Source organism: Diadema antillarum, unplaced genomic scaffold (genome assembly GCF_040938485.1).
Source record: "Diadema antillarum isolate AM-2024a unplaced genomic scaffold, OU_Dant_1.0 seq00000105_RagTag, whole genome shotgun sequence".
In the NCBI taxonomy this organism is placed as follows: Eukaryota; Metazoa; Echinodermata; class Echinoidea; order Diadematoida; family Diadematidae; genus Diadema; species Diadema antillarum.
The window spans coordinates 1,148,143-1,254,022 of NW_027271191.1; the positions used below are offsets into that span (position 1 = coordinate 1,148,143).

At 38.5% G+C, this 105,880-nt stretch overlaps 1 protein-coding gene across 1 annotated transcript; it reads left to right on the plus strand.

Moving 5' to 3' along the window:
* The first annotated feature begins 12,364 nt into the window (after nt 1-12,364).
* LOC139726943 (uncharacterized) lies at nt 12,365-72,532 on the plus strand. The gene is made up of 26 exons (XM_071637931.1): nt 12,365-12,458; nt 18,675-19,169; nt 20,011-20,072; nt 22,988-23,223; nt 24,384-24,533; nt 27,554-27,703; nt 29,316-29,531; nt 30,663-30,783; nt 31,787-32,272; nt 36,180-36,369; nt 36,981-37,080; nt 37,783-37,917; nt 38,473-38,525; nt 51,923-52,097; nt 52,851-52,990; nt 53,940-54,087; nt 55,334-55,519; nt 56,731-56,913; nt 58,086-58,228; nt 62,448-62,645; nt 63,241-63,367; nt 66,262-66,384; nt 67,875-68,034; nt 70,129-70,310; nt 71,522-71,582; nt 72,219-72,532. Exons 2-26 carry the CDS (start codon nt 18,739-18,741, stop codon nt 72,296-72,298), a joined length of 4,236 nt encoding a protein of 1,411 aa, XP_071494032.1. The 5' UTR covers nt 12,365-12,458; nt 18,675-18,738; the 3' UTR covers nt 72,299-72,532.
* Nucleotides 72,533-105,880: the final 33,348 nt, after the last annotated feature.

Consider the following 105,880-nt stretch of genomic DNA (forward strand, 5'->3'; position numbering starts at 1 on the left):
GAAAAACATATACTTTGTCTTCTCAATATTCAGTGACAATTTATTTGCATATATCCATTGTGAGACATTCTTCAATTCATCATTCACTGTACTAATCAAAGTATTAGGGTCAGGGTGGGAATAAAAAAGATTGGAATCATCCGCGAATAATATGAAAGAGAGTTTATCTGAAGATCTATAAAAATCATTAATGTAAACTATAAATAACAGTGGGCCTAACAAACTTCCTTGCGGAACACCACATTCTATTTTCTTCATAGAAGAATCAAAACTGTTCACATGTACATATTGAAATCTGTCAGATAAATAACTCGTAAACCATTGCAAGGCTTTTCCGCGAATACCATAATGGGATAACTTAGAAAGAAGTATACCGTGATTAATCGTATCAAAAGCCTTTGAGAAGTCCAGGAAGATGCCTATTGTATGCGAAAATGTATCAAGTGCATGTGTAATCTTTTCCACAAAGGTAAGTAAAGCGTGGGTGGTGTTGTGATTTTCTCTGAATCCAAATTGAAAATTCGTAAATATATTACTCATATTGAAAAATTTTACAGTTCGGATATATACTATTCTTTCCAAAATTTTAGAAATTGAAGTTAATAACGATATTGGTCTGTAATTATTGACATCATTTTTCTCCCCTTTCTTATATATAGGTATAACTTTGGCAGTCTTCATTTGACTTGGTACAAGCCCAGTACTAAGTGATAGATTAATAATATGTACTAAAGGATCTATTATTTGAAGAATTATATTTTTCAACAAATAATTATCGATTCCATCACAACCTGGGCTTTTCCCTTCTTTCAAATTATTAATAATATCAATAACTTCTTCATTATACGTAGGGTCCAAAAATATAGTTTTAGGATTAGGTATATCTAAAAAATCAGAAAACACTTTATTAGATGAAGGGATACTTTGTGATAAATTTTTCCCAATCGATGCAAAAAAATCATTAAAAATTTCGGCCATACCAGCAGGTACATTGCTTGAGGTATTACCCCATCGTACTTCTGAAATACTAGATGCATCATTAGATGTATTCATAACATCTTTTATTGTTTTCCAAGTATTCTTAATATCATTTTTATATTTCATTATCTGGTTGACATGAAATTTTCTCTTTTGTAAACGCAATAAATTAGTAAGCGTGTTTTTGTAAGTCACATATTTTTGTCTGTTTTTATCCGTAGGGTTGCTCCTGTATTCATAAAACAAATTATTTTTTCTATTAATCGATCTTAAAAGTGATTGGGTTATCCACGAGAGTCTTGGAGTTCTTTTATAAGAACTTTTCCTTGTGCAAAACGGAATATGTTCATCAATTTTAGAAGTGATAGTTTTCATAAAATAATCATAACACAAATCAAGATCGGTATTGTTGTATACAAAAAACCAATCAATATCTTTTAAACTATTTTGCAAATTAATAAGATTATTGGCCGTAATCTTACGACGTCTCTGATAATCATTTTGCCTAGGAGATAACTTAATTGGCACTTGTGTAAAGATTGGATAATGATCAGAGATGTCAGATAAAACAATACCAGACTCGGGAATTGGGAGAATATTACAAAAAATATTATCAATCAAAGTGGCAGATCGGTCAGTAACACGGGTCGGCTTAGAAATTAACGGTAATAAAGAAACAGACATTAAGGTTTCTACAAATTCTTGCGAAATATGTTGGGAGTTACATTTCATAAGATCAATATTGAAATCACCCATTAAATATACATGTTTATTTATAAAGATAGAGTTCTGCATTAAATTTTGTACATACAACAAAAAATCATTCGGATTCGATCCAGGGGGTCTGTAAACAACTCCAATCAGTATGTTTTTCCCATTCGGGTTTACCATTTCAACAAAAAGAGATTCAACTACATCAGTCATGACATTCAATTCTTCGTGGATAGAATATTCAAATTTGTTGGGGATGTATAAACCCACGCCACCACCCATTCTTTCTTTTCTATTTCTGTACACGAAATCAAAGCCGGATATAGAAAATAAATGACTTATATTGGGAGTCAACCATGTTTCGGTCAGACCTATAACAGAACAGTTATTACCAGAGTTTTCTAAAAATAATCGCAACTTATCAAAATTTCTACTTATGCTTCGTATATTCAAATGAGCTAACAAAAGATTGTCATCATCACTATTCATAACATATTGTTCATACTGATTTACAGTCAGATAAACACATGATGAACTTTGCACAGGATCTTCAGGATCAAAATTATATTCAAATTCTTGTGCTGAAGCATTAAGTTTGTTCGATATGTATGCTTCATATAAGGTGGAAGTTTTGTTTTCCTGCGCGGACGTAAAAGAGCGCCCAACTGTATCATAAAATTCATCATCGTTCACAGAGTTGAAAACAAATGTTGGATTAGCCATAGGTATAAAGAAAATCACACCGTAATCGACAAACGTTCCACTTAGACCTAGACCTGGAGATTGTAGTTATGTGGGAATGTACAGACCTGGAAGAAGAGAAAGAGAAACGCATATACACAAACATGAAACACATACAAGAAACACACACATGAAGCATAGACATGAGACACAAACAAGACACGAGAAACAACAAGGACGCAGACAAGACATAGCCGATGATATCAAATTGGGCACACACGTCCGTGGCCTGTGTCTGCTCTGCCAATACAAAACGAGGCATAAGCAATAATATCAGCATGGATTTAACAACAGACTGCATTTGAGTGAGGGGGCTCCCTTGATATTCAAAAAATATCATTTTCATACGAGATATATTCACGTGCATAATTCAAACTATCAATATGAATTTTTATAGGTTATTTGGGGATCAGGAGAGAATTTCCCGTAATATCTGATTAGGTATTTCTTTCGCTGCTCATTTAAGAGGCTGCAATGAAAAATTAATCACCAATTTTATTCTTATTGCAATGGGTACAAAATCTTTAATTTCTAGGAATGTGATTATATCTTCCAGAAACAATTGGCAATTTGGGATATGCCCGACGGAATTTGCTTTAAAATTTCTCTGCGAATCATTGGAGTGTTGGAAGTATTTCTTAAAATAAAGCTCCCGCTTGAAAATTCGAGAGTTCTAACATTGGGAATTAAAATTTCCTCTACATCACTACCCCACTCTTGCTGGAAACTGTCATTCAGTCTGGTGTTAATTAAATTTTTGCTTCTGCAAGAGTGAAAATGTGTTACAGGAAAATGATAGTGTTTTGGAAGTATGGTTTTACATGTCCTATATATAATATCGTGTTTGTTTGTTTTTTAATATCGAGGTGTTATTTTCAGGTATTTGTAATTGATGTAGGTAGTTTTCAGGTAGAAAAACTTTTTGTTTTGGAATTTGCATTACTAAAGTGTTTCGATGTGTCATTTCCCGATATTTATAATCGATTTAGGTTATTTTAACATCGGAAAACATCATGAGTTTGCATTTGTACATCGGGTGTCATTTTCCGATATTTGTAATCGATATAGGTGATTTCACATAGGATAGCGTTGTATCTTCGGGTTTGCATTAATTAGTACTAGGTGTTACAAAAAAAAAAATATTTCCACTCCTGATGCTTAATAGCTCAAAAACTATATATCAGATAAAACTGTCATTGATATGAGTAATAGCTGAATAGTGTACATTTTAGTTGGAGGTGATTTGAATATGAAAACCTATATCAGTTTTATGCAATCCATGATTAATTTCAAAGTTAGGTTCCACATTTTGGTCAAATTTTAACCCTCTGTACAAAACCTGAACTTTACACAGGAACTATAATGACGTGTATTATGTGAGTGTGTACATGCAATGACCCTGAACAATGGACCTGGATACCACCTGTTCAGAGCTCTGCTCCAAGGCACATGAATGCTTTATTAATTCTTCATGATGGATTACCTGGGCACTGCTAGTTTAAATTCCTAGCAAAGGGTGAAATGCATGCACATGAAAAAAGTAAGCCATGTTTCCATGTGCTTGCATACACCACATTTCAGAATGAATAAAGACTAGCTGTGATAGTGGGATTTCTGATGAATAATGTAGCATTCAAATCCTGGTCATTGTCCAGGACCATTGATTATCTGGGTGTCAACTACACACTTCCGTCAAGGAGGTTTAATACATTGGAGTTCCAACTGGCTGCAATTATTCAAACAGTTGTCAGATTTCTATTGATGTACAAAAGAATTCCACAGGTGCACTTGTGCCTTTGATGATCGATGTTCCAAGCCGCCGTCTTGCCGAGCAATCTGAAGATTCATTTTGAACGTTATCATAACGTTGGCCATATTTTGCTTATTTATTTATTAAATGACATGAAATTTTACGTAATGATAAAGCATGTAAAACAAAAGTCAATTCCGTCCAGAAATTTGCGCAAAAGTGTAAATCAGAGCTGTATCATATGAAAATGTTTAAAACTGTACCATCCTGGAAAGCTGCTTTTATCACTTTTCCGCTTGATTTCCACAAATGAAACTAATGTGGAATAATCTTCAAGTATAATTCTTTATTGATAGATATATCAGATTAGTGCCCGGGTATGCCCAGTCGAGTAATTATTTATCTTTATTTCAGCATTTTTGCTCAATTTCTATTCGCGCATCCTCGTGTCTGTACCACCTACCTTTTATAAGAAGGGATAGCGAAAAGTAATTACCATCACAAAGACATATCTTCCTTTGAAAGGGGCTGGTGATTATGCAATGAGACACGAGTCAATTGTCTTCCTATCTGAGCGGCAGATCCAGTGACACGAGTCAATTGTCTTCCTATCTGAGCGGCAGATCCAGTTTGCCACATGCTTCAAATATTTTTGAGCGGCGGCTTCGAACATCTAGCAAAGGAAATAAGACGGTTGTGACTCCATTCTCTAGAACCTCCTTGCTTCCATACACACCAATTGACTTCTGTGCAAAGTTAAAGTTTTGTACAGAGGGTTGAAAATAGAGCAAAATCTGAAACCTACCTGAAAAATTAATGTTTAATTTAATGTAACTGAATTATGCTGTCATTTTGAAATTGCCTCCAACAAAATTGTAAATTATTCAGCTATTGCTCATATCAATGTCAGCGTTATCTGATTTATAGTTTTTGAACTATTAAGCATCAAAAGTGGAAAATGTTTTTTTGTATACCTAATATTTAGGGGTGTCATTTTCCAATATTTGTAATCGATATACGTGGTTTTTACATAGGATAGCGTTTAGACCGGGGGCCCAGAGCATTTATTCAGCTGAAAAGGGTCACACTTTTTGATGGTCTCATCATATAAGGATGTGGCCAAGGGTCAATAAAATGAATTGCTGGCATGTCACATCCTGTACCGTAAGCCTAGGGGCCACAAAAAGGGACCACGAAAAATCGATTTATTCAGCCGAAGGGGGTCACGGACAAAAGTTGGTGGATATTGTTCCTTTGGGTGTACTTATCATAAAAACAGCAATGCCAGCTATTTTATCCTGTACGGGGCCCCAGACAGTAGCCCCAAAGGGCCCCACAAATGTGGTGTTATTCAGCTGAAAAGGGTCACGGCTAATTTCTTTTGCAATGGATGTAGTTCCCATCAGAGATATCCAAAACACCAATGCCAGCTATTTTATCCTGTACGGGGCCCCAGACAGTAGCCCCAAAGGGCCCCACAAATGTGGTGTTATTCAGCTGAAAAGGGTCACGGCTAATTTCTTTTGCAATGGATGTAGTTCCCATCAGAGATATCCAAAACACCAATGCCAGCTATTTTATCCTGTACGGGGCCCCAGACAGTAGCCCCAAAGGGCCCCACCCTCCATAGGCCTACGTACAAACACACACAAACATTGATTTTATTCAGTTGAAAAGAGTCACGGCTAATTTCTTTTGCAATTGAAGTAGTTCCCATCAGAGATATCCAAAACACCAATACCAGCTATTTCATCCTGTACGGGGCCCCAGAGAGTAGCCCCAAAGTGCCCCACCCCCATAGGCCATCCGTACAAACACACACAAACATTGATTTTATTCGTGCAGCTGAGAAGAGTCACGGCTAATTTCATTTGCTATGGAAGGAGTACCCATCAGAGATATCAAAAACACCAAAGCCAGCTATCTTATCCAGTACGGGGCCCTGGACAGCAGCCCCAAAGGAGCCCCCCCCCCCCACCCCGGCACACACAAACACACACACATTAGTTTCATTCAGCTAAAAAGGGTCACGGCTAATTTCTTTTGCAATGGAAGTAGTACCCATCAGAGATATCCAAAATACCAAAGCCAGTTATTTTATCCTGCACGGGGCCCCAGACAGTAGGCCAAAATACCCCCTCCCCCCTCCCCCCTCCCACACACACATTGATTTCATTCAGATGAAAAGGGTCACGGCTAATTTCTTTTGCAATTTTAGTAGTACTCATCTGAGATATCCAAAACACCAAATCCAGCTATCTTATCCAGTACGGGGCCCTGGACAGTAGCCCCAAAGTGCCCCCCCCCCCCCACACACACACACACATACTCACACAATAGTTTCATTCAGCTGAAAAGGGTCACGGCTAATTTCTTTTGCAATGGAATTAGTACCTATCAGAGAAATCCAAAATACCAAAGCCAGTTATTTTATCCTGCATGGGGCCCCAGACAGTAGCCCCAAATTGCCCCCTTACCCCCCTCCCCCCCCCCCCCCCCAACACACACACACATTGATTTTATTCAGCTGAAAAGGGTCATGGCTACTTTCTTTTGCAATCGGAAGTAGTACTCATCAGAGATATCCAAAGCACTAAAGCCAGTTATTTTATCCTGTATGGGGCCCCAGACAGTAGCCCCAAAGTGCCCCCTACACACACACACACACACACACACACGCACACACACACACACACACACACACACACACACACACACACACATACATACACACACATATCGGTTTCATTCAGCCGAAAAGGGTCACGGCTAATTTCTTTTGCAATGGAAGTAGTATCCATCGGATATCGAAACACCAAAATCAGATATTTTATCCTTCACGGGGCCCCACACAGTAGCTCCAAAGTGTTTTGCTTTATTCTCTTTATTGTTTGCATCTCTTCTTCATCTTAAATATGCGCTCCTTCGTCTTCATTTTCGCGACAATGACAACGTCCTCCTCAATCACCCTCATCATCATCAGTTTTGCTGTTCTGGCAAACATTTTCCAGCGTATCGGCTACGTTCGATTTAGAGCGGCGAGAGCGGAAGACATGCATAATTGAGTCTGGGAAAGCGTAGGAACAGCGTAGCCAAAGCGGCCAACAGCGTTATCGAAGCAGGAATGAAGCGTCGTAGGAACAGGCCTTGATTTTATACGGGAGTAGAGAACTTGTAGTGAGAGCGTCGTTAAAGCGGGAAGGTCGTGCTTTGATCAAGAAAGCGGCGCAGCAGCGGGACCACATGTCGTCGGTGTCTAGTTTAGACTATACTACCCGTTCTTGTGCTGCTGTTACTACGGTCAGAAAAACCTGGAATTGTTACGCTCATCCCGCGGTATTTACACTGTCACTGCTCTCTCCCCGTTTGAGCTACGATTCAAAATAGGTCAATCTTGATGGGGAGATGGGGAAGAAATTTTGAACCAGTTCAAAATTTCTTCCCGATCTGTAAAATTGCCAGATCCAACCCCATCACCCAAACGCTGCTGCTACGATGCTCTCGGTTCCCGTACACTTTTGCCGCTCTCTCCCGATCTGACAGATTTAATAGATCGGGATGCAGATCTTGATAGTGGAATTACATGCGGGGACACTTGGGGCTCCGACAGCTATTTATAACTGGTTTCGGTGTTTTTGATACCTCGTTGAGTACTACTTCCATTGCACAAGAAATTATAGCAGTGATTCTTTTCACTTAGAATAAAATAATACGGGAGCACTTTCCAGCTACTGGCTGGGGGCCCCTTAACTGGATGGGTTTGTGTTTTACGTATCTCAGCTGTTAATTCCACTGCCAAGGAAAATAGGCATACATGACTCTTTTCACCTAAAAACACTTAATTCATATGGGGTGGGAATACCTTGGGGCTATATTTGTCAAGGGCCCTGCATCTGGGCCAATTTCGCACCTCTTTTAATCGAATTCTTTAATGTTGAATTAAATTTAGCAAAAATTTCGCCTAGATGACATGGTAGTTCAATGTCATAATCTCTTCATTCAAATTTATTTTGAAACATTCACATTAGCTCTAACCTTATTCTAAATAACACTTTTGAACTGAAATCCATATATAAGACAAGCACCATTCCACTATCCGTTCATTCATAAATTCATAATGATATAGTCACGTGATTACATGCTGCGCTCGTTCATTCAAATTGATTTCTGGCCATCTAATTTAACATGTTCTGCAGTCAATTAAACAGATATGTTCATGCCTGGCCTCTTTCCTTATTTTCTTTCATCGTAGTTATTGTTTTGTAAGCATCATAGCATTTCATGTTTTCGTATTCGTTTAAGAGACTTTGACACCAGTTTTTTTTTTTTTTTTTTTTTTTTTTTTTTTTTTTACGTGCTTTTTGAATCCGAAGAAGTAAGAAGCCACAAATTATCTGGCCGTTACGAGCGCTTTATTACGAGCGGTCGGCCAGTTCGAAGAAGTCAAGGTTATGATCCTCAAATGTTTATTTTAAATAATTCTTTCTATGTCTTCTAGGGATATACGTCTGTATCTATTGTGCTGTCATGACTATAAAAAATGAAGTTAATCTGCATTACTGGTACACGTATATAGGCCTATTATGACATGTATATGAAAGAGAAGGAGCGTTACCAGTCTGGTTACAGAACAACCAAATACAGTTATACTAGATAAGAAAATGATACTTTTACTGCTTTATAACAGTAATTCATAGATGAAACGAAAACACACATAGAAATACACGTTAAAATGATCTGAAACAAAGAAATAGCATGATTTGAATTTGAATGAACACGTTTGGAATTTGACTGTCTTTCGCGAAATTTAATGACTGAAATACCCTTTTCGGCAAGTCAAGGCGAATTTGAATGAACGTAGGGTACCAGCCAATTTGAATACCCATTTTACGAATTCGAACCTTCATCAACTGAACCACCAAAAGTGCGAAATTGGCTGGGAAAACCTAACTGGCTTTGATGTTTTGGGTATCTATGATGTAAACTAAGGCCTACTTCGATTGTAAAAGAAAAACAACTATGACTCTTTTCAGCTAAATTATGTCATCGTAATTATGTGGGGGAGGGGCACTTTATGGCTACTGTACTGGGCCCAGTACAAGATGAAATGACTGGTTTTCGTAATATGGTCATCTCGGTTGTGCACTATACAGAAGTATGCTTCCTTTGCAAATTTCTTGGGTGTTTTGCTACTGTAACCTGTAGGACCCCGTATACAGGATAAGATGGCTTGCTTTGGTGTTTGTGATATCCCTGTTCAGTAGGCCCTGATATTTACGTTACAAAAGAATTTGTAAGACCATTTTCAGCTGATTCACAGTACATGTATAATGGATGGGACACCGTGGAGCTACTGTCTGGGGCTCTGTAGGCCTACAGGATAAAATATTAGCCTTGGTGTGTTGAATATCTCTGATAGGTACTTCTTCCAGTGCAAAAGAAATTAGCCGTGTTTGGGGCTATACTGTCCGGGGCCCCGTACTGGATAAAATAACTGGCTTTGGTATTTTGGATATCTCTGATGGGTTACTTCCATTGCAAAAGAAATTAGCCGTGACCCTTTTCAGCTGAATGAAACTAATGTGTGTGTGTGTGTGTGTGTGTGTGTGTGTGTGTGTGTGTGTGTGTGTGTGCGTGCTCGCGTGTGTGTGTGTGTATGTGTGTGTATGTGGAGAGGGGGGGGGGGGGCACTTTGGGGCTACTGTCTAGGGCCCCGTACAGGATAAAATAACTGGCTTTGGTGCTTTGGATATCTCTGATGGGTATATACTTCCATTGCACAAGAAATTAGCCGTGAACCTTTGTGGCTGAATGAAACTAATGTGTGTGTGTGTGGGGGGGGGGGGGCACTTTGGGGCTACTGTCTGGGACCCCGTACAAGATAAAATAACTGGCTTTAGTGTTTTGGATATCTCTGATGAGTATGCCTACTACTTCCAATTGCAAAAGTAAGTAGCCATGACCCTTTTCAGCTGAATAAAATCAATGTGTGTGTGTGGGGGGGGGGGGGGGAGCAATTTGGGGCTACTGACTGGGGCCCCGTGCAGGATAAAATAGCTGGCTTTGGTATTTTGGATATCCGTCTGATAGGTACTACTTCCATTGCAAAAGAAATTAGCCGTGACCCTTTTCAGCTGAATAAAACTAATATGTGTGTGGGGGGGGGGGGGGGCACTTTGCGGCTACTGTCTGGGGCCCCGTACAGGATAAAATAGCTGGATTTGGTGTTTTGGATATCTCTGATGAGTACTACTTAAATTGCAAAAGAAATTAGCCGTGACCCTTTTCATCTGAATGAAATCATTGTGTGTGTGTGGGGGGGGGGGGGGGCATTTTGGGCTACTGTCTGGGGCACCGTGCAGGATAAAATAACTGGCTTTGGTATTTTGGATATCTCTGATGGGTACTACTTCCATTGCAAAAGAAATTAGCCGTGACCCTTTTTAGCTGAATGAAACTAATGTGTGTGTGTGTGTGTGTGTGTGTGTGTGTGTGTGTGTGTGTGTGTGTGTGTGTGCCGGGGTGGGGGGGGGGGGGAGCTCCTTTGGGGCTACTGTCCAGGGCCCCGTACTGGATAAGATAGCTGGCTTTGGTGTTTTTGATATCTCTGATGGGTACTCCTTCCATTGTAAATGAAATTAGCCGAGACTCTTCTCAACTGCACGAATAAAATCAATGTTTGTGTGTGTTTGTACGTATGGCCTATGGGGGTAGGGCACTTTGGGGATACTGTCTGGGGCCCCGTACGGGATAAAATAGCTGGTATTGGTGTTTTGGATATCTCTGATGGGAACTATTTCAATATTGCAAAAGAAATTAGCCGTGACTCTTTTCAACTGAATAAAATCAATGTTTGTGTGTGTTTGTACGTAGGCCTATGGAGGGTGGGGCCCTTTGGGGCTACTGTCTGGGCCCCGTACAGGATAAAATAGCTGGCATTGGTGTTTTGGATATCTCTGATGGGAACTACTTCCATTGCAAAAGAAATTAGCCGTGACCCTTTTCAGCTGAATAACACCATATTGTGGGGCCCTTTGGGGCTACTGTCAGCATGGGGCCCCGTACATGATAAAATAGCTGGCATTGCTGTTTTCATTATAAGTACACCCAAAGGAACAATATCCACCAACTTTTGTCCGTGACCCCCTTCGGCTGAATAAATCGATTTTTCGAGGTCCCTTTTTGTGGTCCCTAGGCTTACGGTACAGGATGTGACTTGCCAGCAATTCATTTTATTGACCCTTGGCCACATCCTTATACGATGAGACCATTAAAAAGTGTGACCCTTTTCAGCTGAATAAATCTTCTGGGCCCCCGGTAGTTGTGTCTTGGAGTTTGAGTTGAGTTTGCATTAATTAGTATTTCGGCCGTTAATGATCGATCATTAAAATCCGCATTTTTGTGCCTCATTCTGTTCTACATTTTCTGAATTTTGAAAGCAAAATAAAATGTAAACGACATCTGTTGGCTCAAAAAAAATATGAATTCGATGATATTTCTGTAAAATTGTTTTCCGAGTTTTTGCTGACTGTTGAGGTGAGATGCTTGAAGTAGCAAGTACTTAGATAAACATGACGTTAGTCATTCTTCGATAGGATGGATTTACTTGATCGATATCTGTTTCGAGACGACTATCAAAGTGGCCCAGGAAGAGAAACAGGCCCCAGGTGCTGTAATTCACCCTAATTTTCACCGCTAACGTTTTGTATTAGTGTGCATTAATTAGTATTTTGCGTTAGTTTGCATTAATTAGTAATTCGCATTGAGTTTACATTGAGTTTGCATTAGTTTGCATTAGTTTGCGTCAATTAGTAGGACCCATTTGAAGCCCCCGACGTGGTTGAGCTGTCCAGGATTCGGGTCGGAATAATCAGGGCCAGGTTATTTTAGGGGAGCTGTCCAGGGATCCTACTGTACTATAGCTATGTAACGCCCAATGACATTCGATTACTCAGTATAGGCAAATCAATCACTGCACCGAGGATAAGTTTATCATTACCGACCCATGACCATACATATCTGTGTTTTCTACAGTATACAATGCCCTAGTTAGAATGAAAAATCATCCAAAAGTATTATCAACAAACGTATGCAATGCCTGGTGATGGTATTAAATACTGTCTTGTTCAAAATAATTTTCGCTGGTTGCACTTCGCATTTGGCTTGTCATACATTCCGCCACAAAATATTTTTCCAGAAATGCGTGACACCAGCGAGTCTCTGATGACACAACCCTGCTATTTGCTGAATTGATGGGGATTCAACATTAACGAATAAGGTAAAATCATTGCCAAATATAATTGTAACAAGGTGCGTAATGTTATTATTACATTTTAAGGGCAATAGGTGTAATATGATGTCGAAAATGATGTCACCATAGCGTTGCTAATAACGCCATAGCCCAGGGATACGTACTCGTAGCGTTAGATAGCTAGATGGATTGTATACAATTTGAAGGTCTACTGTAACGTAGCGTAGCGAGAGCAGTAGGCCAGAGTATGGAGGTGTATCCTATTAGTTACCGAACGATTTTTATTTAATTTCTCCAGACGCGCAACATTATACTTCAATTTAGCTAAAGATCTCCCAGAAGATAGTTAAAATTCTGATAAATTTAGCTGTAACAGTATGATTTGAAAACTAAGCCACGCACTTAACAAAATCAGTACATGTATTTCAAATAACCCTTCCACAAAAACCGTGTCTTTTTACTACAGTAGTTTTAACATTTGTTACCGACGCAAATTGTATTGACTATTGTATTTACCGAACATGCCCCCTCTGTATGGGGAAATTTAAGCATTGCATTTTCGGTCAATGTTTTTAACGCAGAATAACAAACATCAACATTTCAGCGATTATTACTAAAATTTATATTGGTACTGTAACTAGAATACTTAACGTTTTTTACTGCAGTTTTGCAATTTTCTGCACCGGCCTCCCTTGTGAGCAACAGCGCGTGCGTAGTGCAATGGATGCGCGCGTATACGAGTTGTTTAACGGGCTTCCATTGAAAATGTACGTGTTCGGTAATAGGATACTGTTCGGTAATAGGATACCTGCCTATACTGCAGTAAGTGCGACCAGCAGCGGCGGCCCGAACGCAAAATGTTCGGAGCGCTCCGGCTGGGCTGGGGGTTACTAGAGACCTAGTCTATAGTAAGTTAGTTAGTGTCTAGATCTATACCGAGGCAGGGTTTCCGTTACTGTACAACAGCTGTGCGTAACGGTTAGACATAGAGTCTACGTACAAACTATGTAAATTTACGTAGGCCTACAGACACGACGTATCATTGATTGGCGTACGTATGACACCACACAAGATGTATCAATATCAGAAGTCATATCAGATAAAATAGTCTAACAACTGTAGTATTCTGCATGGGGCATCACCCCACGACGAGATTTATTCCTCCCATTCATTGCAATATTTGGTAAACATTTATTATGTAGAACTCGCGGTGTAGCCAGTGACAATGATACTGGAGACAGGAGTGTAAAACGAGGAATGTTTGCTTGCATTTTAATTTTGCGAGAGCCAAGATTTGCGAAATTAAAATACATATGAAAGTTCTTGTCTACACTAGAATCTATACGCAATGAATGTTAGAGGCAACACATGAAAATTTCATTCCGTGAAAAGGGCCGTCAGCTCCAATTCGCGAAAATTTCATGCCATGAAAATATTATGTTTTACAGTAGAGTTGTATGGGTATGGCAGCAGGAGGTGCTACACTGCTAGCTGCTAGTTCAAGGAGGTGCAGGTGGGACCATTACCAATCCAAAACTTACAATGTAGAATGGGTCTATTACGTAATTTAAACACTCTTTTGCCAATGAAGATATATGGTCGTGTGACCCCCAAACCGACCGCTTAGCAATTTTTCTTCCAATAAATGTGACTGTGTTGCGTTGGGTAAATATACTTAAGTTTCACCAACATGAAAGTCCCAACCTACATGTACTGCCCTCATCTATGGATTGCAGATTGAGCATTTCATGTTCTTTCTTTTTGTGCGTGCTAGATACATGTGTGAATATTTTAAATGTGATTTTGAAATTTTTGGCACTATTGTTAAGTGTTTCTTCCTCATCTTTCAACATTTGGCAAAGCTTTAGTATTTCAACATGTAATACATGTATTGTCGGTGCCAGGTAAAAATGGCAGAGGTAAAAATGGCAGGGGTAAAAATGGCAGAGGTAAAAATGGCAGAGGTAAAAATGGCAGAGGTAAAAATGGCAGAGGTAAAAATGGCAGAGGTAAAAATGGCAGAGGTAAAAATGGCAGGGGTAAATATGGCAGGGGTAAAAATGGCAGGGGTAAAAATGGCAGAGGTAAAAATGGCAGAGGTAAAAATGGCAGAGGTAAAAATGGCAGAGGTAAAATGGCAGAAGTAATGAGAGCGATTTCATCAGAGATAAGCGTATGAAGACGTTTTGAATGATAACCTAGCCAGAGCAAACTGTATTTATCGAATTATCAAATCCAAACTGCAGATTTTAAGAATGTTTATTGAATTATGTTTTAAAAAGATTAGAGCACTCTCATTCTGAGTTTGATTCAAGTGCAGTGGCGTAATCTGTCTGTTCAGAGGAATGATAAACCAGCTAAGAGCCTAGTAGGCCTGTGGGAAATTATTTTTATCATTCAGTATTATTATTATTATTATAATTATTATTATTAATGTTATCTATCATTATAAGGGGGTTCCAACAATGCTGCAAAGCCCTTAAACAGTATAATCCTACGTTGTTTCGCCAAATGAAGTTATCACACACACACACACACACACACACACACACACACATGAACCCACTTTTGGTATAAATATATACTTCTATACGCAGATATACACATGTACATACTCTCACATACACACTCTTACACAAACGAATTCCGCTCACGTCCAGGCTAGTATATTGTCATTATTTTTCATCTTTTGAACTGTTTAGTGTAAAGAAGTGAAGGAGACATAGTCGAAGCAAACCGCTAAATTGTCACCTGTTCTATATGTTATTTTCTTACAGTCGGGTTTCGTAGGAGCCTATTTATCTCACAAGGCCTGATCGCGACATAATGTAGAAGTAAAAATACAAAACGCAAAAAACAAACTACAGCAGATGTATCGGCAGACATAAGTAAGCTCTTGCAAAATATTTTATTACATTGTTCAAGTATCACATGGCGCAAAAACAAATATCTCGAAGTTTAATGAACACTTTGTGGTCATTTTACAAACTTATGCCTATTAAAACTGGAGACGAACATTAGCAATAGACTGTTCTAGTGAGAGTAAAAACCGATAGTTTGCCATGGGTTTTCTTTCAATTATTGTTGAACGAATCCGCAGGCGAAAAAATGTAAATGTTTGATACCTCTCAAACTTAGCTGTTGCCCCAAAGCATGGGCGTAAATCCCGGAACACACCAGAATCAGGTCAATAGCACCATTAAACCCAGAGATAATCGCAACTGTAGATTTCAAATGGCGACCATTTTGAAATTCAATATGGCGGACATAAAGAGAGAATTCCAAGTGGCCCAATATCTGAAAATGTTTGCAATATATGTTTATGTACATTTTGTGCCAAATTTGGTGCTTGTATCACAAAATGCACGATAGGTTTGCTAAGCTGCCCCACTAAGAGTATTTAGTGATACCCCTTTATATATAAAACATTTTCGTGTAATTAATGATTTGTTTAACCCCTAATTTTGGGGGAATGGGACATCAAGCGGGGAGAAATGAGACAACCTGGAGAGAAATTGGATAACCATCATGACCAAAGTAGGATTTACACGTGCTGCGGGGAGAAATGTAACACTGCCCTATTAAATTTCTCCCAGTGGTAACAGAAACAGTAAAAGATCCCTGCCAATTTTTCATACCTGCATGTCTGTTATCAAGCAATTTTATTTTCAGAAGTTTGCATACTAATATTAGAATACCTATTAACATGGTATAGGACCTACCAGATCTAAAGTAAGTTTGATATTTTACTGACAAGATACCTGTAGAGCTGTATAGTGGTTAATATGTCCATTTTCAGGTGTACCGAGGCTCATCTTTTTACTGATATAATTGGATTGTTGACTGGCCAAGCATTTTTCAAGTTACATGAGTGTCCCATATTTCTCGTGTCCCATTTCTCCGCGGTCTCCCCCGTGCTTTATTTCAGAAGGCACGAAAAGCACGTATTGCGAGAAAGGTGTCAGAAACATGACGAAAAAAAAAATCTATCACTTTTACCTCGTCCTCTTGCATTTCAACGACTGAATTTTTATCAATGGCATTTTTATCTCTAGCATTTTGACCATTGACATTTCGACCACTGACAACTTTACCTCTGACATATTTACCACTGACATAATCATTTACCTCTGACTTTACCCCTGCCATTTTTACCTCTTCCATTTTTACCTCTGCCATTTTTACCTCTGCCATTTTTACCCCTGCCATTTTTACCCCTGCCATTTTTACCTCTGCCATTTTTACCTCTGCCATTTTTACCTCTGCCATTTTTACCTCTGCCATTTTTACCCCTGCCATTTTTACCTCTGCCATTTTTACCTCTGCCATTTTTACCCCTGCCATTTTTACCTTAGCCATTTTTACACCGAACCGTATTGTCACCCCCACTTTTTCTTCTTGTGCACTTTCATTTTTGGTTATTGTACTAAGACTATAAAAGTTGAAATTTCATGGTGTGGAAATTTTGCGCATTTCATTCTACCAGAAACTAGCACCAATATAAAAGCACACAAATATTTTTTGTGTGTCATGTGTACAACTAGACCACCCTATTAAACTGTGTACATGTAATGTCTTGATTCCGCAGAATTGAAAACGGGCAAAATTGATATTACTCTGACTTTGCAGAGCACGAAACATTACTATCTACTTTTACCGTATACATGCTAGTACTTCATCTAGATCTAAGTACCACATATACTTTAAACAATTCACTTTCTATGTTTTTTTCTTTATTAAGATGGTTTACTTTTACCTAGCCTTGCTGATTGTAGGAAGAGCTCCTTTCCAAAAGGTGCTTAGAATTTAAATGCACTTTTGATGGTATCTATAGAGAAAAACCTGGGTTTTTCGTTCACATGCTTCTATCATAAAGTAATTTCATGCAACGACTCCATGTCCCATGACTGTACCCTGTAATGGGATAAAGAAAATGTGCCTCAAAAAAATATATTACACTGATTTTAAACACAGTGTATTTCTTTGGATTTTGTGGATTTAGCACCTTTTGGAACAAAATTTTCAGCGACAACAACACGTAAATATAGTTTAAGTGACTAGTTTCTGTGACTTAATATATTTTGCTGGGATGATTCACACATTCTCCTGTTTCCTCCATCTCCCTAAATAATGTACATGTAGGCATAGAAATGAAACATTTCACAGCTAATGATCAAGTAATGTGTTGTGTGTGGGTCATTTGGAAAGCAACACAGGTAGAAAAGCTAGCCAGCCTGGCCTTGCTCTGGCGTCAAAGTGCAGTCAAGAATGCATACAGACTTCTGATTGGATCCTGCTGGATATAGCATTTTCTAGAACAAAACTAAAATAAATTCACCAACTTTTGGAACTAAACACATTTTCATTGTCTGATCTCTCCATTTTCTCACAAGAATTGTAATATGTACTTTAAAGAGTTTTCTACATGAGACTCCTAAAAATGAATACATTCATATGTATGTCAAGAAGTTCAAATTAATGAAAAGCAGATTCTAGTACCATTTGGAAAGGAACTCTTTTTTTTTGGGGGGGGGGAGGTGGGGGAGATGGATGTATTTTCAAGATGTGACCATCTCAAACATTGATAACACTGCCAAACATCAACCACAATAAAATACACGGTACTACTTGTACAATTGTAGTCTAGTACCACCACTGGTCAGTACTAGAGTAGTAGAGCCAGAGAGGGAAAAGGCGACCACTGATAGCGATCCTTGTTGTTATCACTGTTCCAATTCTTCTACTCAGCTTTAGAACTATCTGTATCTAGTATGTAAATCCTCTGATGATACAGGAAGAAATTACCCAAAATACCAAGCTGGTAGCCAACACTACAAGATGAATACGGTATTACACAAGTATGCCTTTCAAGTCAGAGTATTCAACACAAGAGTATGACATTGATATTGTTACTTGATACCTTGCAAATTGACAGGTTGTTCTGCCATCCCCATTCTTGGTACAGGAGTTAATAAAGAAATCAAATGTGTATTTACCATGCTTTCAAGAATATATTATGAAGTCAAGCAGCAGAATGACTACACATCATATCTGAATGAACTTTCCATCTGTGCACTCATATTCTGCCACTACCTCTGACTGTCACAAAAGCAAATGGTTACACTGCCAGTGTTATTTGGTGGACATGTATGACAAAGGAAAGTGGTGAGAATGTGAATCAAGTAGATAAGCTCTCAGCATGCTGTACCGGTACACCCTTCTCATCTTCTTATCTTTTTGCAGAATAAACTTTTCGTTTTGATGCTGTCATTGTCTGCGTGAGAACCGTCAAACTTTGGGTGAAGTGATGGCCTTGGAGCAGGTGCATTACTTGGCCTTGCTAGAGTCAGCTAGAAGTATCAGGGAGGAGATTGTGTCTTTGGAAGCCATCAGAACAATATTGCTGAGAGCAGAACAGAGAGCAGCAGAAGATCCAGAGGAGGAATGGCTGTCAATTGCATCAAGTAACCTAGGTGACGAGATCCTTGACAACCCATTTCCAAGGTCTACCCCAGAGGGTCTGTTCCCGAGGCAAACAGAGCTCAATCATTTCATCTGCTACGTGTTTAGGAGGCGCTATGGCTGGTCAGAGGCAGCAGCGAGTAACCCTCATGAACAATGTCCACGAGACCTCAGTAACAATCGAGAGGAAGCGATTTCTTTGCCCATACCCCATGGGGAGAATCAAGTGGTGCACAAAAATAGACTGAATGAGATTCTGGATGAGATGGTGAAGTGGTAAGCACCACATAGTCTCTTTTTTAACCTTTTCTGCGTGTATTCCTCTTCTCCCCTTCTCTTTTGTCTTTTGTTTTCTGTGTCTCTTCATCTCTTTCATAGTATGCCTCCTCACCCTGAGGGCGCGGGAGGTATTATATGTACATTTTTTTACTAGCTTGTTAGTGTATCTGTCTGTCTGTACGGCCCCGATTTTTGCAAAATTTAAAGTTTATCACTGTTCCACATTCAAGTTGATTTTTCATATTGTATAATCAAAGAGAGTAACTACAGCTGTACGAATTCATTGAAACAGGATATTAGATGATAAAAATCATCATGGCATTTTAAATTTTCTTGTCTGCACATATTAGGGCTATTTCTCACAAATCACCTTGGATTGAGGTACACCCATTGGAATGTCATTGTCTCATAACTGACCTGTACAAGTCTTTACTCCCTTTTCTGTCTAAAAAGAAGTTTACAATGTATGAATTACCATTATTCTATATGACAACAACACTCTTGCTGATGGGAAAGCCCTCATCGTAGGAATTGTAGATGTCAGCACAATGAGTGCCAACAAAAGTAGTTTATGGATATATGCAGAATATCAACCTATGAGTTTGCTTTGCTAGGAGGAATGCAAAATGTTCATGGAGACCTTGTTAGCCTATTTGGGAAGTTTATCAGCTAGAAACACAATCTCTGAGCAAGGATACAGTACAAAGTCGAGGAGTGTAAATACCCCCTATAGTACTTGTTCTTACATCACAGACTTTTTATTGTGTCATACATTATATACGTTGTATGTGAATTAAATTGTCACACTGTTTCCATATCTTGTTCATTACTGTTGCAGGTACTTGTCACAACCAGTAACCAAGCCTCTTTTGAAGAGTCTGAGTTATACTATAGCACAAGGTGAGGTTTCAAAATTTGTTAAGCTGCACATGTAGGTACGATTTTCAAGTACCTATCAAGGCCAGTAAAATGGCCCTGACATACAATTTAGTGGGGTAGAGTTAACCTACAATGTATTTATCTCATACAGAAGGGGACTAAACTTCATTTTTATACCTTCGCCACAAAGTGTCACCGGAGGCATTATGTTTTCGGGTTGTCCGTCCTTCCGTCCGTCCGTCCATAATGAATTTTGTGGACAGCGTAACTAAAAAACCGTTTAAGGTATCCTAATGAGACTTGGTATTTATATGCATTAGTGGACGAAGTTGTGCCTATCAACTTTTAGGGGCACATGCTCCAGGTCAAAGGTCAAGGTCAAATGCTCAAAATTTCACTATTTCCCCCATATCTATGCAATGCCTGGAGGTTTTTTTTTCTGGAAACTTGGTGTATACATGTAATACCAAATATAGATTCTCCAGGGAGAGTTTCAAGTCATGAGGTCAAAGGTCAAAGGTCAGAGGTCAAGTGAAAATGTTTAAATTTCACTGTTTTTTCCATATCTTGGAAATGGTTCAAGCTATCTTCTGTAACTTAGTACATATGTATATGCATGTACTGACTAGCAGTGATTATCTATGGAATGTGGGGGGTCATGGGTCAAAGGTTATGGTCAACTCCTCATAATTTCACTTTTCCTTCATATTTAAATGCAATGCCTGCCAGATTTTTCTTGAAACTTGATATATGGGCAATTCCGCAGTTAGGTGGACATGACATGGATAAAAGAAATGTGCCTCTTTATCTTACTCTTTAATTTAGGTACCAACTAATGCCATGGATGTTCACCAATCATTAAGGTCTTTCAAATTCAGTACATTTTATTTTTCGTATTTATTGATTTCGCGAGATCTAAAACCATCATTTAAAATGTACATGTGGGACTGGGGATGCTGAAATTCACTTAAATGCAAATTACAGTGGGTTCCTTTGAAATTTTTTCCTCAAAGTTTTGCTAATGGGTAAAAGATGAATACATTTAAATACTCCAGAAGTCATGTGACATTTTGTCAATTACAAAAGGGTGAAATGACCTGCGGAATTACTCCGGACAAATGTAACGTTACTAACCGTAACGTTACTAACCATGCTTTTGGGGGTCTAGCTAAAAAATAATTGGTCGAACTGCTAAAAAAATTTGTGTGAACATTTGTCATGATGCAATAATTAAAATTAATGCAACACTCTTCTTGAAGTGACTTGAATTTTTGCACACTTTTTGTTACAAGACATTGATTTTTTTGTCATGTCCTTTTTTCGTAACGTTACTAACCTGCCCTTTAAGTTGCCATAGCAATTCTAATATTTCATGGATTGTATTCATTCTTTTCTGTATCATAAACCTGGGAAGGATGAACATGTTTTTGACATAATTTTGACTTGAAATGAATAAATGGTAATTTAGTAGTAAAAACAAATATCTGAATTTGTTCAAATGTAACGTTACTAACCGCGGAATTGCCCATATACATGTATAACCCAATAGAGATTCTCTTGGAAGTTTCTTGCCCAAAGGTCAAAGGTCAAGTGAAAGTGCTATATTTCATTTCTTGGTCCATATCTCGAAAGTGACTCAAGGTATCATCATGAAACTGAGTACAGGTGTATATCTATGCATGCTTTACCTGACAGTGATTCTCTTGGAAATTTTAGGGTCATAGGGTCAAAGTTCCAGGGTCAAAGGCCGAGTTAAAATGCAAAATTTTTTCTAGTTGATAGTGAAATTACACTTTTTCTCCATACATTGAAAGTTTAATCAATGCATAGACTTATAAAAAAAAAGGGTCAAAAGTGAAGTAAAAATCCTCAAATCCCCAAATACCTGCGCTCTTAGGCAGTATAGCCATCCATTCAATTAAACCTAGTCCAAGGAAAGTGAACATTCAACACATTTGTGACAAACCTGTCATTTTAATATTTTGCCAGTTGTGTGAAACTCATCACACATTGTCAAGACATTGTACTATAGACCTATTAGGAGAACCATGCATTAAGGCGGAGGCATACCAGTCGCCATAGCAACATTTCTAGTTGATTTTCTGTTTTGTCAAGATTGGTTAAAAAATTGAATTTGTGATACCATTTATGTCTTTAGTATACAATAGAAATCAATACATGCAGAAGATACCAAAAAACACCACTTTGCACATAGACAATTTAGACTGTAGGGTATATACACTGCACATATCATACGTTGTAGGCAAGATTGCCATCACTTGACAAAGACATTTAAAGGGATCGTACAGTTTTGGTCGAGACCTAATTTCAGGTTTATAACATTTTTTGGTGAGATAATGAGAAACCTCTCATGAAATATGAAAGAGCATGTAATTCTATGAGGAATTCAATGTTTTTTTTAATGAAAATTGGTTTTGAAATGGCTGAGATATCCAAAAAAAAGTGATTATAATAAAGTGTAGGACCCACACTTTATTACGATCACTTTGTTTTACTTTGTTTTTGTATGTTTCAGTCATTCCAAACCCAATTTTCATCAAATAAACTTTGAATTCCTCTTCAAATGGTATGCTCTGTACTATATCATAAGTGTTTTCTTGGTATCTTGCAAAAAGTTAAAAGCCCAATTCTCATCTCCACCAATACTGTACCATCCCTTTAATAGCAGTCAGGGTGTTTATTGCTTCTCATGTCTGATATACAGTATGATGGATTTGCTCAGATTCATCTTTGGTCAATATTTTCTAAATGTGTCTATATTTGTTCAGCTTTTACTGAACTATTGGTAATTTTGGTTCTCTGCAGCACAGATCTCTTTAATAAGATGCCATCCAAGTGGGTGAACTGCAGGCATATGAGCCATAATAGCAAGATTCAATCAGATTGCCTCTCTACTAGTATCTTTTACTCAACAGCTGCTGACAAACCTGTGGTTCGAAACCAGACAGTGATCCATAGCATGGACTGGCTGAAGATCAACAAGGCACACTGCAACATCCACTCCAATTATGATGACATTGTGTTGGTAGTCTTGGCAGGACTGACTGACATTTGGTCTGCCATTCGTAAGGCGACTGTATCCCGTCTCCCTGGCATTCTAGCGAGTTTCACCATAAAAGAAGCCGAGGACTTTTTTGGAGCATTGGCAAAGGCAAGAATCCTGAGTCTATCTTATGAATTTCTATCTCTGTGTGCAAATATTCTTATTTAGTATGCCTTTGATATACCCACTTGTAAAAGTGTCATTGATAAAACAATATACAAGAGATCAATGATTCTTGTAAAGGAATGGAACAGAACACATCTGTCCACAGGAGGAAATGTTTTGGCATCCCTCTTTGCTCCCCTCAGTGATGTCTTTGGTCTTTTAACTGAGTGAATCGTATTTCAGCATTTGCACAGAGGAATCAAAGTTAAAGAATGCCCCCATGTTCCTTTCCTGTAGAGACACTTAGGGGCTAGCTTTTTGGGGGTTACCTGTCGTGACATCAGAACAGAGAAGAAATGGGATGTTCCAAATGAGATACAGAAGATGGACTCAAGGCTGTAACCTATGTTACGATGGGCTCAGTCTAGCCAAGCCTAGGAACAAATCTAGCAAAACATTTCTGAGGGCACTGGAGAAGTAAGAGATACTGGTATGCTACACTGTAGTGGTCAAAGAAATTGAGCGAAAGGAGGGCAAGCACTATGCATCCAACGGTGCATCTTTTATCCAGCAATGTGCATAGAGCACAGTGGAGAATATTAGTGGGATAAGGAGGAGATATTATGAGCATGGAAACATCAATCTGAGGTTTCCTTGAAGAGCATCATTGCAGCAAGATATTGGAAAAGTCAGGGTTTGATTAGGAGTTTAATTTATGTATCTCCATGCCTTGTCCTTATGTCGGGGTTTTCCTTGCAAAGCAATGTTATACGTGGAGCAATATCATGTGGGGAAAATGCTTGGTAAAGCACCGTTGGAGACATTAGTCGACAAGCAAAATCAAACTAAGACTATTCATGGTCATGCAAGGTGTATTCATCAGACCTGGGTGGCAAAAGAGGGAGCAAGCATGTCATCATAAAGGTCGCATCTACTGATTTTTGCTCTTAAAAAGCAGTTTGATATTTCCTCAAATACGCAGAGAACAGTAAAGTGTTACCTCCTGAGATACGTATCAGTGACTAAGTTTTCTTGAGGGATTCTTGAGATAAAGTTACACGAAGTGTGGCTAGTAGACTGGAGTCAGGAGAGGAACTGCACTGATTGTGGTTCCCTTTTTCTTCATCACAAAATGCAAGTTTTGTTTTCTTCATTGATGGCAGATCTGTCAAAGCGATGATAGCAGCTGGCAGTCAGTAGAGGGTGCATTAATGGCTATAAATTCTCTGTTGAGAAGATTCCAATGGATTGGTCGCCTGCCTGTGGAACCATTCTCACGTGGCTCTGTGGAAGAGACGAGATACTTTGTCAAGGTGAGGATCACCATCAAGATCAGTTTTCTTCAAACCACTACCATACTTTCCCTGTTTGCCATTCATAACAGTTGTCACACACTTTTTGCTAGAATGCAAGAATAATGGTCCCCTCTTTCTTGGAGTGGGGGATGGGAGACAAGCTTTTCTCCTACTTCAGCTGGGGGCATGATTAAGATGTGTCTGGTCTTGGCTGGCGTAAATCACTGCCCATGAAACCCTATATTATATGGGCATAGCCATTGTCATATCAACCAAGGCTTGACATTAGTTGTTGCCTGGGACCACCAGAAATAGATATTGGGCTGCCACTTTTTGAGAAATGATATGCTCTGGTGATCCAAATAGGTCACCAAAAATTTATGAGTGTGTTCCTTGTTTCTATGTGTCTTTCTCATCCATAATAAAAGAGAAGAATTACTCACTGCTGAGTGAGTGACAACTGCACATATTTGAGCTAGCTGACTTAACCAGGGTTGCCAGATTGCAGCTAATCTACCAAGCTAATTCGGTCTATATTATATTATATTTGAGGTATGGGGCAAAGATCAAGGGTCAAAGGTCAGGTTAAAATGCTAGTTGGCTGTGCATGCCGCCTCCATAAATATATCTAAGGTTTCGTTTCTAGAATTTTAGGTGTGTGAGTAGTAAATACATGTACATACCTCCCAAATCTGCACTACTTGTAAATATTATATCGTTATATAATATTTGATGATATTTTAATAATATGTTAATATGATATAACATTTAATTATACTTTGATATAACAAACTCATTGTTATACATGTATAACAATGAGTTTATTCATGACATTGCTGTGAACCAGATACTTGTCCGGAATAAATCTAAACATAATGTGCAATGCTTTGTGATGACAGACCAGCACATTTTCAGTTTGGCAGATCTGTCCACTTGACTACCTAGTTATGTAATTACTGTCAGTAAAGACCTTAAGCTCACATTGCAATTGCGGGCATGTCATTGCAGTGTGAATGCAATCCAGTAGAGAAAAACACCTTTGTGTAGTGTTCAAGCACATACAATTGTACAGTGTAAGCCAAAATCCACTTGTGATGAGGGAATGTCAGAAGTCCACCTGGTAAGCGAGGCCTTAGTATTAGTACCCCATTACCAGGGAGAAATGAGAATTCTACACTTCTTTACATTTCCCTTGAATTTTTTGTATCAATCATAGATGTACTTTGATTTTACATAGCCCTATGTTGTTGCATTACTCCTCAGAGTAGACAGGTATAGGGATTTGCATTTGCTATTGTTGCTGGATTTTTTTATTTGTTTTGGTTTTTAGGTTGCACATACATGAATGTCATCTGTGTAATAGACTAGGACATCAACAATATTTCAGTTTACAGGAACAGTGAAAATGCACCAGCATACATTACTAATTCCACCACCTATGGACTGCATGAACTTTGTGATGTTGAAAAATTTGCATTGGTGTCCCTGAAAGTGATATTCTCTCTGATATTCATGATTATCATTTGTTTGTTGATTGTTTTTGGTTTTTAGCTCACCTGAGCCAAAGGCTCAAGTGAGCTATTGCGATCGCCCTTCGTCCGGCGTCCGTCGTGCGTCGTGCGTCGTCCGTCGTCCGTCGTGCATAAACTTTTTACATTTTCATCTTCTTCTTGAAAACCCCATGACCGATTTTCATCAAACTTGGCAGGTAGCTTCCCTAGGGGGTTAGGAACTCAATTTGTTAAAATGGGCACCATGCCCCACCCAGGGGGCCCCCAGGGGGGGGGGCCCAAACCCCCCAAAATTAAGGAATCTGTAAAAATCTTCTTCTCTAGAACCAGAAGTGATAGAGCTAAGTTAATACTATGAGTTAGTACATTGATGACTGTAGTTTCAAGTTTGCTCATGGCAGAATCAGGGGTGCCCCCCCTTGGGACCCAGGGGAGGGGGGTGGGGAAGGGTTCTAATGGGGCCTAAATTGTACATTTCCATCTTCTTCTTGAGAACTCCATGACCCATTTTCACCAAACTTGGCAGGTAGCATCCCTAGGGGGTTAGGAACTCCATTTGTTAAAGTGGGCACCATGACCCACCCAGGGGGCCCCCAGGGGGCCCAAACCCCCCAAAATTAAGGAATCCGCAAAAATCTTCTTCTCTAGAACCAGAAGTAATAGAGCTAGGTTAATACTATGAGTTAGCACATTGATGACTGTAGTTTCAAGTTTGTTCATGGCAGAATCAGGGGTGCCCCCCTTGGGACCCGGGGGGGGGGGGGGGGGGGGGGGGGGGGGGGGGGGGGGGTGAGGAGGGGTCCTAATGGGGCCTAAATTGTACATTTTTATCTTCTTCTTGAGAACCCCATGACCCATTTTCACCAAACTTGGCAGGTAGCATCCCTAGGGGGTTAGGATCTCAATTTGTTAAAATGGGCACCATGCCCCGCCCAGGGGGCCCCCAGGAGGCCCAAACCCCCCAAATGAAGGAATCTTTAAAAATCTTCTCTAGAATCAGAAGTTATAGAGCTGAGATAATACTATGAGTGAGTACATTAATGACTGTAGTTTCAAGTTTGTTCATAGGAGATCCAGGGGTGCCCCTCTTGGGGGTGGGGGGGGGGGGTGGTTGGAAGGGTCCAAATGGGGGCCTGAATTGTACATTTTCATCTTCTTCCTGAAAACCTCATGATGGATTTTTGTCAAACTTGGCAGGTAGCATCCCTAGGTGGTCAGGATCTCAATTTATCAAACTGGGCACCATGCCCCACCCAGAGGGCCCCAGGGGGCCCCAATTCCCCCAAATTAAGGAATCTTGAAAAAATTGGGCCCTTATTGTACATTTTCATCTTCCACTTGAGAATGCCTCGTCAAATTTTGGTAGAGCTGTGAATAATTTAGATTAGTGACTGCGTGAAAGGTGAACTTGCGATACTCAGGTGAGCGCTAGACCCGCGGGTCTCTTGTTTGTTTTGGTTTTCAAGAAGTTATATTTAATAGAGTCTATAGGTCATAATACAGAAGCTTTTTGTGTTGTTTTGACAGTTTGGCAATGAGGAGCTGAGTAACCTGCCATTGTTCATCACAAGCCAGATGCATTCTATTGTCTACCCACTACTGGCTCATCCACAGCTTAGTGTTAGGGAGTGCGCCATCAAAGGGTTTACGTCATTTCTATCCCGTTGTGAATTTCAGGTGAGACCCTATCTTTAGAGCTTCTTCTGTTCTGTGCCATAAAAATCTTGTTAGTAGGGATAGGTGTCATATTATGTATTTGTTCACTGTGTCTGTTTGTACCTATTCTGAGAATGAATTAATTCCCAAATCTGTTTTGATATTGTAGCAATGTCAGGGGGAGACTCTTCAGATTTGTCTTTTCATGTTTGTGAATCAGAAACATTAAGGAAAAAGAAGAATCCTTGACCAAAACTGATGAAACTGCTACCTCAAAATTGTCATCCAATGTCAAACTCTTCATGTAGTTGAATTTGTCCTGTCATACCATGAACTCAAAGTTGACCGAACAGTAATTGCGTACAGTTTTCCAAACTCAGTGCCAGTACATTGCGATAGGGAGATAAACTTTAGTCGCGGTCATACTGGCAAAATATTAGGAAGTTTAAGATCCTGATCTTTAAGATCGTGGTCTGTAAGATCTCAATCTTTTGCCATTGTGACTGCAAACTTCCCACGAAACTTCTTGCAAAACTTCTCGCAAAACTTCCCACTTAAAGAAGGGATATTTTCCCCCATCCCCACCAAACTTCTTGATCTTTTGCCAGTGTGAACGCTGGAAACTGAAACTGAAACTGAAACTGAGGCAGTACTACAGGGCATGTACATTACCTTTAGTGATACTTCTACCAATGGTAGCTCTTCATTTCTTTATGTTAGAGTGAGATCTCTTCCAATGTCAGTTTTCTGTGTTTTATCACACCTCAAAAGCATAGGGGTGTAATTCATCACAGCATATCATTTAAGAGATAGTATAGTATTGGTGGAGATGAGGATTGGGCTTTTAACTTTTTGTGAGCTACCAAGAAATTACTTGTGAATTAGTACAGAGCATACCATTCTAAGAGGAATTCAAAGTTTGTTTGATGATAATCAGTTTTGGAATGGCTGAGACAGCCAAAAACAAAGTAAAACAAAGCAATGATAATAAAAAGTGGGACCCACCTTTTATTAGAATCGATCTGTTTTAGATATCTCAGCCTTTTCAAGACCAATTTTCATAAAATAAACATTGAATTCCTCTTGGAATTACATGCTCTTTCAAATTTCATATGAGGTTTCTCATTATCTCACCAAAAAAGTTAGAAACCTGAAGTTAGGTCTCTTTATGATTCCTTTAAACCAACATTTCTATAATAATCTGTGCAGACCTACATCTAGTAGCTGCTATTACATGGGACATTGACAGTGTATATTAACAGTAACAACTGATTTTTTTTTTTTTATGTTGGTAAGTGCAGCCTTAACCGTGTAAATGTCTTCTTATGAACAGCATCCTCAGCACGATGACTTCCTTGTCCACTGAGCTGAGGAGGAATCAACTTCTCTACTTCCTCACACACAAATTAATAATATCTCTGTTTAAGTGTACAACATCTTGTCTACTTGAACCAGAGTCAGCTCAAACTGACTTTTAACCAGCTGTGCGTGAAGTTACCCCACCATTAGGATTTACCAGTCTGAGATCCATGTACTAGAAACTACAAGAAAGAAAGAAAGAAAGAAATATGCTTATTTGAATCATTATTGTGGAATTTAATTGTACATTGTGGAATTTAATTGTACATTGTAGGAAGCCCTTGCATCTTTCTCCACGGCCATCTCTCGACTGGGGCAAGAGTCCTCTATCCTGTCAAGAGAAGCGACGTCCAGCCCAATACAGAAGAAAACAGCGAGTGTGGGGCAGTCTATGTCTTTACCACACTATGCTGTGCTAAGCAAGGATTTCAAGTTTCTGAATGCCTATGAAGCAGAAGGACTCCTAGGAGTGTGCCTTTATCTTATTAAGGTCAGTAGATGTTGAGTGGAAATGAGGGAATGTTGCTGATTTTAATGTTGAGGGTGGTAGTGTCTATAGGAAAACTTGATGTCGTGAATAAATATAGATTCATGATGGCTCAAGGAAATGATATTTGGTTTATGCAAGTTTATCTTGTGTAGAAGAAAACAAAAAAGTGTGTTTTTTGTTGTTAGCAGGTAGTCTTTTTGATTATTCAGCAATCCGTTTGGGCACAATTTTGCTATGAAGAGAATAACTACAATCCGACATGCTATCTCTCTCATACACACCTGGTATTGAGAGTCAGTAAAAGGAAGTGCTTCTCCTACATGTGCAGAGCTTCATCAAAACATTTCTGCAATGTGTACCCCAATGGAACATCTGCAATAAGGCCTAAATATAAACTGAATGCAGCATCCACATTGATTGAGTCCTTGTGGTATCTTAATTTCGCTGTTCCCTGAACCAAACTGTCTACCTTTGCAAAGACAACCAAGTAGCAAATCATCCAATATAATTACAATATCACATGGTAATAGCATGTTTAACGTGGATACTAACTTCTGGGCAAGAACACTTGTTCTTGTAAGAGACATTTAATTCAGAACATCAAAACATTGTACAAATGTTAGTGTAAATGACTGTGCTTATTTGTGAGAAAAAAACTCTCTCTTCACTTGATTCTGTTTGCTTAAGTAAGGTAGCAAACACCTCTACTCCTGAATGGTGCTGAAAGGTAAAAGGTCGATTTACACTGTAAAAGTACTCTTGGAAGAAGAGTCCAGTGGGTATTTAACTTTATGTGCCATGGTGTAGACCCCCCTGTGTGCCACATTATTCTGGACTGCAAAGCATGTCACATCCAGTCAATATTCAGAGGAATTGTTCATACTTTGTCAGCAGCGTATTGACAGGCACTTATCTTATGCTGTGCTATGTACTAGTATAGGAAGATTTTGTTTTTTTTCAAATATATATTCAGCTGACATCAGTAATCAAACAAAATTTAGGCTGTGCAGGGTTGATGAATTCTACTCCTCTACTATCTTAAATTGATATTTCTCATTGTTTTGTGATATTAATGTCTTACATTGTGTTTTAACAAATAAGGTGGTCAATGGTCTTTTTTTCTGTGAACAGCATATACCTCCAGGCCTGTTGTTGCCCAAGTGGCCCTACTACTTCTCAGTGTTCAGCCTGTATCTCATGCATCCTGCTTCAACTGTGAGACAAGCTACCAGTGAACTATTTAGATATCTGGGTAAGTTATCTGTCAAAAGATTTCAGGGAAAATGACCACAGTAAAATACTCAACACAGTTGATCATGGTGTAAAATTAAATTTGTGTCATCTGATCCTTTTATTTAAACTCAGTCTGGGAAGCAATCCTCTGCTCCCGGGGTTTACAATCACTCTGAAGGCATTTTTTGAGGTATAAAAAAAGGAAAACAAAAGTAAACTAAATGCTTCACGATTTCCTCTTCCCTACCACGTAATTAGTATATTCTTAAGCATGTGCATTTCAACAGAGTGAATTCTCCAGCATACAAAATCTCTAGATCAATTCAATTTCTTGATGTGGGTAGCTGCTTGAGGTGAATACTGTATATGCTGTTATTTTCGCATACAGATATTTTCGCAAATGAAGAGGTCATAAACTTTTTCGCGAGATGTTGTTTTCACGTATTGACGCCGACGCGAACATAAATGCACTATCACCCAAGTGCTTTGAGGCATTTTCGCGTGTTATTAATAAAACCCTCGTAAAAATAACAGCTTATATAGCAGTCACCCAGGGACTGCAGCCTAGGTGGCATCAGGTAGATGGTTCCTGGGAGTTGGCTGACATCCAGGCCTAGCAGTTGGTTGTGGCGTTGAGGGGTATACAAATGTGGCAGCACGCGTAGCTGGATACACACGGTCGGCTGAGTCATGTGTCGCCAGTTCGCGAATGCCTGTCTGCCTCTACAACTGGGTCTCTGATGCTGGATGTCTGGATTGTATCCAACCCTGGATAACAGAGCTTCTTGGCCAGGTGACTCTTTTATGAGGTCAGATGAATGTTGTCCATAGGGATGGCATCAAGCATTGCAGCCGAATATCATGAAATTCATGAAAATAAAAACCTCGCGAAATATTAGGCGTATACAGTAATTGATCAAGAAAAATACCTTTGATACTTCAACTTTTTAAGGTATTGAAAGTGCACTGAATATGTAGAGCAGATGGAAAGTGTAATGAATTTATATTTTCTCATTTTACAGTGGTCAAGGACACAAACAATTCAGCCTTGCTAAAGCTGATTCTTCAAGGTCTGAGTGCTGACTGGGGCATCAATATAAAATACATGAGTCAACCTGCTCATACTCTTTCCAAGTTTCATCGCCTCTCCATGAATCAAAAGCACTCAACTGCTGCTGCTGGAAGTGAGCACACAGGCAAGAATCAGGATCGCCGCAATAGCACAGACTTGGTTGGCAGGTCTTCTGCCTTCACCCTTCCTCAAAACCCTGGAGATTCCCAGACAGGGGCACACCCAATGGCAATGCAAGCCTCAAGTCCTTCTGATATGCCCCTCAGCTCCAGGGATTCTGAGCTGGCTCCTGGAAGTATGCACGATGGGATGGGATCATGTGATGAAACGGACAGATGGCCACCTCAAAGTCCTCGTCAAGTGCGATGGAGACAAATGCCATTTTATGGGCAGAGCAAGGCCATCAGCATCACCAATGTCAACCAGCTTGGAGTTGGTAATGACTGGAAACTTTGAAATATTGTTTACCAGTGATTTGAAAATGTACTAATCACATAAGTAATAAGTCAAGAAGGGTGCAAAAAATATTGCCCTGTTTTTGTCCCCGCCGAACGAGTTCGAGCAGGGGACTATGAAACGGGCTCCGTACGTGTGTGTGTCCGTGTGTGCGTCCTTGTGTGATCAAAATGTTCAATTTGGTACTTCTCTGTCATTTATGAGCCGATTTTGATTTTGTTTGCTTTATATGAGAGCACTACATGGGAGCTTTGAAACTTGTACACAGAATTTCAGTTGTGACCTTTGACCTTGACCTTTGACCTATATTGTACATTTTGCTACAAAATGCTACTCCTTCGCCATTTCTAACCCGATTTCGATTCCGTTTGCTTTATGTGATGGCAATAGGTGAGGGCTTCAAAACTTCTACACAGAATTTTGACCTTTGACCTTGATTTTTTGACCTGTATTGTACATTTTGCTACAAAATGCTACTCCTTCGCCATTTCTAACCCGATTTTGATTCCGTTTGCTTTATGTGAGGGCCTCAAAACTTCTACACAGAATTTTGACCTTTGACTTCTTTGACCTTTGACCTTGATTTTTTACCTATATTGTACATTGGCTACAAAATGCAACTCCTTCGCCATTTCTACTCGATTTCGATTCTGTTTGCTTTTCGTGATGGCACTAGGTGAGGGCTTCAAAACTTCTACACAGAATTTTGACCTTTGACTTCTTTGACCTTTGACCTTGATTTTTTACCGATATTGTACATTTTGCTACAAAATGCTACTCCTTCGCCAATTCTAACCCAATTTCGGTTCCGTTTGCTTTACGTGATGGCACTACGTGAGGGCTTCAAAACTTCTACACAGAATTTCGACCTTTGACTTCTTTGACCTTTGACCTTGATTTTTGATCTGTATTGTACATTTTGCTCCTTCGCCATTTCTAACCCGATTTCGATTCCGTTTGCTTTATGTGATGGCACTATGTGAGGGCTTCAAAACCTCTACACAGAATTTTGACCTTTGACTTCTTTGACCTTTGACCTTGATTTTTGACCTATATTGTACATTGGCTACAAAATGCTACTCCGCCATTTCTAACCCGATTTCGATTATGTTTGCTTTATGTGATGGCACTAGGTGAGGGCTTCAAAACTTTTACACAGAATATTGACCTTTGACTTCTTTGACCTTTGACCTTGATTTTTTACCTATATTATACATTTTGCTACAAAATGCTACTTCCGGCGGGGACATATATTACGCACCGCGTAATTTCTACTTTTCCTTGTTATGCCTCCGCCACGAAGTGGTGCCGGAGGCATTATGTTTTCGGGTTGTCCGTCCGTCCGTACGTCCGTACGTACGTCCATCCGTCCGCTTTCGTTTACGCGATAACTTGAGTAATATTTACTGGAATTTTACCAAACTTGGTCCAAGTATGAAGTATGATGGGCAATTATTTGATTAGATTTTGGGTGAAATCGGCTGAAGGTCAAAGGTCAAAGGTCAAGGTCAAATCATGAAATTGTATCCATCTGTTTACGCGATAACTCAAGACTGGATGGAGTAAATTTTACCAAACTTTGTTGGAGGATGATGTATGATGGGACAATTACTTGATTAGTTGTTCAGTGAAATCGGACAAAGGTCAAAGATCAAGGTCAAATCCTAAAATTTATCTGTTTACGTGATAACTCAAAACTGGATGAAGCAGCTTTCACCAAACTTGGTCCAAGGATGATGTATGATGGGACAATTAGTTGATATGATTTTAGTGACATTGGCAAGAGGTCAAAGGTCAAAAGGTCAAGGTCAAATGCTACAAATGTTGCAATTTCCCCATATCTATGCAATGCCCAAAGGTATTTTCTTGAAACTTGGTGTGGACATGTACTACTGCGTAAAGATTCTCCAGAGAGGGTTTCATGTCATAAGGTCAAAGGTCAAAAGGTCAAAGGTTAGGTGAAAATGTTGCAATATCACTTTTCTCGCAAATGGTTCAATGTATCTTCGTAGAACTTGGTACATACGCATGAACTGACTGGCAGGGATTATCATGGGAATTTAGGGGTCATGGGTCAATAGTCAGGGGTCAAAGGTCAAGGTCAACTCCTCAAAATTTTACTATTTCCCTCATATACTAGTACAGTATGTCCCCAAAAAAATTACAACGGGACCCCCCACAATGATATCTTTAAAAATAGTGAATCGATCTAAATACAAATTTCAGGTTATGAAACTATAACTCATTGCCCACATCTTACAGAAAAACCCCATTCGATTTGCTTCAGTGGTCAAAGAGAAATGAGGAATTTTGTAGAGGATGTCGGGAATCTCTTTTGTCCAAGTTCTGTATTTTATTCACGCACTAGAGCATTGAATTGCTAAAATTGGAAAAATTAGACTCATGACATGCTTTACAACAATCTACATTTCTCTGTGACTGCTTAACCAAATTGAATGAGGTTTTCTGCAAAATAGAGCTAAGATGTTATATTTTAAGGCCCCGAAGTAGCACTTAGACAGGTCGATTATTTTGGATGTTATCAATTCGAAAATTTGATTGTAATTTTTGAGGGACATACTGCAGTATGTCCGACAAAAATTACAATAAGATTTTCGAATCGATAACATCCAATATGATTATTTTTTTTTCGATGCAACTTCAGGGTCTTAAAATATAACATCTTAGCTCTATTTTGCAGAAATCCCCATTCGATTTAGTTAAGCGGTCACAGAGAAATGGGGATTGTAGTAAAGCATGTCATGAGTCTGATTCTTCCAAGTTTAGCACTTCGATGATTTTGTGTGTGAACAATAGACAGAACTTGGACAAAAGAGATTCCCGACATCCTCTACAAAATTCCTCATTTCTCTTTGACCACTGAAGCAAATCGAATGGGGTTTTCTGTAAGATGTGAGCAATGAGTTTGTAGTTTCATACCCTGAATTTGTATTTAGATTGATGCAATATTTTTTAAAGATATCATTGCGTAGGGCCCCGTTGTAATTTTTTTGGGGACATACGGTATATGCAATGCTTGCATTATTAGTTTAAAAACTTATTACATGCATTACCTAATGTAGAGTCTCTTGGAAATTTCCAGCCAGAAGGTCAAAGGTTAAGGGTCAAAGGCCAGGTTTCAATGCCCCCCCCAAAAAAAAAAAAAAAAAAAAAAAAAATCCATTTTGTACCGTCATTACACTCTTTCTTCATACCTTGGAAATTACTCAATGCATAAACTTATAAAAAGGTTTGTCAGAATTCAAGTAAAAATTCTCAATTCCCCAAATATGTGTACCTGCACTCTTAGAAAATTAAAGCAAACCCAGTTCAAAGACATTTCTGACAAACCTGTCATTTCAATATTTTGCCAGTTATGTGAAACTGTCATGAATCATACATTGTGAAGACATTGTACTATACGCCTATTGGAAGAAATCATGCATTATGGCGGAGGCATCAGTCGCCATAGCGACATTTCTAGTTCTTTCTGTGCAGTTGACTTGCAGTGTAAAAGTTTGCTAGAAGTTAGCAATGTAGTGTATTTTGTGGATAGTGAGTACACCTAAAAGCAATGAATGAAAGAGTATCTTGTTCATGTTAAGATTAAGTTTCTATGTATTTCTTGAAGACAGCTCTATCATTCTTTCTTTGTCCAGAGTGACTTAGGTTAATTGTCTTCAAATGTAATTCATTAAACATTTCCAAAGTTTATTTCTTTTTTTTTTTTTTCAAATGCAGGTTTATACTATATTCACTTGTCAATACTTGAAATCTTACCATTGTGGAGGACAATTTTTTTTTGAAGAATTTCAATAAAACTTATGCTTTCTACACTTCAAACAACTTTTGATAATATGACAACAAAATTTTATCCATATTTGCAGAAACATCCACTGGCAGTGTTGACACAGTTCTAAGTCGTGCATGGGAGTGGCGAGAGGGGAGGCTGTTTGCATATGAGCTCATCATCAAGTTCTTAATCGTCAACCACATCCACTACCTGTACCCCTCATTTGCTATGCCACCCCTTAAGTTCAATGGAGCAGCCTCTACAGATGAGTCCATCATTCCAAGGTACAACTAAATGGCCTGAAGGGTTGGGGAGGGGTGCCCATCAAATGCTCATTTAGAGGATTCATCAGCATTCAAGTGGTTTTATCTTTTTATATGCATCTAACATCATACAAGCTAATTGTTCATGTTTTATAGGATTATTCATGTCCTCTTTTTTGACCCTCTGGAATTCTTCCAATTCCAATTTTGTGAAATTTTCCTCCATTATCCCCTTTCTGTTGAGCTGCAGGGTTGACAAGTATCCAATATCTGTCAAATTTGGACTGCTCTGTTTCTTAATTTCAATACAATATGTGAGTATTTGGGGAAGGTTGGTGTTAATGTTCCATTAGATATTGGGTTTAATTACACCTTTCAATGCATCAATGCAAATACAAGCACATTGGGACCATATGTATTTTAATCATTTCTTCTCCAATAAAATTAGCTGTAACCATGAAGGTAATATAAATAAGGTAAGGGATATTTTTAATTTCCTTATTTAATCTACTTTTAAAATGAGCTTATCTTTGACACATGTCCTGATTTCAATGCCATGTTTCAAAGCAAATTGAGTTAGCCTTCATTTCAGGGGTTACTAAGTTTGTTATGATTCTCTTGATGTTTTTCAGTCACAAAGCCAGCCGAGTGTCACAGGGTAAACCTCCAGTGCAGAAAAGCTTGAGCCATGGTGGGATGTCACTCTGCCAGGCATGGCGAAAGAAATCACCTGTAAGTTTGTTTCCTGCATTGGAAGCTTTTACATCTGACATCATTTGTGACATCTAAGTGATCACAATAGATATAAAGTATACAATCATATACATTGTATACATGGATGCCAATTGTCAGGCAAAAGTGTGAATTCAGGTCCTGGCAGTTTTCAAAGTTCAGTCTTTTTCATGTACAAAGGAGCTTCATGTAGATGTATTTCAGGCCCTCTAGTTCATTCTAACTGGTATCCCTGTATATACAAAATTCTGAGATGAAAGCTATGAAGCCCAGCAAAGGTGTGAAACTTTAGTAGTACTGATAAAGAACTACAATCCTGTCTATTTCATCTCACATTACTGAAGTCTTGTCATCTACATCCTGCTTGCATACGTGTATTGTGTAATTACACTAAAGATTTATTTTCAAGAATTTAACTTATATTAAGATGTTCCAGCTGCTGAAATTTTATCTTGTTGAAAATATCTTATGCAGTAACTGTCTTGTTTTCATCTTGTTTAATCGTTCTAATTTGAATGGTTTGTCCCTTCAGCCATTACAACACTAATCTGTGGGGACCTATGTTATAACCATAGTAAAATGGATATGTTACATCCACAAACACTGTTCATTTTAGCTGTAAGCTTGAAAGAAGACCGTTTTCCGTTTTAGTACTAACCTCTTGCTATTTCTTGTACTCTGTCTCTCTCCTATGTCATACAGAATGAGAATTTATCTCTGGATTCACTGCAGAACCCCTCACCGGAAGAAATTGGGTCTCAGTCCACTTCACCATCCTCGGGCTTATCTCCTGTCACCCCTCCTGTACAGAAGCATGCCAGTGTGCCAAATGAAGAGGTAAAACTCTTGATTTTAATATATATATCTGCCTGTCTGCATCATCCAATATTAGCAGGCATAGTTACTTACTTGTACTTTTCAAGGTGAAACAGAACTTTATAGATTCTCCAAAAAGTGTTACTGGGTATTCAGGTATTTGGTTGTTTACAAAAGCTTGTACAAATAAAAGTTTCCAATTCTGACTGTACTTCATTTACATCCATCTGAAATGAATACACACATTGCATGAATGCAAATTTGATGGATCAACAAATGGATGAATGTGTCAATGGAGGTATTGATATGTCAATGGATAGATGGATAAATGGATGAGAAAGTTATCAAATTGATAAATGGATTGGAATGTGTGGATGAATTGATGTGTCGTGCATAGCAAACTGAAATCATAACTGCGTTAAATTAAAATGCAAGCAGCGAGTAACAAATTAATACATATTTAGAGTAAAAACTTTGTGAATAGGAGAATTCTCATTACACACTATGAAGAGTACAGAGATTTAGAGATATTCATTCACCTCGTGTGAATTTTTACATTGTGGCATACATTATCAGGTCTTCACAAGAACTGGGAGTGAAAGAAGAAAAAAGTCCCTGGAAAACAAGAGGTAAGACCTTTTGCCATGTTTTAAATTCAGTGTTTTTTTCTTTTGTCCATCTACTAGTGAATAGATATTGAACCTGTTTCTTTCAGAATTTGTACTCATTTGTCAAACTATTTGAATTATCTGGCTGAAGATGCCTCTTACAATTGAAAGAAAGTGTCTAACATGTATGATATACATTCACACTTTCCTGTGAGTAAAACCATTTTTTGTGTATCATAGGCTGTATCATATATTTCATATATTTTTAACACAAAACTTGATAATAATTGATGACAATCCATTGATACTTGATTCTGATCTATGTCAAAAGTAAACTGAATACTAGGGACTCAGATGACGTATTGCAATCATTTTTCTCTCACCGTCTGAAAGTGGAGGCTGAACTAAGGTATTCAAATGAAGTCTTTTCTATTGTCATTACTTCGTCCTTCCATGGCATGACACAAATAATAAAGTTTACCTACAAGGCTCTTGTGAGACAATCCCCAGTGGGCTTGAACTCTGTAAATTTTAAATGTCGTCCTCTGGAGATCTACTTGTAGAAGTGCAGACGAGTCTTATTGCATTTATAAATTGTTAGAAGGAAATTTTTTAGAAGAAGTTCATGACAGTGGCATTGATGGCCCAGAAGATAGTATGCTGGGGAGAGACAAATTGTTTGATTGAAATCAATGCTTTCATCTTACAAGAAAAAAAAAATGTTTGAATTGAGTTAAATCAATACTTCAAGAGAGTCGTCCGTAGGGATGGGGGTAAACAGGTGAAATTTTGCATGAATCCTACAAGTTTGTGTGTAGTGCCCCTGAGGAGATAGTTGCAAGGTAGTTAGTTACCCAGGTAAGTGTACCCTACCAGACAAAGAAACAGCCGAGTGGGCCAAGATTTAACTCTAGTGGGCTTTAATTCTACCAGGTGATTTCTGAACTGTTAGCTAAATGATCCAAGTCTCCTTGAAACTGAAACAATGATTGCTTTAGGTGTTGTTACTTCATACTCTAAACTTTAGGGTCTTTTGTACTGGCTGTATGCAGAAAGGAATATGTAAAAGCTCTTTATGAGTGTTAAATTTCAGCAAATACAAATATATGTTGCTTTCTTTGTACTCATACTGCCAAAATGGGCGTATTGAAGGGGAAACATGGGCAAAAGCAAAATGGTCTCTGCTCTATACTTGTTTTATAAAATTCAGAATCAAATACAACTGGAATGTGATGTTGAATAGTACTAACTTTGCATGTTCAAATTTCTCACTACATTCTCCTGCTGTCCCCTCCCTTTCATTATCTACTTATTTCACCAGGAAAATGTTGCAAAGGTTTGTTTAATCATACAAGTAGCTGATTGTGTGAGAGAGAGAGGGAGAGCAAGGGAACTGAACTTGTGATAGGTCCTGTGCAGTGAAATTAATGTCCACCTTAAGATATTTGAAGTGCATTAATGAGGCAGCAAGAATTATGCAGTCTTAGAATTAGACAAACAGTTTCGCTAATGCCGCACATATTAACCATTTCTGTGCACTCTTTGCCATAATACTTAATGATATGTGTATGTATGTGTGTGAGTGAGTATGTGTTTTTCTGTGTAATAAGCCAGTATGTTGTTCCACTTTGCACAGTGGAATAAAATGGTCAGGTGCACTAGCACACATTAATGTTTTTCAAATTCACTGTTACAGGCATATGTGATGTGAGGATTTTTCATGTAATCCTTATAAATGGTGCTTGCCAGCACATCCACCTGACAGCAACACAGTGTTTATTAAGACCAAACATTTGGCAGTATTAACAGAAAAGGTTTGGAAAGGCATTCAATACCAAACAGTTTTATGACATAGATCAAGATGCTTCCCCAAGTGTTAATTGACGGGTCATACTTATCACCTGGTCTACCCAAGTCCAATCTTTGTTTGAATATGGATTCCATAAATTGTTGTGTGGACAAACTTACGCGTTATGACGTTTGAGAAGGAGTAAAGTGCCTAACCAACAGAAAAAAGGAAGGTCATTTGTACCAATATGCACATGAGCTAAATTCCAAACTAGCTTTTTTATGTCGGTGGTCGAGTCTTTTCAAGTAAAGTATTTGCACTTAGTATGTAGGACAAATCCAATTACACTCCACTGGATTAGTTACTTTTTCTGTGTAAATTATATGCACCATCTCAATGTTCCACACATTCGCCATTTAACATTACAGTTGCCTATCTATAGGCTTTCATCGAGAGGGTTTTCACATGCTGGCTGGAGAGTGACATTTCAGAGGTCAAGGCATGTTGCTATAACTAGAACCTTGTTCCAAATGAAGTGCCTTATGTAGAGGCCAACACCTCTGCAGACCCCAAAATAGATATATCGTTCCAGCAATTCAAGAGGAAGTCTATTGTGCAGTCAGTTGGTCAGGGCTGGTATTCAATTCAATACTTAAGCGAAGAAGATAAGACAAATACTTACTATTTTACCTAACTCAAATACTTGGCCAAAATGGTATTCAGAGGACAATATTTGTTTTAAGTATTTGGCTAAGTATAAAAAAAGATAATTACTCTACAGATGTAGATATGTACAAGTAATATGTCTACTTATGTATGTTTCGTTATTCAAGAGCAAGTTTATGGCTGTGTATTTGTCTTTCTAGCACTCTAGACAGGACACTTGGAACAATCATTCATAGCAGCTAATTTGTTGTCTTTGACATGTTTTCAGAAATAGCTGCATTTTTTCATCTTCACAATTACCATCAAGAAATTTAGCAGCATCTTGTTTATCAGCAAGAACGCCCTCTTCTTAAATACAATGAGTCTGCTCTAATTAAATGGTATTGCTGTGATCGTGAAGGAAATCAACACATCAGCCAACTCATAGCACAAATCATCTCATGAATGGAAGCAACACAAATCACCCAATCTCACCAATTGATAGGGTTTGCATGGCACTACTGGTACATTTGTATGCCACAGGATGCTTTCAACAATGATGAGCCCACTATCATTATCTCAATCATCTGGTCAAAGTTCTAACTACATAGTATGCACACAAAAACCCATAGAATTCACCACCCGCGGTGACTGCACAATTTTTCTGACAACATGCAAATAGCCGTAGAGAATCGTTGTTCAAAATTGTTTGCCTTTTTGCTTGTGTGTGACATTACAATTGTGCTTGAGTTTAGCTGTCGTCTGCTGAAGTAAAGATCTAAGAAATGTCTTCGACACAGAACAAGACAAATACTTAGCCAAGCCAAACACTAAATACATTTTCTTCTCTTTTTGCTTATTCAGTTGAATACCAGCTGTAGTTTTACTTATTAATCATACAGTAAGGAATACAGCTAGATATGGATTGTATTATGAAAGTGCAATCCACATCATGTTTGAATAGGTGAGCTTAGATTTATGCAGTTATACCCAGGTTGAAAAACCAGTTGGCAACTGGTACTGGTACTGGTACTGGTACCGGTTGATTCCAGTTAAGGCAACTGGTTTCAATATGGAAATTGGAATGTGTGACTAGAAATCAACTGGTATCAACTGGCATTCATTCAACTGATATCAAGCAAATAAAGATGCAGAGGTTTTTTGAAATTGGACCTGAAACAATAACTCATACTTTGCCAAGTCATCTCCAGATGGGTACAGTGAATACTGTGTATGTAAAATATTTTGCTGTGTGGGATTTTCTTCAGATTTTTTTTTTTCTTATCCTCGACTTAACTATTGAAAAGGATTTATACATTGTATTAAGAGAAAACAGCTTTTGTACCATGATATGCTCATGTGTGAAATGGCAAACAATTGAAGTTCACTGAATTGGCTCAACACATAAAAACACTTCAACAGTCACATCATCAGCAGGGGTTGTTGATGACCCCCCCCCCCTTTTTTTGGGCAAAAATATCAAAACAAAACAAAGCAAAAAAGGGAGGAGGACCTGCAGGAAAATGCAGAGATTCTTGCCACTGAAGCATATGGGGGCGGGGAGGGGGGCGCAGTAGAGGAGAGAGAGCATTGTCCTGTCACCCAACCAACCATGAGCTGCTCTACCTGTTCCCCCCCCCCCCCCCATGCACACACACACACATACACCAGGGAGGTGGTTCCACCTCCCTGCATACACACACACATACAACTCTGAAACATGTGCTTGCGACATGTGGAGTGACCCAACAAAAGTTTTTAATTGTGACATCTGAGCCATGCAATGGAACAAGAGCTAGGAGTTGAACATGAGTTTTACATGGGAATCAGTAACACCTATATATGTACTGTAGGTATCCGATTGGTCGATTGCCCATCACGTGGCATTTAGTGAAAAGTTCCATCGCACGCTCTGGCTGTCAGCCGTGCAATTTTGTTTAAGCAAAAATGGATAGCGCATGGCTGACGTCACCCATATCCATTGACTCCCATGTTAAACTCAAGATTGGCTCGAAGTTTTTGTTCCATCTTATGGCTCTGATGTCATAATAAAACATTTGCCACATGAACTCAACAATTACAAGCGCGTTAAAAAAGCACATACTTTTGTCACTCATTTTTAAAAACAACTTCGTTTTGCATACGAACGTTAATGGTGACTGCGACTGTGTGGATACTCATTCGTCTTTCACGGAAAATGGTTACCATTTCTGTGCTAAGTTCAAGAATCTGTGTGGACCAAATCTGCTGACATTCGAGGTGTTGTATAAAACAAATTGTGTATGGTCTTTACTCTTGCAATGGAACAAGATTTCGCACTTGGTGAAAGATGCGGCACACTATTCAACTTGGCTTTGCCTCGTTAAATAGAGCGCCTCTATCTTTCACCTCGTGCGAAATCTTGTACCATCGCTCTTGTGACCATTCACTATTCGTATATTGATCAGCTACACTTGTATGCTATATCCATTTTTTGCTCAAACAAAATTGCATGGCTGACAGTGACAGCGCGCAGTGGTACTTTTAACCGCATGTCACGCGATGAGCAATTGACCAATCAGATAGCTACGCACTTTTTAGGTGTCGTGTAAAATAAACATCAAATTAATGGACACCATGCCCCTGTAGAGCCCACTAATGTCAAAATCGACCACTAATGTCGTAACAACCACTAATGTCATAACACGTCGACGACAAATGTCATAACGACCACTAATGTCATAACACGTCGACGACAAATGTCAAAATCGGATTAACCACAAATGTCATTAACACGTCGATGACAAATGTCAAAATTTCCATTTTTACTGCAAATGTCATAACACGACGACGACAAATGTCAAAATTTCCATTTTTACTGCAAATGTCATAACACGTCGACGACAAATGTCAAAATCGGATTAACCACAAATGTCATAACACATTGACCACAAATGTCAAAATTTTAAAATTTACTGCAAATGTCATGATGCATCACAGGGGCAGATCCAGGAATTACGTAAAGGGGAGGCACCTTTACAAAAATCAAAGGCTGGCGCGACCCCCCCCCCCCCCCTTTTTTATGCCTCCGCCAAGAAGTGGTGCCGGAGGCATTATGTTTTCGGGTTGTCCGTCATTCCACCCGTCCGTCCGTCCTTCTGTCCGTCCTTCCGTCCGTCCTTCCGTCCGTCCGTAATGAATTTTGTGGACAGCGTAACTAAAAAAACCTTTTGAGGTATCCTAATGAAACTTGGCATGTATGTGTATTAGGGAGTGAAGTTGTGCCTATCAACTTTTGCGTGCACACACTCAAGGTCAAAGGTCAAAAGGTCAAGGTCAAATGCTTAAAATTTCACTATTTCCCCCATATCTATGCAATGCCTGAAGATATTTTCTAGAAACTTAGTGTATACATGTATTACCCAATTAAAATTCTCTGGTGAAAGTTTGGGGTCATGAGGTCAAAGGTCAAGGGTCAAAAGGTCAAGTAAAAATGTTGAAATTTCACTTTTTTCTCTGTATCTTGGAAATTGTTCAAGGTATCTTCAGGGAACTGAGGATATATGCATGTGCTGACTGGCAGTGATTATCTAGGGAATTTGGGTTCTTAGGTTGAAGGTCAGGGGTCAAAGGTCAAGGGCAACACTTCAAAATTGTACTATTTCCCTCGTATTTATGCAATGCCAGCAGGATTTTCTTTTTTTTAACATGGTATATGCATGTATAACCCAATAGAGATTTTCTGGGAAGTTTTTTTTTTTTTTTTTTCCAAAAGGTCAAAGATCAAATGAAAGTGCTTACTTCTTCCTCCATATCTTGAAAGTGGCTCAAGTTATCTTGAAACTTAGTACATATGTATGCATGTTCTGCCTTACAGTGATTCTCTTATGAATTTCGGGTCAAAGGCCAGATGAAAATGGTAACAATTTACTATTCAATACAGAAATTGCACATTTTCTCCATACCTTGAAAATTACTCAATGCATAAACTTATGAAAGGGTCAAAGTCAAGTTAAAGTCCTTAAATCCCCAAATATATGCTCTCCTATTCATACAATTAAACCTAGGTCAAGGAAGGTGAAAATTCAACACATTTGTGACAAACATGTCATTTTAGTATTTTGCCAATTTTGTGAAAATGTAATCACACATTGTCCACATATACTATAGATCTATTAGGAGAATCATGCATTATGGTGGAGGCATACCAGGCGCCATAGCAACATTTCTAGTCTTCTTTTTATTTCTGTTGTTTTAACAAAATATAGAGAGGGGGCACCAGAGGGGGATGTGCCCCTTCTCAATCCGTGATTGCATCAACCACAAATGTCAAAATCGGATTGACCACAAATGTCATAACATGTCGACCACAAATGTTAAAATTTCAAAATTCACTGCAATTGTCATAACGCGTCACAGGGGCGGATCCAGGGATTCCGTAGAGGGGAGACGCCTTTACAATATCAAAGGCTTCTGCAGCCCCTCCCTTCTTTTTTAACCAAAGAAATTAAAAGAAAAATAAGGGGGAGGGGGATTGCACCAGCCTCTCATGAGGGGAGGAGGTGCCGCACCCTCCTCTAGATCCCCGGCTGCGTCAACCACAAGTTAATGGCAAAACCCATTGCTTGCATTACAGGGGCAGACCCTGAAATTCTGTAAAGGGGAGGCGTCTTTACAAAATTAAAGACTGCCGCTCCCCCCATTTTCCTCTTTATTTTTTATTTTTTGTTTGAAACAAAAATAAAAAGACAAAATAAGGGGGAGGGGGGTTGCTCCAGCCTTTCATTTTGAAAAGGTGCCTCCCCTTTACGGAATTTCTGGATCCGCCCCTGTAGTGCAAGCAATGAGTTTTGACACTTCTGGTTGACGCAATCGCGGATCGATGGGGGGGGGGGGGGGGGGGGGGGGGGCACCACAAGTTAATGGCAAAACCCATTGCTTGCATTACAGGGGCAGACCCTGAAATTCTGTAAAGCGGAGGCGTCTTCACAAAATCAAAGACTGCCGCTCCCCCTATTTTCTTCTTTATTTTTCATTTTTTGTTTGAACAAAAACAAAAAGACAAAATAAGGGGGAGGGGGGTAGCTCCAGCCTTTCATTTTGAAAAGGTGCCTCCCCTTTACGGAATTTCTGGATCCGCCCCTGTAATGCAAGCAATGAGTTTTGACACTTCTGGTTGACGCAATCGCGGATCGATGGGGGGGGGGGGGGGGGCACCTCCCTCTAGTGCCCCCTCTCTATTTTTTTTTTTTTTTAAACAACAGAGAAAAAAAAGAAATAATGGGGTAGGGTTGCAGCAGCTTTAATTTTGTGAAGGCGCCTCCCCTTTACGGAATACCTTAATCCGCCCCTGTGATGCAAGCAATGAGTTTTGACATTTGTGGTTGATGCAGTCGCGGATCCATAGCGGGCCCACTCCCCTCCTGTGCCCCCCTCTCTTTTTCTGTTGTTGTTTAAACAAAATATAAAGGTGCCCCCCCCCCTCCACGAAATTCCTGGATCTGCCCCTATAATACAAGCAATGAGTTTTGACACTTGTGGTTGACGCAATCACAGATCGAGAGGGGGTTCATCCCCCTCTGGTGCCCCCCTTTCTATTTTTTTTTTTTTGGGGGGGGGGGGGGTTAATATAACATAAATAAAATGAAAAAAAACTGAGGGGGTGCGGCAGCTTTAATTCTGTAAAGGCGCCTCCCCTTTACGGAATTCCTGGATCCGCCCCTCTGATGCAAGCAATGAGTTTTGACATTTTTGGTTGACGCAATCATGGATCGAGAGGGGGCGCATCCCTCTCTGGTGGCCCCCCCCCCCCCCCTTCAATTTTTTGTTGTTGTTGTTAAAACAACAGAAATAAAAAGAAAAATGGGGGTGTGGCAGCCTTTAATTTTGTAAAGGCACCTCCCCTTTACGGAATACTTTGATCCGCCCTGTAACGCAAGCAATGAGTTTTGACATTTGTGGTTGACGCAATCATGGATCAAGAGGGGGCACATCCCTCTCTGGTGCCCCCCCCCCCCCCTTCTATTTTTTTTTTTGTTAAAACAACAGAAATGAAAAAAAATGGGGGGGGGGTGTGTGGCAGCCATTCATTTTGTAAAGGTGCCTCCTTTTTACGGAATTCCTGGATCCGCCCCTGTAATGCAAGCAATGGGTTTTGACGCAGTCGCGGATCTAAAGGGGGAATTCCTGAATTCGCCCCTGGGACGCGTTATGACATTTGCAGTAAATTTGGAAATTTTGACATACTGTTGTCGACGTGTTATGACATTTGTGGTTAATCCGATTTTGACATTTGTCGTCGACGTGTTCTGACATTACAATGTAGTGGTCATTATGACATTTGTCGTCGACGTGTTATGACATTAGTGGTTGTTATGACATTTGTCGTCAACGTGTTATGACATTAGTGGTCGTTGTTATGACATTAGTGGTCGTTATGACATTTGTCATCGACGTGTTATGACATTAGTGGTTGTTATGACATTAGTGGTCAATTTTGACATTAGTGGCTCTATATCCCCCCTTTAGGCCTCAAAGTCGTGCAAGTTTGCTATGTTCTTCTAAGGCATTAATCTGCAAGAATGTGTAGAAGGTGAACTTTAGTTACACAGGTGAGTCACTGAGTTTCCTCTTTAAAGAATGATATTACAATTCAGTATGACCTTTAACATCCTTTGAACACTTGTTCAAACTTGTTCAAACACTTTGAACAACGTAATGTTATATTTACCACAGATACTGTGAAAAGTAAACAAGTTGTTTATGGCAGAGAAATCTGGGATGTAATCGGCTCTCTAATGTTAAGGAAAGGGTTGTTGAAATTGACATGTTCATCTTCAGAAAGCAATACCTTAATGACAAAAGCATTTACTTAAAAGGGATCATACTTGGTGTTGGGATATACAAACTTATTGGAATGATACACATGTCCCACATTTGGGCTAAGAAGCAGAGCCTTGGAGCAATGGCCTAGAGGTTCAAAGCAGTGATGGCTGATGACATCTCCTCCAGATCAAGTGAACACTGTAGTGGTAATGTTTGTAAATACCGGTGTTAGGGAAAGCAAAGTATTTCTATGGCAGTACCACAGATGGTATCTATGATGATGGTAACCTTGACATTATGCTCTTCAAAATGCATTCTGATCAGATTCAGTAGTAACAAAACTGTTAGTGGCATACCATCAACAGGCACCACAGGAAGTTACATCAAATTTGAATTTCTCATAGGGCTGAGGTACAGTGTATTAAAGCAGGGGCGGATTCAGGAATTCTGTAAAGGGGGGGGGGCGCAACTAATATTTCTGGTGCCACTTCCCAGTTTCATTTCATTTTTTTCTTTTTCTTTTTTTTGTTTTTAACGAAAAATAAAGGGGGGCATGCGCCGGTTGCGCCCCCCTCTGGATCCGCCACTGTAAAGCATCAAGCCCCTTGGCCTTTTGTTGAAGCTGAATATGAAGCCTTTGCCAAAGTTCCATTCTTTGAAAGCTGCCTGATACAGCATATTAGTTTGGCTTTTCAGTGGGTTGTGATAGTTTATGCTGTATTGTGCACACTTATCACCCGCTGATAGCATGATCATGTCAACCTATTTAAATATATGCAAGGGCTTGCCAATTTTAGTGATAATTTGTAAAGAAGAAGGAAAGATGCAAGGTATTTAGTCACTTTTTATGTATTGACTGTATGTATTAAAGTTTGGCAGGCATTGTAAGGATCTGTATTCCTCTTGCTCAGCTAACTGAAGATCTTTTCAGTGGAAAACTAGACACATGATCACTATTTCATAAATGGTTTTGATTCTTTTTTTAAATGCATGGCATTTCTAATTACAAGTGTATCAAAACATACATTTTCCTTTTTATTCTGTGTGTGTGTTGGTGCTCACTGCAACCAAGTTATTTTAGAAGAAGGTTGGTAGACATCATACAATATTTGCAGCATGAATGTGGCTGGCTTTATTGTTCTAAACTGTATGCAAGAAATTGTATATTGCTTATCAAACCAGAGTTTCCTCTTTTTTCATTTCAGTATTCTTAATGGAGTTTCTGTGCATTGTATTCTTTAGAAAATATTATTATTTTGTGATTTATGCATATTTCAGTTAATCTATGTATTGTCTTGTAGTTCTTGTTGAATGTGAAAAAGGCTGGTTATACAATTTTTGTGCAAAACATGTTGCGCTTCTGCGAGGTTCAAGTTCAAGGCAACTTATTAGAATAGATGCTACTTTAAATCATTTATTTTTTTAATCAAATCAAAATTATGCCTCTCTTTATCAATTTGTATATCCCCTCAGTTGCTATTCACACTAAATACCAAAGGTAATATAATACCAAATTAAGATTTGATTGAAGTATGTTTTGCATGCCAAAACTGAGATGCTAAGCATGTAACTCAGTATTAAGTTAATACTCACCACTTTTTGAGTAGACCATTAATGCTATTATATTCTCAAGTTTCTGAAGCAAGATTTGCAAGATGCTTTTCATATGTTATACAGAACAAATTAATGATTTCAGTATGTAGTGCTTTGTCTGTAAGTACAATCTAAAGATAACATGCAGTAAATACTTCAATAGCTGGCAATAGCTGGCAACACCTTCCTTCCTTGTTATCTTTTGTGGGGATATCTTTTATGTACTCACATTCTTTTACCCACATTTATTTGCATTGTGTCTATGTGTTTCTAACCAGTAAAGGCTCAGCTGTAGCGTAAAACAATTTGTTCTGTGTAACAGTTTGGTCTTTTTTATGTACAATATACATTGTAGTTTTTATGATGTGTTTTTGTTCCACTGAAATGTGATAGGTTGATTTGGTAATTGATAATTTTCATTAATCAAACTCGCTATTTCATCATACAGTAACTACATGTTGTCTCGAAACTTGCATCCGTAGTAATTTCAATCGCTTAGGTTGATTTGTGCATACAATTAGGGACTACAAACTGTATGTCATTTGTTTTTCCACTAGGACAAGTCATTTTGATCATTTTAGTAGATACTGTAACTAGTGTTTGTGTTTCTGTTCAATATCTTTTATTAATGTCAGCATTTCTCTCACTGCTACTGCTTTGTGGTATGATCATGATGTTCTGTTTCACTGACAAATGCCACTCTTTTCTGAAATGTGTTTTTTTAGATAATTTCTAGCATATTGTAGTGTTTATTTCATCTATTTCTTGAATATTTTATACTTCAATTTGTAAAGAATCATTTTGTTTTAATGTCTGATATCATTTTCTGTGAAACAGCTGCAAAAACAAGCAGCGTCCATTTAAGACTCCTACTTTTAAGTGCTACATACTTCATCTATTTCTCAGTGATATTGCATTTCGGCACACTGAAATGTGTCCATTTGCAGTAGTCGTAAATAATTGTGTTCTGATGCCCAGCAGTTGAGTTGACAAATTTCTTATAAAAACTAGCATAAAACTCAAGTTACAACATGTATAACCAGAAATTGTAAACTGTTGGTCTCATACAGAAAATATCATCTTTAAAATGTTCCATATGTTAGATTAGTAAAGCTTCTTTTACACTTTTTACACAAGGATCACATCACAGGTTATCCCAGATTTTAATCCAGGTGTACCAAGATGCAGCACCACTATTTCCTCTCATGCCAGTACTGATACGTTCAGGACCAAGTGTATACATGGACAAGTATTAAGGTGTCTACATGGGCAGACAAAGTAGCTTTGTGGATCACACTGGAAACACTGATGAAGCTACAATTGTAGCTTGGATTTCAACAAGACAGAGCAGGGAAGCCACTGGGTCATTTTGCAGACCTTACATGGAGGTGTACATTGTGTATTGGGATATTCATAGAATGTTAACAGTCAGGGACTTGTTCAACAGGAGTTCATTTGACATATATACCAGCCAACAACATCCTGTTCCTGCTCCCAAGAAAGATGCAGGGCTGATGTCTCCTTACACTACAGTGTATGGCTGATTTGAAGGTTGCCTTTCTACTGTTTTTTTGTAGTACTTGCCCAGCTTTCTGAGGTGTTGTTACCCTACTAGAAGGTATCTCATCGGATTCTCTTGCAGGTGGCATTGGGTTCAGAGGTGGATTCATTTTTGCTAGTCCCCTTCGACTTCTGCTTCCTCATCAGAGGCACCTTGGCACTTCAAGGAAGAGTACTTTTTTTTTTCTTTGACAGTTAGCAAAACTATCCATCCACCTAGCTGGTGTCATCAGATACTAATTGAATGCTTTCTTTTGATTGGCTAATGCACTGCGTGTCACCATGGTGTGCATCCAGGTCATATTACTCATGACCCCAACTGCCAGTGTTGTACTGCTTTGCTGTCACTTTCTACCTTATGCTTATTTCCTGTGTGATTATCAGTTTTCAAGAAATAGTGGCAGCATCTTCTTTGTCTGTGGCATAAGTGTGTCGCCCTGTGTGGCTGATCCCATGAGTTTAAAGTTATGAGTTTAAAGTTAGTTTTGTGGCACTGCTTTTCAGGTAATGCATTGCGCTAGCAGTTTTACTCACTTGACTTCTTGCATCCACAGGTATAAGGTGAGATTTCTCCCCCCCCCCCCCCCCCCCCCCCCCAACACACACATTGCTGCTTCATGACGGAATCGTGCAAAAATAGAAGATACATTACTTTTGTCAGATTCACTTTTCACTGTGTGTAAAAATTCTGTCACTTTTGGATGGTATTAAGCTGATAGAGAACAATGTAAATAGTCACACTCACACACATTCACCCCCACTCACTCACTCACATATGCATACGGGGTACTTGTAAACACTTGTGTATACAACAAACTCTGCCCAGTCATGATACATGTCATATTCCTTCTTGATACATTGGCTTATAATTAGAATAGGGGCCTATTAACTTATTTGTAACTCACTGCATTTTAATGCAGTTGAATGGTCTCTTCAATCACTCAATATCATTCTTGCTGTTAATCTTTTTCATGCATGTTTTGTGAGCTGAAATATGCATTATTGTATCTTAACCAATTTTCTGTAGAGCACAGACAATGGCAGAGGGTCACTTTTTCAACCAGCCCATGACCAAGCATTACTCATTCCCATCGGGGCCTGATGGTAACCTACAAGGAGGCCGCAGGGCAAGCCATGGACTCAGTGGGACACTATCCCTGCTTGGACTCACTCATGATGCTGACAAAAACCTCAAGATAAAGGTACGTTACTGATGATGGATAGAAATTATTTTTTGTTTTAAGTGATTGTCATTAACAGCCTACAGTGATAATGTGGCACATGTGTATGTATGGATGACAGTGGTGATGACTAATTTAACAAAGACATTTACACCTACATCATTCTGAGTGACAGTGTTTGCCTCCCAGTTATCTTGCATATTGAAGTTGACATTTTGTTGTCATTCAAACAGTGGATGTCATAACCAACGCAAGTTTCATTGTCTTCAAAATATTACAATTCGTAACTGCACAGCTATTGTGTGGCAGTATTTGTTCAGTTCAGGTGTGGCATGTTCATGCATCCCTTACAATTGACATACAGCTATTATGAGTATATACAACAATCGATATGGTTGATTGTATACATGCATGACTTATTCCATTGTTTTAGTTGTCCCCTAGTATTCTCATTACCTTGTTCACCTGTTTTGTGGAGTTGGGTACAATAGAGTCTGAGGTTAGTATAAGTAGTTACTGTCACGTATTCCAAGTCTCCACATAACATCGGCTGAAAGTCAGTGGGCACATGAAAGGCATATGTTTTCCTCATATAGATTTTAACGATTTTCATTTTTAAACATCTGTTCATGAATGTAGGAATATTATTTTATGAAAAACATACAATTGTATGCTTTCAGCTTATTCTAGTAAGACCGACAAATGGATGTATGAGCTTTCATAGTTTTAATTTCCTGAGAATCATCACAACTAATTTCTTTAATGTGTTTGTAGACCAGAAACTTCCTTGATGAGCGAGCCAAAGCCAGTTTACACCAGCCCATCCTTGAGGAACCCTCTGACAGTGCTGACCACTGCACTGATCTTTCCTTTGAGGCAAGGCGGCTCCTCAGTACCTACAAGTCACTAGTGAAGTAAGCCTTAATCACCTAAATCTTCTTTGAGTTTGAAATGTGAGTTTAATACCCATCTTGAAAAGTTATAAGAGGCCCAAAGATAAATGTGGGGCAACATGCATGACAAAGAAAAGTAATAAAGTCTGAGACTTTACTACAAAAATGTGTTGGGTGAATGATATCAATAGATAGCACTTACAACCAGTGTGCATTAAGTAGCAGAGAATGATAATTCAGCATGATGATTTACGAATACTAAACATGAGTGTCATTTACGACTTATGCAAAATAAACTTATGTTAAAAGACGTTTCAAAATGGAACTTAATGTGACTGATGGAAAAATGCTGTTAAACATGCATACACAGAAAATATAGATAACTTTGTTAGAAGGAGACAGATAGTTAATGGCAGATCAGGGGCCAGTTTCATAAAACTTGTCATCAGTGACAAGTTGTCATAGATGTGACAAACTACTGAAATCCTTGCATCTGATTGGCTGAGAGCAAATTTGTCATTGAAATGTGGCAGTTGTCACTGATGACAAGTTTTATGAAACGGGCCCCAGGGGACATCATGGAGTTTGTATCAAGGCCAAAACTTGAAGCTCAGAAGTGCATCAATCCTCAAGGGCTCATGCTTTCATGTCTCTGCCCAAAGAGTGCCGGATGATAATTATAAATTAATTAATGCTTTAAAAATGATGATGATTGTACTGATGATCCACAGCATTTGTATGGTGCCATATGTCTGTTTCAAAACATTCAAAGACACAAGACTCTTCCAAGAGAGTTTGCAAGTGAATGCATGGTGAAAAGTGTAAATCTCCTGTACAATGTAGGTCCAAATTTTAACCACTTTCATATCATATCTTTTACTGCACAATACCTCTTCCAAACATAGAGAACCTAGCATTACTTCATTTTGTTATCAAACTCTTCTGTCATTAATCATATGTCTCCAAACAGAGATGGCCAAATAGACCCAGACAGCCCATTGCCATGGTTACCATGCTTACAGCTGGAGTCACTCACAAACATCCTGAACCAGATGCTTCTACAGGTGGTCAACTCTCTGGCCAGCAGCCGATGGGAACTTCGCAGAATGAGCCATCAGGTAGGCAAAAAGGAAATGAAGAGTTAATCATGCACCAATTCTTCAGTTGTTGTTTTGATGTTGCAAATATGACATTTATTGGATTATGGGAAATTTAGATTTAGTAATTCTTAATCCATATATTTTAAAGAATTGTATGCCTCCACCACAAAGTGTTGCCAGAGGTATTATGTTTTCAGGTTGTCTGTCCTGTCCATCTGTCTGTAATCAATTTTGTGGACAGCGTAATTTAAAAACCTTTTGAGGTATTCTCATTAAGTCAATCAAAGGTTTGATTGAAAATGATTTGTCTTAAATGTTCTAGCTCTCAGAACACGAGAATAATTTTTTGAAAGCCCATTTGGGTTAACTCTACAGGCTGCAATATTGAATGGATTTTTTTCAGATTTTGTGTAGAAGTGTACTATGGGTAGAAGAAGACACATAAGGGTTTCAGTGGCACTGTCAGCATTTATCAATATCATTCAGGTCAAAGGTCATCCTGACCAGATGAACATCGCAATATACTTGTGAATACATTAACTTGCTTGCTACTCAATGCATTTCATTTAGACTAAGAGTATTGAGGTGCATGATTCTAAGATTCCTATAGTTTTCTGTGACGTTGTCCTCTGATCTTTTGCATTTATAGTGTCAAAACTTCAATGTTATTAGTGAATGAACAATAATTCTTCAAGTTTTCATTTTGTCACTGTGTGTATTGTTTCTATTCATGTTTGCCTTTTGTACTCTCCATCCATTCCTTAAAGCTGATTATAATTCTTGACTGAATGACTACATGCATAGATTGCTCCCAGTTCAGAAATACAGACTTTCTCTCCCTCACTTCGTCATATATTTGTATTCTGTTTGTGGTGGGGATTCCTGGCCAACAGTTCGTACACTATTTTTATCTTTCGTTGTTTGTTTCTCTCTCTCTCTCTCTCTCTCTCTCTCTCTCTCTCTCTCTCTTTGGTTTGATTAAGACATGTGAGGTGTAAACATCCCATTCTAGACTTTAAATGGGTAAGCTTAATATTATGCTCACTGAACACTCTCAGACTTCAAGATTTGTGCAACTCATACAACTGACTCATACAATGTCTGTACCAAAAAGTTACAGCCATTGTTCATGCAGCCTCTGTTTCCACATAATGTGCTCTCCTCTGAACATGTTACCATATGATATGAGTGCTTATGAGGTACATATCGACAATCTCATTCAGTCTGCTCTTACACGTGATTTGTTATTCTGCACCCTAAACAGGCCCTCCCTCTGGTGGCGGAGTGCCTACGATGGTACCACCCGGAATCTCTGGTAACCTTTTGGCATCGTTGCCTGACCTGTGATGCCTCCCTTGTTTGCTATGGCGCTGCCCTGACGCTGAAGCATAGCATCCAGCATGCCAACAGAATGATGCAGTTTTTACAGCAACCAGCCTCAGGAAGCAGGGTAGGGTTACATTTTTTTAGTCTCCTCTCCATTTGTTTTTTCTTACTCTGTTCCCCTTTTTCTTACCACCCTGACTTGTATTTGAAATGAGAATAAACACAATTGACTCAATAAATGTTGTCAAGAGTTAGTAGAAGTTTGTTTGTTCGTTTATTGTTTGTTTTGCATCTTGCCATAGAGAATATGTTTCCTCGTTCCAAAAACACTTTTTAAACAAAATTTTCTCTGGATTTCCAAGTCAGGAAGTATATAATGGAATCATCAGCCTATGGTATGATAAACAAACTAAATGAAACTTGTGCATCATTAACATTAACCCAGGTAAGGAAAATGACAGTACTATAAATGAATACTGAAAGAACCTGAAACTCAAGTATTGAGCAGGAAGAGCTTCCAGATTGAAAAAAACAACAATAACCTATTGCTGTCTATGAAGTAACAGGTAAATAGTTCTCAAGCCAGTAAAGTGATGTCTCATGTACTCTGTATTGTCAAAAAGAAAAAAACAAAATGCACACACTTCATGAATGTAAGTTGTGTTATTCATTGTTTCACAGGCCTTCAGGAGTTAAATAAGGATCCCCGCTGTATGTTACTTTGAAATGAAGGCTTCTATGAATGACATCATACAGCCACTTCTGATACAGTGAAATTCACTGCTCTTTAGTTCTGTGGAGATTGCCACATTTCGAGGCAGTGTAACAGAAACAGAAATTAAATTACAATGTGGTTGAAATTAGTGTTTGAAGCTAAGACATTGACATTTACTGGTTAGATATCAAGACATTATTCTGAAGTTTCTTCATTGCGTTTTGATGCAAACAACCATTGAAACACACTGATGGCAACCTCGTGTGAATATGTCCTTTGTAGTAAGAATGCTCATTGTAGAAAGAATAAAAAATGGGCAATCACAAATTATTGGAGGCAGAGTCTCATGCACAGAATTATTCTGGAGGAATCTGGCATTGGGATGCAGGCACCGGGATGCAGGCACCTTGGTACAAGATGTACAACTCCTAATGAAGACTTTGTTCAGGCAGATAAGATAATTTCTGTAATGTAGTGTCTTGCCATGGTTTGTATACAAGCAAGCTGCAATACCTCGTGGAAAAATGTCTCACATTGTAAATTTTGTGATTGTAATGAATAAATGACGACTGCATCTCTTTGACAATGATCTTGCAACACTCTATCCACCCTGTCACCAGCGTGACTCTGAATCTTGTCGCCAAGTGTCAGCTTCCATCGTGGTAGCAGTCACCCAGGGTCTGCCTGTCTGGGTTACCATAGCCAGACAGCTTATGGAGCGAGAGATCATTGACAAACTCTCTGTGGTTGCTATGGAGATATTGCTTCTTGCTCTTGCCTACTTTGAAGCTGAGTTGGAGGAGGTGAGTTGAGTACACAATCACCCTCTTTCCGAAATATATCTTGGCACAAACTTCCACCCATAGAGTTGCTATTAGTGATTATATTCCACATACTAAGAAGCTTGCTATAGGATTGGTCAAGAGCTGATCACGTGATTAAGCGTAGTTTTGCCCATCACATCACTTGAGAAGAAAAGTTCATTACACTCTAGTTGATAGTCCCTTTTGTTTTGCTGATCTCTTCAGTCCATACAGTCCTATCGCGAGATGGATACGCGCGAAATAAAAGTGCGTTGCAGTGTGGACTATCATTTAACTAGGTCACTTGATAGTCCTCAGTGCAACACGCTTTTATTTCGGTGCCGCGCGGTGCGCAGATCAAATTCATTGTTTTGTCATCTACGCGCATACGTCTAAAGTAAACTAAAAACTAAAAGTAAACAAAATGGGAATATCTAGGACCCTAGATGTGGAATATAAAGCAAATAATCAACTTTCAGTTTCAGGCAATGAGACAAACTATCACTTCCTTGGCAATCTGAATGTATATGCTATCTTTCCTCAGCTGCGCTTCGGAAAGATAGCTACATCCAGATCGCCTCGGAAGTGATAGTTTGTCCCATCACCTTCACCAACGTTGATTATTTGCTTACTATCAATAGTAAGTGGCAGCAGAAAAAGATGTCAATGTGTCTGTATTGTAAAAGAAATTGAGGTAGTAGTTACAGGTGTGATAGTGGTAGTGATAATGTTATTCCTACCTTTAGTTGTTGTGGTAATCAAAGCAATCGTTGTGGTAGAAGTGGTAGTAGCAGGAGTCGCAGCAGTGGTGGTAGCAGTGGCAGCTAGTAGTTGTTGTAGCAGAAATAACACTCATAGTAGGAGAAATTTTAGTTGTAATCATACTAGAAATGATAATTTGACTGTACCTAAGTGTAGTAGTGGTAGGAAAAGGTAGAAGAAGGATTGCAAGATTAAGGGAAGACTACTTTTTTTTAAAGTGTGTCTGTGTATATTTCATTGTTACAGTTAACACTGCTATCAACAGACAACTCGAGAGGAAAGTAACCATCATTCATGTATGGATCTGTCATAAAAAGCAAGCAGCTTGCCTGCATTTACACTATTAGGTTAGCAGCAGCATCAGCAACAATGGTATCTTCTACATGTTTTTCTTGTTGTTTCCATCTCAGGAGAAGGAGTCACTGGACCGAGCACTACATCAGTTTCGCATGCGCATCTTTAGCCACACCCATCCCAACAGTGCAGTGTGCACAGTCCAGAGCCAGGTTGTGGATGAATTTGATGTGCTTATTCCCCTTGATGGGTTCTTGTGGTAAGATTCGTAAACAGTGATATTATGTTCTCCGGTTCATTTACTAAGTAGATTTATCCTCATGTGATGAGTACTTAAAAATGCTGAGAATCAAACAAGTAATGACTGTTACAATAGTATTTTTGTGTTTTGTGTGTTTGGTTTTTTTATGCCTCCGCCACGAAGTGGTGCCGGAGGCATTATGTTTTCGGGTTGTCCGTCCGTCCGTACGTCCTTCCGTCCGTACGTCCTTCCGTCCGTACGTACGTTCGTACGTCCGTCCGCATTCGTTTACGCGATAACTTGAGTAACATTGACTGGAATTTTACCAAACTTGGTCCAAGTATAAAGTATGATGGGGCAATTACTTGATTAGATTTTGGGTGAAATCGGCCAAAGGTCAAAGGTCAAGGTCAAATCATGAAATTGTATCTGTTTACGCGATAACTCAAGACTGGATCAAGCAAATTTCACCAAACTTTGTCCAAGGATGATGTATGTTGGGACAATTACTTGATTAATTTTTGAGTGAAATCGGACAGAGGTCAAAGGTCAAAGGTCAAGGTCAAATCCTAAAATTTATCTTTTTACGTGATAAGTCGAAACTGGATGAAGCAGCTTTCACCAAACTTGGTCCAAGGATGATGTATGATGGGGCAATTAGTTGCGTAGATTTTAGTGACATTGGCAAGAGGTCAAAGGTCAAACGGTCAAGGTCAAATGCTAAAAATGTTGCTATTTCCCCCATATCCATGCAATGCCCCAAGGTATTTTCTTGAAACTTAGTGTAGACATGTACTACTGCATAAAGATTCTCAAGAGAGAGTTTCATGTCATAAGGTCAAAGGTCAAAAGGTCAAAGATTAGGTGAAAATGTTACAATTTCACTTAATTCTCACAAATGGTTCAATGTATCTTCATGGAACTTGGTACATACGCATGTACTGACTGGCAGGGATTATCTAGGGAATTTAGGGGTCATGGGTCAATAGTCAGGGATCAATGGTCAAGGTCAACTCGTCAAGATTTTACTATTTCCCTCATATACTAGTATATGCAATGCTTGCATTATTATTTTTAAAAATTAATATACATGTATTACCTAATGGAGATTCTCTTGGAAATTTCCTGCCAGAAGGTCAAAGATCAAAGGTTAAGGGTCAAGGTCAGGTTTGAATGCAAAAAAAAATCTATTTTATACTGTAATTACACTCTTTCTTCATAACTTGAAAATTACTCAGTGTATAAACTTAGAAAAGGGTCAGTCAGAAGTCAAGTAAAAATCCTCAATTCCCCTAATACATGTACCTGCACTCTTTAATAGACAATTATAGCAAACGCAGTTCAAGGAAAGTGAACATTCAAGATATTTCTGACAAACCTGTCATTTCATTATTTTGCCAGTTATGTGAAACTGTCATCACACATTGTGAAGGCATTATACTGTACACCTATTGGGAGAATCATGCATTATAGCGGAGGCATCAGTCGCCATAGCGACATTTCTAGTTTTTTTTTTTTTTTTTTTTTTTTTTTTTGGGGGGGGGGGATGTGCCATGCACATGTATTCATGAAAGCACAGTATATTTATGAGTTTAGGATTGGTCACACTTGATGTGCCTATCAACATAAGTGAATGTGTTCATTGTTTTCATGTGTATTTCTCATTAAGAAAACAGCAGAGTAACCTGGGGCTCAGTACTTGATAACTGGAGTGTTCGTTTACATTTATATATATATATATATATTTATATATATATATATATATATATATATATATATATATATATATATCGTCGCTGGGTTGACAAGACCTCGTATCTATAAAATGTCAAATGTTCAGGAGAGCCAAAAAACATGGCGGCCAAAGCACTGTGGCGAATGGGAGAGCCTTTCCTTTGATATGCTGTGGTGGCTTCTTTTTTGGAGTAAGACAGTTGGGATATGGACAGGACATCACTTAACCCATTATTGTCCCCGCCGAGCGAGTTCGAGCAGGGGACTATGAAACGGGCTCCGTACGTGTGTGTGTCCGTCCGTCCGTCCGTCCGTCCGTGTGTGCGTCTGTGTGTGATCAAAATGTTCAAAATGCTACTCCTTCGCCATTTCTAACCCGATTTTGATTCTGTTTGCTTTATATGATAGCACTACATGGGAGCTTTGAAACTTCTATACAGAATTTCAATTGTGACCTTTGACCTTGACCTTTGACCTATATTGTACATTTTGCTTCAAAATGCTACTCCTTCGCCATTTCTAACCCGATTTTGATTCTGTTTGCTTTATATGATGGCACTAGGTGAGGGCTTCAAAACTTCTACACAGAATTTTGACCTTTGACTTCTTTGACCTTTGACCTTGATTTTTGACCTTTATTGTACATTTTGCTACAAAATGCTACTCCTTCGCCATTTGTAACCCGATTTCAATTCCGTTTGCTTTAAGTGATGGCACTAGGTGAGGGCTTCAAAACTTCTACACAGAATTTGACCTTTGACTTCTTTGACCTTTGACCTTGATTTTTTTACCTATATTGTACATTGCCTACAAAATGCTACTCCTTCGCCATTTCTAACCCGATTTTGATTCCGTTTGCTTTATGTGATGGCACTAGGTGAGGGCTTCAAAACTTCTACACAGAATTTTGACCTTTGACCTTTGACCTTGATTTTTTACCTATATTGTACATTTTGCTACAAAATGCTACTCCTTTGCCATTTGTAACCCGATTTCAATTCCGTTTGCTTTAAGTGATGGCACTAGGTGAGGGCTTCAAAACTTCTACACAGAATTTTGACCTTTGACTTCTTTGACCTTTGACCTTGATTTTTTTACCTATATTGTACATTGGCTACAAAATGCTACTCCTTCGCCATTTCTCACCCGATTTCGATTCCGTTTGCTTTATGTGATGGCACTAGGTGAGGGCTTCAAAACTTCTACATAGAATTTTGACCTTTGACTTCTTTGACCTTTGACCTTCATCTTTTTACCTATATTGTACATTTTGCTACTAAATGCTACTTCCGGCGGGGACATGTATTACGCACCGCGTAATTTCTACTTTTCCTTGTTTGACCATTAATCCAAAAAAGTAATTTTAACCAAAATTACAGACACAAGGTCTTGTCATCCCAGCGACGATATATATATATATATATATATATATATCCATATATATATATATACAGTCAAACCTGTCTATAGCGGCCACCCGAGGGATACGGAAAAAGTGGCCGTTATAGACAGGTGGCCGCTATAGACAGGTAATCCAACTTTGTGTGCATTGCCTACATGTACATGTATCATCGTTGTATATACATGTACATTTATGTGTGTACGTATGCACACGTGTGTATCATGCATATCTAGAACAATGCCGGTGTTTATGAAATTGTTGCACAGTACACTAGATGTAGCATGTGCACAGTCATGAATTAGTGCATTATTGTGACTGAATAAGTGATGAATGCAACGGTGGCGATCACTGAATGTTGCCCAGAAATGACTGGCACGGCTAAAAAGCAGAATTATCAGCTCGGCTACGGCTCCATCGGGTTTTTGGCCGCTATAGACAGGTTAAAATCTACCGCGGGAAACAAAATTTGTGGCCGCTGGCCGCGTTAGACAGGTGGCCGCTATACACAGGGTCTTTAACATGGCTTTTCTCTCGGGGGGATTTTTCAGTGGCCGCTATAGACAGGTGGCCGCTATAGAGAGGTGGCCGCTAAGGCAGGTTTGACTGTATATATATATATATATACATCCAGAGTCCAGAGATAGGCTCATGTGATAATTTCCTGCATTTTCTCTTTCTTACATAATGTAGGGTGATTTCATGTACAAATTTCATATTATGCATTTGTTGCAACTGATTGACAAATTGCCCTACATTGACTTAAATATGCACCAATTATTCAGTGTTTTAGTAGAAGCCATGTATCCACTGGACCACCGAGCTTCTGTCTGACAGCCGGCAGGGCTGTTATATTTCTCAAAAGTAAAAAAGACCCAGTCACACTGTTGGTACGTACTTGTCATGATAACACTCACTATCAAAACTGATGTTGACCTGCGTTGTTTCACAATGAAACCAGCTTTCTGAAACCTAAAATCTGTATTATGATCTTTTGATGTAATACTTGGAAAAGTACTATTTGGGATATATACATACTACTCCCCTCACATGTGTGTTGATGAGTATTAAGTATGTTCCCGCTCTAACCCTTGCCCTTTACAGCTGCTGCTTGAAGGATGAGAGTGCAGAGTCATACAGCAAGCAGCTTGAGCGTTATGTGCTGCGGGAAAGCCACTGTCTCATGCTAGAATACCTACGGCGATGCCACCCCACCATGGCTAGCTGCACCTTGCCAGTCCTCTGTGCACAGCTTGGGGATTACCAGGAAGATGAAGACATTGCCAAAGCACTTCTAGATGGGTAAGATGTCCTGAATGGGTAGGATGAAATCCTCAATAAAAACAAGATCTTTATAACTTAGAGTCACATTATAATTCAGCAAACATAATGTAATTTGCACCTGATTTGATGATCTTCATTCTATTAAAAGCCTACATGTTTAAAAAATGTAAAATCCATTTTGAGACAGTCTTGCTGGAGATAATTTGAATGGTTGATTACACATGTTTACATATGCCTGTGATCACTGGAGTTCCACATATAGAATTATGGAAGCACAATCATTACCATGTTTGCGAAATGTACCTATTCAAGTGTAAGGTTGTAGGAGCAGTAAATTTTGTGCTGCTGATGTAGAATAATATTTTGTGAGTTACTGTTAGATCTGTGTCTTTAAATCATATATGCTTGTTCATACATTTCTTTCTCACTTGCAGTAGTGTTGTTAATCTTTAATACAGTATTTTACTTTTTGTTTGATATGCTTCAATAAAGTGTTGATTTACTACTTGTCATTGGCGAAGCTTACTTCATTACGACCAGAATTTTCTTGTTCAAAATTAAACGTTTGTTTGTAGTTTCATGTTCACATTTTTCCCCATGATTACATCCTCAGATGCTCTATACTGGTTACCATAGTAAAGGGTCACATCACAGAACATGGAAGATCTGAGATTCCTCAACAATTCCACAATAGCCTGGAGCTTGCCTTGTGGGAAATGACAACCCTTATTAAGTCCAAGGTACATAGTTATACCCCTGCCACACATAGTGTGATAGGAATCATCATGATGTTGGTCAGGCGGGCAGTCGGTCGGGCGGACGGGTGGTCGGGTGGGCGGTCGGGCGGGCGGGCGGGCGGGCGGGCGGTCGGTCGGGCGGGCGGTCGGTCGGTTGGTCTGTTGCAAAATCTTGCATCGCAAACTCCTCCTACAGTTTTGAAGCAATTTAAATGAAACTTAGGGTAAATGATGATATTGAGGTATAGATGTGCAAGACATGTTTTTTGTGTTTGTCGGACAATGCATTGCCATGGTAACCATAATTTTACCAAAACTTTGTGGATTGAATAACTTCCGTAGTATGTAAGCAATCAATTTCAAAATTGGTATCTATGATGATCTATAGGTGTAGTTATGCAAGACACTCTTTGTGTTTGTACTTGACAAAGTGTTGCCATGGTAACCGCATGTTTTCTTCGAAATCTTGTGGAGTGAACAACTTCCACAGGTTTGAAGCAATTGAAATCAAATTTGGTAGGCATTATGGCCTTGAGGCATAGATGTGGAACACATAATTTTTTTGTTTGACGGACAAAGCATTGCCATGGTAACCATAATTTCACCAAAACCTTGTAGATTGAATAACTTCCACGTCATTCAAGCAATTAAGGTCAAATTTAGTATGTGTGATGATTGGGAGGTGTAGTTATGCAAGACACCAATGTGTTGATATAAGAAAAATGTGTTGCCATGGTAACCACTCATTTTTGCATCAAATTTAATCATTTAATCTATGGAGGTGAAATTTGGTGTGTATGATGCTCTTTAAGTGTAGTTTTGCAAAATGTCCTTTGTATTTGTATCGGACAATGTGTTGCCATGGTAATCGCATGTTTTGGTTTTTTTTTAATCCTAGGGAGTGAACTTCTTCCCCAGTTTTCAAGCAATTGAAACCAAATTTGGTAGGCATTATGGCCCTGAGGTATAGATGTGGAACACATAATTTTTGTGTTTGTCACACAAACCGTTGCCATGGTAGCCACAATTTTACCAAAACCTTGCAGATCGAATAACTTTTCCATCATTCAAGCAATTAAAGTCAAACTTAGTATGTATGATTTAGAAGTGTAATTTTGCAAGACACTGATGTGTTAGTTTAAGGAAAATGTGTTTCCATGGTAACCACTCATTTTTTTTTAATCAAAATAAACCATTCAAGCTATGAAGGTCAAATTTGGTGTGTATGATGGTCTTTAAGTGTAGTGATGCTGGGGGAAAGCATGTTTCCATTTTCTGTAAGTGTCAACTCAGTGTCAACTCTGTAATTGTACAGTAAACTAAAATTATTCTGTTTCCAATTCGACAAATGCACAAACTTGGTATTAACGTCATTGCCAACATGACATCACATACTATAAAGCAACACTAGGGGGGTATTAATCACCTTCAGTGATAATTCTAGTTTAATGAGGAAATTAAGCTTCCTAATTGTCTATGAAATTATTGATATTATATTTTTCTTTTTGTAGCATAATGAGAGAGCACTTTACTGTAATACCAGGTTCATTTTCAGAAGGCAGGGGCAATAATACTACCCTTATCAGCATAGATAAAATGTCAAAATACTGTGTACTTTTACAAATATGAAATTTTGTGGAATTCTCTTTATGGTCTCTTATATTACTGTTCTACTTAGACATCAGGAATTGTAGTCTTCTTATTTGGCAATGATGACATGTATATTGAACCAAAATTTTAGAAATTCATAACTTTTGAACAGATCATCAGATTTTCCACAAACTTCACTGGTACATACTACTAATATTTCTGCATTCACAATATATAATTGAGGTAAATTCCAATTAAGGTGAAGAAATGGTGCAACACTAAAAGATATGGAGGTCACAATGCACTTTAGAGAAGCACAAGATCATGAGATTTTGGCCCACTTAAGGTGGAAATGATTTTGACACAAGGGATGAACAGTCATGCTTACTAATAGCTTCCTGGTGATAATCTGGAAGGCATGTGATGTGCTAGCAGGCTTTAAGAAGTTAATGGAATTGCTGTTGAACTGAGTCTGTGGACAAAGTTGTGCTGTAAGCATGTTTACAAGTTTAATGTCTTGACGGCTGTCCCAGAAACCATGACTTTAGAAAAAACAAAAAGGACTTGAGAGAGAACTTGAGAGAAGGAACGTTACCAGAGATGAGTTGGTTCCATCTTATGATGACATCAGGGGGCAAGTGGAGTGAAAGGAAGAAGTAATCATCAACATCATGTGGAGGAAGGCCCTGCTGTGTGGACATATGTGCAGAAAAATATAATATGACTGGCTGTTTGAGATGGTCATTTTTGGTACATGGTTGTCAGAAACAAAGAGAGAAGTCACCCTACATTAGCATGGACAAAACTAAAACTTACTTTGACTGATATCATGTTGCTCACTTGAAAGAAAACATTTTGAAATACTAGAATTTGTGGCATAAAGTTCCAACTGGTCACGTATAAAAAATACCTACAAATATATGGACTGCATTTAGCTCATGGAATGGCAGTAGTAGTGGTAGTAATAGTCATTACTGTTGTTGTTGCAGTCATCGTCTTCGTCGTCATCGTTGTAGTAGTAGTAGGAGTAGTAGCAGTAGCAGTAGTAGTAGTAGGACTAAAAAGTATGTCCTATTTTATATTATTTTCGATCATGTCAGCTTGCTTTGATATCAGGGGTGAGCAACTTATTGCATGTGATTGTTTAATGGGTTGAAAAACTTGATTTTCTTAGTGTAGTGTTCACATTCTTCATTTTACCACTTGTTTTTGTTGTTTTTCTCCCTCTCTTCTTCAAATAAAAATATGCCAGCAAACCAGTAACACATTAATGAAATAGGAATAATTTATTCACTTCATTCTCTTAGACTTTGGACCTCTCTACACTGCGTCAGGTCCTGGAGATGTATCAAGACCTCAGTGTGTGTGTCCCATCAGCATCTCATCTACAGAGGTTGTTTTCTGCAATAGCAGCAAGATTTGATTCTACTGTGAGTTGCCCTACTTTATTTTTATCTTTGTAGATTCATACATGTACAAAATATATTGGAAGTTATGATGCATTTAAGGAAACCTGTAATCAGCTCTGCTGTTTATATTTTGTACCATGAAGAAGCTGAAAATGACGAAGATACAGTTGGGTTTTAGTTGTCAAAATTAGTGGTTATGAGCATTTCCTTAAAACCTGTAATGATACAAAAGTAGTATTATGTACATATACATGTATGTAGATTGCTACTTGAAATTGAGAAACCTTATGAAAATCAACATTTGAATATTAAATGATAAAGAATGAATGAAAATAAAGCATGTTCCTTATTTTGATAATTCTATAGACCCTTATGCTAAATATAAGTATGAGGGTTATTCCTAGTTCATTCCCATTTTTAGCTAGAATGGATTAAGGAATCATGATGAAGTCAGCTAGAAAGCCATTTTCACTCTATCTTTAAGAGATCTCATGCTGTTAAATACTCAGTATCCATGAGTGAAAATGTCACTCCTACTATTACCCTTCACTTTCAGTGTGTTCTGTATGCTTTATGCTTCTCACATGTTAATGATGTTGCGATCAGATGACATCAGAATGTTATCTCTTCTCCAGACTTGTGCCGATTGGTCACTTGTTACACTGAAAGGGCGGGATCTCATGTTTCATACTTTGTTAGACAATGCATTATTGTTTATGAGGAACCTGCAAACTACAAACCCTGCTTTTTAGGAGTCTCCTCCATTTCCAACATTTTTTTTTTATTATTGTTTGTCATAATAGTTCCATATTTATTGTATTTCAATTTACAGTATTTTCCTTGATTACAATACTGTACTGATTTTGTGTAATGATGTGCATTTAAATGTGTTATTTGCAATTGCATTTTTGTTAGGAACAAAGTAAATGAAATGAAAAGAAAACAAAGTGATCTATGAGCAAGTGTGCACCATCCAAATTTCAAATTTGATATCACACATAAAGTTCAACAGAGTAGAATAGACACCTGATCCTTGCCTATAGGCCTACTGTTCACATACCCCCAGGTTTTCAGCAGCCACATCAAGTGTACCAAGTATGACATACTCATTTTATAATGTTATCTTTTCAGGAACAGAATAATGATAACTTATCCTCATGCAGCAGTAATATTCTGCTAGCAAAGAAGCAAGCTTTGAAGACAACTAGTACCATATATTGAAGGAAGCTGTAAAGTCAATAGAATTTACACTATCCAGAAAAAAAAAAAAAAAAAAAAAAAAATATATATATACATATGTTGAGAAACACCCAAGAATGGCTCATGTGGTCTTTTCCTATCAAAAGACTTGATAAGTTGTCTGTTGGAGACCCTCAGTGGATTCATGTCATCCTCCAAGCTAGTCATGACCATTCACAGCTCTTATTATACAGGTCTTCAACATCTGTCATGAATTATATCCTACTCGTTCCCATTGTTAGTGATAGTCTATGTGCTTGTCAATGTTACAGTCACTGACTGCGGCATCATTGACTTTTGCTGATGATGACAATGAAAGGGGGATAGGAGGCAAACTGGTCCTCTTTGCCTCCAATGACATCCCTGCCAGTCCTGTAGATAACCTGAGAATCTCTGATGATGATGAGGAGGAGGAAGAGGTGGAACGGAAGGGTAAGTAGTGTGCTTGGGCTGTTGGAAATGTGCAGGAGAAAAAGAAGTGAAAATGTGAACAAAATATATGGGAAATATAAAGAAAATTAAACATATTTGTACTTTTCTAGCATAACAAAAGAGCACTTGATTTACTGCTTTCAGACAGCAGGGGGAATAATATTGCCTTTACCTAATGTCCATAACAATGTGATGGAATGTATACTTTTCATGAAAAATTACATTTTGTGGAATTCTAAAATTTTCTTTATATTGTTGTCCATAATGACATCATGAACTTCCGTAGTCTTCTTATTCAGCAATAACAGTACTGAAATATTGAAAATGTGTAACTTTTTAATCGATTATCCAATTTTCCTCAACTTTTCATTGATGTGTTCTAATAATGTTGCTGCTTTCATTCAAAATCCACAATTATATTTGGGCTTTGGTTTCCTTTGAAGCTTCATCCATGAGAAAACTTGTGCACATACATTAGAAGTGTACAGGACTCATTGGGGCAAATAAGTAGACAAACATTGGTTTAGCTCTTAGAGCATTTCAGCACTTCTGCCATCAAATGATCAGAATAATAAAGATAGTGCATTTGTACATTGTAAGTGATAATTAAATGTATTTGCTCATGCTGCTATTTCAATTATGTGCCAACTTTCTTGCCAGACAAGAATATTTGGTGTTTTTAGCTCACCTGAGTCAAAGGTTTCAATCATATATCAGCCAGCATCCATCGTGTGTCGTGCATATTACCTTTAGATTTTAAATTTCTTCTTTAATACCCCATGATTTTTTTTTTCACCTAACTGGGCAGATAGTATCCCTAGGGTGATAGATCTCAATTTGTATCAATTTGTTTAGATTGGCACAATGTCCTAAGATGTGTGAGAGAACTGAAAAAAAAAAAATGAATTCGACAAAAAATTTGACAATGACAACGCAAGGAGCAAGTAGCTATAGAATTGAACCATTATCTGTGTGAGTCTTTGTTACTTCAAATCCTCTACTGCTCAACCAGAATGTCATAAACACATTCCTTTTTCTTTCATAAAAGCTGTTATACTGTTTCAACCTTCAACTACAGTGTACTGTTCAAACAAAAATAAAGACAAGACAAATGGAACAAATGTATCCCTAGGGTGATAGATCTCAATTTGTATCAATTTGTTTAGATTGGCACAATGTCCTAAGATGTGTGAGAGAACTGAAAAAAAAAAAATGAATTCGACAAAAAATTTGACAATGACAACGCAAGGAGCAAGTAGCTATAGAATTGAACCATTATCTGTGTGAGTCTTTGTTACTTCAAATCCTCTACTGCTCAACCAGAATGTCATAAACACATTCCTTTTTCTTTCATAAAAGCTGTTATACTGTTTCAACCTTCAACTACAGTGTACTGTTCAAACAAAAAGAAAGACAAGACAAATGGAACAAATGTTTCTCCCTGTGGAGAATGTATGTCATTAGTTGAACAAGTGATGTCAGATTCATCAGATTTGATGAATAGAATGCTGTTCCATATAAACAAGTGGTTTGTTCTGACCAAATACAACCATCCTGCATCCTTAGAAACATACTCTGCTAGTATGGATAAATGAGTATCACGTATATGACCCGGATGTAGGTTGTTGGTTTTTTTTTTTCCAGCAATGAACAATAACATTATGTTTTTATTGTTTTTAGATAGGACTGCTACTTTTGTAGAAGTGATATGAATTCTCTGTTGATTTTATTTTTGGTGAAGACTGCACATCACAACAGTCATTCTTCAGTCTCTGGTATACTGTTTCAGATTAAAATCTTGCAGCTGAGTAATAAAAACTGCCTCAGATATCTAGTCAGGATTTATGCAGAAAATAATGTTCCTTTTTTATATTGATGTACACAATATGTTTTTGCATAACCCTGCTTACAAACTTATTTGTACAGAGGGAGACAATTGATCTAAACATAGCACATGCCAATTCTGTGTCTGCAAGGTGTCTACTAAGTATTCAAATATTCACCAATAGCAATAATGCTGTACACAGCAGGGCTTTGAAAAATAAGTTTTTCACTAATTTGTCAATATCGGTATACTTGTATTATATGTTTCAGGATCCAGCCACCCTTTGTCTGAGTCTCTGGCTCTGAATGCCAGTGGTGGGAGTAACCAGACACCCAGGCTATCTTCAGGCAGTGACCAGCAGACAGCCAGGGGTATTGGAGTCTCTCCATCTTCAGGCACTGACAAGGAAGACTCAGACTCTGACTGGGATAGCTGGGAGGAGGATGAAGAGGTGAGCAGAGATTTATACACATCTCAGCTGTTTAAAAAAGGGTCTTTAAAAGAGTGCACTTGAGGCCAGTCAAAATCATCCAGTGTCAAATATCACTGTTCACTGTGTAATGAATCATGCACTGAAATTAATGAGAAAATTCAATGCAGCAGTTTACATTTACCTGTCAAACAGACTTAATCCTCCTAAATAAGATGACCCACATGTTTAGAATGACTGTCAGAGTGTTAACTTTTAGCGAGTCTAATTCTTTGTGAATCAGGAATTACGAAAAATTTTGCTAGTGGTTAAATTTGCAATCTTTGATTGCAGTAATGAACAGAGAAATGTACATATGCAGGTTGAATTCATGTCAAGATCAATGCTCATACTTTTTCTGACCAGCATGTGTTTCTTGACCAGGATGTTACAAGTGTCTCTTGCTTCCTTCTACTCCTGTTTCTCCCTGAATCACTGTCTTTTCCGCAAGCCATGACTAGGGGCTTGCACACCATGCAGTATGTATGTGTTTAATAATTTGCTGTTCTCTTGGGATGTTGAAATTCTCGGTAAATTTTGCATCAGACGAACCACATTTCCTACATCCTTAGGCTATGGCATAAAAATAGTTATGTTTTTGAACTGGAGCTTATCTCTATGGATAAATGTACGTCATTAAATGTGTCTGATGAAAAGCTGTACAAGGGAATTGTTGACACGCTGTCTTTTTTTTTTTTTTTTTTTAGTCCTTTAGTGTACTTTGGCCTTCCCTCTGTCTTTCTGTGTGTGTGTCTTTGCATGTCTGCGTCTGTGTCTGGTCCTTTTGCTTTATCCCATTGTCTCCGTGCCTCTGTATGTTTACATACATTTGCTGGATCTCTACGTGATCATCTTTGTTTTTATCTTTCTCTGTCTCAAGGTATCTCTCTGACTATTGTTTTTTACTTCTTCTTTTTTTTTGGTATCTCTGTATGCCTCTTTCTCTTTCTGCCTTCCTCTTGTTTGTTGCTCTTTTATTTTTTTTTTCACTTCTGGAATGTATGGTTTTCATCTATAGCTCTCATCATATTCCTTTTTTAAAGGAAAAGGAAGGTTTGACATGACTTCCATTGCCTTCCTTAGTACTGAATGATTGTATAGGTTGCTTCTCCTGTGTATCATATATATAAAATCTTTATATGTATTGGTTATTTCATTTTTTTTCAACCACTTTATGCATCTTTTTGCCACAGGACCAATCTGTCTTTCAAGAGGCCATAGCTGACTTTGTCCGTCAACTTGACAAATATCTGGGTAAGATGAAAGCAGTGATTCGTAGTGCAAGTGTTTTTTACATGGTGGCTACTATTGGCATGGGGAAGGCATGAAAACAGTGACCTCCTCAAGGCAAGCCGTCAGCCTGGTGGTGAGGGCCTTGTTCTGCGTACCTTTTACCAGTACCTCCCATAACTCTGACAAAGAAAAGATTGATTGTGAAAGGTTAGGAAAGCAAAAACTGTATTAAGTATACATGTGTAAACATATTCCTGTATTCCATTGTAAACAATATGTACACATGTATATTGTAATTAAATATTCCATTTTAAATAACCATGAAACTAACTTTTTAAGACTTTTCAAGACTTGAAAAGTTTAGATGATAGTGACCTGTATATCCTAAGGAATGTCAGCCACATATGCATTAGATCTCACAAGGTAAAAAGTCTGCATGATTTCCCTTATAAGCAGTGTGTATCAGATCGTCGGCCAATCCATTCATACAGTCATGGCATCAATTTAACATATTTCTTCATTGTTTCATTGCATTAAAAATAAAATAAAACTTGTTTTTCCCCTTCCTTCACAGTTTTGCAAAATCACTTGTAAGGCCTTCTGTGTATTACCAAGTAGTATCTTCTCTGTTCATTTGTATTTGTTTCATCTGTGCAGGTCCTGATACCTTTAACCAAGAGTTGAGCTTTGCCAGTGATGCAGAACGTCAATTTATCAAAAGACTGCTCAGCAGCTGAATTCATGCCAAGGATATACATGATATAAGATATAATCTTTCTCATGAACCAGTGCCACATGTCTTGCTACTTCCCACTCCTTCTTCTCAAAATGAAATCCATGCCCAATGAGCTTATATTGAAATTATCCACTTTCAAATGTTCAGTATATTTGTCCAGCTGGTTGCATGAGAGATAAACAGGCAAAATTACAATCAGCTGATGACAACTATTTCAAACCTGATTGCTTTTCTTTGTGTGCTTTTTGTTTATAATGAACATTTGATGAATGATCAAGGCAAGAGCATGTGTATTTCCAGTCTTTCATGAAGATAGTCTTTGAACAGTCAGTAAATACACTGTAATGAAAGTGTAGGTGGTGTGATCTTGTAGAGGTTATTAAAGGTGACTGATATCAAGGCATGTCCTGGTACAAAATCTTGGGAAAGGTTTGGCCTGTCCAAATCTTGGGACAGGTTTGGCCTCTGATTCAATCTCCTTGTTTTCATGTAACGCAGATCAGAATGGGATATGTTGTCTGACTTGTCAGACTCTGTTTTCACGTGTTTCTGTACACAGTGGCTAAAATGGCCACACATGTATTGGTGTGCCAAGTAAATGTCTAATCTGATTTGCAGACTAACATGTAAGTTAAGTTTTACCTCACTTCATACCTGAAAGATGGGCTGAAAATGGATTGAAGATGACCAATTTGCTTGAATACTTCAAATATTTATTTCTAATTTGTGATATTCTGATATGTCAGCAGTTACAGAAATGAGATTCTTTATTTAGTGCATACCTTAAAAGGAGACAGTGAAACATGAATGAATATTTGAAGTGGTATTAGTCTACTTGAATATCTTTTGTAGCAAGTGTAATATCCAATAAATTTTATATGTTGTTGCCATCAGAGTGACTCATGAAGATTTGCGACTGTCCTCCTATTATACTATCAAACAATTAAAAAAAAACTGCCCATTCCCTTCAGAATGATTGAATGTGTGAACATGTCAACTGCACAGTACTGTTTGTCAAGTGTGCAATCTGTGTGAGATAAATCATTAATTGATGACTATGAATACTTTTAATTCAAACTTGCCAATAAAGCCTACTACTTCTTTGGATGTATGACAGGTATCAACTGTTTTGAGTAATGCAGGAATGATTGTTGTCAAAAGGGAACTGTGTGCTATTTCATACCTACTTATTGCCCTGTTTACTCTAAGATGGCAAGTACACACTGTGGAATAACAAAAATAACAAGACAATGAACGAATGGCATCCTGCTTGAAGTATCCTGTGGTGAAGATATTGTTCTGTGAAATTTCCTGTTCAGTTCAGTGTTGACACAGCAGTGATATCAATGAAGTGTTGATAAAGTACAAATACAAAAAGAATATTGATAAAATACTAATGAAGTACCAGTTCATATTCTTCATTGTATTTGCTCAGTGCCTTGTCAGACAAGTAGTTTTGTATTGTATTCCTGCCTGTACAATTTTTTCTACCAGAAGTAAACATTGTGCTGCCGTCGTTATGTACAGGTTTTGCTTTTGCAGCAAGGGTTTTGCACACTACCCTCATATCTTATATTCCTTCATTTATAAAAGTCTATGCACTTTTGATCACATGAAATGTTACCCTTATCTTATTGTTTTACATATATTTATAACCCATAATTTTCTCTTTTTAAAACATTTACCATGCATAATACAGACTAAATGTGCTTTTATTTTCATTTCAAAATGAAATGCAGCATTTGTTTGCCAATACCAGCTCTTGGTCTCTATGAATATTACTTGGTTTGCATCTTGCCTTTTTGTGATAGATGTGATCAAACTTAAAAAAACAAAAACAAACAAAACAAAGAGAAAGCATGAACTATGACTGCAGCACTAACTAAGATGTTTTCTCCCTCTACAAACTTACATTGCCAGATTTCACAGATTGTAAGGACAAATGAACCATCTCAATTTCATTGCCTACTGTTATTTATTAACCAAAGGAGGATTCATTACGAAGACGATTTTCACAATTTATTTCTGCTTCAGAATAAACCTGTCTGTGGAGATTATACATCCTGGTACTTCCTTCAAAATAGTGGTCATTTTAAGGGTAAATTGATGCCTCTTTGTGGCTTTTCATAGAATTCAATGTCTTGGACCGTGAGCCAGAGACTGTGCTATATTATTCAAAAAGTGTATCAGTCTGGTTCGCTGATAGTCATGTGCTTAATGAAACAATTAGCTCAGCACCACTATCATTACAGAGCCATTACTTCAATAGAAAAAAAAAAAGTTATACCATATTCAGAGACTCCAACTCTCCCGTTTTCGACAGGAGATCTCCCGCCGAAAACCCATGTTTGCAAAATCTCCCGTTCTCCCGTTTGAGATTTAATTTCTCCCGCCCTGGCTCTTTGTCTCCCGTTGGAAAGGATTTCTTACATATTTCTATCGTATGTTGAAAAAATAAGCCTTACATAGCACCAGAGAGCATCTAAAACCCTGGGAATTTTGCACTTCGCACACATCAACTTTGAGTCTCCCGTTTGCTAGGGGTTTCAGGCGGGAGAATCTCCAGATCAGAAGGTACTTTAGGTTGGAGTCTCTGCATATTATGAAATGATGAGGTAGATCCTAAGCAAATGATTGGTTGAGAGCGTACACATGACGAGGCATTTATTTTGCTAAACACATAATTTTGCTTTTGATTAGTCATAAGTAAAGTTTAACAACCGGTTATTAGCACTTTCACATTCTTTCCTGGTTTAAGATCTAATGATAGATCTACATTAGATGTAGATATAGTATGTACTTTGAGATGGGGGTGATTTATCAAATGACAAGGATCATTTTCATTATTTCATAAAATAAGCAATACACATCATTTTGTTCAGGCACTAGTATAATTACCCACACTCGGTATCTTTGAAACAAACACTCTTCAAACACAGTCCAGATACCCATGGCTATCACCTCAGAGGTATTAGACTGTTCCACAGGTACCTTGTGTGGGTACTTCTTAATACTTCCCTCATTTATATGTATTATTTTTACAGTGCTGCTGATCTGAAAGTCAATTGAACCAAAATATTCCTGCTTCTCAGCTGATTGTGCCATTAAACACTGCCATGATAAATAGTTTTAGCTTTTAAATCCTATGTGGGAAAAGTATTGTTACATAGCAAGACAGGTTATGTTGCATTAAATGCCATTTAGAGTGTCTGCCTTTATCACTCTATATGTATGTCATATTTACATAGTGCAAAATACATTGTATTTCTGTACTTGCTCATGAAAGCATGATCACTGTAATTGTTGTAAGTATTTGATATTGTTAGTTGTTGCCTTTCACCTTTTCTTTTGTTTGCTAAGTTCAAACAATGAAGGGTACACTGGATTGCCTTACTTGCAATATGGAATAGTTTTCACCTTTCAATTGGAAATTTAAATGTGGAGAGTCATATCAATTTGGCTATCTCTTTAGCTCTGTTTAACATTTAAGACATACTGTAGGTACATACTTACTATGCATTTATATGTTGTACAAGCAGTAGATCATGCAATAAGATGAGAATTACTATATAGTTAAACCACTGACCACACATTTGATTTGGAAGATAGAAGAAATGCTTAATAGCTTAATTACAATACATCTGTATGTAATATCACATTTTCAATGTGTTCAAACCAGCAGCAGTTTTTTTTTTCATCAGTTCGTCGATCTCCAAACTTGCAGAGGGGTCTGTGTTATTATTGAACATTTTTGATGTGCCTGTAGCATTTAGCAGAATAGTATAAGCATAATTGCTCAGTAGTGCAGTATCATGAATACCATGAATATGCATAGATCCAGATATTGTTGAACATGAATTGCTTGATATTTTTACTTTGGGGGATTGTTGCTGTTGTTGCTTTGATTTGTGAAGAGGGGTGCTGTTTAAATCCAATCCAGTTGTAAAAGTTCTTACTGATAAATTCATTTCAGAAGTATTAATTTAATGTTGAAGTTGTGGAAGAAGATACCAGCCATAAAAGAAGAGTGTATGTACAATATATAAGTTTATGTGGCATGCCCATCACTCTGACCTACATGATTTAGGGCGTAAGTACAATCAGTGTAACAGAGAATTGGCAAGATATCCAGATTTGCAGCTCAAATTGGCCGCAGTCTGCATTATGCTTGAACAGATGGTTTGAATCTTTGTGAATACATGTAGTTACCTCATATTTTAGTCCAAGGAGTAAATGCTACATTTTGACTATCAAGTGAAATTATATAGTCTTGCTGAATGTGCTGTTTCGGAACACACTGCTACTTTCTCATTTTTAAAGTCCCTCTGTGTGTCCAATAAATTATATTCCTTTCATTCGCTGCAAGCGTATGTGCTGTGGGGTTGAATTCTTTGTCAAAATGTGTATAAATATTGTCTGTTTCTGGCTGTATGTAATGATGTTTACATGGCAGCTGCATGGCAGTAATTATTAGTCATGCCTGTCATGTGCGTACCAGCTAGTTTGTGCAATAAATTCTGTAGACACTTCATTTAGTAGGGAAATTGTTGGAAATGTTAATGTTACCATATGTCAAACTGCTAATTGTTTAATGAAAAAGTGGCTGTTTGTAATTTAAGCATGTGTTAATAATTCCTGTAGGAGCATTCACTACAAAGAGAGAGAGAGAGAGCATGTTTCATGTTTTTTTCCTATACTAAAATGACAGAGTAGTGAAATTCTGCATTCTGGGTAATAGTGAGCCCCTCCCCCCCCCCCAAAAAAAAAAAAAAAAAAAATCAAAAATCAGATAATTGTAAAACATGGCATGTCATGGGCATTTTGAATAATTGTCCTTGTCATGTTCTACCCAGGAGAATGTACAAGTGTGACATTGGCAGCATCCTGAAGAACTTGTTGCTCAGAAGGACAAATGAAAGTTAGACATTTCATGTACAAACAAAGGAATCAATTCTCTGGTAGTGAAGTCTTCATTATAAGGCAAATTACTAGTAGTCTTTTCGTATCTGCCCTTTGGACATGATATGCAGTGTATAACTTGACTCGTTTTCTACTGTCCTTAAAAGTAACCTCAACTAGTCAGTTCTTATGAACATTTTTAGCTTGCTATTTTTAAACTGTAGACAGGTTTGTAAAGCCCTCTTTGAGTGTAATTCTTAATAGTTTTAAAAGTTTGGAATACAGTACTCATTAATTGAAAAAAATACAAGTTTGTAAGACGTTTAGGGGCACAATTGCACTTTAATTAAGTGCAAAATTTGATCCTGTATTTTCATGTACTAAGTACATGTATTACATGTCGTATTTCCTTCATTGATAAGTATTGCTTCAAAGTAAAAGAACAACCCACTATTTTCTTGCTTTCCTTCCCATATTTGTATTCCTGCAGAATTTTGTATTGAAACAGGGCAAGGGATTATCCATTCACACCTTTTATGCATCTACCACATGAAACATGCCAACGTTAACACATGTTGAACACTCCTAGAGTCCAACACTGAAATATATTTTTGGTCAGTTCATATGCATTAAATTCTGAGAAGTAATGCTGGAGAAATCTCAATAATTGCCACATTCATGAAGTGCTATTTTTGTGGTAATGCATGCTGTAAAATTCAGAGGTTTTTAGTTTTGTGTTTCATGTGTATTATTGGTTATGGTCTTTGCTTTTTTTTTCTGTTTTGCAGAAGAGGCTTACATTTTCAGGAACTCTCAGGAGATATATTCTTTAGAGAAGTCTTTTTATATTCCTTCTCTCAGTGTTAAAGATGTTCTGTTTAGAACAGAGGGTCATACCAACCAATTACAAAGTGACTCCTGGCAGAAACCAGTGGTAATTGAAAAAAAATACCAGTACTGAAATTATGGTAACCTGCATTTGATGGCCTTGTAGATTGACATACTTGTTGTAACATTACTGTGGAAACCTGCATTAGCAGTACTATGACGCTTTGTTGCCTTGAATACAAAATGTGCAGTACTTCATTCATCAAAGCTCAAGGCACATTTGGCTACTTATTGCATCTTGTCTTCATCTTTTTTGTTGCATTCCATAAGCAGTCAGTTTTGTGCTTCTTGTACTTCATAAATATGTGCACTGTATTCACAAATAGTATGCAAATGTATGTTTATGCTAAAATGTTTTATTGGTGTGTAGGATGTATAGGCCCAAAGGCTCAAAGTGTGACAGTTGGCTACATCCTGGACATAGCCAAAACTGGCTTTAGTTTGTTTGAATAGCATTTTGCCATGTAAAAATGTGGTAATAATTTGTAAGGAAGCATTACATATTTTACTGTTTCTTTTGTTCCAACATTTCCAGTTTGATATATATAGAAGGATGGATGTTTTTAATTTGTAGCATTCATGAAAGGTTATGCGAGTGTGCTGTCCATAAAGTAGTAGAACTTCTCAGATGAATTATTTGCCTTGATTTCCTTTGTTATTGACTCTGAGCATAGATGGTGAGAGGAGAGAGAGTTGAGTATGGAGAATCATATCACAAATATTGCAATTGGCCATTGCGATAAAGTGACCCGCGTGCTCCCCCCCCCCCCCCCCCGGAGGGGGGGGGGGGGGGATACATGCTACTACTTTTGTATGCATCATACATCTACACGAACATTCAATTCAATTCAATCGAAATTTATTTCACCTCTCTGAAAAGATACATGACATGTGTATTACAAAGTATAACGACATGCAAACGAGGGCAATGGCAAACAAACGAAACACTATAACCCAAAAAATACAGGAGGTGTGGGGACTACATTTCTATAAATAGTAAAGATTATAGAAATGCAAAATACTACATAACAGACATGAAACATAGGATTACATGAATATTAGATAGCCATCGTAGAATTACAGCATGATTACACACCAATGCAAAAAACATTACAGATTACAGTAGCTACATACAGAACAGGCTTTCAGTTACTCATACATGTTTAACAAAAATTATTTAACATTTCTTCAATTCAACTTTGCCGACAACGTATTCCATAATAGTATTGAAGTTAAACAAAATAATAATTGATACATGCATATCATCAATACTAATATGAGATTTAAGAAATTTGATATGATTGCACGAAAATGACATTTGAAATTTGTAATTTTATGCAGATACCAATATAGCAGTGAAACCCCGTTATAACGAGTTCGGTTATAACGAGGAACCGCTTATAGCGAGGTGATCGCGTCGGTCCCGTTTTCCTTTGCGTGTAAACCTATGGCAGAACGAATCGGTTATAACGAGTTCGGTAATAACGAGATTCCGGTTATAACGAGGACAATTTCGGTGCATCATGATAAAGAAAAACGTAAACAATTTGATCGGATATAACGAGGTTCCATTTCGTGACTAAATTGCGCTTTCAAACACGCAACAAACGAAACGCTGAAAACCGAATTCACGCCATCCACGTCTTTTATCCGTTTTGCAGAGAACCGTTCTTTCCATGTTTTCTTCTAAACCACGCGATAAGACACAGGAATGCCTTCCGATGTTCCTATTACTAAATTATTAAACATGATCATTCGATTTTCTTTTTCGTGAGATACGCGTGCGTGATATTACCGCAGACCACAGCGCAACGGGAAAAAAAAAAAAGATAACGCATTCAAAAACTTTTCATGTAGCGACACTTGTGGCCAAAAATGGACAAATGGAATGCGTGTGCAACTCATCATTATATCTAGTCCATGAGCCAAGGCCTGAAAATTGCATTTTCGTAGCACCCCCAGGGGGCCCAATATGTCTTGGTACCGTTGGATAGGTACAAGTCTCTACTTTTCGGAAATGATGATCTTAGGTTCCAACTCTTGATCGTTACCATGGCAACGCAGTTGATATATCACAACCTCTTAAACCATGTGCCGATTCAATGTCATTTCTAGAGAATGAGACAATATATTAAAGGTAAAAATTTTCTGTAAGTAATACAATTAGTAGGATAGTCTTGTCTTGGAATAAAGGCTTAAGTAACTTACTAAAGATTTTTGCAATAAATATGAACATGGCTCATTCTTCGAGGATATGAAGGTCACTTCAAGGTCAAATTATTGAATATCACAAAATTTATACAAATTCAGCACCAATTTTTGTGATAAAGTTTTTGTCAAATCCTTCAAGGAACTGTACGTACTACTATGAGTTTGCTACACAAACTAGGAAGCAAGCTGACTCTAACTCTACCACATGACCTCAGTCTGCTAAGTTGTTACCATGGAAACGGAAGTCGAGTCTCTTGTGCAAAGAAGAGCTTTTGGCTCTGTAACAGGCCCACGTGATAGAAATTTGTGTTTAAAATGTGTACATAACAATGTAAAATAATGACCATTCAACTTATCATTTCTCATTATTTATCGTGATTAAGCATTTTAGGTATTCTCAATAGAGGGTATCTGGTTAGTTTACCCTCTAAATCCTTCTCAAGGTCATTCTCAAGGTCATACTGAAGGTCAAAGCGTTTAATTTATATAATAAAAGTCAGTTCCTTTGCGAGAATCCCTAATGATCAAATCATTAAAGTTCACAATCTACAAAGTGTGTTGTTGTTTTTTTCTAAATAAATGAAAAGATTGCTCCTTTTTGTTACCATGGCAACAACGGTATTTAGTGTAAATGATTCATGATAGCTTTCCGGCCCTATAGTAGGCTACATATATGTGACAGTAAAGTGCTTTATGTGCAAAAATGATCTATAACCAAAACTGAATAGAACAGTATCACACATTTCATATTGACTTTCAATGAAGGATAACCATGTACACTAGGTCATTCTCAAGGTCATTTTCAAGGTCATGGCGTTTATAACATTTTATCTTGTAATTGTCACCGCCGAACGAGTTCGAGCAGGGGACTATGAAACGGGCTCCGTTCGTGTGTGTGTCCGTGTGTCCGTGCGTCCGTGTGTCTGTGTGTGCGTCCGTGTGTGATCAAAATCTTCAATTTGCTACTTCTCTGTCATTTATGAGCCAATTTTGATTCTGTTTGCTTCATATGATAGCACTACATGGGAGCTTTGAATCTTCTACACAGAATTTCAGTTGTGACCTTTGACCTTGACCTTTGACCTATATTGTACATTTTGCTACAAAATGCTACTCCTTCGCCATTTCTAACCCGATTTCGATTCCGTTTGCTTTATGTGATGGCACTAGGTGAGGGCTTCAAAACTTCTACACAGAAATTTGACCTTTGACTTCTTTGACCTTTGACCTTGATTTTTGACCTGTATTGTACATTTTGCTACAAAATGCTACTCCTTCGCCATTTCTAACCTGATTTTGATTCCGTTTGCTTTATGTGATGGCACTAGGTGAGGGCTTCAAAACTTCTACACAGAATTTTGACCTTTGACTTCTTTGACCTTTGACCTTGATTTTTGACCTATATTGTACATTTTGCTACAAAATGCTACTTCCGGCGGGGACATATATTACGCACCGCGTAATTTCTACTTTTCCTTGTTTTGTATGTGAAAACTTAAAGTTTTCCACTGCCTCCTCTAAGGCTGTACAAGTACATGGGTGTATAATAACATCATTTTAATTGTCCCCGCCGAACGAGTTCGAGCAGGGGACTATGAAACGGGCTCCGTACGTGTGTGTGTCCGTGTGTCCGTCCGTCCGTCCGTCCGTGTGTCCGTGTGTGCGTCCGTGTGTGATCAAAATCTTCAATTTGCTACTTCTCTGTCATTTATGAGCCAATTTTGATTCTGTTTGCTTTATATGATAGCACTACATGGGAGCTTTGAAACTTGTACACAGAATTTCAGTCGTGACCTTTGACCTTGACCTTTGACCTATATTGTACATTTTGCTACAAAATGCTACTCCTTCGCCATTTCTGACCCGATTTCGATTCCGTTTGCTTTATGTGATGGCACTAGGTGAGGGCTTCAAAACTTCTACACAGAATTTTGACCTTTGACTTCTTTGACCTTTGACCTTGATTTTTTGACCTATATTGTACATTTTGCTACAAAATGCTACTCCTTCGCCATTTCTAATCCGATTTCGATTCCGTTTGCTTTATGTGATAGCACTAGGTGAGGGCTTCAAAACTTCTACACAGAATTTTGACCTTTGACTTCTTTGACCTTTGACCTTGATTTTTGACCTATATTGTACATTTTGCTACAAAATGCTACTCCTTCGCCATTTCTAACCCGATTTCGATTCCGTTTGCTTTATGTGATAGCACTAGGTGAGGGCTTCAAAACTTCTACACAGAATTTTGACCTTTGTCTTCTTTGACCTTTGACCTTGATTTTTGACCTATATTGTACATTGGCTACAAAATGCTACTCCTTCGCCATTTCTAACCCAATTTCGATTCCATTTGCTTTATGTGATGGCACTAGGTGAGGGCTTCAAAACTTCTACACAGAATTTTGACCTTTGACTTCTTTGACCTTTGACCTTGATTTTTTACCTATATTGCACATTTTGTTACAAAATGCTACTTCCGGCGGGGACATATGTTACGCACCGCGTAATTTCTACTTTTCCTTGTTCATCATAGATCTGCAACATTTGCCCTTTCACCAAACTGACAACAACACATAGAACAGAATAGAATAATATGGAATAGCACATCTATACTGTTATTAACAAATGTTCCTTGGATTCTTCTTCTTGGATAGTCTACATACATGTCTAATTCAATATGGATAATCCATTCAATCCATTCAATGTATTCAATGAGGATGAAATGCAGGATGTTTCTTTACCATAAGGTGAAAGTCTGTTTCTAAATTATCTCATTACCTGAAAATGAAGATGGAGGGGCACAAAATAATAGATATCTTACAAAATATATAATGTATTATCATGCTTGATTTTAATATACATGAACTTGAGAGGATGAATATACTTTGTTTGTTTCCTTGCCCTGATGATGGATATGGTTTGTTCTGCAAAATTATAAAAAGTACTGACAACTATGACTCCAATTAAAGACATAACATACCTTTTGAATGAAATTTTTTGAAAATAGAGGAGAACAATAGATGAGTATTGCTCTTTGCTATCAATATCCGATTGTTCAAATCGAGCAATAATCACACTAAGTCCAATGGAGGCTGCAAAAGGAAAAAGATATATCAAGTTATAAAAGTAATTATCTATGCCGCCCAAGGCTTTTGGAGCAATAAAACGTGGATTCCAGAAAGACTGAATAACAAGGAACTGAGCAACAAGTAAAAGTCAACTGAAGTCCAACGCGCAAAAAGTTAACCAACAAATAACACCTATCTAACGAGATGAAAGAACAGTGACAAGTCTGATCAGTAATGGAGATGAACCCGATGGAGCCTTCCGTGGTGTAGAGCGTCGGAGCATGGGAGGGAAGGGGTCAGCGTCTGGTGCTGCAGGGAGAGGCTCCTCCTTACGTCCCAGGGCATTGAATGGAAAGAGAACACAGACGGAGCAGGGCAGATGGCAGCGTGGTTCCAGGCCCACAGGCAACTGTGAGGTAGGGGCGTGGTCTGGTGAGCCGGAGGAAACGCGCTGATCACTTGGGCTGATCACTTGGGCTGTCACCCCACCACGACGTGTGGGGTGAATGGCACGAGGTGGAGGCGACACCGTGGAGGGGCCTGGGTATGTGGTGAGGGTCGCCCAAGGGATAACCGGCTGGTACGTGCGGAGGAACTTCCTGTTATGGAGTGTGACACGTCCTGAGCTGTCCACCCTGATGACATACTGGTCGAACTTACGCACTTCAACCACTATTCCAGTCTAATTGTCCCACTTTGTCAGGTGGGGGCCTGTTTGGTTCTGGATGCGGATGTCGTCACCAACGGAAAGTGGGGGGAGTACCCGTGTGTGGGCGGAGAGACGTTCGGCAGCGCGCATGTGCCTATTCCGCAAGGCCTTCTCCCGCGATGAAAGAGTGTCCCGCCATGTTGAGTGGGGACGATACTTGCCCGGGTGGATGAGGATGAAATCCTGGATAGGCCGACCGAAGGCACACTGAGCAGGGGATAGGCAAGTGTCACGGTCGGGAGTGTTCCGATACTGCAGGATGGCACGCTGGAATTCATCAGTGTCAAGGGAGCCATCAGCAGTTGGTATTCCCGGCGATGAGACGTTTGACCGTCTTGACCCCGACCTCTGCACGGCAATTACTGTGTGGAAACGCGACAGAGGAGATGCGATGGTGGACCCCCAAGCCCGGAGAAATGTCCTGGTCTTGTTGGACGTGAACTCAGGCCCACCGTCAGAGGTGAGCTCGTCGCTAATGCCGTAGGTGATGAATATGCTTCTAAATGCGGCAATCGCATCCCGGCGGCCCCGTAGGCAGCCTCTTCCACGATCGGCCAATTGCTGTATCTGTCCACCACAACGAGGAAGGACCGACCATGATAGTGGAAGTAGTCGGCCACGAGGCACTGGAATGGATATGCAGGGCTGACGGGTGGGGGGGGGGAGCGCACGGCTGAGAGGGAGCCATGCAGTTGCATGTTGAACATCGTCCCTGCTGGTCCGTTATGTCAGATGACATCCCAGGCCAGAAGAAGGAGAATTCAGCCCTGGAACACATTTGAGAAACCCCTTGGTTGGCCGAGTGGAGGGCTCGAAGGGCCTTCTCTCGCAGAGTGGAGGGAATCACGATACGGTCGTTGTAGAGCACCATCTCATCAAAACTGGATAGACCATCGTAAAATTGGTGATTCCGGCGAAGATCAACAGGTAAGTCATCACGGCAGTCTGGGAAGCCATTCTCCATCAAGTTGAGTAAGAGGGGGAAGGGGGGGGGTCGCTGGAGGTGGCTAAGAGGATGTCATCCCAAGTGACTGACTCAACGATGGCATTGTCATCGGGGGTACCCTGGGCGCAAACCTGTGGAGTGTCCGCCATGCCCTCCACACAACACTGGGTGGCAGCTAGGATGGCACGTGGGAGTTCGACGTGGCCAGACTCACTAGTGGGTCCCTGGAGGTTGGCGATATCATCCGGGAGGTGTAGCGGCTGGGACGAAGATCAACAGGTAAGTCATCGCGGCAGTCTGGGAAGCCATTCTCCACCAAGTCGAGTAAGGGGGGGGGGGTCGCTGGAGGTGGCTAAGAGGATGTCATCCCAAGTGACTGACTCAACGATGGCATTGTTATCGGGGGTACCCTGGGCGCACACCTATGGAGTGTCCGTCATGCCCTCCACACAACACCGGGTGGCAGCTAGGATGGCACATGGGAGTTCGACGTGGCCAGACTCACTAGTGGGTCCCTGGAGGTTGGCGATGTCATCCGGGAGGTGTAGCGGCTGGGACTCACTAACTGGATGGCACAAGAGAGCATCAGCCGCAGTGTGACAAAGGCCCGGGATGTACACCACACGGAAAAATATCGCAGGGTCCTCTTTTTGAGGTTGCGAAAATGGGGGTTTGGGCTGGTGTCAAGAGAGCGATCACCACATATCTTCAACAGAGGCTTGTGATCCACAGCGACAGTCAAGTCAGAGCACCCAAGGACAAAATGACGCACCTTATCGAGGGCATCCAGAACATCCAGAACCCAGATGTGAACCGGCTGCCGACGAGGGTGACTGGCCAACCAGACTTGCAGCAGAAGGGCTTGGTGCTCCGGCACGGGTAGTGCTTCTGTAGCAGCCAAAAACCGATCCCGTCCTTTGACCAATCCGTGGCCAGGCAGGTGGGTCTTCCCTTGTCAAAGATAGTGACACCTTCCTGGATCTCCCCGATGATCAGGGACTTCGCTTCATCAAAGAGCTCTTGCAGGATGTCTGTCCATTGAAAATGGCTGCCTGGCTTGAGGAGTCTTCTGAAGGGAAGCATCTGGTCTGCAGAGGCAAAGGTGTAGGACACCTTGTTCTACAGGCTGAACCAGCTGCGGACATCGGTGACGTTCTCAGGTGCGGGGAATTCGCGGATGGCCTGGAGGAAGCACGGGCAGGGGCGGACAGTCGCTGGGGTTATCTCGAATCTGGCAAACTTGATGGTCTGCTGTGCAAAGACGAACTTGGATGAGTTCAAGGTGATGCCGTTGCGGCCACATACATCAAGCCACCTGGAAGAAGGCATCCTGAATACTATGCTATCCAACCACATGAGTGTGTCGTCCACACACTTTGTCTTTGCTGGGAAGTCTGCCACGATGTCATCAACCCGGCGGCTATAGCAGTCCCCCGAGGCGATGTACCCCTGTGGGGCCACGAGGTACAAATAGCGACCCCACGGGGTGATAAAGGCGGTGAGATGGCGGTCCCGCACATCAAGGGGAACGCTGTGATATCCATTCCATGCATCAAACAGAGCTTTGTGCATGTTAGATGGAACCACACGGGCCTGGTGGAACGGGGATTGTGTATGGTGGGTCTCGCAGGTAGCATGGCGATTGAGTGCCTGGAAGTCAACCGTACGTCTGAGCTTACCGGAGTCGGACGTCCTGATCAAGGCCCTTCTTCACGTCATCCTGCCAACAGATGGGGATGGGTATGGGGGTATGGTGAGCCACTGGTTTGGCTCCCGTTTCCACGAGTAGGCGCATAGGGGGACCAGACATCATCGGTAGGGGCTGGTGATCACACACATTGAAAGTGCAGGACCGGTAGTATGCAAGTAGCCAGTCTCCAAGTCTCGCACAGTTCTCCTCGGTTGCCGGGAAGGGGAGGGAAGTGGGAAGTGGGAAGGGGCCTCACGTCATGGGCATGGGAAATCAGGTATGGGGGTACTGTCCGGTTGCGACGTGATAGGAGATGAATCCTCTTCATCAATGCGGCCACGCACACCCCCTACTCAACAAGGTGTAAACAGTAGACATAACCGTCAGGCTTGCATCGATTGACAGGCGATAGCTGATAGTGCTCAGACTTAGACTGAATAAGCCTGTTAAAAGCAGTCCAGCTGGGGACATTCTGATGTTTGTCATCACATTCTTGGAACATCACTTCCTCAGGCGCCAACCTAGTCAAGAACCAAGCAAAATCATTTTTCCTTGCTACAGCATTTTCAGAAGACGATGCTGTCAGAAGATCTTGATCAACTACTAGTTTCTCTAGCTGGTCGACCCTTTCCTTGGAACTGATTGGGATGGCATCACTGCATTTGGCTTGGGCTTAATGGAACGCCTGCAATTGTTGACGGCGCCGTCAGATTTTGTGTTTCGAGCATTGGTGGAAGACTGTGACAACCCTGTTTCTTGACGTCTAGTTTGTAGTACTATGGCACTAGTGCAGTGTGTAGTTCCACGTCCAGAGAGCGTCTCTTCTTGAAGGTCACTGTTATATCCCAACAAAATGTCTCAAATACACCATTTTGTCAGTTGCTTGGCAAATTGGAGTAAGTCTTTGGTGTGTGAGACAAACCATGACCCATTCTGTTCAAGACAGTTAGCATTTCTGAAGATCCACCTAGGGTTCTAACAAGGAAAGGAAGTGCCACATGCTTTGGAGTTTTTACTCGTCGCCGACTCATGGCATGTATGAGATCTTGACTGATAGAGAGGACTTGACGATGGATGGTAGCTGGTACAGAAACCCATTGATCTACTTGAAACTTGCATTTTCCGTGAATAGTGCAGGCCAGCAGGTTATACACGCAGAATTCGGAATGTGAACATTGTTCTCATCTATATCTTCAGGCCTAATGGGTTGGGAGACCGCTGAATTCACCTGAAGTAGAGCCTGTTGTACGATAACTACCACATGTTGCAAGCTTTTTCCCTCACTTTCATCATTTGAGATGATGTCGCTGCTCCATGCTTCTTCTTCAACAGAAGTAGATGCAGACTGCACACCTGCCTCAGCAATTTAGCCCTTTGGTACCTCTTCAAGGAATACCATCTCAGATTCGGAACGATTCTTCGGATTCCAAAAAGACAACTGATTTCCAGAGCGGCTCACTATTCTTCTTTTAAGTTTTTCTGATCGATAGTCAGATTCAGTGCCAGCATCAAAGAGGAGCTCTTTGAACTTCCTAAGAAGATCAGCCATCTGCATTACCTTCATATCCTTGATTATTTCAGTATTGATGTATTCCTTTAAGGCATCAAATGCAGCATCATATGAGCTTGTAATGTGAGCATCGTTCTTCTGAGTCAAGCGTTCCAAGGATTTGCGCCTCATGAAGCGTTTGTGACAACTCTTATTGTATCTGATGTGCGTGACTGTGAGATCTCTGATGGCTAGTAGGAGTTCTTCATCTTCTCTGACTTCTGTGGCTCTTTGGATGTTTTCGGCAACCTCCTGAGATTGGCAAGTTATAAGAGTCTCTGCCACCCTACTACCTGAGTATGACTTGACATAGGTCATTGCTTGGCAAAAGATACATTTCCTGAGATCTCTTGGAGCCATGCTAGCTCTAGTTGTTTGCTTTTCAGGTAGTGGTCCATCATGAATAGATGGAGAAGTACTCTCACTCACAACTGACCGCTTGACCGGCTGGTGGGATACATTAAGTGAAAAGGCATCCATATCTGAAAAAAAGAGTTCATACACAAACAAGTTTATAATTAAATCTACTAGTGATATAAAACGTGACATAAAGTGCAAATAAAAAAAAAATACTTTAAATGAAATATTCCCTGAGATTTTATGAAAGTGATTTAAAGGAAGAGCTTGTGGAAATAAAGGTTTTCGATGGAAATGGACATCCTGTATATTTTTGTTTGACAGTTATTTATTTATTTTTTGGGCTAAAACAATTTTAAAAAAATGTAAATCAAATGGTCTACATTTTCACTACTTTGTGGCACGTTTTATGAAATAGCGCCCGCACATGGCAACCTTCAGATAATGAATGTCTGAAGGTCACCATAATACCATTAACATTTCTTATGAAACCAAATTTAGATCATGACTTGTTTTACATCTGCGCCAAATTTTAGAGCAATCGCTTGAAAAAGAAAGAAAATACACGGAGGTGGCACAATGGGCCCTTTGCCAACCTTGTGCCATGGAATCTAGGAGTAGCTTGGACTAAGTAGTGATCGCTATGTCCATTGCGCCCTTGACCTCGATCTGGTTTCCTTTTGGTTTAAATCATACTGACTTTGTTCTTAAATATGAGAATGCTTTTTCTTTATATCAAATTTTATCATCTTAATTCCAGTATTTTCCCACTTTGTTCAGCGTTTATTTTGACCAACATTGACTGGGTTTTTTCTTTTGTTTTGTTTAATTTGATCATGGCATTTCCATTATCTTGGTCCTGATATTTTATCTTAGACTCAGTCTAAGTCACTAAGTCTTATTCCTGATATTAATTTAATATGTGCCTGAGCCTTATGATGTTCTTAATCATATTCTAAATCTTAATATTAGGATAGGGTAAAAGGTTTTGTTCACTAGCAAAGACCAATGATCGTAGTATTGATAACATATTTATTCATCAGCTCATAACGTGATCGTGATCTTGGTCCTGGTTTAACATTTTGGTCTAAATTAAAAAAAAAACAGTTTTGAACCTAATTCTTGCATTGGTCCATATTCTTTACCTAATCTTGATGATATACTGTACAGATATAATGATTTTAATCTGACTATTGTTATCTATTTGTCACAATGCCAATGCCCCTAATCTGAACAACTGATTTCCTTTTTGATAGCTTGGACAAACTGAGATTTAACGAAGACTACGCTTAACCTTTAATGAAAGTTCATATAACTTACATGAAAATTAATATATGGGACTAATCTTTCAAGACCTTGGTTTTCTAGTTCTAAATATTGAGATCAAAGATTAACACAAACTTTGTAAACACTTACCTATTGTAATCAATGCTCTCTGTTCGTGGTGTATCAGCTGGTTAGCTTTCTCCCTTATGACAAAAACAACTTACACCTGGATCATGCCATCAAAGAAATATTTCCGCCATTTCCGCCATCTTTGTCTCCTTTAGATGTAGAAGTATTATTTCATATTTGGACAAAAGAGGGCGCTTTTTTAATGATCTGAAAATTTATTTTTTGATGTCATGGTGCTCCTTTAGCATTGCTTAGTATATCATATATTTTTTATTTTCTTTGCAGTGTTTATTACATAACCATGTTATAAAACTGCAAGATGTCACTGTATCATATGACCTTGAGCATGACCTTGAGAATGACCTTGAGAATGACCTAGAAATGACACTGAACACTGACCTGACCAAAATATTTAATTGTTCATAAGTCAATCATTTTGGTCCTTTATTGGGACAGTCAATAATTTTTAATGAAGTTTTGGTTTTAAGACTGTTCACTTTACAGACATTATTGCCCTTACTAGAGCTTTGTGTAGGCAGAATCACGTTTTCATGCTCTTCACATGACTTCAGTTGCCATGGTAACAAATTGGTAGTCTGCCTCAATATGGGAAAATTGAAGTCATTAGACACTATTCTTTATGAATATGCTCCGTTATAACGAATTTTGTCCATTTTTATTGAATAATGCCAATATAAAATAACATTTACTAAAATTTTGACAATGCATTGTTATGACTTACAATGAAAAGAGTCACATGACATTCAAACGGCATTAGTACCCATAATGCAACACTCATGTTCATTTAAACCAATCATTTTTCAAGAAATTTATTCAACCTACATTCTTACAAAATACTACTTATATGCTAAGAATATGTTCGTAAAGAATAAACTTTGAACTATTTAACCCAATTTCTTGATTTGACACTGAAATTGCACACACTACCAAAGGTTGTGATATATCAACTGCGTTGCCATGGTAACGATCAAGAGTTCAAGGTAAAAAATGTCATTTCCATGAACTACAGACTTGTACCTATCTTTTGGAAACAAGAAATCTTGGGCCCTCCGGGGGTGCAACCAAATCGAAAAATAAGGGCTTTTTCAGACTTGGCTCATGGACTAATCCTTTCCATTTTTAGTTCCGACTTCCAGTTCTTTTGCTGGTTAGCAGATATGAGTGTAATGAATGAAATCATCGCGTTCTCGCCGGGTGACAGTAGCGTAAAATAGTTGAATAACGCATGTTAACCTACTTAATCGGTGTTCAGAAAAAGAAACAAACGCATTTATTAGTTTGAGTAGATCTGGATTTGTTCATTATAATATAATGAACAAATATCGTATCTCAATCATATTATGATTTAACTTTATGATAATGTAAATGTGAGTGTGTGTGATTAAAGCCAAAATACTTAATGAAATCATCGCGCTCTCGCCGGGTGACAGCAGCGTAAAAATAGTTGAATAACGCATGTTAACCTACTTAATCGGTGTACAGAAAAAGAAACAAGTGCATTTATTAGTTTGAATAGATCTGGATTTGTTCATTATCATTTAACAAATGATAATTTAAATATGAGTGTGTATGATTAAAGCCAAAATAATTAATGAAATCATCGCGATCTCGCCGGGTGATAGTAGCGTAAAAATAGTTGAATAACGCATGTTAACCTACTTAATCGGTGTTCGGAAAAAGAAACAAACGCATTTAACAGTTCAAGGATGTACAAAACGCGAAGAGATTTTCGAAAGAAAATAAAGAACGCATATTAAATCCCTTCGGGCGCAACAATCTTACATTGTATAAAATTACAGCCAAAATGATTCATGAAAATTATCGAATTCCCGCTGGGCGCCAACAGCGTAAAATACCTCGTAAGTTAACGGTAAACAACGCATGTACAATTTGTATGTTACTCTAAAATCATCGCGATCCCGCCAGGTGACAGCGTAAAAAATAGTTGAATGACGCATGTTAACCTAAATCAGAAAAAGAAATAAACTCATTTATTAGTTTGAATAGATCTGGGTTTGTTCATTATCACAATCTTAACACTGCATTTCACAATGAAGATTTTTCGTTCTTTCAGAATGGTCTATGAGGTACAGATTTTCGTAAAAAGGATCACAACCTTCCACATTCAATCCTGTCGCATATTTTTCAAGAACGGATGTACAAAACGTGAAGACATTTTCGGAAGAAAATAAAGAACGCATTTTTAATCCCTTCGGACGCAACAATCATAATATATATTGTACAAGATTACAGCCGAAATGATTCATGAAATCATCCCGTTCCCGCTGGGCACCAACAGCGTAAAAATACCTCGCAAGTTACGGTAAACAACGCCTGTATTTCACTCTATTTGCGCTGGTGTTTAGAAAAAGTCAACAAACAAGAATTACAGTAAAGAATTAACTCATTTCAACTCTTACTTTTTCGTCTAATTCACAAATAATTTCCCTTTATTATCTCAATAATAATGATCCATAATTGTGTAATAACAACGCAAAGGATGTTCTTAAGTTTCATTGATGGGTATAATGATGTCGTGCTCATGTTTTTCTTTGTTTTTGATGCGTACGGTTATAACGAGGTACCGGTTATAACGAGGTAATATCGCCGGTCCCACTGACCTCGTTATAACGGGGTTTCACTGTATTCAATATATTTACTTTTCAAAAAACAACTTTTGCTATAATACGAATTGAACGTTTTAGTAGCGCACAAAGTTTCGCAATGAATAAGTTGCACAATTACCCCATACGAGATTACAGTACAATATGATAAAATTAAGTGTACAAATCAACCAAAATCTTAAACATCTTAATCTTAATCTAAATCTTAAACATATGTTTACGTTATTTAAAGTTATGATAGGCTCCACCGCTTTCGTTTACATCGTAATATATCCACACACACACACACACACACACACACACACATATATATATATATATATATATATATATAGAGAGAGAGAGAGAGAGAGAGAGAGAGAGAGAGAGATCATTATTAAAGATAAAGCCGTATTCGATCAGCAGTGTTTTGCAATTTCGTAGCCTTCGCATTATCAGTTTATTCCTCATCCTTTCAGCGCCTGGAATGGGACATGCGCTTATTGCTAATCCTTTCATATCTCTGCATGATTATGTCAGTCAAAGCTCCAAACAGGATGCAGCACATGCACCTATTCGGTTTCGAGAATTTGGCCTATTTATGCAACGCTCGATACATGATAACGAGATATAATGGTAGTAGCCTTTCTTAAATTACTGGTGTTGCATCCAAAGTTTGTAAATTGTTTTACCCCTTCCTTGACATGAAGTCAAAAATATGTGAGGGCAGATTACTGCCCATCAAATGCTAAAATCAGGAAACAAAATGAGATTAATTTCCCTGCTCAAATTGCCCAAATGAAAGTATAGTTGACCAAAAAGGAATACTATCACATTGATTTAGGCACATTTTATACCTGAATAAACACACTCTTTGGGTTTGCAAAGATCCTGCAAGATCCGTCTGACATTACTTATCTTGAATGACGTTAAACACTACATGCAGTTAGATAAGTTTTCCTCAAATCAAATGTATAGTAATAACAACACACTAACAGAGAGAGAGAGGGAGAGAATACATTATTTTCCTAACCAATATACGCGGGGAAATGGAACGTTACTTCATAAACCCTACACTATTCTTCTCGTCAACGAAGTTCGTATCTCACAGAGAAAAAGCTGAGAGAGAATGATGTGCGTTTTAAGGTTATAAGTTTTGTGCGTGTGTGTGTTTTGCCAGTCTGAGGCAATATTGAAAGTCTGAAATCAGGTTTGTGTGTTAGAAAGTGAAAGTGAGACCTCTTGTACTCTCACGTCTGATTGAGAAATGTTAGCTTATCCACTGAAAAATTGGCCAAATTACTAATCCATGATTCACGGAATACATGCAGGAAAGACAACTCACTTCTACCTTGCATTTTGGCGGATGAAATCGTATACAATTAACGTGTCGTGGTAATATAAACCTGTTCATTCGCTAACAGAGGTGACCAGTCAGTCAATGTTTCACGTCACTGAACATAATATAGGCCTATATATCTCTTAATCTGTTGTTCCTTGTGCTGTCGGGATAAGTACTGTCAGACCCGTACACGTAACCCCTAATCCTGCATAGACAATTCAACTTTCTGTTGAAGAGGGTCATTCATATACGATGTGGCCAGACGATGCCATTGCAGTGGGTATCGTAACAACAATGAAAACAAAAACATATACATATAATGGTAATGATATTGATAAAAACAATGATTATGATAATAAAACTTAATAATCGTGATACTAATAACATTAATATTGCCACCTGCAAATGTGACACCTGAATAAGATATATTGTAGTTCATGATCATACACCAGCTGCAAGGCGAAACCTTAATATAACACTAATTCTACACCTTTATGTAAATTAAGTCGAGCTCAGTGACAAGAATTCGCCGGAAGACGAGAAAGGTGTTGGCAATTTCATTGTCAAACCAGTTTCATTGCTTTGTGTATGTGTGTGTGTATGTGTGTGTGTGTGTGTGTGTGTGTGCGCGCGCGTGCGTGCGTGCATGGGGGGGGAGGGGAGGGATAGGACTGAGAGGTCGTTCTTCGGGCCTATTGCATTTAAAGTGATGCACGGCTTGTTACACTCAGATACAGATAACTTTTTGATGACGTTCAAGGAACTTCAATACGTTCTCCGTGACGATCAATGTGCATAAAAAAGTACAAGCAGCAATAAAACAAGAAAGTATACAGCTCTAACAGCAGTGTGACATGACTGTATCTTTACCGATATAGGCCTACCGCCTTATTCTACTGAAATTATGAATATGATAATTGACAGACTTGCATATAGAGTCATCCATATATTCATAAACTTTTCAAAAGCTACACCAAGATTCCGTGCAAAAAGTGATGGGTTAATGACTGTACTGGGGTCAATAACTATAGCTTTGTGGTACTAAATCAAAACAAACAAACAAACAAACAAACAAACAAACGATAATGAAGGCATTCTAAGAAGGATAATGACGTACATAGTAATCTGCACAGGAACTCGCAAATTTAATGTACATCTTAGTAGAAATTGTGAAGACATTAGAAATTTGGGACCGGTCGCGAATGTTAGTCACAGTATTTATAAATTCATAATGTCCCACAGCTTTGGAAATAAAAAGCCTCTCCAAGCTCAAGTTGACTTGGCTAAATAGAATTAAATCAAACGAAACAAGACAGTGAAAAATTGCCAGGAAAAAAAAACACTAAGAAATTCACAGAATTAATAAGAATTATCTTTTTCTGCACACAGAGAGATGTCGGTTATACTCACAGATGGAAATGAGATGAGGTGATGATGTCATCATGACCTCATAGACATCCAACTGCAATACACAAGAAGAATCAACGATAAAGAAATTATATCCTGCACCTCAAGTTGTTGTACAGTTATACGACTTTGCAATGGTTTTAAAAAGAGGACGGACGGCAGTTGCTGAATTATATTGACAGAAAAAAAATGGTCTAATTAATGTTCAAGTGTACAAACCAAGACGCTAATAAGGCAATGGCACCATCGCTTTTTATCTTGGTCCCTGTATTGTGACCGATTATTATGGTGTTATGAAAACAAGAATTCAATACCTTTCTCATTTGTCCCATTTTGACGTAGGTGTAACTTTCCCCTTTCATTTTGTTTGGCTTGACTTTTCTGCCTTGAGCTAAAAGTTTTTCCTTAAATGAGGAGTTAACACCAAACAAATTGTGTGGAACGATGACCGATGACAGTTTGAGTGATTTACGGCACAAAGAGAAGATTACGGCTGAGACTGTGGAAGGTATAGAGGATTGTCTTTTACCTGCGACACCTTCATATACTGAGAGGGACAGCGAAGACAATGCTTTGATCCGTTTAACTCCAGATATTTAAGTGAACGAGGTCACGTGAACGTACTAGACACTTTCGGTATTACTTCTCTCGAAATGTTCCTTTGCATTGGGGAATAGTTTAGAAACTATTCTCCCTACCAACATTGTGTCATTCACACGTTTTAAAGAGTTCACTTTCAAACAGTTTTCCAAAATTATCCGAGTACCATGATGGCGACTATTCGTCAGATACGCTGGAAACACTTATCTCGCGTAAAGATTGCATGATATAATGTGCCAAGTGCCATATAACAATTGAAACAAAAAGATATTTAAAATGATATTGTGGAAGAGCTGCGCGCCACAAGATTTTGTAACTGATATCATTCTTAATTGTTAAACATGTCATAGCATAGCAAGAAATCAGGCCATCACGCCTATTATATTCACCACGGGTAAATAGAACATTATTTGAACCCTATTTTACCTCCAACATTTTCATCTGCAAGTTATTACTTGTATCATATTGAATTCTTCCATTTTTTTCTTTTTACTTCTGATGCTTTCACCTCTGAAATTGCTACTTTAGATAGTGTTGCTTCTGGATTTTTGCCTCTCTTGCATTTCTACCTCGGACATTATTATGTATCTGGCACTTTTATCAGCAAAATATTAATTAGCCGCAACATTTACATTTCTTTTACTTTTACCTTGCGAGGTAGACACCCACGAGTCAATTAGCAAAAGAGTCATACGAACCACGAGTTGTACAGCTTACGACCCATGCAACCTACGAGCTAAGTAAACAAGGCCCATATAAGCTCGACACAAGGTTAAAAAAAAGCCCACGAGTTCGACACTACGAACATTTAGCCCACGAGCTGGGCAGGATGAACAGCGCCATCTATAAATTAATTATAATGTACGTAATGCCGAACTCGTGGGCCTCAATTGCCTATGTTATCTAGCCCGTGGGGCTGGAGCCTATTTTACTTCATGTCTACCTCGTGGGTTGTGTATATATGACTCGTGGGTGTATGACTCGTAGACCTTTTTTTCAATGCCTAGTTCGTAGGCCGTATATATGACTCGTGGGTATCTAGCCCGTTGATTAACCCATCTCTCTCGTTACATTTTGTAGACTCCTACATTTTACCTTGCACCATTTTACCAACCGACCACACACTTACCTTTGTAGGGTGAAGCAGCTCCACAAATGTAGAGAGTATGAAATCTTAACAGTGAATATCCACACTGAACAGGAGTGACGAGACTATAATACATGTATCCCAAATGTACCTGTATGGATAAACTCTCAAGTAGAATGGTAAGACGAGCAGCTCGTTCTTTGGGGTGATAAAAGATTCTTTACCTTTTTACTTTCAATCCTAGTTCATCCTTGACATATTTCTTAATGTCATATGAATAGGACAAAATACTTGTACATTAATATTTATTATGTGTGTACACACACACACACACACACGCACGCACGCACGCACACACACACACACACACACACACACACACATGATTGCATAGAACATACAAAACATCCCTAAATTACGTCAAACACATGATGCACACTCTGGGCATGATGAAGAATGTTATGACTTCATAAGATAACTCCACAAAGGGACGTAATGGCGGTTACTCTTTGTGTGTGTCATATGCTAGTGCTAATCATGTTATTTACTCAAAGTGAAGTATAACTTTTACCTCCCTGAGCAAAATGTGTTATGAGGATTCGTATTTTTCATATCTGTTTGACTGGGGGTATTATTGAATGCAAATCATGTTATTTACTAAAAGTAAAGTATAACTTTCACCTCCTTGAGCAAAATGTGTTATTAGAATTCGTATTTTTCATATCTGATTAACTGGGGGGGGGGGTATTATTAAGCCTTGGGTACCAAGAATGTTTTGAATAGATAAATCATTTAGCCATCAAATTAGACACCGAGGGTCATATATAAATGGATGGGATTTCTATATGAGACGATAATTCTTCACTGATAAATCAATGATAAAAGCTTTCAGGTTGCTTTGATTTGCAGAATTGGTAAACAACTTCTTAAGCTGCGGTCTGAGTGCTTTTGCGATGGAGGCTGAGCTATCGATAGAATATCTCTGAAATCCCAAGGTAAGATAACTCAAAGAATGACTGTTGTGTCCAATGAAAGGTAACCAACGGATAAAAAAAAGAAATGTACAAAGAGCATTCTTGAAGAAGAGTTATCAAAAATTCAGTGGATCGACTGAGATTCATAAACGAGGTCGCTAAGGTCGATTTGTTTGTCACGATACACGAAATGGTCCTATACAATTTGCCGCGATTGCAGTATTGACATGGACTCTCAAGTCGATCCTGCATCAATTGCACATTGGTAGCAATCAATAAGGCTCTTCACGCTGTTGTTGCAAAGACAAGAACATGATGTGAAGATGGTGACAATATTTTCCTCATTCTCGTCAGACCTGAATGAGTTCGATGATAAAAGGTAATCAAAATAATTTCCCATCAACTAAAAACTTTACTTCGAGAAGCAGCTGCATATCAAGATATATATATATATATATACGCAGTAGGCACCTACTGTAACGCTCTTTCTGTTCAAGAATGCATAAGCATATTTGAAATAAGATTATGTTGTTGTTAGAAGCATATTTTCTTACTGCACAAGTGTGTTTATTTTACTCGACACGATGAAAGAAAGGTTCAAATTGATCCAAGGGCTCATTTGATGCATTGAAGGAACTTATACAGTAAATGTCTTCATGATTGCCAAAGCTTTCACAGGGTAAATTCGTGAAAAACAGTCAGATGACAGCGCTTTATCATTCGAATTGATCTGTCACAGGGAAAAGGAGCGCATGCCTCTTATTCAAACGTGATGGTGCAAGGTCGAAGGCGATTATTTGAAGCGGTACAGGGAGATGGCCTAACTCAATTCTTTAAATGATCTTAGCAGTGTTGCGGATAGTTGGGTCGACTGTGATCGATCGGTTGTTTAGAAATCGATGAACCTCGTCACGTTCTCGGTGTAAAGACAAAACAAAGTTCAAAATTTGATAGCACTTTCCCATCCACCCTCATGTGTGCTTTCCACTAAGTTTTTATAGGCTCACGATGTAACGTCATGTTTTCTTCGTGTTGGTTTGAAACCCTGTAAAAGGGCGTGGTGAGGGGGAGGGAATTAACACATTTATCTATACGTCGTATCAGTCATTGCTTCTTTTAACAACAAATTTAGCGAAGTTAGTGATCTCTTATTTCTTGTCTCTTAAGGGTCCCGTCGACTGTTTGAGTTTAACTTGAGTTTGAATTTAATGGGTTTATGTCCACTTTTGTAGGTTTTTTTTTTTCGGAAAAACAAAAGCAATCGGTTAAACAGATATTATATGTTTTCTGGATAATACTCATGACATATCTTTTTCTATAATAGGTCTTACTGAAACATGGATTACTCAGGATTCTGCTTCCGCATATTCTCTTCCAGGCTATGACTTTATAGAGAATAGTAGACGCGATAGAATGGGCGGAGGTGTTGGTTTATATGTTAAACAAAACCTTGATTACGTTATACAAAAAGATTTAACTTGTATGAACGGAGTCGTTGAGTCATTATGTGTTGAAATTAAGGTCGCCCATGCCAAAAACATACTTGTATTTATAATGTATAGACCTCCTAAATCTAACACCCAAGATTTTTTGGATTATTTGCAATTTCTATTCCATAATCCAATATTTCATAATAAAGACTGTTATATTATGGGAGATTTCAATATAGATTTATCTAAGTTTCAAACAATGAATACTGCTCAATCTTTTCTTGATATTATGATGTCCACATCTTTTTTACCCCTTATAACCAAACCAACTCGAGTAACCAATCACTCGGCAACTCTTATTGATAATATATTTTGTAATGTTAACCCCTTACCGGTCTCTGGTATCCTTTCAGATTTATCAGATCATTACCCTATTTTCACTCACATACCCCTTCAGAAAAAAAAAAAAATCACCATAAACGACCCGGTGTCAACTTTCCGGAAGGTGACACCTGGAAATATAGAGAGGTTGCAAAATGACCTCGGTAATGTGGATTGGTCTTTTGTATATAATACCGAAGATACAAATGAGGCTTATGACTTGTTTATGAGTACTTTAATTTCGGTTATGGATAAGCATGTTCCTGTTGTTAAAAAGAAATCCAGAAATTATAAAAGATCCCCTAGACTTCCATGGGTATCTAAGTCCTTACTGCGATCAATTAATCGAAAGAATAATTTGTATTATGCTGACAAAATTAGACATACCCAGCAATCTCATGATAAATACACTTCATATAAAAACATCCTCACACAAATATTACGTTATGAGAAACGGAAATATTTCACTACTCAGATAAGTTTGTTTAAACATGATATTCAAAATACTTGGAAAGTTATCAATATGGCTATCAACAAAAATAAGGACAAACCCCGTATTACATCAATCAAACATGGTGATGTATTTGTTGATGATGTTTCCTCAATAGTTGATATTTTTAACCAGTATTTTTCACAAATAGGAAGTAATCTTGCCCAAAATATTCCATATAGTCATCTGAATTTTCAAGATTATTTAGAAGTCCCCAATCCAAGCTCATTGTTTTTCGTGCCTTTGCATAGAAATGAATTATTAGATATAGTTCAGAATTTGAAAAATAAAAAAAGCTCTGGGTATGACGGCATTGATAATGTCCTTTTAAAAAGTATTATTGATTATATTGTTGATCCACTTGTATATGTATTTAATTTGTCTATAAAAGGTGTTGTCCCTGAGGCTATGAAAGTCTCCAAAGTAATTCCCGTCCATAAAAAAGGGGAAAGGGGAGATGTCTCCAATTATAGACCAATATCACTGCTAACCTCTGTTTCGAAAATATTAGAAAGGGTTGTTTACACCAGGCTTTTGAAGTTCTTAGACACCCATAAAATTATTTCTGATTATCAATTCGGATTTCGGCAAAAGCATTGCACATCTCATGCAATCCTTACCTTCCTTGATAGGGTTTCAAAAGCGATAGACACATTTCATCATACTATTGGAGTTTTCCTGGACCTCTCCAAGGCCTTTGACACCATAGACCACAGCATACTACTTCACAAATTATCACATTATGGTATCAGAGGAAAGGCCTTGGATTGGTTCAGGAGTTACCTTACTAATCGAAAACAGTTTGTATTTATCAACGAACATGCATCGACTACACAAAATGTTAACTGTGGTGTTCCTCAAGGAAGCTTACTAGGTCCCCTTTTATTTATTCTCTATGTTAATGATATGTTAAATTCTTCAAACATCCTCTCTTTCTTATTATTTGCGGATGATACCAATGTGTTTTTATCTGATTCTGATTCTGATCGATTAATTGATACTCTAAATAGTGAATTCATGAAGTTACTTCAGTGGATAAGAGTGAACAAATTACCAATAAATTTGCAAAAAACTAAATGCATGTTGTTCAGTAATTCGCTGAACAATTTACCGAGAAATATTTTCCTGGAAGACACGGTCATAGAAGAAGTTTCCTCCATCAAATTCTTAGGTTTGATCCTGGACAATAAACTTAACTGGGGTTCGCATATTGATTCTGTATGTCGTGTTATTCCAAGGGATATAGGTGTTATAAACAAAGTTAAATTTTATCTTCCCAAAAATGCACTTTTTATGTTATTTCTACTTTGATACTACCTTACTTAAATTATGGGATACTCGCAAGGGGAAACACTTTTTCTACTTATACAGAAAGAATATTGTTATTACAGAAAAAAGCTCTTCGTATCATTTGTCACGAATCGTGGAGAAGTCATACTAATAATTTATTCCACGAAAGTAATATTTTGAAAATTCATGATCTTTATCGTTTGCAATTAGGACAATTCATGTATAAACTCACCAACCATTCTCTCCCCCTTGTGTTTGATTCCATGTTTTTAAAGAATGAAACTGTTCATGCATATCCAACCCGTCAATCCCATGAATATCATTTGCCTTTGACTAGGACGGTTTTTGCAAAATCTTTACTCTCCTTTTCTGGACCAAAATTCTGGAATTCTCTGGATAATAATATAAAAGAAGCTTTAAGTTTTTATACATTCTTTTGAAAGTTAAAGAATCATCTAAAAACTTCGTACGCAGCATAATTCATTTTTCTTTTTCTACTTTTGATTTTCAAAGTTGTTGTTGCTTCGTAATTCTCACTACACTTTCTTCATCAGCGAGCCCGTGCTTCTGTGCCTCCAGTGCCCTGGTTATGACCCACCATTTCCCTCTCCTCTCCCCTCCCCCCCCCCCCCCCTTGTCCACCTCGGACTTACTACCTTCTTCACTACTATATCTTTCTATCCTCTCATCAGTCTTTCCTTACAAGAGAGCCGCCATGTGTTTGTTGATGTGCGTCCGTATGTGTGCATGTATGTGTGTATTACTCTGTCTGTCTTTTTTTTTTTTTTGCTACCGCTTAGGGAAATTTGTTGTTGTTGTTTTGTTTTTTTTGCAATTTTTTTTCTCTATGAAATGACTGCATTCTACAAGCTCTGCTTTTTAGCAGTCCCCTCCATTTCCAGCAATATCGTTTATGCATTTACCACAATGACGTAACAGTTATTTGTATTTCTGTTGGTAATTTTACCTATATTTTTCTTACAATGTCATTCTGTTCATCGCATTGTGGTACTGATTTCATGACGTCTGTGTATATGAGCGTTTATTTGTATTTCTTATTTGTTTGTTGGGAGTGAAATAAATCAACTTGAACTTGAAACTTGAACAGATATTATAGGTGCAAATAAAACGCGGCATACATCATAATAGATATAGCAATAATGTTTTCAACACAAGCTACGGGAAAAAAAAAGATAACTGCAGTGATTCATGGGCGTAGGTCAACCAAACTGTGAAGCTAGAAAACCAAAACAGAGTGTATATAAAGAAGAAAAGAAATTGAAACAAGGGGGAAGCGGCCGAAGAGCGAAGAAGGAAAATTAGCCTGGAAATCAAGGTGAATGTATACATTACATGAAGCACAATGAGAGGGTCATGAATGATGCTGATGGGAAGAGAAGTAAGGGTGAAATACAGGTATAATAGAGTGAGGAGGTAGCATTGTCGGTTGAAAATTTGAACATCCATCATGAGCTCCCTCGTGGAAACATTATATTGTATATTTAATAATAATGTTTGATTTCCTTATGATCTATTACGGTCTGATTTCACGTCAATATTGTCTGGGGCAAATCATTTGTTTAATAAGGTCCTGTTTTTTCCTCTCTCTTCTTTTCTTTAAAACAACAACAACAACAACGACAATAAAATTTGAACACACATGAAATATTTCTATTTATCAGAGGAACAACCTTTTGTTTGAAGCTTCATGATTTATGTGCATCATTTAAATTCCCGTTGAGCGAATTCCAGAGTTTAAAACGCAGTAGTGTGAAGGTTCTACTTCCAAACAGCGTTCCTGTTAAGGGCACGAGTAGTTGAATTAAGTGGGATTGTCTAGTAGGGTAATTACAGATAGGTCTATATTTCTCAAAGACATGCTGGAACATATTGTGAGATTTGCAATAAATATCTGTACGTGGATTGATCTTCATAGCAAAAGATCTTGAGCCTTGTGGATTCCATTTCCATTAAGCAATATCATGGGTCGGTATATGAAAAGAAAAGTCAGTGTTAAATATAACGGAGAACCATTTTTTTTTTTTTGGTGACATGCAAAGTTTAATAATCAATGTTTTACTGAGCCAGAATTCAAATCAGGAAGAATCAAAGACCGTAGTAGTACAACATACTGAGAAATGATCAGATTATGAGGAAAGGAACGGTTTGATATATTATGCGCTTTTACACCATGTTCTCGGCGGCCACGGCCGTCTCGTTTCAGGCTATCACCGTGGACAAAATGGGATTGACGTGAGACAGCGCGGTGAGACGGGATAAGCAAACGTGACAGGTCGTGATTGCCGTGGATGCCGCGTCAGATTTTTAAACTGTCAAAAAAACAAAAAAATGAAACCTCGCAGGCCGTAGGGTAAACGCCAAAACACTCACACACACACACACACACACACACACACACACACCCACACACACACACACACACATACACACACACATGACACAAACACACAAACAAACAAACGTGACAACACGTAATAGGCCGTAACAAATCTTGGGGTGGTCCGTACTGGGACGCGACGGAAAATATTGTGTAGTCTCACCCAACCAGACGCCGTAAGTACGCATCTGATAGCTAAATATTCACTGGTCGTGTGAGGATTGGAACGAACAGGACTAGAATATGGAGGGGAAAACAACAGGGGACTATCCCGTCTATCCACGGCGCCCTACGTTTCGGGCAAACGGAGCTGTCGTGTCCGCCGGGAACAGCATCTAATAGTTCAAAAAAATTGAGACTCGTGAATGGGCACTATCATCAATGTGCACTCTCCACGATAATTCGTCATCAACGGGCAAGCCATATAAAGTATAAACATGTGCTTGAGACTCGTCAACGAAACTTTATCATATAGAAGACAATGTAGTCAAGAAAAGCCACGATGGTAGAGCACTAAATAATTATGTTAAGTTTCTGCACATTCTAAGATGAAAATAAGATAAGAATCATCTGCAAATGACATTAACGTACAAGAGGGTTGTTGTATCACTTCGTCAATCCGAAAATGGACTGAGGTTCGTTATTCCGAAGGTTCTTTAATCCGAAAATGAAAAGATGGTGTGTACTAGCGAACCTTCGGAATTATGGATCTTATTTCAATTTCGGATGAACGTACCTTTTGAATAACGAACTGCAACCGTTTTTTGTTTTTTGTTTTTTGCGATAGCTGGGACTTCTTCTCAGCACTTCCTGTTCCTAGTTTACTCATGCTTATTTTTGTCTGAGATATTGTACTTTTTTCATGAGATTGTGTTTTTGAATTGTTTTAGCATGTATATTGTGTCTTTCATGAGGTGAATAGAGAAGAAATTAAATTGTCAACATTTTAATTTCAAAATTACTCACTGTTGAATTACTATCATTTTACAAATCTCACCTCAGGTTCAATCACTGGAAGATTATAGGTTGACGACCAAAGCATTAGTCGTCTTAAGTTCGGGTGCCAATGTCGGATTTTGGGCCCAACCTTGTTTTCCCGCCCACCCGATGTTTGTTTGTTTGGGTTGTTTTTTTTTTCAGTGAAAAGTTGAGGAACCTATTTCGAGGGTGCTGAACCCGAATAGCCAAAGTGGCCGCCCACAATTAAAATGTTGATATCAAATTATTTTGTATAATTCGTACAAATTTAAGAATAAATTGAAGGGCTTACTCTATTTCGCGGGTACTGAATCCGAATCTGGTTGAAGCAATTCTCATCAATGAGGATTTTTTTTTCATATCCAAGATGACCGCCAAAAATTGAAATTAATTCCTTATACCCAGTGAATTAATCAAGACGAAAATGATGAATCCTTGAAGTTTTTGAGATATTCAAGATTTTTTATATTTATTTTGGCCGCCATCTTGAATATATCAAAAACTTCAATGATGCAAGACTTGCATCAGCCAGATTCAGCACCCTCGAAAAAAAAGTTTAAATCCATCAATTTATTTCCACTTTATTCACTATAAGGAAATACCTATTTCAAAATTTAGATTTTTGGCGGCCATTTTGGATATCTCCAAACCTCAAGAATAAAAGACTTGTTTTATCCAGATTCGGATTCAGCTCCCCAAAAATCATCCATATTTGGATTCAGCACCCTTAAAATGCGGTACAACTTCACTTCACCGCTTCACCTAAACAATGCACTTATTGGAACATAATCACTTTAGGATTGATCTTCATCGATTCCGCTTTATCGGCAAAGACCTGCTGCTATCTCTATCCCTTCAGTCTGCCCC

What these genes read in the sequence shown, in the direction of transcription:
- LOC139726943 (XM_071637931.1), top strand. Translation starts at nt 18,739, where the DNA reads ATGGCCTTGGAGCAGGTGCATTACTTGGCCTTGCTAGAGTCAGCTAGA. An exon ending in TTTTTGGAGCATTGGCAAAG is followed by an intron (nt 23,224 to 24,383) that starts GCAAGAATCCTG and finishes CATTGATGGCAG; the next exon opens with ATCTGTCAAAGCGATGATAG. An exon ending in AGACGAGATACTTTGTCAAG is followed by an intron (nt 24,534 to 27,553) that starts GTGAGGATCACC and finishes TTGTTTTGACAG; the next exon opens with TTTGGCAATGAGGAGCTGAG.